At 37.3% G+C, this 103,812-nt stretch overlaps 8 protein-coding genes across 8 annotated transcripts; all 8 read left to right on the forward strand.

Annotated features, from left to right (window-relative positions):
* Positions 1-42,513: 42,513 nt before the first annotated feature.
* Positions 42,514-43,168, forward strand: LOC145578833 (germin-like protein subfamily 3 member 3). Its single transcript, XM_081636132.1, has one exon. The coding sequence runs from the start codon at positions 42,542-42,544 to the stop codon at positions 43,166-43,168; it is 627 nt and encodes a 208-aa protein (XP_081492258.1). The 5' UTR covers positions 42,514-42,541.
* Positions 43,169-44,082: 914 nt separating this feature from the next.
* LOC145577733 (uncharacterized) lies at positions 44,083-47,322 on the forward strand. Its single transcript, XM_081635189.1, has 3 exons — positions 44,083-45,375; positions 45,511-46,881; positions 46,972-47,322. The coding sequence occupies exons 1-3, from the start codon at positions 44,083-44,085 to the stop codon at positions 47,320-47,322; spliced, it is 3,015 nt and encodes a 1,004-aa protein (XP_081491315.1).
* A 172-nt stretch (positions 47,323-47,494) lies between these two features.
* On the forward strand, positions 47,495-48,829 carry LOC145577734 (uncharacterized). Its single transcript, XM_081635191.1, has 2 exons — positions 47,495-48,589; positions 48,689-48,829. The coding sequence occupies exons 1-2, from the start codon at positions 47,495-47,497 to the stop codon at positions 48,827-48,829; spliced, it is 1,236 nt and encodes a 411-aa protein (XP_081491317.1).
* A 30-nt stretch (positions 48,830-48,859) lies between these two features.
* LOC145577735 (uncharacterized) lies at positions 48,860-49,504 on the forward strand. Its single transcript, XM_081635192.1, has 2 exons — positions 48,860-49,159; positions 49,205-49,504. Exons 1-2 carry the CDS (start codon positions 48,860-48,862, stop codon positions 49,502-49,504), a joined length of 600 nt encoding a protein of 199 aa, XP_081491318.1.
* Positions 49,505-63,015: 13,511 nt separating this feature from the next.
* Positions 63,016-63,738, forward strand: LOC145578834 (germin-like protein subfamily 3 member 3). Its single transcript, XM_081636134.1, has one exon. The coding sequence runs from the start codon at positions 63,097-63,099 to the stop codon at positions 63,721-63,723; it is 627 nt and encodes a 208-aa protein (XP_081492260.1). The 5' UTR covers positions 63,016-63,096; the 3' UTR covers positions 63,724-63,738.
* Positions 63,739-69,556: 5,818 nt separating this feature from the next.
* Positions 69,557-70,508, forward strand: LOC145578835 (auxin-binding protein ABP19a-like). Its single transcript, XM_081636135.1, has one exon. It carries the CDS (start codon positions 69,750-69,752, stop codon positions 70,374-70,376), a length of 627 nt encoding a protein of 208 aa, XP_081492261.1. The 5' UTR covers positions 69,557-69,749; the 3' UTR covers positions 70,377-70,508.
* An 8,386-nt stretch (positions 70,509-78,894) lies between these two features.
* Positions 78,895-79,521, forward strand: LOC145577736 (germin-like protein subfamily 3 member 3). The gene has a single exon (XM_081635193.1). It carries the CDS (start codon positions 78,895-78,897, stop codon positions 79,519-79,521), a length of 627 nt encoding a protein of 208 aa, XP_081491319.1.
* A 605-nt stretch (positions 79,522-80,126) lies between these two features.
* On the forward strand, positions 80,127-80,648 carry LOC145577737 (uncharacterized). Its single transcript, XM_081635194.1, has one exon. It carries the CDS (start codon positions 80,127-80,129, stop codon positions 80,646-80,648), a length of 522 nt encoding a protein of 173 aa, XP_081491320.1.
* Positions 80,649-103,812: the final 23,164 nt, after the last annotated feature.

The raw sequence follows: 103,812 nt of genomic DNA on the forward strand, positions 1-103,812 counted from the left end.
TTATGTCGGTGCTTGCGATGAGCCGATTACCTAATCATGTCAAATTGCTTATAGGGGCTAACTGGCGTACCAAGGAACCCGAAATTTCTACATAAGGTCTGCATAGTCATTTATGAGAGTGCACGCTGGCACACACTGTCGCCAGGTTTTAGCTCTGTCGCCAGGTGACGAAGGTCAACACCTGGCGACGAACTCATCGTCTGGCGCTGATGTCGGGTTTTCGAAATATAACCCCTTTCTTCTTCATTTCCCGTGACTACTGCTGCTATTGTTCATTTGCGTTTGAGACTTCAAATTGGGCGTTCTTGCTCATTTGTCCACCAAATTCGCTCAAAATTGTTGCAAATCAAAGCTTATCTCATCTATTTTCCCAATCCATGTAAGTTTTTCTCAAACTTATCTCGGTTTTTGCTGAATTTGGAGATGTTTATGCGCGGGTATTCGAAAAAATCAAACCCAATTATGCTTAATTCGCTTCGTTCGTTGAATTTTATGCCTTGAAATTGCTTGATTATGTTTATATATCATGTTTAGAGCATTTTGAGACTTGTTTTACCTAATTTGGTGAAGAAATGAGCAAATTGCCATTGTTGAACCCCTTGAGTTCATGATAACAATGTGACTTGTTTCTCGTGTTTTGGCTAGCCATTCTTGTCAAAATTTGTCATAATATCTTCCATAATATTGCAAGAAATTGTTTGATTGTTGAAAATTGCCATTTATGCTTGAATTGAAATCATGCTCTGTTTTAGTACTACGTACTCTGTTTTTTTTTTTTTTTTTTTTTTTTTTTTTTTTTTTTTTTTTTTGCGAACATAGTATCATGCGGTTAGGCGAACGTTAGATATTATAGAACCTTAACTTTCTGTTATTTTGCATAACATAGCGTGGCTAGATGACGAGGTTCGAGTTCTCGTTCTAGGGAGGCTCATCGGGAGGACGATCTTGTTGACGCCGGCATAGGGACTTCTTCTTCTCTAGGGAGGTTTCCAGAGTGGGACGAGCGCATTCTATATTTCGTGCCTGAGTTTCACATTTCAGAGCGCGTTCGTGGAGGGATTCACAGCGGGCGAGTTCGTAGCCATGGTTATGGCTATACGACCATCGGCTCTTTATACGATACATACTTCAGCGACCATAACGGTCTGTGCAATCTGTGGGAGTCATGTGGCTTGACACCTCTGTTGCGAACCACTCAGGCTATGTACACTTTCGGACAGAGCCACTACGTAGTCCGAGCTTTGGTGGAGTTCTTTTGGGACACCACCAACACCTTCCATTTTCCTTGGGGTGAGATAACTATTACCCCTACTGACTTTAGTCTTATCACGGGATTGGAGTTCACTTTGGTCCCGCTCCCTTTTGATAGCGAGATCTCTGTCTTTTCTCCAGAGGTATTGGAGCTGTTGGGCCCTATCACCATTCGGGCTCGTGCTGAGGCTGATCCGACGCAGCTTAGCACTAGATGCATGCGCCGGACCACGCTTGCGGCGGCCTTTCAGGACAATGCGACCACCCCAGAGCAGCGGGTGCGCATCTTCGCACTCATCCTGCTGTCAGGGACCTTTTCACCCGACAGGGGTAGTCGAGTGCTACTCTACTACCTGCCTGCTCTTCGCGACCTTCCTACGGTCGGGTCGTATGATTGGGCCAGCCTGGCCTACGCGGACTTCCTAGTCGGACTGCGACTTGCTAGTCGTCACAGTTCCTTCGAGGGAGATATCGCGCTTTCCAGCTTTTGGAGACTCGTAGAGGTATACTTTATTTCCCTTACTAAAGTTAGCTCTAGATCTGCATTAGCATTTATTGGCACTTCTTTATCCCCGTAGATCTGGTTCTACGAGTACTTTCCGTCTCTTACGCCGAAGATAACTTCACCTCGTGAGCTTCCCGTTGCTGCCTGTTGGGGAGGCCGTGTCAATGACCAGGCTACTACTAGGCGCGTTCGAGAGTTGATCCTCTCGGTATGTTCCTCAATTAATTGCCTTATACCTTTAGTAGGATTTTATCTTATGAGCATGCATTTTGTAGGAGCCGGCCGTAGTGTTTCGGTCGTGGGCCGATTTTAACATTCCTAAGCTTGCTGCGCAATACACCGCTCAACGTCGGTACTTCCAGGGGACGTATGATGCTGCGGTCTATCTAGGCGAGAGAGTGGCTATTCAGCACTCCTCGGAGGCTTTTGTTGTTCCTGTTCGCCTTCCTCGGCATATATTCGATAAGGCGAGGTTGAGGACCTTGGTGAGTAGGGCGCTAGAGGGCACACCTTGGCAGACTCACGCTCGTCCGGAGCTATGCTACATAGAGGCACTACTGCCATTCTTGGCTCCACTACCTGCTTTGTTAGAGGGAGCAGAGGAGGTATTCTTTATCTTGTGCATTTGTCCTTTGTATAGCCCCCAAATAGATACTAACAATTTGAAGTTGTTTTTCTAGGAAACTCGTGCAGAGTTCGTTCCTCCACCGGTATCCATCACCTATCAGGGGATGTATGGCCCAGTCGAGGAGATGATTCCACTGGCTCCTCCAGAACATCGTTTCATAAAGCAGTCTATTCCTCGGTATCAGACTTGGGTGAGTCATTTGTTCATTGTTTACTTATATATCTTTGACTATTACTAACTTTGTTCTCTTGATAGTTTACTCGCCAGGTAGTAACGAGGATGGCGAGGGGTATGGACGCCTTTCGCTACCAACTGGTGAGATTGAGGGACCGAGCCTCCTGTCGTCGTGACGATATTGCTACAGAGGTATTTCTCTTATCCTTATCACATGTTTTATTTGTTTATTTTTGCATCTGACTTGATTTATTCTTGCAGGGGCAGCCTATTCCTCCGCCACATATTCGGACGAGACCTGAGGCTAGTAGAGAAAGATCCGGGTCTGGCTCGAGACGTCGTCATACCTCTTCTAGGGGCGAGGGTGGCCGGTCGGAGACGGCTCCCACCGAGAGATCGGAGGGTTCAGGTTCTTCGTCTGAGGGTACACCTGTTAGGCCGACAGGCCAAGGAGGCGTGACATCGGCTCCTATAGGGGGTGGTGGGACATACAAGGTTGGCTCGTCGTCGCAGCAGCCACAGCAGCCTCAGCCGTTAGTGATTCAGCGTCAGGGTGAGCCTGGAGCTAGTGAGGAGTATACCCCATGATCTACATTGTTTTTTGATGCTTTGGGAATTCCTCCCCATTTGCGTCCTCCGGCACCGTAGTTGTACCTGTATTTATTTTTATTTGACTTTGTAGGACTTTGTTAGTTTGTATTATATGACTTCTATATTAGACATATTGTACATACAAATTTATTATGTTTATTTTATGTTTTTTTTTTTTATTTTATGTGCATGTGAGTGTGTGAAAAAATGGTGACTAATTTTTGCGCAAAAAATTTCCCTCATTTTTATTATTAATGGAGGGTATCCGACTTTCTCCCCCAAAAAGAAAAATGAAAAATAAAATTTTGACTACCAGAAGCCTAAAATTAATTAAGCTTAAATTAGTTGAAAAGTGTTTGAAAGGGATAAAAGCGTAAAGTCAATGCACAAAATCGAGTCTTAATAAAAAAACATATGATTTGCATAACGCGAGAAAGCTGTCGTCGAACCGACTCTCTGTCGCCAGACGCTGATCTTGTCGCCAGGCGACAATCCTCGTCGCCAGACGCTGTCCGTGTCGTCTGGCGACGCACTTTTTTCTCCGAATCCTTTCGGAAAACAAACTGTACCAGTTTTGTGCATAAATAGCCCCCAAATCTGCCGAATTTTGTATTTTTGGAACAGATTAAAATGATAGTGATAGATTTAATTCTCTTTAAGAAATCATATCTAACAGTTTTATTGATTTTACTCATGAGTGGTGCCGATCTTTGACTGCTAGGGAGAGAAAAGAGCTTGATTTCTTTCATCTGGGAGGTATTTACGGTATTAAGGGGGTAGACATGGATATATATTTTATTCATACCGCCTTAGAATATTGGGATCCAAACACTCATTGCTTTAGATTAGGCTATGATGAAATTAGTCCTTTACCGGAAGAATTTGGTGCTATTCTAGGCTTTCCTTCCATGGATCTTGCGGTAATTCCTATTATGAGTGAATATTATTATAAAGATTTTGAGCGTTTCTTTAATCTTAAAGACAGGGATCTATCAAATATTGTAGATGGAACTGTAGTAAATCTGAAAGAATTTGCACGCCACTACTTTAATAGACCATATTCCGAGTCTTTTCGTGTTTATAGGAGGAGAGCTTTTCTCTTTTGCATGTTTAGCCAATATCTCCTCACTAGTGGAAATAATCGTGAGGGTCAAGCAATTTTAGTGTCTGTCATGGAACAAATTGAATCAGGGAGGAATCCAATGCCATTAATTGTTGGAGAGACTATGCTTAGTTTAGATGAATTAAAGAAAAATCCAAAAGCACCTCTTCGAGGCTCTCCAATTTTATTACAGGTAGAAAAATAATATTCTTAATTACGGAAATCAAAAATATATATTTTTGTATAGTAATACTAATTATTTGCATTGAATTGTTGCAGATGTGGCTAATGGAGAGGTTAGAATTAATTAGTTCTCCTGACAATATTGAAAAATATACACCAAATTGCTTTGTTAGGCAAAAGAAACGCTTTTCCTGTGTCACCGGGGGTGGAGTAAAATATTCGCTTCTTATGATTTTGCTATCAAATGGATCATTCCTTGGTGGAGAATTGAGAAGATGGTTGGTGTCAACAAGCAACCCTTCTGTCGTCTTCCAAGCTTATCCAAGTTGACTTTTTATTACCCTTGCAGGGTAAAAAGGCAATATGGCCTTGCTCAAACCATTCCTTCCGGAGATGTTCGTCGTCCTTATGAATTTCCTGTGTCACAAGAAGTAGAGAGGTTTGATGATTATTGGAGTGCTAGCCCTGTATGGGAAGTTATCACCCAAAAGGTTCCTCCTTCTTTGTCCAAGGATGTGAAGCTTTGGCTACTTGATAGGCCTAAAAAGGACAAAAAGAAAGATCAAAATAAAACCAATGTGAAGAATCGTATGGGAGACAAGATAGCTCCTGTTAAAGAACGCTTAGGCAAAAAAGTTGAATTTAAAACTCCTATAATGCCTAAAAAGAAAGACACTACTAAAGGCAAAGAGAAAAGGAAGGCTGACTCTATAGAAAAGAAGATATGGGTAGAGAAGAAACATGGTGTAATGGCTAAGGGAGAAACTATTAACACCAAAATTGAATGCAGATCCTCTAAAGGATGCTTGCTAGCTAAAGTAATGGATGAGGAAGAAGAAGCTGACAAGAATTGGAAGAGATCAAAGAAAGAGAAGAAAGATTAGAGCATTGCTTTACTTCCAACTTATTAGACAAATTTAATTTTTAAGTTGATTTATTTTTTAAGCTTTCATTTAAATTCCATCAATAATGTAATTTGCTTTATTTTATTAATGCAATTTTTAGCTTTTTAAATTAAATCAACATTTACATTATAATCTCCATAAAAGCAATGAAAACACTTAATTATTTTTTCTGAAAATACTCGAGTACGGAAGTCGAAAATTTCCGAAATACACCGAAATTCGCCCAGTTTAATATAGAAAAATTGGCGTCGCATTTTAGGTATATTGCCAGACGTTGGTGTTCGTTGCCTGGAGCTGTCCTCGTCGCCGGATGCTGCTGTTCATCGCCTGGCACTGACCTTCGTCACCAGACGCTGCTGCTGTCGGCCGACGCTGTCATCTGTCATCAGGCGACAACTTTTCTGGGATGCGTTTGCAAATTTTCGCGCTAATTGCTCTGAGTTGATTTGCTAGAATGCGAGGTTTGTAAAAATTAAATTGGCCGCACCCTATAAGGGTTGCCTACGTATCCTTTCCTAAGGAATCAAGCCAAACGTAGCTCTCTTGAGTGTCCTACTCAAGTAATTATGGGTAGTACTTCTTAAGTTGATCAAGATTTGTCATGTTTGAGAACTCATTGCCGTCCATATCAGTTAGTCTTGCAGCTCCTCCTAATAGGATAGTTTTGACAATATATGGCCAAGACCAATTGGGTCTAAACTTCCTTTTTGGGTCTAAAACATTTTTCCTTAATGCTTTTAACACCAAGTCTCCTACTTTAATATTTCTTGTCTTGACTTTCTTGTTGAAGTGTCTAGCCATACGAGTTTGATAACATTTAGTATGATGTAGAGCCTCTAGTCGCTATCCATCTTGTAGAATTAGCTCTTCATATCTCGCTCTAGTCCATTCTACTTCATCGAGTTTACTTTCTAACGCGATGCGTAGAGAAGGTATTTCTAGCTCTACAGGTTGTACGACATCCATTCCATAGACTAAGGAAAATGGCGTATTCCCTGTTGATGACCGAATTGACGTGCGATAACCCCACAGAGCGAAGTGGAGTTTGTCAGGACAATCTTTGTAATTTTTTGTCATCTTCTCGATGATCGTCTTTAAATTTTTATTAGCTGCCTCAACTGCACCATTTTCCTGAGGTCTGTATGGAGAAGAATGATGGTGTTTAATGCCATACTTTTGTAACAATTCTTCATATTCTGCTTGAAAGTGAGTTCCACTGTCACTTATCATTTCATGTGGGACTCCATATCGACAAATAATGTTTCTTTTGATAAAGAGTGCTACATGTTTTGCAGTGAGTTTAGCATATGATTTTGCTTCAACCCATTTAGTGAAGTAATCAATTGCTACTAGTATGTATTCATGGCCTCCTGTTCTTGGAGGAGTAATTCTTCCAATAATATCTATTCCCCATGTTGAGAATGGCCATGGTGATGTATAGGTGTAGAGGAGAGATGGAGGAACATGCTGCAAGTTAGCATATATTTGGCATTTGGGGCATCTTTTAACATATTGATGACAGTCCCTATTCATGGTAGTCCAATAATACCCTTCGCGCATTATCTTTTGGACTAGCGTTTTTCCATTTACGTGTGTTCCACATACCCCTTTGTGGACTATTCTCATAGCCCTTTGGGCTTCCTTTTTTCCTACACATAGAAGAGCTCGACCTTTAGGTACCCTTTTGTGTAACTCGTCGTTAATGAGCACATATTGGGAAGCCAAAAGTTTTAAGGCTCGTTTTGCTCTTTTGTCAGCATGGAGTGGACATTCTCCTTTTGCGACATAGTTGAGGATGTCTGTATACCAAGGTTCTTCCTCTTCTTCTTCTTCTTGGATTACTTCGTCATCCTCTATTGCTTGGATATAAGCCGGTTTATGCCTTTTTTCTATTGTTAAGGGCATTTGCTCGATTTCCGTAGGAATTCTAACCATTGAGGCTAGTCTTGCCAAGGCATCAGCAAATTGATTTTCCTCTCTAGGTAGATATGTGTATTCTACCTTTTCCAATTGGTTTGTGAGAGTTTTCAGGTAGGTTTGGTAAGGGGCCAAGCTTTCACTCCTTACTTTCCATCTCTTGGAAATTTGATTGATGATCAACGAAGAGTCCCCGAAAATTCGAAGTTTCTTTACTCCCAATGCCAATGCCGTTTCGAGGCCTACCACGCATGCGTCGTATTCTGCAGCGTTGTTGGTAACGTCGAAATCTAGTTTTATGGAGATCGGAACATGTTCTTTTTTAGGTGATACCAATAGTACTCCTACACCACATCCCTTTTGGTTTGAGGCTACGTCGAAGTAGAGAGTCCACGTATCATCTTCTGTGACCATCAGGTCTTCGTCTGGAAAATCATTCTCATGTATAGGCGTGGAATCTTCTATTGGAAAATCTGCCAAGAAATTTGAAACCAAGGATCCTTTAATAGCCTTTTGGGGCATAAATCTTACATCAAATTGGGCTAAGTTGACTATCCATCTTGATATTCACCCATTTAGTGTAGATTTCTCGAAAAGATACTTGAGTGGATCCATTCGAGATACTACGAAGACTGTAGAACGAGCATGTAATGTCTTAACTTGGTACATTCTTTTTAAGCTTCTTGAATATTGGTTCACATATTGTTGTCAATTTAGATATGAACCTACTTATGTATTGCAACCGGCCAATGAATCCCCGAATTTGCTTCTTGGTTTTGGGCGGTGGCACTGACATGATTGCTTTGATCTTGGTTGGGTCTATCTCTATGCCTCTAGAGCTAATGATGTAACCCAAGAGTTTTCCTAAGGTAACTCCAAAAGAACACTTGGACGGGTTCAACCTCATGTTGTATTTCCTTAACCTTTCAAAGAATTTTCTTAGGGGTACTGTAGACACCTAAATGTGTCTCCCCAAAACCAAACCCGGTGATGAATACCTTTCGCGTCGAATCATAATCAAATGAAGTGAAAGTGTGGAAAGTCTAATGTTGTGGTTAGTTTTTATTAAAAATCTTTCTTTCTGTTTTCAAAAACTTGCTCTATTTTATGAAAATAGCCAATCCAGTTTATTTTGGTCCATGACAAGGGTTCGATAATGGTGTAGTGTGATTGGGCTCGAAAAGAGCTTTCCGACGATATATTATAAACCCAATTCCGATGAATAATGAGGAAGTTATGGCCAAAATACTAAACTGGGCCCGGTTTGGTTCTTAGAGGAGGGCCTATTATGAATTATCATTCCTAATGCAATTAGGATTGATTATAGTCTTCTAGAATCTTCTAGAAGGTTCTTTTGAATCCTAAAGGGATTAGGATTGATAATTATGTTTTATGAGTTTTATTTGGAATAAAAGAAGTATTTTAAATGAAATTACGATTTTACCCTTCGTACGGATTTTACGACTTGATTTTATCGAAAAATAGATTCCGCGTTGAAAATGCGTGGAAAACCTTCTGCATCACCAAACGACAGTTTCGTCGCCTGGCGACGAAGCCTGTCGCCTGGCGACGAAGCCTGTCGCCTGGCGACGAGCTCTGTCGTTGGCGACAGAAGGGTGTTTTATTCATTTTTGAACTCTGATTCTTTTCTATTGATTCCGGACTATTTTCTTATAAATAGGGTCCCTGGACCTCCGTTTTCAATCATCAACTCTCAACAACAATCATCTCTCTCTAAAAGCTAGAAGCTTTCCTTCTCTCTCTATTCTTTTTCTAAACCTTCCCTTTTACAAACACAATTCCTCATACATTAGCACTAGACACACCTAGACAAGTTCGGAGTTGTCTTCGCCCTAGACGTGAAAGGTTTGATATTTCTGAGGGTTTGGTCCTAAATCCCTATTTCAATAATTTAATTTAATACTTTTAATTTGAGTGAAGTCCTTGCCATGAACAATCAAGGACAAAAGAAACCATTTAGGAGAAACTTTACTCCTATTGGTATGAGTTATGACACCACATTTGATCGATTACATGCAAAAGGTCTTATAACTCCCATTGGACCGTTCGGGGATCCACCTGTCGAAAAGAGGATGGCTAACTGGAATCCCAACGCACATTGCAAGTATCACTAAGGCAGGGGCCATCTCATTGAAAATTGTTGGAAGCTTAAGGAAACTATCCAAGACTTAATTGATAATAATAAACTCCCATTGCCCCCTGCAAGCAAGAAGCCAAGTATCAATAATGCACCACTTTCTGATTCTTTGGCTATCTCTAATGAGGAAGACCATGTTGACCCCTCATCCCTCATCAAACCAATTGAAGAGGTTCATGCTATCGAAGAAGAAGAAGAAACCTTTTTCGATGCCATGAGTGTTTCCCTCCTGGACAAGAACCTGCAACTAGAGAAGAAGTATGGATTCTCATACGATTAATGTGGGAAGGAATAGACTTGTTACGAGAAGCTTTCGAGTTCGCAAAGAAACAAGAAAAGGTGGTCCAAAGCAAGCGTTACAACAACAAAGTTCCACCCATGGAGAAGAAACCATTTTCTTTCCAAGTAATTGATACACCCAAAAAGATTAATAAGCCTTACACTCTAATTGGGACTTCCTATGCTAACATGTTCAAAATGCTCTCTGAGAGTGGTAATATTAAACCTCTCAAACCGAGACCATTTGAATCATTAAAGAGGACAGATAGATTCTACTGTCCATATCATCAATCAGGGGGACATAGCATCGAGCATTGCTTCAAATTTAAAGATTTAATCCAAAAGCTGGTTGATAACAAGAAGCTAGTCCAAATTCCACAAGAACAAGATGCTAACATCAATGGGTTTTGGGACAGCGATGACGAGGAAGTTTATCTCAAGGATATGGAAGAACCTCCACTTTCAGTTATATATCCAGTAAGTGACTTTTGGGATGAAGAAGATTCACCCATAGACGTTCTCACAAGATCTGGGAGAATGCAACCTCCCATCACCACACAACCTATTCCAACTACTCAACAAGTTCCCATACCGATTATAGAGGACAACGATGTTGTCAGACAATTCAAAAAGACCAAGGTCGAGATGAACGTATGGAAACTTCTAGCTACATCCCGAGAACATAGGTTGGCAGTAATGAATGCCTTGGACAAAATAGGGATAGACTCCGAAACCACTCCTGAGGGGTTGGCTAACTTTCTCACGAGTGACCTTCCTAGTCCCATCAACTTGATCACCTTTTCTGACAAAGATCTACCTCCAGAAGGTGATAAACATTACAAGGCTCTAAACCTCGCAGTAATCTGCAAGAGAATGAATGTCCCAATGGCTCTTGTAGATAATGGATCGGCAATCAATGTCTGTCCACTTAGAACTGCGAGGATGCTAGGAATAAGGGATGAAGATTTAACCCCGTCAACGCAAGGAATAAGAGCCTACGACAATACTCGTCGCCAAGCTCTTGGAAAGATTACCATGAACGTAACGGCGGGAGCAATAGAACATGCCACTACCTTCCAAGTAGTGGATATTAAAGCTTCCTTTAACTTATTGTTGGGACGCCCTTGGCTCCATGACCTTAAGGCCGTCCCTTCATCCCTTCATCAACAAGTAAAAGCTATAGTTGGAGGGATCCCTATTACGATCGATGCTTCACCTATGAGGATTAAAGCTATTGAAAATCCAATTATTAACGTGGAGCACGATGAGAACGATGAAGATTTGTGGGGCTTTAATGAAGAGGTCTCCTTAATCGAAGAAGATGAAAGGACCCCTCTTTGCTATGACCTCCACTCTAATATGACAATAAATGCTATTCTCAAAAAACAGGGACACTTTCCTGGAATGACTCTTGGAAAGAAAAAGGAGATAGCAAAACACATGGAACTACCTGGCCTCCGTAAATTAGATACTTTCGGACTTGGTTTCAAACCGACTCTAGAAGATCTAAAGCGAGCCCAGGAAAAGTCCAAGGCACGGAAGAACGCTCGTACCCGAAAGAAAGCAATCCCAATGGACCAATATCCCCTTACTCTTAATGGACAATTTATAAGAGAAGGAGAGGACTATTCATGCCACGAATTTCTCGAACCCTTTGTTGTAAATGGCACAAGGCAACCTGGGTTCGAAATCTTTCTAGATTGCTACTTTTTAGATGAGATCCCAACTCCTATCCATAAGGAGAAAGTACCCCCATGCTTTGACTTTAATATCATGGGACTCCTCTTTGGGCGCGAGAAGAATAAGCCAAAGTATATAGAAGACAACTCCTCGCTCATTCAAACAGTCTTACAAAGTGAAAACTTCGATCCTTCGAAGCTCATCACTCCAGCAGAGGGTTTAGTGCAAGGATTGCGCAAAACAGTCAAGGTGACTACTCCAAGTGGAAGAAAGATCTCCATAACAAAAGGACAAGGACCAATGTTTGAAGAGTCGTCTAAGTCAGAGTCTGAGTCAGAGTCTTCCCCTATAGAGTCTTCTAAGCCCTTAGCTGTAGCACCTTCTCCTTCTATTTTAATACCTAATCCTAGGATAGTTAGTAATCAAGTCCCAGAGGACATTTCCTTATTTGATGTAATGATTTCCGAGTTTAATAATATGTCTTCTTCCTCTTACTCCTCGTGTTATTTTCTAACCCAAGATGACGAGCATTGCTTAACTAACAATGAAAGTGACAAAGAAATAATTAAAGCAATGGAAACACTTGAAAATAAAACACTAGTAATTGAGGATACTGAAACGGTTGATATCTCAAACAATCCAACCATTAAAAGAGAAGTTAAAATCGGACTAACACTTAATGAAGATGAAAGAACCGATTTAATTAATCTACTTAAAGAATTTATTGATGTATTTTCCTGGTCATATGAAGACATGCCAGGTATTAACAGAGAAATAGCTCAACACACTATACCACTAATTCCAGGAATGAAACCTGTAAAACAAAAGTTGCGTCGAATGAAACCCGACGTAGCTCTTAAAATAAAAGAAGAAGTTCAAAAGCAAATAACTGCAGGTTTTATCAGGGTATCCAAATACCCCCGAATGGGTTGCAAATGTGGTCCCAGTTCCAAAGAAGGATGGAAGGGTAAGAATGTGTGTCGATTATCGAGATCTAAATAAGGCAAGTCTAAAGGACGGCTTCCCTTTACCACACATCGACATCTTAGTAGATAATACAGCGAATCACGCGCTTCTCTTATTTATGGATGGGTACGCAAGGTACAACCAGATTCTCATGGCGGAAGAAGACATGGAGAAAAAAACATTTATAACACCTTGGGGAACTTACTGTTACACGGTAATGCCATTCGGGTTGAAAAAAGCGGGTGCCACTTACCAACTAGCAGCAACTGCCCTACTCCATGACACGATGCACAAAGAAGTTGAAGTCTACATAGATGATATGATTATAAAATCAAAAGATCGCCCAGGACATCAAGTAGCCTTAAGAAAGTTCTTCGAAAGGCTAAGGAAATACAACATGAGGTTAAATCCATCCAAGTGCGCTTTTGGAGTCACCTCAGGCAAACTCTTGGGATATGTCGTAAGCTCTAGAGGAATAGAGATAGACCCAACCAAGATCAAAGCAATTATGTCAATGCCACCGCCCAAAACCGAGAAACAAATTCGAGGATTTATTGGTCGGTTGCAATACATAAGTAGGTTCATATCAAAGCTAACAACAATATGTGAACTAATATTCAAGAAACTCAAAAAGAATGTGCCAGTGATATGGGACGATGAGTGTCAAAAAGCCTTTGAAAAGATCAAAGCCTATCTCGCAAATCCTCCCGTATTAGCACCAGCGCTTCTAGGGATTCCTCTTAGGTTGTATTTAATAGTCACCAAAGATACAATGGGGGCTATGCTCGCACAAGAAGTAGAAGGAAAAGAAAATGCGATCTACTACCTAAGCAAGAAAATGCTCGAGTATGAAGTACGATACACACCACTTGAGAAATTGTGCCTCGCATTAGTGTGGGCCACAACCAAGTTAAGACATTACATGCTCGTGCATAGTCTTTGTAGTATCTCGAATGGATCCGCTCAAATACTTATTTGAAAAATCTATACTTAAGGGGCGCATATCAAGGTGGATAGTCAACCTAGCCCAATTTGATGTAAGGTTCATGCCTCAAAAGGCTATTAATGGATCCGTGGTCTCGGACTTCTTAGCAGATTTTCTAATAGAAGATTCGACGCCAATACATGACAACGAATTTCCAGATGAAGACTTGATGGTCACAGAAGATGATACTTGGACTTTATACTTCGACGGAGCCTCAAACCAAAAGGGATGTGGCGTTGGAGTACTATTAGTATCACCTAAAGAAGAACATGTTCCAATCTCCATAAAGTTAGATTTCGACGTTACCAACAACGCTGCAGAATACGAAGCATGCATGATAGGCCTTGAAATAGCTTTGACATTGGGAGTAAAGTAACTTCAAATATTCGGAGATTCTTCTTTAATCATCAACCAAATCTCTAAAAGATGGAAAGTTAGGAGTGAAAGTTTATCCCCTTACCAAACTTATCTGGAAACTCTCACCAACCAATTGGAAAAAGTAGAATACACATATCTACCTAGAGAGGAAAATCAATTTGCTGATGCCTTGGCAAGACTAGCCTCAATGGTTAGAATTCCCACGGAAATCGAGCAAATGCCTTTAACCATAGAGAAAAGGCATAAACCGGATTACATTCAAGCCATAGAAAACGACGAAGTGGTCCAAGATGAAGAAGAAGAAGAAGAAGAAGAAGAAGAAGAAGAAGAACCGTGGTATACAGACATACTCAATTATGTCACCAAAGGAGAATATCCTCCTCATGCTGACAAAAGAGCAAAACGAGCATTAAGACTCTTGGCTTCCCAATATGTACTCATAGATAACGAGTTACACAAAAGGGTACCTAAGGGTCGAGCTCTCTTATGTGTAGGGAAAAAGGAAGCCCAAAGAGCCATGAGGATAGTCCACGAAGGCGTTTGTGGAACTCATGTTAGTCCAAAAGATAATGCGAGAAGGGTATTATTGGACTACCATGAATAGGGCCTATCATCAATACGTAAAAAGATGCCCTAAATGCCAAATATACGCTAACTTACAACATGTTCCTCCATCTCTACTCTACACCTACACATCACCATGGCCATTTTCAACATGGGGAATTGATATCATCGGTAAAATTACCCCTCCAGGGACAGGAGGCCACGAATACATTCTAGTAGCAATCGATTACTTCACGAAGTGGGTTGAAGCGCAGTCATATGCTAAACTCACTGCAAAACATGTAGCACTCTTTATCGAAAGGAACATTATTTGTCGATATGGAGTCCCACATGAGATGATAAGTGACAATGGAACTCATTTTCAAGCAGAATGTGAAGAATTGCTACAAAAATATGGTATTCAACACCATCATTCCTCTCCTTATAGACCTCAAGCAAATGGAGCAGTTGAGGCGGCTAACAAAAATTTAAAGATTATTATTGAGAAAATGACAGAAAATTACAAGGATTGGCCTGACAAACTCCATTTCGCACTTTGGGGTTCGCACGTCAATTCGTTCATCAACAGGAAATACGCCATTCTCCTTGGTTTATGGAATGGATGCCGTACAACCTGTAGAGTTAGAAATACCTTCTCTACGCATTGCATTGGAAAGTAAACTCGATGAAGTCGAATGGACTAGGGCAAGATATGAAGAGCTAATTTTGCTCGATGAAAAGCGACTAGAAGCTCTACATCATATTCAATGCTATCAAACCCGTATGGCTAGACACTTTAACAAGAAGGTCAAGACAAGAAACATCAAAGTAGGAGACTTGGTGTTAAAAACATTAAGGAAAAATGTTTTGGATCCAAGAGGTAAATTTAGGCCTAATTGGTCCGGACCATATATCGTCAAAACCATCCTATCAGGAGGTACAACACAACTAACTGATAAGGATGGTAATGAGTTCTTAAACATGACGAACCTTGACCAACTTAAAAAGTACTACCCATAATTACTTGAGTAGCACATTCAAGAGAGCTACGTTTGGCCTGATTCCTTAGGAAATGATACGTAGGCAACCCTTTACAGGATGCGGCCACTGTAATTCTCACAAATCTTGCATCTCAGCATCAACAAAAATTCAACGCAACATCAGCGCAAAACAAAAAGTCTGTCGCCAGACGACAGACTGTAGCACAAGACAATGAAGCCTGTTGCCTGGCGACGACAGCATAGTCTGGCGATAGACTTAAAACTGCGGCGACGATTTTCTACGAATATCTGGGCAAATTTCGGTGTATTTCGGAAAATTTTCGACTTCCGTACTCGAGAAATTTTCTGGAAAATAATTTAAGTTGTTTTCATTGCTTTAATAAATTAAATGTAAAGTTAATTTAAATTTAAAAAAGCTGAAATTGCATTAATAAAATAAAGTAAAATTATATTATTGGTGGAATAAAAGCTAATCTAGTCTAATAAATTGGAAGTCAAGCAATGCTTCAATCTTTCTTCTCTTTCTTTGCTCTTTTCCAATTCTTGTCAGCATCTTCTTCATCGTCCATGACTTTAGCTAGTAAGCATCCTTTAGAGGACCTACATTCAATCTTGGAGTAAATAGTTTCTCCTTTAGCTAGGACACCATGTTTCTTTTCCACCCAAACTTTCTTTTTAGAAGAGTCAGCTTTTCTTTTCTCTTTGCCTTTAGTAGTGTCTTTCTTCTTAGGCATCACAGGTGTTTTGAATTCAACTTTTTCACCTAAGCGTTCCTTAACAGGAATTATCTTGTCACCTAGATGATTCTTCACATTGGTTCTACTTTGATCTTTCTTCTTGTCCTTTTTAGGCTTATTAAGCAGCCAATTTTTCACATTATTGGGCAAGGAAGGAGGAATCTTTTGGGTAATCACTTCCTATAAAGGCCTAGCACTCCAATATGTGTCAAACCTCTCTACTTCTTGTGAAATAGGGAATTCATAGGGACGACAAAGATCCCCAGAAGGAATTGTTTGACGCAGACCATACTGCCTTTTTACCCTGCAAGGATAATAAAAAGTCATCTTGGTTAAGCTCGGAAGACGGCAGAAGGGTTGCTTGTTGACACCAACCATCTTCTCAATTTTCCACCATGGGACGACCCATTTGATAGCAAAGTTACAAGAGGCAAATATTTTACTCCACTCATGGCAACCCATTTTTATAGAGAAACGTTTCTTCCGCCTTACAAAGCAGTTTAGAGTGTATTTTTCAATATTGTCAGGAGGACTAATTAATTTTAGTCTCTCCATTAGCCACATCTGCAAAAAAATTGAATGCAAATAATTAGTATTACTATACAAAAATATGTTTTTGATTTCGGTAATTAAAAATATTATTTTTCTACCTGTAATAAAATTGGAGAGCCCCGAAAAGGTGCTTTTGGATTTTTCTTTAATTCATCTAGACTAAGCATAGTCTCTCCAACAAATAATGGCATTGGATTCCTTCCAGATTCAATTTGTTACAAGACAGATATTATAATTGCTTGACCCTCATTATTTCTACCACTATCGATAAGATATTGGTTAAGCATGCAAAAGAGGAAAGCCCTTCTTCTATAAACATGAAAAGATTCAGAATACAGTCTATCAAAATAGTGGCGTGCAAATTCTTTTAGATTAACTACGCTACCATCTACAATATTTGTTAGATCTCTGTCTTTTAAATTAAAGAAGCGCTCAAAATCTTTATAATAATACTCATTCACTCTAAGAATTACCGCAAGATCTACAGAAGGGAAGCCTAGAATGGCACCAAATTCTTCCAGTAAAAGGCTAATTTCATCACAGCCTAGTCTAAAGCAATGCGTGTCTGTATCCCAATATATTAAGGCGGTATGAATAAAGCCTATATCAATCTCTACCCCCTTATTACCATAAATACCTCCCATGTGAAAAAATTCAAGTTCTTTCCTCTCTTTGGCAGTCAAAGACCGACACCATTCACGAGTAAAATCGCTAAAACTCTTAGTGACTGAAGACATGATTACTTGTTGAGAAGCTAAGATTATGATTAATGACTAATCTGTTCGAATTATACATAAATCAGCACATTAGGGGGCTATTTATGCACAAAACTGGTGCAGATCGACTCCTGAAAGGATTCGGAGGATCGCATTGCAGCGCCATACGACAAATTCATCGCCTGGCGACGAAGTTTGTCCCCTGGTGACGAAAGCAGCTCTTGGCGACGACATGCAGCGCGTTGCGACGAATGACACCGCAATGCCAACTCAACGCGCTATGCAAACCGCGTTTTTTTTACTACGATTCGAATTTGTACAATGACTTTACAATTATGCCCTTTGTTCAATCACCCTATACACAAAAATTCAATATATTTTTCCTTTTTCTTGGATTTAATCGAGCTTAATTCAATTTAGGCTTATTTTTAGTCCAAACTATTTTTCATTTTTCTTTTTGGGGGAGAAAGTCGGATACCCTCCTTTAATAATAAATATGACGGAAATTTTTGCGCAAAATTAATCACAAATTTTTTGCACACACGCATATGCACATAAAATGAAAAATAAAAAGGCAAAGATAATAAAAACATAATAGATAATAATTTGTATATACAATATGTCTAAAATATGAGTCATATAATACTAATCGGCAAAGTCCTACAAAGTCAAAATAAATAAAAAACATAGGTACAACTATGGTGCCGGAGGACGCAGACGAGGAGGAATGTTCATCATATTGAAGAACATCGCAGACCGAGGAGTATGCTCCTCACCAGCTCCGGACTCGCTAGTAGGCGGGAACCTCAAATTAAGGCCAGTCCACCCAGGCTCACCCTGGTACCGAATCGACAAAGCCTGAGGCTGCTGTGGCTTTTGTGACGACGAGCCAAACTTGTACGTCCCACCACCTACCGGAGGAGTCGATGTCGCCCCTCCTTGGCCCATCGGCCCAGTCTGCGCACCCTCAGACAAAGAACCTGAACTCTCCAATGTCTCAGTCCGAGCAGCATCAGATCGGCCACCTCGACCACCAGAAGTAGTACGGCGACGCCTTGAGCCAAACCTAGACGGCTCCCTCCTAGCCTCGGGTCTCGTCCGAGTACGTGAAGGAATAGGTCAGATGCAAAGAAAATGGGAAAAAAAAACAATATAAAGGAAAAAGAGAAACCTCCCCAGCAACGTCGTCGCGACGACAGGAAGCTAGGTTCCTCATCCTCACTAGCTAACTCCGAAAGGCGTCTATGCACCTCGCCATCGCTGTCACCACCTCGCGAGAGAACTGTCAAAAACAAGGTCGGTAACAATACAAGATAAGTATAAATAAACAACAAGCAGGTAACTCACCCGAGTCTGGTGACGAGGAATAGACCGCTCGACAAAGCGCTGATCCTTAGGAGCCGGAGGAATCATCTCCTCAACTGGGCCGTACGTCCCCTGGTAGCTGATGGACATCCGAGGAGGAACGAACTCAGTAGTCGCAGCCTGGCAAAAAAAAAAAAAAACAAATCTAAAGTGATTAATGTCCACTTGGGGGCTATCTAGCAAAAAAAATAAAGGATAAAAAGCATACCGCCGCCTCCTCAGATATAACAGGAGTCGGAGCTAGCAGTGGTAGCAAACCTTCCTCGTAGCACCGCCCCGGACGGGCATGAGATTGCCAAGGGGTACCAGTAGGCGACCTCTCCGTCAAGTTTATCAGCATCGCCTCATGAAACATGTGTCGAGGCGAAGCAGCAGGGACAACAAAAATATCCGAAGAGTGCTGGACAACCACTCTCTCACCAAGGTACACCACAGCCTTGACGTCCCCTGAAAGTAGCGACGCTCGGTAGTGTACTGCGCAGTAAGCGCAGGGACAGCCAGATCGGCCCATGGCCGATACACCACATCAGGCCCCTACAAAACATGTCTGTGAGATAAAAGGCTATTAAAAAGCGATACAAGAGGCAAGCGTCCAAAAGAACATACCGAGAGGATCAACTCTCGAACACGGGCAGTAGTGGCCTCGCTACTGATGCGACCTCCCCAACAGCCGCCAATAGGGAGCTCGCGAGGAGAAGGTCTCACCGGTGCAAACGATGAAAAATACTCATAGAACCAAAGCTACAAAGGCAAAAGAAGATCAGCGAATGCTAATAAAAATCTAGAGCTAATCTTTAAAAAGGAATAAAGTATACCTCTACGATTCTCCAGAAGCTGGAGAGTGCGATATCTCCTGTGAAGGCTGTGTGACAACAAAAGCGTCGCAAGCCCAACAAGAAATCAGCATAAGCCAAGTTGGCCTAGTCATAGGTCCCGACCAACTGAAGGTCACGGAGAGCAGGCTGGTAGTAGAGAAGTAATCGACTACCTCTGCCAGGAGAAAAGGTCCCTGATAGCAAGATAAGAACGAAGATACGTACCCTTTGCTAATTGGTGGTCGCATCATCCTCAAAAGCCATCGCCAGAGTAGACCGGCGGATACATCGAGCACTAAGTCGTGTCGGCTTAGCCTCGGCACGGGCCCGAATAGTAATCGCACCCAACAACTCCTTGACCATCGGAGAAAGGACAATAATCCTACTGTCAAATGGTAGTGCAGCAGAACGGAACTCCAGTCCCGAGATAAGACTGAAGTCAGCAGGGGTGACGGTCATCTCGCCCCAAGGAAAGTGGAAGGTGTTGGTGGTGTCCCAGTAGAACTCCACCAGAGCTCGAACCACGTGGTGGCTCGCGTCGAAAGAATACATGGCTTGAGTAGCCCGAAACATGGCAGTCAGCCCACAAGACTCGTTGCGGAAATATTTGTCGTACAATGAACCAATGGTCTCGTTGCCAGAGCCGTGGCTACGAGTCCTCCGGCTGACGATCCCGTGACGCACCCGCTCAGAGATATGGTGCACGGGAGCGAAAAACAAAGTGCGCGCATCCCACTCAGGAAAGGGTCCTAAAGAGGTGGATGGCTCCTCGCCCTCACCGACAGGCTCGTGCTCCCGTCGAGTGTCCCTAGACCGAGAACTGGAACCGCGTTGTCTAGACATGATATATTATGCAAAAATTAAGGCTTTATAGTATCTAAGGGTCGCCTAGCCACATGATACTATGTTAAAAAAAAAAGAGTACGTAGTACTAAAACAGAGCACGAATTCAATTCAAGCATATATAGCATTTTCAAGCAATCAAACAATTTATTGCAATACTATGACAATTATTGTGACAAATTGTACAAAAATAGCTAGCAAAAACGCGAAGAACAAGCCGCATTGTTCTCACGACCTCAAGGGGTTCAACAATGGTGAATTGTTCGTTTCTCCACCAACTTGAGTCAAACAAGTTTCAAAACATTCCCAAGGCAATATTCAAGCATAATCAAGCAATTTCATGGCATAAAATTCAATAAACAAAGCAAATTAAGCAAAGTATGTTTAGAATTTTCAGAAAATTCGTGAACTAACATGCACAAATTCAGCAAAATCCGGAGTGATTTTGAAGAAAACTTACATAGATCAGGAAACTAGATGAAATAAGCTTCGATTTGCAAGAAGTTTGAGCGAATTTGGTTGAGAAATGAGCTAGAACGAATGAATTGAAGTTTGGAGTGAATTGCGGACGACAGCAGCAGTAAACGGCAAAATGAGGAAGAAAGGGGATTCATTCGAAAATCCCGAGTGTAGTGCCAGACAACGAAATTGTCTTCCAGCAGGCGCTGGTGCGGCGACAAAGTGTATGGCCCCGCAATATTCTTATGTGGACCTCGTGCAGCAGTTTGGGTTCCTTGGTACACCAGTTAGCCCCTATAAGCAACTTGACATGACTTAGTAATCGGCTCGATTACAATCACATAAAGTGATCGACCTGATAAATGATCGTCTCACTTAGCTTAAAGCGTCTAAACATTGGCTCATTGCAAAGGCACCGAAATAATGGTTCATAAACAGCAGAAGGCACCGACATAATGGTTCATAAACAGCACAGGCACCGACATAATGGTTCACAAGCATCAAAAGCGCCGACGTACTAGCACCGCAGCAATTTCAGCAAAAATCACGAAAGCAAAGTTCAAGCGACCTTTAAAGGTCGACAAGCGTTGATCTTTGGTAATTTTCTTCGGAATATTATCGCAACAAATGAGGATGACTTCAAGCAAAGATATCTTCGACAGCGTTCCCTAGCTTGCGGAGGGTTATCACAAACAACTGAAGGTGATTTCATGCGAAGTTATCTTCGATCGTGTTCCCTAGCTTGCGGAGGATGGTCACAAAGCGGTAGAAGGTCGTTTCAAGCGGAGCAATCTTCGATAGTATTCTCTGGCTTGTAGAAGACTATCACAACGGAAATTGGAGGCAGTTACAGGCGTAGTAGTCTTCAGGCGGTATCCCCTAGCTTGAGGAAGATCGTCAAAGCTGTTTGTTCAGAGACGCATGGACATGCCAAAAGGCTCCATTGTTCAGAGACGACTAAACATCAAAACAGCAAGATGGTGTTCCCTAGCTTGTGGAAGGTTGTCACAACAGCAAATGCAACAATCGATTACTCCAGAGACGTGTGCTCGACTGTGCAAGATACGCGTTTCTTAAATTTTTTATTTGTTTAACTAACTCTAGTTTGCAGGTATCGGCGTTACAAGAATGATTTAGGATCGCAGAACGTTCTGAATCATTCTCCGTCCCTATCGCTACTTTAACTTTTGTTTTCGAAACATAAATTTCTCCAAACTCATTCAAAGTGGAGGCTTCTGTAGACACCCAAATGTGTCTCCCCAAAACCAAACTTGGTAATGAATACCTTTCACGTCGAATCATAATCGAATGAAGTGAAAGTGTGGAAAGTCTAATGTTGTGGTTAGTTTTTATTAAAAATCTTTCTTTCTGTTTTCAAAAACCTGCTCTATTTTATGAAAATAGCCAATCCAGTTTAGTTTGGTCCATGACAAGGGTCCGATAATGGTGTAGTTGGATTGGGCTCGAAAAGAGCTTTCTGACGATATATTATAAACCCAATTCCGATGAATAATGAGGAAGTTATGGCCAAAATACTAAACTGGGCCCGGTTTGGTTCTTATATGCGGCCCAATGATCTAGAGGAGGGCCTATTATGAATTATCATTCCTAATGCAATTAGGATTGATTATAGTCTTTTAGAATCTTCTAGAAGGTTCTTTTGAATCCTAAAGGGATTAGGATTGATAATTATGTTTTATGAGTTTTATTTGGAATAAAAGAAGTGTTTTAAATGAAATTACGATTTTACCCTTCGTACGGATTTTACGACTTGATTTTATCGAAAAATAAATTCCGCGTTGAAAACGCGTGGAAAACCTTCTGCATCGCCAAACGACAGTTTCGTCACCTGGCGACGAGCTCTGTCGCTGGTGATAGAAGGGTGTTTTATTCCTTTTTGAACTCTGATTCTTTTCTATCGATTCCGGACTATTTTCTTATAAATAGGGTCCCTGGACCTCCGTTTTCAATCATCAACTCTCAACAACAATCATCTCTCTCTAAAAGCTAGAAGCTTTCCTTCTCTCTTTATTCTTTTTCTAAACCTTCCCTTTTACAAACATAATTCCTCATACATTAGCACTAGACACACCTAGCCAAGTTCGGAGTTGTCTTCGCCCTAGACGTGAAAGGTTTGATATTTCTGAGGGTTTGGTCCTAAATCCCTATTTTAATTATTTAATTTAATTATTTGTTTTAATACTTTTCCTTAAAGTTACTAACGCGTGTATTTTGTTATTAGAAAGAGGTACGAGGCATCGAAGTAAGTACTTTAATTGTTTAATTGCTTTAATATAGAAATCATGTTTTAATTAATTCCTAGTATCATGTTAGGATGTAATATTGCTTCCTAGTATCATGTTTAGGGTTAATTAAAATTTCTAATATCATGTATATTATTATGATGCTTCCTATTTTCTTTCCTAATATCATGCTAGGAATAAAGCTTTGATCTTTATTGTTTAGTGACATGCTAGGGTTTGTTATTAATCTTGTTAGTATCATGCCTAGGATCTTGCTATTATTATGCTTTAGCGTTGATATGTTAATTATAATTGTGATTATTATTATGATTATGATTATGATGATTGTTATTATGTTGCTTGATATGTATTATTGTTATTGCTTGATCACGCCTTTTATGCATGTTTAAAGGGAATTTGTACTTGTAATCATGTTTAATAAGATAATTAATAATCTTGTTTAGGGCTAATATGATTATAATTCAAGTGATCGCCAATAATAGTTTTATTTGTGCATTAATATTCAACCAACATAGATAAACAGGTTTAGGGTTAATCTGTTGATTGCATGTTAGTCAGAAAGCGCACATGAATACGAGTAGAATAAAGTAGAGGCCTATTTTATAGGGCGAGTTCTTTCTCTTTTAGATTGGATTCGTACCCTCATCCCCGAACACCAGTCATGGTTCCAGACCTATTGGAGTTGACGATCTCATGGATCGTTAAGGGGTGTAACCTTCACCCTGTGGTTTACAAGTTCCTAAAACTTGTTGGTGACTCTTTTGCTCTATCTTCCTTCCCTTTGGATGCCACCATGCTTAAGTGTATGATCACAGTGGGGCTCAAGTGTGGGATGCTTGAAATATTCCTTACAGCTACCAAATGCCCTGGGCGATCCTTTGATTTCACAATCATGTCATCTACATAGACTTCGACTTCCTTATGCATCATGTCATGGAGTAAAGCAGTTGCTGCTCGTTGGTAAGTGGCACCTACGTTTTTCAACCCGAATGGCATCACCGTGTAACAGTAAGTGCCCCAAGGTGTTATGAACGTTGTTTTCTCCATGTCTTCTTCTGCCATGAGAATCTGATTGTACCCTGCATATCCATCCATAAATGAGCGAAGTGTGTGGTTTGATGTATTATCTACTAGAATATCGATGTGTGGTAAAGGGATGTCGTCCTTTGGACTTGCCTTATTTAGATCTCGATAGTCGACACACATTCGTACCCTTCCATCCTTCTCGGAACTGGGACTACATTTGTGACCCATTCGGGGTATTTGGATACCCTGATAAAACCTGCTGTTATCTGTTTTTGTACTTCTTCTTTTATTTTAAGGGCTACGTCGAGTTTCATTCGACGTAACTTCTGTTTTACAGGTTTCATTCCTGGAATTAGAGGAATTGTGTGTTGAGCTATTTCTCTATTAATGCCTGGCATATCTTCATATGACTAAGCGAATACATCAATGAATTCTTTTAATAGATTAATAAAATCGGTTCTTTCATCTTTATTAAGTGTTAGTCCGATTTTAACTTCTCTTTAATGGTTGGATCTTTTGAGATGTCAACCGTTTCAGTATCCTCAATTACCGGTGTTTTATTTTCAAGTGTTTCCATTGCTTTAATTTTTTCTTTATCACTTTCTTTATTAGTTAAGAAATGCTCATCATCTTGAGTTAAAGAATGACATGAGGAGTAAGCAAAAGAAGACATGTTATTGAATTCAGAAACCATTACATCGAATAAAGTTATGTTCGTTGGGACTTGATTATTAACTATTCTAGGAGAAGGTGCTACGACTAAAGACTTAGAAGACTCAATTGGGGAAGACTCTGACTCGAACTCTGACTCAGACGATTCATCGAACATTGGTCCTTGTTCGGTTATTATGGAGATCTCTCTTCCAATTGGAGTAGTCACCTTCACTGTCTTTCGCCATCCTTAAACTAGACCCTCTGCTGGAGTGATAAGTTTGGAGGGATCAAAGTTATCACTCTGTAGTACAGTTTGAATGAGCAAAGAATTGTCTTCGATATACGTTGGCTCATTCTTTTCATACCCAAAGAGAAGTCCCATGACATTAAACTCAAAGCATGGGTGCTTTCTCCTTATGAATGGGAGTTGGGACATCATCTAGAAAATTACAATCCAAAAATATTTTGAACCCAGGTTGTCTTATCCCATTCTTGACAAAGGGTTTAGGAAATTCATAACATGGATAATCCTCTCCCTCTTTTATGAATTGTCCATTTAGGGTAAGAGGATAATGATCCATTGGGATCGCTTTCTTTTGGGTACGAGCATTCCTACGTGCATTTCCTTTTTCCCAGGATCTCTTAAGATCTTCCGGAGTCGGTTCAAAACCAAGTCCAAAAATGTCCAATTTAGGGAGGCCAGGTAGTTCTATTTGCTTTACTATCCCTTTCTTCTTTCCGAGGGTCATTCTAGAAAAGTGTCCCTGTTTCTTAAGGATAGCATTTACTGTCATATTAGAGTGGAGGTTGTAGTGAAGAGGGGTCCTTTTATCCTCCTCAATTAAGGAGACCTCTTCGTTAAAGCCCCACAGTCTTCGTCATCTTCATCGTGCTCCACATTTATGATGGGATTCTCGATAGCCTTGATTCTCATTGGTGAAGCATCAATTGTGACGGGGATTCCTCCAACTATAGCCTTCACTTGCTGATGAAGGGACGAACTTTAGGTCGTGAAGCCAAGGGCGTCCCAACAATAGGTTGAAAGATGCTTTAATGTCTACCACTTAAAAAGTAGTAGCATGTTCTATGAATCCTGCTGTTACATTCATGGTGATAGTCCCAAGAGCTTGGCAGCGAGTGTTGTCATAGGCTCTTATTCCCTGTGTAGATGGAGACAAGTCTTCACCTTTTATCCCTAACATTCTCGCAGTTCGGAGTGGACAAACATTAATTGCTGATGCATTATCTACAAGAGTCATTGGGACATTCATCCTCTTGCAGATTACTGTGAGGTTTAGTGCTTTGTTATGTTTATCACCCTTTGGAGGTAGGTCCTTGTTAGAAAAGGTGATCAAATTAATAACACTAGGAAGATCACTCGTGAGAAAGTTAGCCAACCCCTTAAGAGTGGTTTCAGAATATATTCTTATTTTGTCCAAAGCATTCATCACTGCTAATCTATGTTGATGGGATGTAGCTAAGAGTTTCCATACATTCATATCAACTTTAGTCTTCTTTAATTTCTGGACAACATCGTTGTCTTTTATAATGGGTATGGGAACTTGCTGAGTGGTAGGAACTGGTTGTTGCACAGTAATGGGAGGTTGCATTCTCCCGGATCTTGTGAGGACATCTATGAGCGAATCTTCTTCATCCCAAATGTCGTCCACTGGATATACTGTGGAGAGTGGGGTCTTTTCCATATCCTTAAGGTAGACGTCTTCATCGTCACTGTCTCAAACTCCATTAATGATAGCATCTTTTTCTTGTGGAAGTTAGACTATCTTTTTATCATCAATCAGTTCTAAATTAAATCCTTAAATTTAAAACAGTGTTCTATTGTATGTCCCCTTGACTGATGATATGGACAGTAGAACCTATCCGTCCTCTTTAGTGATTCAAATGGTCTTGGTTCGAGAGGTATAATCTTGCCACTATCGGAGAGCATTTTGAACATATTCGCATAGGTGGTCCCAATTGGAGTGTAAGGCCTACGGCTCCTTTTGGGTGTTTCAACTACTTGAAGAGAGAATGGTTTCTTTATATTAGTCTTTATAGGTGTTATTTCTTTATTGACATGTTTATTTTGTTCTTGTTCTGTGCGTTCAAGAATTCTTCTACACATTCCTATCATTTTCTCTACCGAATATACGAGAAGCAATATATCCTCCTTAGTGGGCGGTTGTTGCATTGGGGACGGTTCACTCATGGCGTCGAGGAATACTTCTTCTTCCTCTTCAAGGGCATGAGTTTCTTCGACTGGTTTGATCAAAGATGAGGGATCAATAGAATTTTCCTCATCAGAGATAGCCAAGGAGTCAGAAAGTGGTGCACTGTTGATGCTTGGCTTCTTGCTTGCAGGAGGCATTGGGAGTTTATTATTGTCGATTAAGTCCTAGATAGCTTCCTTTAGCTTCCAGCAATTCTCAGTAAGATGGCCCCTGCCTTGATGGTATTTGCAGTGTGCATTGGGGTTCCAATTAGCCGTTCTCTTTTCGACTGGTGGATCCCCAAATGGTCCGATAGGAGTTATAAGACCTTTTGTATGAAGACGGTCAAATGCGGTGTCATAACTCATACCAATAGGAGTAAAGTTTATCTTAAATGGTTTCTTTTGTCCTTGATTGTTCATAGCGAGGACTTCATTCAGATTAAAGGTGCTAACATTGTTTGAGTAGGTGGTTTTGGAGGAAGAAGGATTGTCGTTCTTCTTTCCTTTCCAGCCACTGTTAGAGTTAGTGTTAGCAGCTTTTTGCTTTGCAAGGTCGTCTTCAATATTAATCCCAATGTCATAGACGGCCTTAAAGGTATTCAAGTTGCTTTGATACTTGAGATGTTTAGAATATTTTTCCTGGAGATTCTTTATGAACAATCTCACAAGTTCCTTTTCAGTCGGTACCTCAATCATCTTAGCAGAGGTTTCCCTCCACTTATTAAAGAAAGAAGTAAAACCTTCATTCTCTTTTTGTTTAAGTACCACATGTTCCCTATTATCAGTTTCAACTTGAATATTACACTTGTACCTATCAATAAAAGCATTTACAATGGCATCCCAAGTAGACGTTTTCTCCTTGTTAATGGAAAAGAACCATTGTTGACAAACAGTTTCGAGTGATAAAGAAAACAGTGTATGAAAAATTTTCTTATCTATCCCTTTAATGTTCATTATTGTCTCGAACGCTCTTAAGTGAAAGTAAGGATTATCTGTTGCCTTGAATATAGGGATGTCACTGACATTGAACTTCTGCGGAAGAAGTTCCTTGTCCACTGAGACCCCTTGTGACCTAATGCACTGGAATCTATAGTCATTGGATATTTTGCTCAAGATTTCTTGCATGAGCTCCATTTGTTTTTGCCTCACAGGGTCATTAACTTGAAGAGCTATACTCTTCATCAATTCAGTTAGGTTGGCTACATCCTTTTTGAGTTCATTAACTTCTTCTTGAGACGCCATGATCTTCTTAGCTTTTCTTTTCCGAGTAATGGGTTTGTCAAAAAGCAGTATTTGAACGAATGTATTGTTTTTTATTAACCGCCCTTCCTTTCTTTACCAAGCGCTGCAAATTAAACCATTTATTTGTTTTAATGACTTGACTCGAATTTGACTTTGACTTTATTGATTTGAAAAAAGGTCAAAATAGGGTAAAAAAAAAAAGCAAAAATATGGTGTATTTTTTAAGACCAAGAAAGGGTTCAAACAAGTAGGGTGTAATTGGAGGATTAATATCCGACTTACCCCCCTAAAAAAATGACGGAAAATATGCGCATAAAAGACTTCTAGACATGGTCAAAATGTGACATATTATGTGTGTGCTTTAATAGTGAATGTGAGTGACATATTTTGACTCTTTTGTGAGACAGTGGGACTATGTGTCTAGACTCAATTAAGGACTGAACATGATTACTGCCATTAATAAAACGATTAAACCGTTTTAGCAAATTAATTAATCAGACTCGTCGTGAAGACTCGAGCAAAAATACAGGCTGTCGTCAGACGACAGAACTGTCGCCAAACGCTAACGGTCAGCGCCAGACGACGGGAACGTCGCTTGGCACTAATCTCTAGCGCGTGGCGCCACAATCCACATCTCTGCGCCATTCTGGAACATCGATCTGGGACTATTTCGAGTATTTTGCTCTAAAGGATCAAGCCTAAAAGTCGTACTAAGTCAAGTTTGATCAATTTATTAGACTTTAATCATTTATGATTAATTAATTAATTAAATTAGAAAAGTCCTTTAGTCATTAATTAATTATTTAACTCATTCACAAGTCAAACAAACAGTTAGGGGAAACACATAAAATATGCACAACAAATAATGCACAGGTAGTCAAGTAGTCATAACATGATGTAATGAGTTTGCAACCTAACCATGGCTCTAGTTCTCTAAAGTTCAGGATATGGGTTAGTCAAAGAGGGTCCATGGTTACGAGTCCGGATGCACCGCGCGAAAACCTTTCCTTTGGAAGGGTTGGCGCGAGTGGATGGGACCCCGCGAGTTAAACTCGCTTCCACGATTTGATGAATTCAACAAACTCGGATGTACCCTTCGTTGCCAGGAGCGTTCAATTGGGTAGATGGAGCGTGAATCCCCAGGGGGTTATGGCCATATGTAGAACACATATGGGTTTCAGAAAAAAGGGAAAAACTCAATCATGAAGTAAAATCGAGCAAACAGTACTAGAAAACTAGTCGAAACAAGAAGGTAGATTTCTGGGTCGGTATTGGATGAATTCGGCACGAGAAAATAGCGTCTTTTGCCAGACGATGCCTCCGTCTCCAGACGACAAATACTGTCGCCAGGCGACAGAGCCATCGCTCGGCGCTGACTCTGTTTTCTCAGCGCTAATTCCTACATGCCTCGGCAGCTTTCTATTCTTGAATTTTCCAGTGTTTTTCGTAGCATTATTTCGACTTTAGTTGTGAAAGATATTTCCCTAATTTCCTACGTGTAAAAATCCTATGTTTTTTACGCATTCCGAATAGTCTTTCCAATGCGGACTTTTTTATGCATATGCCACAATGTTAATCAAAATTATGCGCATGAAATACTTAGAACTTTTCGAGTCTCATCCACTCATTCTAAATCATTACCAAAATAAATTTTAGGAATTAAAATAGAAATCCTTCCCCAGTGGAGTTGCCAAAAAACTGTAGGGAATATTTCAAGCATCCCACACTTGAGCATAGCGGCGTCCAAAGGGAAGGAAGCTAGAGTAAAGAGTCGCCAACAAGTTTTAGGAACTTGTAAACCGTTCACATGGTGAAGGTTACACCCCTTAACGATCCAGGAGAACGTTAACTCCAATAGGTCTGGAACCATGACTGGAAGTTCGAGGATGAAGGTACAAATCCAACCTAAAAGAGATTGAACTTGCCCTAAAAATAGGCCTTTACTTTATTCTTCTCGTATTCATGTGCGCTTTTTGACTAACATACAATCAATAGGTTAACCCTAAACCTGTTTAATCTATGTTGGTTGAATTTAATGCACAAATAAATCTATTATTGGCGATCACTTGAATTATAATCATATTAGCCTAAATAAGATTATTAATTATCTTATTAAGCGTGATTACAAGTACAAATTCCCTTTAAACATGCATAAAAGGTGTGATCAAGCAATAACAATAATATATCAAGCAACATAATAAATTGACAACAATCATCATCATCATAATACTCTCAATAAAGCATAATAATAATAGCAAGATCCTAGGCATGATGATAACAAGATTAATAACAAACCCTAGCATGTCACTAAACAATAAAGATCAAAGCTTTATTCCTAGCATGATACTAACATGCTATTAGGAAAGAAATAGGAAGCATCATAATAATATACATGATATCAATAAAGCAATTAAAGTACTTACTTCGATGCCTCGTACCTCTTTCTAATAACAAAATACACACGTTAGTAACTTCAAGGAAAAATATTAAAACAGACAATTAAATTAAATAATTGAAATAGAGGTTTGAGACCAAACCCTAAGAAATTATAAACCTTTCACGTCTAGGGCGAAGGCAACTTCGAATTTGGCTAGGTGTGTCTAGAGCTAATGTATGAGGAATTTTGTAAGAGGGAAGGTTTAGAAAAAGAAGAGAGAAAGAATAAGTTTCTAGCTTTAGAGAGAGATTGATGATTGTTGTTGTGAATTGTAGATGTAGATGATTGAAAACAGGGAAATTCGACCCCTATTTATAGAAAAAAATAGCACGGGATCAAAGAAAATCATATTTAGAATAAAATACCTCCTGTCGCCAATGACTGGAGTCAATGCCAGACAACAAGCTCGTCGCCAGGCGACAAAATTCAGCGCCAAGCGACGAAAGTCAGCGCCAGGCGACGACTCTGTCGTCTCACGCTGGTTCAAAAGTACAACGCGCTTTTACACGTGGAATCACCTTTTAAACCGATTACAGGTAATTCTGCGTCCAAGCTATCAGATTTAATATATTTTATTCAACATAAAACATCTTTTTTATTAAAATATAATTATCAATCCTAGTCTTATTAGAATTAAAGAGAACCTTCTAGATATTCTTAGAAGATCAAAATCAATCCTAATTACTTTAGGAATAATAATTAATAGGTGTAGACACCCAAACGTGTCTCCCCAAAACCAAACCCATTGATGAATACCTTTCACGTCATTTGATTATCAAACGAAGCGAAAGTTCGAAAATTCTAGTGATGAGGATGTTTTTATTAAAATATCTCTTCTTTCTGTTTTTGAAAATATTTCTTTTCTTACTCTATTTGTGAAAAACGTGCATTCCAGATTAGTTTGGTCCATGATATGGGTCCAATAATAGTGTAATTAGATGGGGCTTGAAAATACCTTTCCAACGATATATTATAAGCCCAATTCCGATGAATAATGAGGAAGTTATGGCCAAAATACTAAACCGGGCCCAAACCGAATTTTACCTACGACCTAATGATCATGTGGAGGGTCCAAGGGTTTAATCTCATTCCTAAACTAATTAGGATTTATTAGAAGCTTTTATGAGTTTCTAAAAGATCTTAATTATCCTTTTTTAAAAGATAAAATCAAAGAGTTTGAAATTGTGTAAAACTTTCCTTTTTTTAAGTCCTAATTCTATTCGAATTTAAAGATGTTCAAAGACAGTCAGATATTATTTTTTTGCCTCATAATTTTTATCCAAATCTTATATGGTTGGATATATCGTGAAATTATCTTTCCAATGATATATTATAATATTAATTCTAAGCTATAACGAAAAAGATATAAAAGGAATACGAAACTCTATCCAAAACTGACACCGTCCCACTATTTCGGCCATATCTTTTTATCTATAAAATATTTTAATCTGATTTCAATTGGGTTCGAAATTAGATTTCAATATCTTTCCAACAACATATGTATTCCTTATTTAGACTTCTGGATCAAAAGATATGATAAAAACAAAATCCGCAAAAATCGTCATGCAGCGCCGGACGACAGGCTTGTCGCGCGGCGCTGCATTCTATCGCGCGGCGACAGGGGCTATTGCGGCGACAGCGTCGTGTTTTATTCCTTTTCGAACTCCGAATCCTTTTTTATCATATCCAGACTGTTTTCATTATAAATAGCGTCCTTAAACCTCCGTTTTCAATCATCAAAAAATAATCAACTCACAATCAGCAATCATCATCTCTCTCTTTCTCTCTCTAAGCTAGAAGCTTTCCTTCTCTCTCTATTCTTTTTCTAACCTTCCCTCTTACAAAATTCCTCATTCATTAGCACTAGACACACCTAGCCAAGTTCGAACTTGCCTTCGCCCTAGACATGAAAGGTTATAATTTCTAAGGGTTTGGTCCCAAATTTCTACTTCAATTATTTAATTTAATTGCTTTGTTTATTATTTTCCTTGAAGTTACTAACACGTGTATTTTGTTATTAGAAAGAGGCACGAGGCATCAAAGTATGTAGTTTTATTGCTCTATTCTTGTAGAAAGCATGTTTATTATTTATTAATTCCTAGCATCATGTTAGGATGTTATTATTGCTTTCTAGTATCATGTTTAGGGTGCTTCCAATACTTTCTAATATCATATCAATATCATGTTAGTATCATGCTAGGGCTAACGCTTTGATTTTATTATTTAGTTACATGCTAGGGTTTGTTATTAATCTTGTTAGTATCATGCCTAGGATCTTGATATTAATATTAAGCTTTAACATGATTATGATTGTTATAATGATTATTATTATGATGATTATTATAATGTTGCTTGATGATTATTTATTGTCATTGCTTGATCACGCCTTTTATGCATGTTTAAAGGGAATTTGTATTTGTAATCACGCTTAATAAGATAATTAATAATCTTGTTTAGGGTTAATATGATTATAATTCAAGTGATCGCCAATAATAGTTTTATCTGTGCATTAAGTTCAACCAACATAGATAAACAGGTTTAGGGTTAAATCTATTGATTGCATGTTAGTTAGAAAGCGCACATGAATACGAGAAGAATAAAGTAAAGGCCTATTTAGGGCAGGTTCAATCTCTTTTAGGTTGGATTTGTACCTTCATCCTCGAACACCAGTCATGGTTCCAGACCTATTGGAGTTGACGATCCTCCTGGATCGTTAAGGGGTGTAACCTTCACCCTGTGAACGGTTTACAAGTTCCTAAAACTTGTTGGTGACTCTTTTGCTCTAGCTTCCTTCCCTTTGGACGCCACCATGCTTAAGTGTATGATCACAGTGGGGTTCAAGTTTGGGGTAATGCTTGAAATATTCCCTACAGTTTTTGGCGACTCCACTGGGGAGGATTTCTATTTTAATTCCTAAAATTTATTTTGGCAATAATTTAGAATGAGTGGATCGGATGAGACTCAAAAAGTTCTACGTATTTCATGTGCGTAATTTTGATTAACATTATTGTCATATGCATAAAAAAAGGTTCTCATTGGAAAGACCATCCGTAATGAGTAAAAGACATAGGATTTTTACACGTATGAAATTTGAGAAATATCTTTCACAACTAGAACAAAAATAATGCTGCGAAAAACTGGAAAATTTTACGAACACAGAAAGCTGCTGAGGCATGTAGGAACTGGCGTCTAGAAAACAGGCAGGCGACAAGGCTATATCGCGGTGACAGTCTCTGTCGGCTGGCGCTGCGTTATTCCAATACCGAGCCAGAAATATGAGTTCTAATTTCGACCAGTTCTAGCACTGTTGGCTCGATTCTACTTCCTGATTGAGTTTTTCTCTTTTTTCTGAAACCCATATGTGTTCTACATATGAACATAAACCTCTGGGAATTCATGCTCCATCTACCCAATTGAACGCTCTGAGCAACGAAGGGTACATCCGAGAATGCTGAATTCACCAAACCGTGGAAGCGAGTTTCACTCGCGGGGTCCCATCCACATGCGCCAACCCTTCAAAAGGTAAGGCGTCCGCGCGGTGTATCCGGACTCATAACCATGGACCCTCTTTGACTAACCCATATCCTAAACTTTAGAGAACTAGATCCATGGTTAGGTTGCAAACTCATTGCATCATATTGTGACTACTTGACTACTTGTGCATTATTTATTTGTGCATAACCTACATGAGATTAAACTAACCGTTTGGTTTGACTTGTAATTATGAATATGCTTAAATAAACTAACCAATGACTAAAGGACTTTTCTTAAATAATTGATTAATTAATTTGAGCAAATAAATATATCTAAAATCGAGTCATAGTTCCTTTGAGTCAACTCGGATTTTTATTCTCGTATACTACACAAGCGTCAACTTGTTTTGTTCATAGCCGGAGTTCTAGGAAGAACTACAAGTCGTACAACCTATGGATCTGTAGCCTCGAGTTTTATCGTTAATTTGGTGTTGGTTTAGTGCCAATAAAAGTCACAGATAAAACGTTATGACTAAAATACCACAGCCTGTCCAGTTTAATGCATATATGTGAGGTCTTAACTTAGTCTTTCCTTGAGTCTAGTCACATAGTCTAGCCACATGGTCATGACACGAGTCTTAACATGTCACCTACACTCACTAATCTTAGCACACACTTTGTATATGTCACCATGACCATGTCTTAGGTTCATGCATGAGTCGTCCTTTCCGTCATTTGAATTGGGGGTCCACTCTATTTCTAATTTTTTCATATCTCTCCATCTACATCATCTTTCCATTCTCTACATGCTTTCTCCATATCATAATATTCATTCTTCCAAACTCATTCCATCTATTGCATGTTGAATAGAGTTTAAGTCAAACACTTGGTCAAGAAGGGAAGGGCAATTAATCAAGGACAATACATTCGTTCAAATACTCCTTTTTGATAAACCCATCACTCGGAAAAGAAAAGCTAAGAAGATCATGGCGAGTCAAGAAGAAGTTAATGAGCTTAAGAAGCAAATGGCCAGCGTGACTGAGATGTTGAAGGCTTTAACTCCTCAAGTCAATGACCCTGTGAGGCAACAACAAATGGAGCTCATGCAAGAAAGCTTGAGCAAAATATCCAATGACTATAGATTCCAGGGCATTAGCTCACAAGGGGTCTCAGTGGACAAGAAACTTCTTCCGCAGAAATTCAATGCCACTGACATCCCTAATTTCAAGGCAATAGACAATCCTTACTTTCACTTAAGGGCCTTTGAAACTATAATGAATATTATGGGGATAGATAAGAAAATTTTTCATACATTGTTTTCTTTATCACTTGAAATCCTTTGTCAACAATGGTTCTTTTCTCTTGATAAAGAGAAAACCTCTACTTGGGATGCTATTGTAAACGCTTTCATTGATAGATATAAATGTAATATTCAAGTCGAAACCGACTATAGACAACTTGAGATGTTAAAACAAAAAGAAAACGAAGGGTTCACTTTTTTCTTCAACAAATGGAGGGAAACTTCTGCTAATATGGTTAAGGTTCCTACCGAAAAAGAGTCTGTAAGGATGTTTATCAAGAACCTTCAAGAAAATATGCAAAGCACTTAAAATACCAACACAACTTGAATACTTTCAAGGCTGTGTATAATATAGGCATTGACATTGAAGATGACCTTCTGAAATATAATAGTGCGAGAGGAAAGAAAAACGACCATCCTTCTTCTTCCTCTCCCATTAACGAAGTACATGCTACGAATATCTCTAAACCTCGAATCCGAAGGTCTAAAAGAGTGTTCACTCCACTTGGTATGAGTTATGAAACAGCTTTCGAAAAGCTACATCACAAAGGACTAGTCATGCCCATAGGACATATCAAAGACCCGGTTCCAGAAGCTAGGCCACCTAAATGGGATCCTAATAAACACTGAAAGTATCACCAAGGAAAGGGTCATGACACTGAGGAGTGTTGGAAACTCAAAGAAGTATTCAAGACATGATCGATGACAATAAAACATCAGAAATTCTAGCCATCGCAGAAGATCAAACATCCTTCGATCCTTCACTCCTTATCACACCTGTAGGTAAGCCCAAGATCGAGATAGCTTATATAACCTCTATTGATGAAGTGGTCATGATTGATGAGGATGAAAGAATTTTCTTAGATAATACCGAGGAAAATTTTTCAAGTCTAAAAGAAGACGTTCGAAAACTGCAAGATGTCATTGCCATGCTCTTGAATGTGGTAGAAAGACTAGCAAATCGGATGATGGTTATCGAACAAAATTCTCACCAGGGATTTAATGAAGAACTCAATGCTCCTAAGCCACGGGCAAAACGGACCATTGAAGAATACGCACCAATAGAAATGACTTATGATGAAGCTATTGACTTTCTTCATGATCAAGGTCTCATTCATCCCGTCGGCCCCAGTCAAGACCCACCACCTGAGAAACGATCTCCCAATTAGGATCCAAACTCTTATTGTAAATATCATAGAGGTCATGGTCACACCACCGAAAGGTGTTTTACCCTCAAGGATTGCATTCAAGACCTCATTGATTCAAATCACCTTAATGTTCCTCTTAGCAACAGGAAGGCCAAGAATAGTAACAATAATAATAGTGGCTGGAAAGGAAAGAGGAACGATAATCGTTCTTCTTCCAAAGCTACCCACTCGAACAACGTTAGCACGCTTAACTTGGATGAGGTCCTTGCCATGAACAAACGAGAGCAAAAGAGAACCTTTACACCTATTGGCATAAGTTATGACACAGCATTCGATCGCCTTCATGCTAAAGGTCTCATAACTCCCATTGGACCTATTCAAGATCCCGCACCTAAGAAGAGGTTACCTAGTTGGAATCCAGATGCACACTGCAAATACCATCAAGGTAGGGGTCATACTACTGAGAACTGTTGGAAGCTAAAAGAAGTCATCCAATATCTAATTGACAATAACAAGCTTCCCATACCTCTAAACGGCAAGAAGACCGAGTGATGATAAAGAATAAGACACGAGGCGGGCTTCAGCGACAAGATTTCGTGACCTCTTTTTCTTTTTTTTCATTTTTCCTTTCCCCAATAAGTCTAGCAATAGGCACCTTTTTCCTTAGATTTTTTTATTTTGTATGTTTCTTTTCTCCCTTTAATAAAATGAGCATTTGTTTTCTTGCACATGATCATCGCATTGCATTGCAAAAGAAAAAAAAAATCCATTTCGAACCAAGCACAAGGTATATCCATGATTACAGGCACCTCTTGTAGCCATGTTATACCTTTCACCCTTCATATACAATCTTTTCTTAATAAACCACTTTGAGCTTTGTCTAACAATAGACCTTTCTTTCTTCAACCCACATCTACCTAACCTTGGGATGGGATAGTGTGTAACTTATGCAATTTTCAAAGAACAAAAGCTTGAGTGAATCAAAAGATTAAAATAGCAAAAACAATAAAAGTGTACAAAAGGGCAAGTGTTCCAATGTCTTTGACATGAACATGTCTTTGATATGAACTCGTCTCAGATTGCGTCTCTTATCGAGTGCTCGGTACCGTGCCTGAGAAACATGAATGCCAAGTGAGTGATAGACCGCATGATCGGGATTGCCCACACTTATAGAAAAGATTCAAATATGAAAAATGCAAAAGCAAAAAAAAGAGAGCAAATATAAACAAAAGAAAGAGCTCAAAAGTGAGAAACCTCAAGCATAATAATACAATTATTCAAAAGCAAGGTTGCACACCTTGGGGGCTTATCTAGGGTCTTGAGCCTTTATCCCTTTCTTCTTCAACCTTTAGCCTAACCACGTTACACTTAAAAGACCTCTTTGAGGTATACACAAACTTGTGCGAGGTTCGGCTAGAGCTACGTTTGGCCTGATTCCTAACGGATACGTAGGCAACCTCACATTGGGGTGCGGCCGTAATAAAAATGCATTCATATTTACGTTCATAATTGATCATATCTAGGAATTTCCAGTGCTCATCCCTTTTCGTTTAGAGCTAGACTTGGGGGCTTGATCCTTACATTATTAGCCTACCCAGCCTAAGAGTCACCACCATTTGACTTTTTTCAATATATTTTTTCCACACACTTAGCCTTTGCGGCCTAACTTTAGTGTCACTTTCACACACATCACAGATACATGACCAAATAATCCTACCCTTAGGAACCCTTTGTCATGAAATCTTAACACAACGCTGAAGCATGCCTTGTCATGTCAACATCACTCATCAATCATAATCATTATTGCATCACAAAGTATGAATCACTTAGCCTCCGCGCCTAAGTTACCTAAATACTTTCATTATCGAGTCAACTAGGATAGCATAGGATGAACTAATCTTTGCACTATGAGATACAACGTCGGCGCATACATTTAACTAAGCTCATTCAACATACCATTCAATACTTCACTTCTTTCTTTTTTGTGTCTTTCTTTTTCGGGAGAAATTCGGTACCCTCCACAAAAAATGACGGAAAATTTTTGCTTTTTTGCATTTTTCGAGTCACACAATCACAATATAATGCACACACGAGTCATGTACGTTGAGTTATGTCACCTCGATTTGAGTCTAACACATGTGTCAAAACACATTAAATCACATAAGAGTCACACACGTGTCAAAACACATTGAGTCGGCCTCAAATCAGTCAATCACCTTAGGTCAACCCTAAGAAAAACACCAGCAAAGTCTTTTGGCAATCTTTTGATTTTTACAGGATACAACCATTCAGCAAAGCTCCTGTTCACAACCAACCGAACGATCGCAACAAACATTCAAGTATCAAAGCTCTTTTGCTCAGAGACGCGTGGGCATATCATTTCAAGCTCTTTTGCTCAGAGACGCGTGGGCATCCTATTAAAGCTCTTTGTTCAAAGATGCGTGGACATTTCTTTTCAAGCTCTTTTGCACAGAGACGCATGGGCATATCATTCAAAGCTCTTTGTTCAGAGACGCGTGGACATATCAAAAAAGCTCTTTGCTCAGAGACGCGTGGGCATATCATTCAAAGATCTTTGTTAAGAGACACGTGGACATTTCTTTTCAAGCTCTTTTGCTCAGAGACGTGTGGGCATCCTATCAAAGCTCTTTTGTTCAGAGACGCGTGGACATTTCTTTTCAAGCTCTTTTGCTCAGAGATGCGTGGGCATCCTATTAAAGCTCTTTGTTCAGAGACGCGTGGACATTTCCTTTCAAGCTCTTTTGCTCAGAGACGTGTGGGCATCTTATTAAAGCTCTTTTGTTCAGAGACGAGTGAATGACAGGGTAAGGTCGTAATCACCTAATCAAAAATAATACCTAAATCCACTAACTATGCAGATAGGGAAGAAGGGTCGAATCCATAGGGAAACGAGTCTTTCTATTCCTAATTAATTATTATAATCTAAATTATCAAGTAACCAATTTGTTATTATAAAAGGGAACTAAACTACTAAGAGTGAAAGTGGGAAGGAATAAAAGTAGGAGGAAATCAAATAATAAAAGACCTAGGGCATAGGTTCACCAATAAATAATATTCCAGGGTAAAACATAATAATCAATCACCAATGCATCAATTAATCAGATCATAAAGGGCTTTCGCTACGTATTACAATCACAGAATTAATCTACTGGTATTAAATCTCATCTCTCGAATCTCGACTTAACCATTTATAAATTAACCTGCCTATTGAAACTAGACCTAAACATCAATTCTCATCTCTCGAATCTCGAATCAATATTGTCAAACTCATGCATAAAAGATCAGGCCTAATCTAGTCACAGAGCATTAAATCAATCAATAGGAAATTAATCAAGCTTTGACAATCAACAACAATAAATTACCCCTTCATATTATTTATGGATCCCCATAAACCCTAGAAAGAAAACTACTCAGACATAATCGAACATAAACTAAACAAAGCAATTAAACAAGTCATGATGGAAGAAATAAAATAAATAGCTGAGATTAAAGGAGAAGAAGTCGTTACCAAAGTTGAAGGAAATAAGAGATGGAATTAAACAAAGAGTTGCAGAGTGAGAAAATAATACTAGAGTTTAAGAGGAGAGAGAGAGAGAAAAGTTAGAGAGAGAAAGAGAGAGAGAGTAAGGGAAGGGACAAAAAGAATACTAAACTCGCTTAACAAAAGCGTATATAAACTAAGCTCGAAAATCCTAAGTTAAAACAACTTAAACGACGATTAAACTTCTCCTCAGAAACACGCGCCCGATCGGGCGAGGCACCGCCCGATCGAGCCTGCCTTTTTCTTCGTGACTCTCCTAGGTAGCCGCGCCCGATCGAGCTAATGCTCACCCGATCGGGCGCGCCTTTCCTGATGCCTCTGACTATGCGCCCGCCCGATCGGGCGTAAGCTTGCTCGATCGGGCCCGGTCTCTTCCTCGAGGCTTGGTCTTCGATTGGGCTTGATTCTTCGGCCCAATCCGGATTTCCTCTTCGGGTCTTGAATACTTGGTCCAAATGCCTCGGTATCACACACCGAGCCCTTAATCACCGGCTCTAACCGGTCCTGGGCTTCAAAGATGGTCGTGTCCTCCTAATGTCCGTAGTTGCTCCATGAAAAACCCGGAAAACGCTCCAAAGATGCAATTTCCTACAAAACTCAAGAAAAACTACAAAAATACTAGAAAACACCAATTAGTAATAAAAGTGGCTCTAAAGAGCCAAAAACACTACTAATTATGACCAAGGGACGGGGGTAAAATACTGTATAAAATAGACTTATCAGTGAACATCCCTCTAAAAGCTCCATTGTTTAGAGACGAGTGAACATTCCTCAAAAAAAAGCTCCTTTGTTCAGAGACGAGTGAACATTCCTCAAAAAGAAGCTCTTTTGTTTAGAGACGAGTGAACATCAACGGCGACGAAGCACGACCTTTCCCTAGCTTGTGGAAGGTTGTCATAACAACAATGCAACAACACAAATCAGTTACTTCAAAGACATGTGCTCGACGGTGCAAGATACGTGTTTCTTAACTCTTTTATCTGTTTAACTAACGCTAGTTTGCAGGTATTGGCATTACAAGAATGATTTAGGATCGCAGAACGTTCTGAATCATTCTCCGTCCCTATCGCTACTTTGACTTTTGTTTTCGAAACTTGTGTTTCTCCAAACTCAGTCAAAGTGGGGGTTTCTATAGACATGAAAGGTATTCATCACTGGGTTTGGTTTTGGGGAGACACATTTGGGTGTCTACAGATTGACACCACTTAACCTCATAATTAACAGACGACTTAATAAAAATAAATAAAAACAATAAAATGATGATATTAATGCCTTGGATACGCATAACTTCAGGTTGGTTAATTTGAATGGAGCAAACCCCGCACTACAACTCACTCCTCGATTTTATATATATAGATTGTCCTATTACCAATAACTAAATGTGCTAACTAATATTAACAAAGGTTGGTGGTGGTGATGCGTAGATCAACACTTTGGGATGTTTTCGTAGTGGTGTGGGTGGTGGTGATTTGTAAGTAAAGGGAGGTAGTGGTGGTTGACCGGTGGTGGTGGTGGTGATGTTGGTGAAAGTTTTTGGAGTGGAGTGAAATGGATGTTGGTGAAAGTAATTGGAGATGTAGTAACTAAAAACATTTTTGCTAATATATAAGGGTAAGTTTGTAAATTTAATTTTATTTTGTGGGCGTTACTCGGAGATTTGAGGGCGGTGTTTAACAACCTCAAAAAGTTTAATAATTTATACTTCCAATATTCCTTTAAGTTGTTAATTTTTTCTTTATTTTTTCTTTTAGATGTATTTTATTATAATAATTTGTACTTCTACTAATCCAATTTTTTTTTTTAAATATTTCTTTGTTTGTAAATAACTTAAAAATCTATATTTGCCCGGAAATTATCTAGTAAATTTACATGTAATAAAAATCCTGCACTTCCTCGATTTCAGTTGAACTGTGGTACTCATTAGTCATTATTCTTAGTTGTATTTAGTAATTGCAGATTTAATAATTTGATTGTTTGATGCATTACCAAAATAGGATAATTTTACCATGTATTAGAATAATAACCCCACTTATGAAATTAAGGTTTTAATCAATTAATTGATTATAATAATAATACAATACGGAGTAACAATTTTGAAGACACAGTTATTGTATTATTTTCGATATAATCGAGATTTTAATAACAAGCTGCATCTAAGGTCCTTCATTCTTTGAATACGAAGTACAATTTTGACTTTCATACAAATAATTCAATCATGATATGAATATTGAATACTACGTATTAAACTTGAACTAAGAAAAAGTCAAGCTGTTTCTCCAAAAATAAAATAAAAAATAAAAAAAATAAAAAAAAAAAAGAGAAAGAAAAGAAAAAGAAAAAGTCAAGCTATCCAGACCATATTTTTTTTCCTATATAAAGGGTACCTATTGTTGCTAAGAAAATACAAGAAACCAAATATACACATTATTAAAGCTAAGCTTTTATACCCTTCTATCAAGTCTCCCACACCATCTATCTTTAGCTTTCAAAATGAGAAATCTTTCATTTGTCTTCCTTTTCTGTCTACTATCATCTCTTTCATATGCCATAGAACTCGACTTTTGTGTCGGGGATCCTAGTCTTCCTAGAGGACCTGAAGGATATGCTTGTAAAGATCCTGCTAAAGTCACAACTGATGATTTTGTTTACACGGGTTTCCGTGGAGAAAAAACTCCCAATAATGTTTTCGGGAATAATGTGACATTGGCATTTTCAGATGTGTTCCCAGCATTTAATGGTTTAGGCATATCTATGGCTAGGTTAGACTTTGCCGTTGGAGGAGTAATCCCAGTACACTCCCATCGTACATCGGAAGTTCTTCTTTTGGTGAAAGGTACGATCATTGCAGGATTTATTGATACAAACAACACTGCGTATTATAAAAGATTAGAGGTCGGTGATGTCATGGTTTTTCCGCAAGCCATGCTTCACTTCCAAATCAACGTTGGTAAAACTCCGGCTACTGCATTTGTTAGTTTGAATGGAGCAAACCCAGCACTACAACTCACTCCTACCTCCTTATTCGCTGGAAATTTACCAGCTGATATAGCCCAGCAAATCACACTCTTGAGTCATGAAGAAGTAAGGCGAATGAAGAGAATTTTCGGCACAGCCTAACAAAATTTCTTTCTCAAATTATTTCAAATTTTTACCATAATAAATTTTAAAAGATTGTAATAAGCACGTGTATAACTATGCATGTCTTTTTTAAATTATCAATTGTGAACTTCCTGAATTGATTCGTTATTTCTTATTATATTGTACTCTGTATTATATGTGTACCGGTCCATGAGATATAGAAGTTACTATTTAAAATCTTGTGATCAATAAAATTTCCTCCCATTACTTTTTAGTCTCTCTGGCTTTGTTCATCTCATCTTATACGTAGAGTAATTAAAGCAAAAAATAAATTTAACTAAATTTCTTTTAAAAAATAATTAATTCTAAGCAATATTAATTAACTTAATGCAAGAATAAGCTCATTTTTAGCAATATTAAGTGTATGGGGAGATACTGAAACTGGGCCGATAATGTGTGAAAGGCCGGTATCTTAAGCGGGTTCGGGTATCTCAGCAACTCTCAGACATACCAGCATTTATGCAAAAGGCAGACATATCGGCTTGTCAGCGATCGACACGTGTCATCAGCAATTTGACACTTGGCGCAGGGTGGTTTGCATCCCACACAGCCACCTGTCATTTGAAAAGGCTATAAATAATCAGGTTTAATCTCATAATGAAGGTAGCATTTATTACTCTCTCTCTCTCTACTTTCTCTCTCTTCATTACTTCTCATCTTCTTCTTAAACACCTTCTGACTTTATCATCGGAGTGGTTATCCTCGGATCACCCCGGGGTTAGCTAATCTCTGATCATTGTGTAGGTTCTCAGCTTGCCGATAGGAGTATCACGGATCTTGGGTTCTCGGGTTGACTAGATCCTGACAGAAACAATTTGGCGTTAGAAGGAGGGGGTTGTGATCACTTCTATCGCCTAAGAACCTCATACACAAAAATAACAAGACAAACAGTAATGGCTGGAAACCAGGAAACACCTGCGATTAGTAGGATAGTAAATCGGGTGATAACGGCAAGGAATGAAACAACACTACCCGAAATTGAAATAGAAGATGAAACTCATACTTTGGAGGATAACCAGTTCCATATGCCGATAACACCGGAAAGGCGGGCCGAGGCAGTTGTAGACCCTATGGCTGACTTTACACCAGAAGATTTGGAGATTGCAGCTAGGGTAATGAGTGCAATGAGTAAGAAAAGGAAGGAGGCAGAAACAACTCAAGCTGGCGGAAGGGTGCCGGTTACTAATCTTGCTGGGCAGTTTAATCAGCCAATAACCTCACCAAGGCACCGCCGAGAGGAGTCGCCGGTAAGGACACACATAACTCCGCGTGACGCAGGTCAATCCTCAAGTCGTGCCGTTAGCACAAGAACTCAGCGGCAGCGAAGTTCCCAAGTTGCAGGGCAAGTGGTACGAACAGTGGTTCAATTAAGGGCATCGCCGTTTGCACAAAGTATCTTGGATCAGCCAATGGAGAAAATTAAAATGCCAACTTGTACGTATGATGGAAGAGGGGATCCAAGCAGGTACATAACGTCCTATGGGGGACATATGATCTTGTACACCAACTCGGATGCCATTTGGTGTAAAGTCTTCCCGACAACTTTAACTAGAGCTGCAGCAGATTGGTTTAACAACCTGGGAAATGGTACAGTTGATAGCTTTGAGAAGCTGACAGAAATGTTTGTGGGGCAGTATATCAGTAATAGTGTTCGGCAGAGAACTTCGGGAGAGTTGATGGCGGTAGAACAAAAGCCGGATGAGTCTTTGAGGGATTACATCAGGCGGTTTAACAATGAAGCGAATAAAATCCCAAAGTTGCAGCAGGAAATAGTTGTCATGGCTTTGATGAATGGTTTGAATGACTCTGAGTTTAAACGTTATCTGACAAGGAGGAATTTGCCGACGTTAGCAGCGGCTTTTAACAAAGCGCATGATTACATAAAAAGTGAAGAGTTGATGAAGACAAGTAGCAGGAATGTGTCTGTCGGTAAGGTTCAATATCAGTCTGAGGCGGTATCTTCCGGAAGTGAAAGGTCGAGAGCCTCGGCCCCGGTAAGGGGAGTTGGAAATCGGCAGGATGTTAGGGGTACAAAGCCACTAATGCGATACAGCACATATACGCCCTTGAATACACTGAGAGCTGCAATTTATTCAGTGAACCAGAACAGAGAAGGATGGACAAGGCCGATCCCAATGAAAGCAAGGCCGAGAGATGTTAAGAAGTATTGTATGTTTCATTGGGATGTCGGTCACTATACTGAAGAGTGTACACAGCTGAAAGATAATATGGAAGAGTTGATAAGGAAGGGGCATTTGACCCAATATCGATTGAATACAGGGGAAAATTAACCACAATCTCGGCAAATTGAGAGGCAACAGATAGAAGCAAGGCCCGATAGGCCGCAGGGTGGAGTGGTCCGACAAGGGGATGGAGGTTTGCCACCATTATCAACTGGGAGAAGGGTTGAGGTGATAACAGGAGGGCCAGTGCATGGAGGAACGATTAGTGGGGCTAAACAATACTTATCGGAACACCGGCATATAATCAATGCTCTTGATGCTGATAGCCGTCTGCGGCCCACCAGCATTCCTTATGTGGTGTTCACGAAGGAAGATGCGAGAGGAATTGTTTTCCCACATGATGACCCGCTGGTTCTGATAACGAAAATAAACGGGGCTGATATCAAGAGAGTCTTGGTTGACGGTGGCAGCTCAGCAAATGTTTTGTTCATAAAGGCCTTCAATGAAATGATGATTGGAAGGCAATATCTGACACAAGTGTCGTATCTAGTGATTGGATTTAATGGATCGACGGTGAGGCGAGAAGGAAGTATTGTTCTACCGATACGGTTAGGAGATGGGCCGATGGCAAGAGATGTAATGGCGGAGTTTCTAGTAGTGAATTTACCATCGGCTTATAATGCGATTATCGGAAGACCGATTATACATGACGTACAGGCAGTGGTGTCAACTTATCATCTGACGATAGCTTATGTGTCGAATTTGGGAGCCATGGAAAAGGTACATGGGGGCCAGGTAATGGCGAAGTCCTGTTATGTGACAGCTTTGAAGAATCCAGTTGGGAATGGCCCGGTAGCGGGAAACCCTAAAAGAGAAAGGGAACCGACGGTACAGGACTTATCAATGGAAAATTTTGATACGAGGCCGGAGGCAACACCAAGGCCGTCACCGGGGGGAGAGAATGTGCAAATTGAATTAAAGCCAAGTGATCCGAGTCGGACAATAAAAGTTGGGGCATATATGGATGTTGATACCAGATGTAAATTGATAAGCGTATTGCGCGAGAATGCAGATGTCTTTGCCTTCTCGACAAGTGAGATGCCAGGAATTCACCCTGATGTGATGGAGCATAAGCTGAATGTGGATAGAAAGTTTAGGCCGATAAGGCAGAAGAAGCGCAACTTTTCAATAGAGAAGATAGAGGCCATACAAGCTAAAGTTAATAAGCTTTTAGTGGCAGGGTTTATTGAACCTTGCATGTATCCAGAATGGTTGGAAAATGTTGTGATGGTAAGGAAGCCGACAGGAAAGTGGCGGATGTGTGTAGATTTCACAAATTTGAATAAGGCTTGCCCCAAAGATTGCTACCCGCTGCCCCAAATAAACAGGTTGGTAGATTCCACTTCTGGTCATGCAATGCTAAGTTTCTTAGATGCCTTCTCGGGATATCATCAAGTCAACCTTCATAAGGCAGATAGGGCAAAAACGGCCTTCATAACGGATGCAAGGGTATATTGCTATAAGGCAATGCTGTTTGGGCTAAAGAATGCAGGGGCGACTTATCAGAAACTGGTTGATAAGATCTTTGAGAAATAAAAGGGACGAAATGTAGAGGTGTATGTAGATGACACAATTGTTAAAAGTAGGGTGAAAGAGGATCATGTGGCTGACTTGAGGGAAACATTTGAGACATTGCGGAGGTATCAAATGAAGTTGAATCCAGAAAAGTGTGTGTTTGGAGTTCCTTCCGGAAAGTTTTTAGGCTTTATGGTCAGTGAACGGGGAATTGATGCAAACCCAGATAAGGTGAATGCAGTTCTTGAGATGAAGCAGCCGAAAACCATTCGAGACATACAGAGGTTAACTGGCAGAATGGCAGGGTTAACCAGATTTATCAGTAAATCCGCTGATAAGGGCACTCCCATTCTTTGTGGTCTTAAGGCAGAATAAGACTTTTGAGTGGGGAAAGGAGCAAAGTGATGCGCTGGAGGTAGTAAGAAATCATTTGAGATCACTTCCGACAGTTGCAAGACCGGAACGAGGAGAATTGTTGCAATTTTACATTTCGGCTTCCCCTAAAACCATAGTTGTTGTGTTGTTAGTAGAAAGGAAGAAGCAGCAAATGCCGATATATTTTGTTAGTCATGTACTGAATGCGGCTGAGCACAGATACCCAGTGATTGAGAAAATGGCACTAGCAGTAGTGATAGCAGCCAGAAAATTGAGGCCGTATTTCGATGCTCACCCAATAGATGTACTAACAAACCATCCTCTGGAAAAGTCGTTGCAAAAGATGGATACGTCGGGACGATTGCTGAAATGGGCAGTGGAGTTGTCGGAGTATGAACTGCATTACAAGCCTAGAATATCAATTAAGGCGCAGGCCTTGTTAGATTTCATTGTGGAGACCTCATATAATAATGAAGAAGAGGAGTTGGGAACTTGGCAAGTATCACTGGACGGTTCTTCAACAACGACAGGGTCAGGGGCAGGAATTGTGATAACGGCCCCAGATGGGAAAACTTTTGAGTATGCGCTAAAATTCAAATTTAAGGCCACAAATAATGAAGCCGAGTATGAGGCGACTATAGCTAGAATTCAGCTGTCAATTGCGGCAGAAGCAAAATGGCTAGTTTTAACAACAGACTCTCAATTGGTATCCAGTCAATACAGTGGGCAATATGAAACACGGGAACCAACAATGATAAAGTACCTCGAAAAGAAAAATCAGTTATCGGCGCAGTTACAGTACTTCGAGATCAAGCTGGTACCGAGAGTACAGAATGTGCAGGCCGTTGCTCTGGAAAAGTTGGCCAGTTCTAGTTTCAATGACTTAGAAATTACAGTCATGGTTGAGGTCTTAAAGCAGAAGAGTATAGATGAGGTGTCGGAGCAAATCTGTTGTGTTGACAATGGTACCCAGTGGTTTGATAAGATACTGGCATATCTCCTTCATGGAGAATTACCGATAGATAAAAAAGAATCAAAGAGGTTAAGGAAGGACAGTGTGTGGTTTATTATGCATCAAGGGCAGTTGTACAAGAGGGGGTTCTCGTTACCGTTACAAAGATGCATAACGGATTTTGAGTCAGCCAGATTAATTGAGGAAATACATGTAGGGACTTGTGGAAATCATCTCGGCACAAGGGCTTTATCTCGGGAAGCAATGAGAAGAGGATATTACTGGCCAACTATGAATGAAGATGCCTCTCAATATGTGAAAAAGTGTGAGAAATGTTAGAAGTTTGCGCCGGCTATCAACCTGCTGCCAAATGATTTGATACCGATACTTAATCCAATTCCTTTTGCACAATAGGGAATGAATATAGTAGGTTCGTTTCCATCAACAACAGGTGGAAGAAAGTTCCTTCTGGTGGCCATAGATTACTTCACAAAGAGGATAGAAGCTGAGCCAGTAGCAAAGATATCAGTTTCTGAAGTGAAAAAGTTCATTTAGAAAAATATCTTTACAAGGTTCAGGTTGCCGATGGCGATGGTTTTCGATCATGGATCTCAGTTTGATTGTAAGCCGGTAAAGGATCTCTTGGCGATGTACAAGGTCAAATTTGCATATGCGGCCGCATGTCATCCACAGTCAAACAGCCAGGCAGAAGCGGCAAATAAGAAAATCATAATAGCAATTAAAAAGAAAATTGAAGATGCAAAGGGGTTGTGGGATAATTTAATACCTGAGATATTATGGGCAAACAGAACGACAGTCAAAGAAGCCACAGGTGAATCACCCTTTACCTTGGTGTTTGGAACAGAAGCAGTAGTACCGGCAGAAGTAAGATTGCCGACATTTCATATTCAACATTATTGTGAAGAGTAGAACGATTTGTTATTACGGCAACAACTAGATTTCCTACCAGAAGTACGAGAGAAAGCGGCAGTTAAGTCAGCCGCCTACAAAGACAGAATGACAAGGGCGTATAACAGGTGCGTCAGCTATCGGCCTCTGAATACTGGGGATCTGGTGTTGCGTAGAACAGCTGCAACAGGAAAAGGGAACGAAGATGGAAAGTTAACGGCAAACTGGGAAGGGCCATATCGAATTAAGGATATGGTAATGCAAATGCAAGGATCGTTTTACCTGGAAACAATGGAGGGGAAACCACTGAAGAATGTTTAGAATACGGCAGTACTCAAGAAATATTATGTATGAAGTGATGTAAAATGCTTTTGTTAACAATGAATCTGATATTGATATATAGTCAAAGTGAAATATCGGTGATGAAAAAAAATAAAGTTATCTCATATTATGTTAGAAATAGGCATGCTCCACTTAACAGAAAATCGTTAAGTGGGACGGACAGCTCAAAGCCGCTTCCGTGCAGTTAATGCACTTACAACCTGATCAGTTGCAATCGTTAACTCGCAAGGTTGCTGGTTTAAAATATAATACCGGCAAAATCAAATCAAGTATATGCCGACTTGAGGCATAGCTTTGATGATGATCGCCGAGAGGGTACCTAACTGACTATGAATATAGTGCAGTAGGTGACAAGCGTTATACTTTGAAACAGCAACCATATGAGCAGAGCAGTAAAATTGAGCATGACACTTCATCCTAAAAATATATATATATGAATATAGTGCATGTATCTGTCTTGCGGATACTTACACTATGGGGGCAACAGACAGTGATAGCGGTGCGGTAACAAATGATGCTCGCCGAAAAATTAAACCGGTGCATGTTAGTTAATTATAACTGCTATTAACAATACGGGCAGCTTGATTGTTAAAAGACCGGTGCATGTTAGTTATTTATAACTGCTATTAACAATACGGGCAGCTTGATTGTTAAAAGGCTGATAGCCGCTAAAAGTAGTAATAGCATTCTGACAAATGGCAAGTTTAATGAGGAATTCGACACATAAATAAGGAATTCGACATAAAATTTTCAATAATTATTTGGCAAAGACGCTATCATATAACGACTAAAAATATGAAAGTAGTTCCAGATAAAGATAGCAAAGGACGAATAAATTATAACTGCATAATTACAAGAACGAAAGTCGACAGGCATCACCACAAAAAAGGGGTATATGCCGCTAAAACAGCATTGTCAAAAACATCAGAAAACAAAAATATAAAATGTTTCAAAGTTCAAGATCATGGCCGATAAGGCCCTATTACATGAGTTTTACAAGAAGATGTCGGTGATGACTGACCGCCCCTTCAAGCTTGGGGGTTTTCAGGCTCAGGGGAGTCTAGAATGCCGGGGTTTGAGGGGCCGTCATCAGCAGTTGGCACAAGGTTGAGAAGATCCTCCTCGGCAAATTCCTGCTGTTCAAAACCGGAAGGAATATTATGAGCCTCCTCGTTGAAGGCTTTCTCGATCTTGGCCCAATCCTCCCTTTTCCAACCAGCAACCCCGAGCAACGCACCTTTGGGCAGCAGTCCACCCTCTGTCAAAGCGGTTCTGGAGCTTGGTGGCGAATTCAGCAGAAGTCAGGTAACGGCCTACAGCTCTCTGCTAGATCCCTGGTTTATCAGCTTCCATCTTCTGAATTTTGGCTTCCAGATTGCTGATGATAGTCTTAGCGTCGGAGAGCTCATTTTGCACCACAGGAAGCTGATTAGCAGCAGCACTCTTCTCAGCAAGTTGAGAATTTAGATGTTCGACCTTCTCCTTAAGGCTGGTTACAGTACCAACTTTCTCGTGCAGAGATTTTATCTCTACGTCATCCTTGGTTTTAATCAGCTTGATGCCGTCAAGAGCCTTTTCGGCGTTCTTTAGAGCCGTTTCCAAGGATTGTTGCATAGAGGAGCTTTGGTGGTGCTGTTCTTGATAGTACCGATACATCTCTACAAGCTCGGTACCGGACATGACGGCCTGAGGATGACCATAAAAAATATATAAATAAGATATATACTATTATCAAATTATAAAATATATATATATATATAATAATAATAATAATAATAATAATAATAATAATAATAATAATAATAATAATAATGGTAATGATAAATTTAACATGAGTAAGAAAAATACCTTCATCAGGTTATGCATATGCTGAGCAGCAAGGAGACCGATAAAACCTGCAGGCCTGTCCATGGGAGGAATAAGATTGCGCAGAAGACGATAACCAAGATTTCCTCCTCGCATGGGGTTGTCAGCAAACAAAGATTCATTCAGGCACACGTCAAGCTCTGGCTGCCAGCGATCCCCTGAATGACCGTTAGGGACGGAAAATCTCTTGATAACTTCATTTGGAAGTCTGCCCTCGGGACATTCGATCCATTGATGAGACCGATATACGAGGCCAGGAGCACTCACATCAGACCCGCCGGCAGCAGCAGCCCTAGGCTGTATCTCGGGAATGTCGGCTGTGATGGGGCGTGTTGGAGAAGGAGATTCAGGTATGTGAGTGATATCATGAATTATCACCCCCTCAGCCGTATTTTTTGTGATTGACACCGTAGAAGGATCCATCGTTTTGTCCTGGGTGTCGGTACGTTTTGAAGACGGAGGTTTCTCTTGATTCTCGCTCTCCCGAGATTTCTTTTCAACTCGGTCATCGGACTGTCTTGGGATGCTGACGCCGATATTGCCACCACGGCGGTTTCTGAGTGTAGTTAATTTTCTCTTCCTAGATTGCTCATCGGCCATCGCCTTAGCTTTTCTCTTAGGGTTGACGGGAGAAGCGTGGCTGCAGAAGGAGGCAAGCGTATCGTAACTAGGTTTAGGGGCCTTAGGACACCGCCTGATAACCCTTTTCTCGTCGGCTGACAACCCAAGCTGTTTGTTGTCTAACTTGTCAACACCTAAAATAAACAAAGCAAGAAAACATATGAGAATAATTGAAATTTTGCCTAACATTTGTGCTGATATATAAGATATGAAGGCAAATATAAAGTGAAGAAAAATGATGATGATAATGAGTTAATACCATAAGAATCAGTCTAGCACAGACCGACATGTGATAAAGGGGCATTGCTGAGAATGTACCCCACGTTAGGTACCCACACCTTTGGGGTAAGGCGGGACCTACCCTTATCGTCCTCAGATTCAACTATATCAAAATGACTGACGGCCCTAAGCTCATTCTGGCCGAGTTCTCTCTCGGCAATAGTGTCGAATCGAGGGTGAGGACGATAGAAAGTTCTCCGAATAGGAAAGTTATCGAGAACAGACAAAAAGAAAAACTTATCTTGCCACCCTTTACAACTGGTTAATTTAGGATGGACTGTGTATTTCCGAGAGGCGGTGTACAAGGACCACCACCCCTCTGAATGACCATCTCTCTCAAAGTCAGTAGCCTCCGAAATGCGTTAAGTGTTAGTGGGAAATTCCTGTACAACATAACCCACACAAGAGCAATAACGGCACGAACAGTAGGAGGAGTTAGCTGAGCCAAGCACACGTTCCAGGCCTTTAAAATTTTTACCACAAACGAGTGAAGGGGAAATCGTAACCCAAAATCAAAATGCTTAGCGTATACGGAAACGTGACCGGCAGAGCAATCCAATACAGATGACCCGGTGGCAGGAAGGAACAAGTCGTACCCATCAGGAAAATTGTAAAACTGTTTGACACGACGGCAATAATCCTTTTCCAGTGCGGTTTTTCTGAATTTTTCGCTTATTTTAGCTTTTGCGACTTGCTACTAGCCGGTAAAGAAAGAGGTTGCCGATATTCGGTGTCATCTGTTTCGGAATTATACTCCTCATCCAAACTCTCTTATTGAATAACCTCTGTCGTTAGGTCAATAATGTCATCCCTACTCTCGGCATTGACACTATCTTCTTGCTCATCATTCTCGTCCCCAAGAACTGAATTCACTGCAGATTCGTGAACGGGGGATGAGTGTTCCTCTTGCTGATTTGAGGGACCCTCCCTGTCACTAGATTCGGAGGAGCTGGGGCTCACAACCTGACCTTGCCCGGGTCTTTTACTTGATTCGGCAGCGTCCCTAGCTGCGACATCAGGCTGATAACTGGTTTGTTTCGTTCTCGGCATTGAAGTGGTACTTATACCAATATTACCGACGTTTGAACCGTATTGGTCGAAATGGGTGTTGGCAAAACTCCTCAAATGATAACGGACACTGACCGGTTCAACCTCAAGAATTTCAACGTCTTCTGGGATGCTAGGGTTAGTAGGATGGATTGCCTTCTCGCAGTCGGCTAACAATTTATGACGGTAAAAGGCTTTCTTTTGCTCTTCTGCAGATAACGGCTGAAATGGATCGTCAATATTGTCAAAAAGAGAAGAGGCAGTTCCTTTGGTTCGGCCGAGATCTTTCCCTAAAGATTGTCTTATAAGGCGGCGCCTAACAGTGCTAAGGGTAGGTTGTCCTTCCTCAGTACTACTATTGGACATTTAATATTCTAACCTAGAAACTTGAAAAATAAAGAGAAAACGACATACAAAACATGCAAATTTAAAATCAAAGTTTGTAAATACCTTAAACTATTCGCCCACACCGCAGAACTTCGACAACTTGATTACGCTTTGAAAACTAACACTTAAAAGACCGGCAATTGCTTCAAAACGACAGTAACAGATGCGCAGATGTTGCCCTTTCTTTGAAATTCTCTCTCAAAAAATCGTTTCTTCTTTTTTGCAAATGAAATTCTCTCTCAAATCCTAGTTCATTGCATGTTTCCCGCTTTTTTACTTGGACCCTAATAAACGATTCGTTTTTCTAAACGGCAATTGGGGGGAAAACGAAGTTTTTTCGCTCCCAGTTAATTTATTAAGTGGACCTTATCTGCTTCCGGCACACAAGGTCACTTGGGGGGAAAACGGAGTTTTTTCGCTCCTAGTTAATTTATTAAGTAGACCTTGTCTGCTTCCGGCACACAAGGTCACTTGGGGGAAAAACGGAGTTTTTTCACTCCCAGTTAATTTATTAAGTAGACCTTGTCTGCTTCCGAAACACAAGGTCACTTGGGGGGAAAACAGAGTTTTTTCGCTCCTAGTTAATTTTTTAAGTAGACCTTGTCTGCTGTCGACTCACAAGGTCACTTGGGGGGAAAACGGAGTTTTTTCGCTCCTCGCTCCCACTTAATAAATTAAGTAGACCTTGTCTGCAATCTAACTAAACAAAAACGGACCATACACACCACGAATGTAAAGCTTCAGTACATAGCACAATATGCCAGAAGTCATCCTAAATATTAACGTACATCACAGAAGATAAATGCTCGACAGAGTGCAAGCAACAAATATAAATATTACAACAGTTGACAGCAAAGTGAGAACGTCAATTTTCAATTCAACGTCCTCACTTGGGGGGCTAGTTGTATGGGGAGATACTGAAACTGGGTCGATAATGTGTGAAAGGTCGGTATCTTAAGCGGGTTCGGTTTCTTAGCAACTCTCAAACATACTGGCATTTATGCAAAAGGAAGACATGTCGACTTGTCAGCGATCGACACCTGTCATCAGCAATTTGACACTTGGCGCAGGGTGGTCTGCATGCCATACAGCCACCTGTCATTTGAAAAGGCTATAAATAATTTGGTTTAATCTCATAATGAAGGTAGCATTTATTACTCTCTCTCTCTCTCTCTCTACTTTCTCTCTCTTCATTACTTCTCATCTTCTTCTTAAACACCTTCTGACTTTATCATCGGAGTGGTTATCCCCGTATCACCCCGGGGTTAGTTAATCTCTGCTCATTGTGTAGGTTCTCAGCTTGCCGATAGGAGTATCACGAATCTTGGGCTCTCGGGTTGACTAGATCCTGACAGAAAGATTAAGTTCACGTACAACCATGCACCACCCCAAGGCATTATTTAGGCGTTAGACCTTTACATGCCATTCCTGCTGGAACCTTTATACAAAATAGATGGTACTTCACATCTCTGTAATTATGCGGGGAATGGGAGATAAAAAGGATTTAACAAAAATATAATTAAGAAAATAAATAATTTAAATTATGCATTGATAACGTTAAAAATTTTAAGTTTAGCATAGTTTAAGAGAGATCAATGACAATTGGAATATAATGCAAGTTAAACAAACAATCAAATAAAGATGGAAAAAAAAATAATACTTCTACTAACAGAACTTCCATTTGTAATTGATTGACATTTTGTACATATAATATATACTACCTCCGTTAACAGTTATTTGCAACAAAGAGCGTTTGCGCAGACTTCTCGGCAAAACTTCTTAAACATGATTATTAAAAGTTATGGACATGTAATTAATTATTAATCAAATTTATTAAAAAAAAAACAATTGCAATCAAACCAGAACCATCTAGACACCACCATATGCTACCCAGAACCACCACCCATGCCACCCAAAACCCATGAACCACCACCCACGCCACCCACAAATCGCCGAAAACACCCACAAACCACCGAAATCCACCTGAGAACCACGAAAACCACCCAAAACCACCAGATCTGAAACCCAAAAACCAAACCCACCCACAAAACAGCCACATGTGAACCACCTTAACCCACGAAACAGCCACCTGCAAACCACCTAAACCCACAAAATAGCAAGCCACGAACCACCCACAAAATCCACCAACCCCCACGAACCACCAACACCCACACACGACCCACTAATACCCACACACGAACCACCAACACCCACGAACCACCAGCACCCACGAAATAACCACCTACCAGATCTAACGACACCCATTCACAAATTAGATATATTGAACCCACCCAGGAAATAAGTAGAAATGAGGGATGAGAAATGACGAAGGAAATGAGAAATGAAGAAGGAAGAAGATGAAGATGGAGGAGAGAGATGGTGGGTAGATGAAATTAGGGATGAATCATATTTTTTTGGGATAAAAGTTTAGATAATTGAGTTAGATTATAGTTATAATAATTTGTAATTATGTGTAGTGTTATGTGTTAATAATTTTTAAATGAGGGTATTTTGGTCATTTTATCATAAAAAGTTACTATATTAAGAAAAAAATAGTTCTGTTGCAAATAATAGTTAGCACCTGTTTTTGGTAAATATTGCAAATAACTGTTAACGGTGGTAGTATATGGTGTTGGTCACCTCCACCAAGTAACCCCTCATTGCGCCACCCCTGATTTGATGGTGTTTCATGTGTTTTCGATGACTCGAGGAGCAAATGGCCTAGTATCAAAACTAAGCTTGTTTAGCATGGGCGCTCTTCTTCTGAGTAGATCATCAATCGGTGGAGTGCATGGGTTATTCTATAGTACAATAGAAATTAAAATACCATATTTAATAGGAAATTTTGTAAAAAAACCTCCTTTTATAAGATTTTTTTTGCAAGAAAGTGAAGAAACCTCCTAATAAAATATTTTTTTTTGCAAAGTCATACCTTAATCAATATTTTTTTTGCAACGACATACCTTTGACCGGAAAGAAGGTTTTACCCTGTTTCCCGACGTTAACCTGACCACGTGCGAGTCATGTACCCTCTTTTCTTATATAACTATAAGCTAGGATGCATGGACACTTCATCCAACTGTCGTGTCCGTGTTAGACACCGACACCCGTGGGACACACGATGACACGTCTCGGACCATATCCTACTATGATATAGGTTGTTCAACTTTTTTTATTGAGAAATTTTAAGTAGAGTAAGATAAATAAGGTAATTGTTAAATAATATGGGTGCCTTCATATTGTTAATATGATACTATATAATCTTATGAGAGGACGAAATGACAAATCTATGGTTAAATTCTTTTTTTAAACTATATTTTATGAATTTTAACATCCCGTACCCGTGTCCCTTATTTTGAGATAGACGTTTTTCCGTATCCGTTTCGTACTCGTATCCGTGTCCGTACCCGTTTTTGTGCAACCTAGACTATAAGTATTCAATTGGCCGGGACAGTAATGGTGACCCCTCGCAGGCGCCTACCCTCTAGCTCATTTGAGTACCTTATAGTTATATAAACTCCTAATCGGCTAATCTCCACCTCTATGTCCCACCACCCGCCTAATCCCCGCCTTAGACACTCCTCCAAAAAAAGTTCTCTTAAGTAACCCAATAAACTAAAATATATTACCAAAAACAATTTCTCAATATTACATTATTATTTAAACTCAAAAATCAAAATCTAAAAATAAAAAGTTGTATACATATAAATATAGAAAAAAAAATTTGTTTCCAAGCTCAAATGATGCTCCTCATATATAGGGATTTCAATCAAGCGGGTGCGGAGCGAATGTTGGTTTTCCCATTTCCATCCCGCCAAACATTATCATCCCCATCCCCGGCAATTCCCCGCGATGGGTCCAAAATTCATTTTCATCCTCGCCCCAGCAAGTTCAATCCCAAAACCATCCCCAATCCACCCTCCACTTGAATATCCATCCCCACCTAATCCCCACCTTCCAAAGACAACTATACTACATAATAATGATTATAAAAAATCATTGTTAAGTTATACACTTTTATTTGGTTTATAATATAAGTTTATTACAAAGTATTATACATTATATTATTTTACTTAATTTTTATATAAAATGGTATAAAAGTATATATTTTTATGTAATAATATACATGGGCCAGGTATAAAGTGGATATAGGGCGGATACAACCTAAAATCTATCCCGGCCCCATCACCCATAGAGGGTATGGTTTTTATTCCATCCCCGCCCCACCACCTGCCAAACCGGGACCCATCCCCGTCCCACTGGGGCAGGGATGGGGTGGGTCTCCTACTTAACCTGCCCCACTGACATCCCTGTCCTTGTATCATAGTATTTACACATGATGGATGGCCATGGGTGAGTTAGCTTTTAAATTGTTGATAACTATCTTGAAGTCTTTATTTATGATTATTTGACTATTCATTAGTGTATTTTTTTTTTTTACTGATACATTTTTCTTTTTGGCTATACATATATGAAGAAGCATATTCTATGTCTTGTATGTTTTAAATGGTTGACTTTAATGGAAATAAAAACAATCTTCTATGATAAATATAAAATAAAGGCGCAATTGTTCGAGACTATAGAGTCGTAGGAGTTAGTTTGTCTGAAAACTTAAGTTGTCATTAAGGAAATTAGCAAAACCTAATATAACGACACATTTGGTGAACAATTATCAATAAACCTATATTAAGGCGAAATTTTTTATGACACATGTCATTCTTTCGAAAAAAAATTTCCCCCTAGTTTTTTGTTTTCCGATTTTATCTATACTATATACTAAAGTAATCATCAAATGGGACACTTGGCATAATTTTGTGAAAAATTTTCCCTCCAAAATGCTATTTATTTTTCTTTAAAAAATTCTTTTAATAAATTTTATTTATGCAACACATAATTTAAGAATTTAAAAGATAGACATTAATAAATTCAAATTTGAAAAAAAAAAATAAAATTGTTACATAAGTCATTTAATTTCAATTAACTCTATTTAATTTCAATCGACTATAAATATTAATAAATCTTACTTTATAAATTCATGCATTGCACGGGGCCAAAAACTAGTTCTTTTATATTTTAATTGTTACTAAATCTAAGAAATATGAAATTACCATTCTTTTAATTTGTTGAATCTAATAATATATTTTATTTTAGTAAATAATAAAAGAAAACATGTCAATGTCTAATTTATAAATCAATCAATAACAATATACTAAAAGACACACAAGCAATGACACGTGTCATTTCCTGGTTTTTTTTTTATATATATATTTTTTGCTAAATAAAATTCAATTAAAGAAACAAATCTTATATAAAATTAATTCCTTAACCTTAAACAATATAATTACTTAAAAAAAGATTTGGCATATCTTTAACACAAATGTTTTTATAGCTATAAAAAAATTCTTAACATAATTTTAATCATTTTTTACATCATATTATATCTAACATATCTTTCGTAATCCTTTATTTCAATCAAAATTTGTCAACTATATTTTTAGAATGTTTATAAAAAAAACTAATTATAATGGTAATTCAATAATAGTTATTGAAATTTACGGTATATGGCACGAGAACTAACCTAGTTATCAACAATATGGAACACAATTATATTAAAACAAATCTAAAGTAAAAGAAAAATAATTTCCTACAAATAAACTTTTATAAAAAGTCTTAATCAACATAACATAAAAAAAAATGTACTTGTATTAACTAAGTACCATTTTCTCTCAAAAAAAAATTAAATATTATTTTGAGCATTATAATTTTTATGTATATACGATTACTTATTTAATTAATTTCATTTTTTTCATGTACAAAATGTGAGACGTAATCATATGCCAATTGTTTTGATTGCATATTTTTATTGTAATAAAGTATTTTGAATTAATTGTAGAAATAGATCTTAGTAATATCCATATTTCTTAATTTTCCTCATAAAATTAAGAAATAGATCTTAGTAATATCAATTAGTAATAGATCTTAGTAATAAAGCATGTGAGGTCATCTCTAAGTCTCTAAGCCCTCACGTTCCTCATAAAATTTCACTGCTAGCCATTACCATTTGTAAAGTGGTATTGATGAGTGGTAATAATGGAGATTCATGAAGAAAATTCACTTGTATGTGAATGGAGTTTTATTACCATGACATTGAACATGAGTAACACGTTTACCCACTAGTAGATATTGTGCTCTCTAAACCTAACCGGCACGGATTTGAGTATTTGACCTGGGGTGTTACAGGTTGTAATAATAGTACTAAATAAAAACAAAATCCAACTTATTTAAGTGGAGTAGGAAAACATATATAGCTAATGAATATTTGAAATGGTTAGATGCAATGTCTAATTGATATTTTATTTCTAAATAGTGTTCCCTCTCTCCCTTTTTTACATTTCTGCTTTTCTTTTTGAATATTCTAAAATTACATTCCTCCTTTCCTTTTAGAATAAGTATTTTTTTTTCCAAATATCTCAAATTATCCCTCTTTTTCTGTTATGTAATTAATGCTCACTCTTATTTTCTCACTCTTACTTTCCTATTCTCACTCCTAAATTTAGATGAATTTGATTGGTTCTTAATTTTCTAATCGGAGCATGTTATTGGTCCTTTTTTTTTTTTTTTGCAAAGGCTTGATGACATGGCATCATTAAATATTAATCTATCTTTGTTTTACTCAAAGACATCATTTAATGTTTTGTACTTCCCATTGTATTTTGTTTTATTGTTATTTGTTTTTATTCTTAATTCCTTAATTCCCGTATAATTTTACAAACAGAAATGTAAAAAGGGGACGGAGGGAGTAAAACAATTTTTATCATGTGTTAACAGTACATTTGTAACCGGCAAAAATGATATGATATATGTTACTACTGTTTTAGGGTTAGGTCACACATGACACATATACTAGTAATAATCATTTTTTTAATTCATTTTTTATACCAATTAGTATACTTGCCATTGATACGGAGTATAAGGTATCATGGTTGCTACTCACCCATTTGTCATAAATATTGCCCACTAATTAAATATCTATATTGGAACAAACCATTTTAGCACACATTGGCATATCAATAAAGACAATAAAAGCTATAAAACCACCTGATAAGTGGCCCTAAATTGCGTTGGAAAAATACTTGAGTTTTTGTTCCATTGTCTCCTTCGGACACCCTACCATTAAAGGGAATCACTCCCAACATATGAACAATTATTTGGGATGTTGTAAGGTTTTCATTTCATGTCAATTCATAGTTTTTAGCTACTTGATTATATTGTTAAGTCCTATTCATGATCCATACTCCACGTTTTAAGTTTTAGTTTTATACTATATACGTTATGCATCGTAACCAATATGTAAATTGTTTTTGCAAAATTGGATTGAAATTAAAATTGAGGATTAATAGAACATTGAACAAAGTGATTAATGTGCTATCTATATTTGAAACATGTGGATTAATCTACACATAAGAAACTTAGAATTATACAAAGTATGTTTTTATTTTTACAAATTTTATCGTAACTTTTAGGATAATATTATGGATTAAACGACTCCCCTGCCGAACAATAATGCGGTAGATCGTTGGGCTTGAAGTTCAACACAACAACGTGTGAACTGTATGTGACTGATTCTAGTGTTGGATTAGTTAAGGTTGATCGAAAGGGTGGTGTTGCTACTTCGATATTAACCAGTGTTGAAACAGTTCCATTTCGTTTTCTAAATGCTCCAAATCCAATTTGTAAAAAACGATAATCTTGATTTGACATGTCAAAAATGAATGAAGGAATTTTTAAAATACGTGTACTGTTTATCAATATTTTTTAAAATATGAAGTATATTATTTCTAAATATTAATTGAAAATTCTACCTTTTTCTTTTATTAACGATAATTAAGATTATTTATTAAAAAAAAATCAAAATTGAGTGGCTTATTATTATTATTATTATTATTATTATTATTATTATTATTATTATTATTATTATTATTATTGTTATTATTATTATTATTATAATAAGAGGCACAAGGGTATGTAGTAATGAAAATCAATCTCAAAATAAATCTCTTAAAATCGAGAGGCAAGCTCTAACCACTTGAGTTATTCTTCACTCTCATATTTCGTTTTTTTTAATAAATATATTGTTTGTTACTTAATTTTAAAAAAATCCATAATACAAAATATTAGATGAGTCTATTTCACTGTGAGTCAACTCACGCAAAATATAAAATTCAAAAACTGATAGATATATATTGATCTAATAACTTATAGAATTTTCAAAAACTTACATAAAATGTCTATAAACTTTTAAGTTCCTAATTTTCTTTTTTCAAACATTAAAATGCGTAAAACTTATATAAAGTCCAATAACTTATATTATATCTCTCACCATTAGCTAGTAGTCATATACTACAATCTCAAAAGTAATTTATAAGCTTATAATTTAAAAAAATAAATATGAAGGTGTGGTGGAGCGAGTATGAGGCGGGTATGGCGGCATTATATCCACCCTGCCTCATCACCCATGATGGATATAATATTTAAGCCATTCGTCTGCCACCTGCCAAACCTAAATCCATCCCCACCTCCTCTTTGAACCCCTTCCTGACATTGCTTATTGGAGGCTCAAAATAATTTAACTAGTTAGCTGTTTTAAAAATAATGTAACAAGTTATCTTGAAAATATAATAGTAATCTAATTTAGTCCATACATATTTAGAGGAAATTCTCATATATTCAATACGAATTACGACATTTTGTGTCATATCTCATATCCACTATTTGTGACTCTCTATATACGAAAAATTAGTCATCATGCAACTTGTTAGACTCGACTACTCGAGTAGGCTTACACGTATGTATTATGAATTACTCTTACATATTTTCAAGCCAATGCGAAATGCAGTGTGGAATTTGATGGATCTAGACATACACAGGAAAAAAATATAATTATATTCTTAAAATGTGTATCTTAAATTACTCCATGTTCAACCAATACCATTTTAGATACAACGTATTTATTTTGAGAGAAATTAATTTTAGATAATATTATTCAAGTCAAAAACGACGGTGATCTAACTATTGGATTAATTAGACTCAAACTCTCAAACTAATCCTTTGACTTTTTTTTTTTGACAAAATATTCCTTTGACTTTCGTATATACAAAATAAACAACATTACACCCTTTCTGAAAAATTGAACAAGTCAAGCCATACAGACCAAAAATGTTTCCTCTACATAAAGGGTACCAATTGGCGCTAAGAAAATGCAAGAAACCAATCCGCAATATAATTAAAATTTAGCTAAAACAAGCTTCTTAGCCACTTACACTAGTTTTAACGACCCAATACCACCTTTCTAGCTAAAACAAGCTTGCATAATGAGCAATCTTTCATTTTTCTTTGTCTTTTGTTTCTTAGCCACTTTGTCCCATGCCATAGAGCTCGACTTCTGTGTCGGGGATCCTAGCCTTCCTAGAGGTCCTCAAGGATATGCTTGCAAAGATCCTGCTAAAGTCACAACTGATGATTTTGTTTACACGGGTTTTCGTGGAGAAAAAACTCCTAATAATGTTTTTGGGAACAATGTAACATTAGCATTTTCAGATGTGTTTCCAGCCTTTAATGGTTTAGGCATATCTATGGCTAGGTTAGATTTTGCCATAGGAGGAGTAGTTCCTGTACACTCTCATCGTACGTCAGAAGTTCTTATTTTGGTTAAAGGCTCAATCATTGCAGGTTTTATTGATACAAACAATACCGCATACTATAAAAGATTAGAGGTTGGTGATGTCATGGTGTTTCCACAGGCCATGCTTCACTTCCAAATTAACGTTGGTAAAACTCCTGCTACTGCCTATGTCAGTCTGAATGGTGCAAACCCTGCATTACAACTCACTCCTACCGCTTTATTTGCTGGGAATTTACCTGCTGACATTGCTCAGAAAATCACACTCTTAAGCCGTAAGGAAGTTATGCACATGAAGCGAATATTCGGCACAGCTTAACAAAACTCCTTATGATTTGTTATTTTAAGTTTTAAAAATAAAAAAATAAAGAAATATTGTAATAAAAGAATGTATAATTAAATTATGTCCATTGTATTCCTTATGCTATTTTGTACTAATAAATATTTTTGTAACATTTACGTATATAATATCCTCCCTTTTATCCGATGCTCATCACTTCTTAGGACACTACTTCCTCCATTTGCACGTTTTAAGTTTATATTTTTTTGACATTGATACTATTCACACATTTTTCTTTAACTATATATATTTTGCGATTTATAAATAATTTAAAAGTAAGTCATGTGGTTTGGGGTGTAACATACAATGATACACCCCCATACTTTTCCAAAGAAAAGACATATATTTTACAAAACATAATAGAGAAATAAAGAAACCTAGGGTAATCATCACTAGTGATAACTTGTGTGTAGCATAACAAAATACTTACATGACTTTTTTTAATAATAAATAATATTTCCTTCGTCCTTTAATGTTTGCCACTTTTAATGAAAAATCAAGGGAATTAAGGTGGACTAATGTGGAGTAATGAAAGTATATGAGAAAGTGAAATTTTTAGCCAATAAAGTTAATAAAAGTGCATGGAAAAGAGAAATCCCAATTAAAAAGTAATTAAACTACATAGGAAAGATAAATTTAGCGATTCATGGGTGTAAAAAATTAAATTAGTTAAAAGTTGGCACAATTTTTATGGCAAATGTTAAGGTAAAATAGGAAGAGCACTTAATTAATAGGACAAAAAAAATAAGAGTACAAAAGTCTTTTTATATCTTAACAATTATGAAAATATGAAATGTGACACACATTAGTGATGGAGGAAGTATACCAATAGTAAGGGCCTGTTCTCTTGAGATTATTTTCAGTTCAGTTCAGTTTCAATAAATTCAGTTCTTAATTTCCTTCTCTTATAAAATATTCAGTTCAATTCAGTTCAGTTCAGTTCAACTCCAATAAATTCAGTTCAATTCAGTTCAGTTCAGTTTAGCTCATTTCAGTCAATCAGAACTGGCCCTAATAGTAGTATTGTAATTTCTTTCTCTTCAACAACTATTGATGTGTATTGATGTAATCATCAACTAACTTTTGCGTTGAGATGGGAACGTTTTACATTACTTAGCTTAAAGCAAATTATATGGACGATTAATTATTCTCAGTACATCATGTAAATGACCGAATACAATACAATTAGGGCCCATTTGGTTGGGGTTAATTATCAAAGGGAAAGGAAATGAACATGTCTCATTCCCTTTGTTGTTGTTTGTTTGTCAATATTTTCATTCTCTTTACCCATTTTTATTTTTGAGTTTACCCAAAATCAGTTTAAATTAATTCCCCACCCCCCTAGACATTTCCATTCCCTTTCCTAAGCCACCACTACACCACCATACCTACACCAGCAACTAGTTACCTCCACCGCCTAGCCACCACGCCGGAACTCGAAGTACCTTCCCCACCCCTCGCCGGGATTCGCCGCACCTTCCGCAATCCTCGTCGAAGTCGTGCATCTCCATCTCTCCTCCGAAACACACTTTTCACCATTAGGTCAATCTCTCTCCTCCTTTTCATGGCGGCGTTTTTCCACTTCGACCCATTTTCTTTGTCCTCCCCTCGATTCTCATGGAGTTTTTCTCGAAACCCTAGCGACTAGGGGAAGGGACGGCCAGTGATTTAAGGGGAAGAAATAGCGCATTTTCTAGGGTTTGCATGGGGGGGGGGAGTTTTTGCGTGGTGGCGAGGGGTGGAGGAGGTGTGGTGATGGGCTGCGAGAGGTGGGGGAGGTTCGATGACGGACGACGAGTGTTGGTGAGGTCGTGGCTGGCGGTGGATCGGAGTGGCTAAAGAAGTGGGAAAGATGGGTTGTGGGGTGGTGGTGATGGTGGTGATTCCCTTTGTATTTGAAAACCAAACAACATACTATTTGGAAAGGGTTTCATCCCATTCTTTTTTATTCCCTTTGTTCATTCCATTCCGTTTACCCTGTGCAAACCAAACGACCCCTTAATAAAGTTCCTAAGGAAGGAACCCAAAAGAAAAGTTTAACTCAAGAGATTCACCGACCTTCTACAAGAGAGAAGCTGAAGGAAGTAGATGGTCAGCCTTTCTAGGCCAGGGCAGCAAGAAGGACTCTTACGAGCTCTAAACGTTGTGAACATCTAGATGTGGTGTGGTTGAGGAACTTTGTTGTATTACATTCTCAGCCTAATCTTTTGTCTAATCACGCAACTGATAGTAGCATAACTTTTGACCTTGCATGGCAAAACTCTTAACTGGTAATGTAACACGTGGAAACTACTACTCCCTCCGTCCCAAAAATTTTGACCCTTTTGGCCTAATTTTAGTCCCGAAATGATCAACCCATTTGTATTAAAATACCCACCAATTTATAACAATATTTGTGCAAAATTAGCTTTTTCATATAAAATTTTGTTTTTTTCATGTATTTTTAATACTTTATCTTTCTACTTTTTTACAAACCCTATGTAAATTTATCTTTCCAATATGTTTTTATTTTATTTTATTTAACTTTCTTAATAAATGCGAAATCAACCCAAAAGGGTCGAAGTTTTGGGAATGTAGGGAATACTAATATTCCAATACCTTGTACTAAACTTTATTTCGTTATAAATTAATCTAGCTGCACCGTTTAACCAAAAAATTCTACACAAAACTTTTACAAAAAATAAAGGGTTGGACAAGATGCAGTTTGATAAGGAACAAACAACAATTCCGAAATAGAAACATTATAAACGCTGCTATTAAGTGGGAACAAGCATTGCACTTTAGATACACATGGAACAACAATATAGCTGTCGATTGTCGAAGATTATGCTTGGGAAGTTTTAACTGCTGCGAAAGTATTTATAGATTATTTAATCCTTTTGTAAAATTGTAAAAATCTACTACATCTGTTTCACCTTTTTTGCAACTTTTACAAAAAATATCTGCTACATATTTTTTATAACTTTTCAAATTTTTCCATTTTTAGTAAAGTGTTTTAACTAAAATTGCTAAATACCCTTACTAAATTTTTCATAAACTTTATTAAACACTTAAAACAAAACTTAATTTTACTAAGGATCTTGATAACGTACGCCCCCGAGGCGTTGGATAAACATTTAAAATATCACCTAAAGTGGTATTAATTTGGAAAAATTTGACAAAATCACGCGTCGATCGGTGTAATTAATGTTAATTTTTAATTTAATGTTTCTACTTTTAACTACCTTATCCAACACCCCGAGCGTTCATTAGCTTTTGCCTTTTACTAATTATTTCCACCAAAGTTAATTCATCATCCTCCCAACCAACCAAGTCAATTCATCTCATTCATTCCCCCAATATTCATCTAATCGATCTTCATCAAATTCTTTCCAGATTCTTTTTTAAGAAATCAAACCCCCCAACATTCACCTTCATCTTCAGTTCCCCCATTTTTTTTCTCTCTCCTATAATCTGGTCTGATTTCTTCTTTCGATCTGCTCCCTATCTCTCTCTCCATCTACCCACGAAGACAAACCACATCACAAGGGCAGTGAAGCTAGGTTTGGGATGGTGGGTATTTTTTGGTAAGGGATGGTGGTGCGGCTGGCGGTGGGTGGTTTTGGCCGTCGTCGTTTTGCCCGAAATTAAACCTCCGTGAAGGAGGCGTTTTCTAGCGAGGTGACCTCGAAATCGACGTCGTCGCACGCAGGCGTTAGATGGGTCGTTTAGAGGGGTTGGCCGGCCGGTTTCCGGCGATATTGAGGGTTGGGGTTAGGGTTCCGGCAAGCTTAGTGGGTGGGAAAGGGTGGGTCTTTGCAGCAACGATAAGGTTTTGGGTGGTTATGGTGGTTTCAGGGAGATCCGATCAGTGAAGAAGGTGGTCAGTGGTGGTGATGGAAGTTTGGCGGATGGTAGGGGTGTTGGCCAAGTGGTGGTGTTGTCAGGTGGATGTTTGTGCCCTTGGTGGTGATACGGTCAAAAATTAAGTATCCACTTTCTATTTTCCTCTTAATCATATGCCCAAACATTTGTTAATCTCCTTTTCTCATTTTTTTGCCTAAGAGTCCGTGTCAACTCCAAAATTGCAAAAAATGTGAAAAGGAGTTAATATTATATACTTGTAGAGTCAATTTCCCAACTTTTAACCACAACACTCCAAACTCTCAATTCTCTATTTCTGTTAATCTTTTTTTTTTTTTTTTTTTTTTTTTTTTTTTTTTTTTTAAGGAATCAATTTCCTTTATTTATAGCTTTCATCAACCAAATTCAATAACTCCCACTATTATATTTGCTATAATAAATAAATAAAATTGTAGTATAATAATAAGGATCTTGCTAACGAGCGCTCCGGGGCATTAGATAAGGAATAATTATATTGGTTGAAAGAGATTAAGTTAGGAATGTATGACAAAATCACGCGTCGTTCGGTGTAATTAATGCTAGTTTTACTCTAATATTTCCACTTTTAATTCTCTTATCTATCGCCCCGAAAGCGCTCATTACCTTTTGTCTAATAATAATAATAAAAAAAAAACATTACTCGTAATATATATAATTAATATATTTCGTGCTTTACTATGGATATGCTCTAGTAAAGAAAACTATAAGAAAATATTGCAAGCAATTGTCATTTAATAGACCACATGCATCAACCACTTTAATTTGGTTGGAGCTACATACCTCTTGTTTTGAGAGAATATTTATTCAAAATTTTACTACTTCCTCTGTCTCTCTATTAAAAGCCTATTTTTAATATTTATTACTCACATAATAAAGAGAAATAGGCTTCTAATTTAGAGACGAAAGAAGTATTTTATTTACTAGTAAATAAAAAAAATATCGCCATAGTGGGCTCATAGTAATAATGTAACAAGCTATCCTAATATTTTTATTGTTAACTAGTTTAATTATGCAGATTTTAGAAAATAATTCTTACAAATTTGATGCAGATTACTACACCATATGTAGAGTCGTAGAAGATGGACCATATCTAACTCTCTACAAGATTAGCCCTAGGTCTTAAAATTCTAGATAACATCATCATTTTCTAATTTTGTAGTCTTAAGACGAGATTTTATTATTTTTAAGCATTTATGAAGTTTGGTCTTAATAAAATCTGAAGTGGAGCCTTAAAAATTCAAGACTCAACTTCAAACTCAATTTAACACTCAATTAATTTTTTTTTTTAAAAAAAAACTTTAATAATTTAATTTACATGTAAAAAAATGAGTCTGAGCGATTGAAGAGATAAATTTTATCGAGTCTTAAGTTGTCTTAACATAATTATAAATTAGAAAAAATATTAAACTTAATCTATAAAGCTGATGTGGCAATGGATTAAAGTCTTAAGATGAGACCTCGTTAATCTTGCTCTAAAACCCAAAACAAGTCATCTTGCAATTTGGTAGTCTTGTCAACTTGACTTGGTCTTTTATACATGTAATTTAAGTAATAAAATACGAAATGCAGGCAATATTTCCGGAGCATTGAATGTGGTATAAAACTGGTATTTGAAGATAATACTTAATTTAATTTAATTTATAAGACTATCCTAAATTTATTTTTTGATTCAAAGTATCCTAAATTTATAATCAAACCAATACAAATTAATTGATAATATCATTTTATTAAACTCATACATACCATTTCAAGAAAGTTTGATTGAAGAAATTTTCAAGTCAATAAAACAACGACGCTGACAAATTAAAAATTAGACTTAAAAAAACAGATATTCAGCCGCATCGATCTAATCACCTCTTAAATGCAAAATACGTATCTCTTTGACTTTCATACCAAATAAAGAATATCACACCCTTTACGAATTGAACTAAACAAGCCATAGTGCCTTACTGACTAATTAACCAAATGTTACCTCTATATAAAGGGTACCAATTGCCTCTAAGAAAATACAACAAACCCATCTACAACATTAGTTATATCTACACTTCAATACTTACATTAGTATTAAGTTAACGATCTAACACCACCATACACCACCTTTCTAGCTATTAAAAGCTTACACGATGAACAATCTTTCATGTATCGTCGTCTTTTGTCTCCTAGCCACTCTATCTCATGCCATAGAGCTCGACTTTTGTGTTGGGGATCCTAGTCTTCCTAGAGGACCTCAAGGATATGCTTGCAAAGATCCTGCTAAAGTCACAACTGATGATTTTGTTTACACAGGCTTCCGTGGTGAGAAAACCCCTAATAATGTTTTTGGAAACAATGTAACACTAGCCTTTTCAGATGTGTTTCCAGCTTTTAATGGTTTAGGAATATCCATGGCCAGGTTAGACTTCGCCGTAGGAGGAGTAATTCCAGTACACTCCCATCGTACGTCGGAAGTTCTTATTTTGGTAAAAGGTTCAATTATTGCTGGATTTATTGATACCAACAACACCGCATACTATAAAAGATTAGAGGTTGGTGATGTGATGGTATTTCCACAAGCCATGCTTCACTTCCAAATCAACGTTGGCAAAACTCCGGCTACCGCGTATGTTAGTTTGAATGGAGCAAATCCTGCACTGCAACTCACTCCTACCGCCTTATTTGCAGGAAACTTACCTGCTGATATAGCCCAACAAATCACACTCTTAAGTCGTGGAGAAGTAATGCGAATGAAGAGAATTTTCGGCACAGCCTAACAAAATTTCTTTCTCAAGTTATTTCAAATTTAATTTTACTATAATAAATTCTAAAAGATTGTAATAAACAAGTGTATAACTTGTTGTATGTATTATATATGTTAATATGTACCAAGAGATATAGAAGTTACTTAAAATCTTGTGATCAATAAAATTTCCTCCCTTTACTTTATACTCTCTGGCTTGTTTTTTTTTTTTTTTTTTTTTTTTTTTTTTTTTTTTTTTAAGAAAAAAAAAATAAAATGAACAAACTCTCTGGCTTAGTTCATCTCATCTTATACGTGCTAATTCAAAAAAAATATAAACTTACATCAAATGAGTTTTTTTAATTGATATTTTTATAATTTTAAGCAATATTAATTAACTTGATGCAGAATAAGCTTTTTTTTTTAGCAATATTAAGTTCACGTACAACCATGCGATCCATGCACCACCACCCCAATACAACTTCAACCCATTTATCGGGCAATATTCAGGTGTTACCTTTACATGCCCTTCCCGCTGAAAACCTTTATACAAAATGGATGGCGCCTCACATCTCTGCAATTAGTGTACGCGGGAAATGAAAGATCGAAAGGCTTTAACAAATAAATAAATAAAATGTATATTGATAAATGTGAAAAAAAAAATCTAAGATTTAGTTAAAAATGATAAGAGGGGATATAGTATAACAAAGATTAACAAAAAATTATACTTTGTACATTGAATACTGTTAGATTTTGTGAAACTCCTTCGATTGGAGTAATTTCCATTGATCCATATATATAAGGTTACAATACGAGTCCTTATAGGGTTAGGATCCCTCATAAGATAATTATACAAAATATATCACCTATATCCTATAATAACAGAATATCTTAGCATAAAATCTATCACACCCCCGCAGTCATAGCGAGAGGAGGGGGACGGACGTTGAGATTGCATCTGAATTCCAAAAATAGTTGTCGAGATAGGCCTTTTGTGAATATGTCTGCAAACTGATACCGTGAAGGAACATGTAGGACCTGTACCTGACCTAACGCCACCTTCTCTCGAACAAAAAGGATGTCCATCTCAACATGCTTGGTGCGTTATTGGTGTTGTACGGGATTATGAGAAAGATAAATTGCACTAACATTATCACAATAAACGACTGTAGCCTGTCGAAGAGGGCAATGTAACTCAAGTAGAAGATTACGAAGCCAACATGCCTCGGCAACAACATTTGCGACGCCTCGATACTCCACCTCTGCACTTGGTTTAGAAAAATAGCCTGACGTTTAGAAGACCAAGAAATAAGATTGTCACCTAAAAAGCAACAATATCCAGAAGTGGAGCGACGAGTGTCAAGACACCCACCCCAATCTGTGTCAGTATAAGTAATCAAGTTTGTAGGAGGTGAAGGATATAAATGTAACCCATGATCAATGGTACCCTGAATATACCGCAGAATACGTTTCAATGCATCATAATGAGCCTCTCTGGGATCGAGCATGAATAAATAGACCTGCTGAACTGCATAAGCTATATCAGGGCGAGTAAAAGTGAGGTACTGTAATGCACCAACAAGACTGCGATAAAGTGTTGGATCATGAAACTTAGGTCCAGCGTCTGCACTGAGTTTGGATTGAGTATCCAATTGAGTCTGCGCTGGTTTACAATGCTCATACCTGCACGCTCAAGTATTTCCTGTGCATATTTTTGATGTGATAGAGTCAAGTATGAAGGAGTACGAGTAACAGCAATACCCAAAAAATAATTCAAAGGACCTAAGTCAGTCATCGGAAACCCTTTCCATAAGTGAGAAATAATACTCTCACGTAGTTTATTTGAGGATGTAACCAACAAAGTATCATTAACATATAGCAGCAAATATGCCATATCATTTCCATGCCGGAAAATAAATAAAGAATTGTCCATTTTAGCAATGATAAACCCCATCTACATAAGATAGTTAGCAAATTGCTGGTACCAAGCTCGCGGAGCTTGTTTTAGGCCATATAGAGCCTTGCGAAGTCTGCAAACATAGCCCGAAAATCTCTAGTCAACAAACCTAGGGGGTTGGTGCATATATACACACTCATTTAACTCACCATGCAAAAAAGCATTCTTAACATCAAGTTGGTGAATAGACCACTTACAAGCCATAGCCAAACTCAACACCGTCCGAATAGTGGCTGGTTTAACAACCAGGTTAAAGGTTTCATCACAGTGAACAACTTCAACCTGTGACCTTCCATCACAAACTAAACGAGCTTTGTGCCTTTCAAGATCACCATTAGCTTTTAATTTATGACGATATAACCACATACAATTGACAATATTCACCCCCATAGGCCTAGGCACCAATTCCCATGTCCCCATTTCAATTAAAGCACTATATTCATCAAGCATCACCGCATTCCAATTAGGGTCAGAAAGGGCTTGTTTGTGATTTTTGGGAAGGGGAGATCGATAGGTAGCATGCGTGAGAGTAGTAACAAGACCAAACTTTGGGTTGGGTTTAAATATCCCGTGTTTAGCTCTCGTTTGCATCTGTGGAGATAATGGCAAAGGTCATATGGAGTGATTGTTGGCCGACCTCGTAGAGGAAGAGGGGTATAAGCTGGTGAGTTGGAGGGAGGTGTAGTCGGGTGTTGCGGGGTGGTGCAGGCTGGAGAGGGCACCGAGGAACCAGCTGTTGCTGGGCCAGCCGAGGGGTCTGCCTTAGGCACTAGGGAACCAGCTGTCGCTGGGTCAAGCCTCGGTAGCACTGCTGTGTGCGCTAGTGTTCCAACGACAGCTGGTCCAGGCCACTGCAGTGAACTCCGCAGGTCAGGTGCGGCTGCGAGATGAGGTCCGCGGCCTCCCTACGGACTGCTCTACCTCGTAGGTGATGTAGGGGGTGTTCGGCTTGGGTGTGGGGTATGTAAAAGGTGATGGAATTGAAATAAAGGTGAAGGCTCATCATTCCCCAAAAAATCATAATCTGTGCTTCTAAATTGATTAATATTTTGATAAGGTAGAGTTTTCTCATCAAATACAACATGACGAGATATAGTGATTTTGTTGGTGGAAAGATCTAAGCACTTATAACCCTTATGCTCAGAGGGATATCCCAAAAAGACACATAGCGTAGAACGCGGAGCTAATTTATGTTTAGTAGTTGCGGAAAGGTTAGGGAAACAAAGACACCCAAATACTCGAAGATGACTATATGACGGAGTGATCCCAAAAAGAGCTTGAGCTGGAGTGATTTGATTTAGAGTTTTGGTAAGCAAGATGTTTAGTAAATATGTAACTGTTTCAAGGGCATGACTCCAAAACGATGGTGGAAGGGAAGCATGGAATAGGAGTGTACGTTTAACATTGTTAATTGTACGAATCATACGTTCGGCTTTCCCATTTTGTGAAGATGTGTGAGGACAAGAAAAGCGGAAAACCAATCCATTTTTGACACAAAATAATTTAAATGGGTCATTGTCGAATTCACGGCCAGGATCACTTTGAAATGACTTAATTGGACGCTCAAATTGAGTAAGCACATATTGTCGAAAATTAAGAAAGGTTTGGAAGGCTTGAGACTTGTAAACAAGAGGAATAGTCCACACATAATGAATGTAATCATCCAATAAAACTAAATAGTACTTATGACCTTTGTCACTACAAATGGGAGAAGTCCACAAATCAACATGAATAATATCAAAGGCAGAAACAGTAGTACTTTTAGAATTATGAAAAGGCAAACGAACATGTTTTCCCAACTGACAACCTACGCAAAAATTGGAGTCTTGCTCCTTATTACAATCAATCAAATTTTCTACTCCTAAGAAAGCTTAAAGTAGGTGCTCCGGGATATCCTAGACGATTGTGCCATGTGGATGAAGATAAGGCTGTGAGAGATGAGGCTAGACAGGTTGATGGTGTGTTTGTGACTGGATAGAGATCCCTCGCACTATTACATCTGGTTAGAATTCTCCCCGTTTGAAGGTCCTTCACAAAAAAACCACTAGGATCAAATTCAATAGAAACAGAGTTATCAGTAGTAAATTTGCGAACCGAAATCAAATTTTTAATAATTTGGGGGGGCTAGATACACATCACGAAGGGAAAAGGATTTGTTTGCAATAATGGAGTGACCATAACCTGTAATTGGAATGCGATGACCATTGCCTACTAGAATATGATTATGAGTGCTTAAATTAAATAGGGGTAAGAGATTACCGAAGTTGTTAGTCATGCGAGAAGTTGCTCCGGAGTCCATGTACCATGATGGGTCATAGTTTTAAAGACCCATTGTTGCAAAAGCGTTTCCTAAATCAGTTGGCATCATGGTTGAATCGTACTCCGACCCATGAGCCTGTTGAGGCTGCTGCTGGTACGAGAAAGCACCTTGACTCGGTCCGTAGTTGGCAAGTGGGGGGCATGTTTGCTGAGCTACATACCCAGGCCGGGGAGCAGGCCATTGTTGCGGGTATGGGAAAGGGGCCTGACCTCATTGAGGTGTCCCCACTGTGGTGCACCATAGTGCTGCTGCTGTCCCTATTGTGGTGCACTGGATTGCTACTGCTGGCCCTGTAACTGCTGTTGTTGGGCTGGTATGTGCCCACGACCCCTGCCTCGACCGCGGCCGTGACCACGACAATGTCCTCCTGATGCAGCACCTTGCCCTGCCTGCGACGTTTGTTACTGCTGCTATGTTGATGCAGCATTGGTGGGTGACATAGTAGAGGCTGCGTGAGCCACAAACGAAGACTGTTGTGTGCTAGAATCATTGGCTCGTTTGGTTTCTTCAAGAAGCAATCGGGATCTTGTAGTTTCAAACGACGGAAGAGGATCCGTTTGTTGTATCATGGCAGCAACCGTATCGAAGTCGGTGTTCGCGAGCCCTTGAACTAGACGAATAACCAACTTTTGTTCCGAGACAGGTTGATCAACATTGGCAAGTTGATCCTTTAAAATTTTCAATTGATGACAATACGCAGATATATCTGAAAAATTAGAGAGATGCAAGGCATTAAATTGATTTTCAAGATAAATGGCTCTAGTTGATTTATTATCTTGAAATATGGCCTTGTCCCAAATCTGCTGAGCAGTAGCCCCTTTGCACAAAACTGTTGTTAGCAAATCCTTTGAAATTGTACCATAAATCCAGTTCTTGACAACGGAATCAAGACGTTTCCACATATCATCCGATAAGTCCGATGGCTTAGATGTTTTAGGGTCAATATGATCAAGCACATTATAAGCATGAGCATGACATTCAAACAATTCAACCCAATTTGAATATTGTACGTTTTCTCGGTCAAGAATAAGAGGAATAACATTCTTGATATTATTAACACCTAGAGCTAGGTGGAAGTCGGAAGAAGAAGAAGAATCACTATCCTTACCCATGATGGCAGCAAGAAGTTAGGTACACCTAATAAATTGCAAAAGGTAAAACAGAACAGGGTTAATTGGTAAACCAATTAATTTAGAGAGTGGATAGGAACAAGGTGGACCGAATTAATTTTTGCCGTGGAAAGAAGAAATTGATAAACGTAAGAAGGGGAAAAAAAATTCGGCTGAAGAAAATAATTTTGCGGAAGCTAGAACGCAACCTAAAGCTATGATACCATGTTAGATTTTGTGAAACTCCTCCGATTGGAATCATTTCCATTGATCCATATATATAGGGTTACAATATTAGTCCTCATAGGGTTAGGATCCCTCATAAGATAATTATACAAAATATATCACCTATATCCTATAATAACAGAATATTTTAGCATATATTCTATCAAATACAAAAAATTTACAGATTTTTTACCATCCTCCCACCCTTAAACTCGAAAAACCCTCTCTCCGTGCCCAAATCCACTCTCTGGCGATCAAACCCACCTCCCTTGCACCGGCGAACCCAAGTCACCTCTCCCTCTTCTAACTCCCCCCCTCCCTTTGAACCAGGCCACCACCCCAAAACCCCAAAATCAAAATCTAGGGTTTTAATTTTGGGTTGGTTGTTTGCAGCTAAATCGGGCGGTGTCGACATGAGGGAGGGAGATCTGGGCCGTCGACATTGGGGTTTTGGCATGGAGGTTTTCGGCTAAGGTGGAAGGGATACTAGGGGAGGCGTTTTAGGAGGGGAGGGAGGGAGGGAGAATTTGGGTTGTGTATGGTGGTTCAAAGGAGGGACATGGGCAACGGTGCAAGGCTGGGTGAGGGGCGACACTGGCGTGATGGTGGTTAAGGTTGGGAGCGGGCGGCGAGTGGCTAGGTTGGGTGGCGGTTGTAGCAGGCCCATATATGATCCAGGGCAACCGGGGCGGCTTCCAGGGCCCATGAACAGAGGCCTTTAAATAGTTATATATAAATTATATCCAATTGTGATAGCACATGTTTGTGTAAGCTTGGTGGTAAGAGTTTTGTGCAGCTTAGTACCCTGATGCCACGGGTTCGAAGGCCCACAATTCAATTTAATTTCTATTGTTTTTAATTTCTTTCTTTATTACTCATACTTTAAACAAGACACCTATCATTTATTTTTCTATATCAATCAAGGATTTAATATTTCTCTAATTTTTTTTCCTTAATTCATCAAGAAGATTAAATTTTTCGCTAAATTGTGTTTTGAAAACAAAAATATAAAAATAAGACCCATATACAGTGTAACATATTTGCTAAATATTTTCTTCTATTCATTTTCTCATTTGGTAAATTACTTTAGGAGGACATTTCATTTTCTTTCTTATATTTTCAATTACAGTTGTACCCAATATATTTGGTATAAAAAAAAACGACATTCTCTCTTCTCTCCCCTCTCTCCTCCTTTCTCTCTCCAAAACCCTTGCCTTCATTGTTGAATTTTGAAGAGAGTTCCATCGGTTTTAACCGGTGGAAAACCCTAATTCTTGTTTCTTTAAAGTTTTTTTTAAGGTTTATAATAATGCTTCCTCCTTTTGGGAGGAACTTTTCTCTCTCGAAAGAAAGGGGTTCCGATCTCCTTCAAAAGACAAGGGTTTTTCGACCTTCTTCGAAAGACAAGGTTTATCTCCTCTTTTTTTGGGGGAGAAATTTCTTAGTTTTGAATCCATGATATTAGATCTAATGGATTGTTGTGAAATTATTTTGTTGGTGAGAAAGTTATCAAGTTTTTGAATACAGACTAATGAATCAGAAGGAAAACATCCTCACACCTACAATGGATCTTTAGATTGTCTCTCCAATAAGACTGTATTTTCCGGCGATATAAGTGGGAGATGTTCCACAGTGCAAGATCTACTCGACGATAGTAGTTTTTATAAAGGAAAACTTTATTTGATTCAATATTTTATGTATTTCTTAACGTCGAATCTCTATTGTAGATGTCGTATTAATTTTAATTAATGAAATATTTTTGCTATATATGTGTGTGTGTATGTGTGTGTGTTTGTGTGTGTGTGTATTATGAATTTCGTATTTTATTGAATTATTTATTACAAAATATCATTTGCTCCCAATAATAAGAAAATGATGCAACTTTTATTATATTGTCATTTTAGGCAAATGCATATGTTGCACCTAAGAAGTAACGAAGTTAAGTACTACATATAAAATAAATCTTAGGAGGCATTTGGTTCAAATAGTGGTATGGATGGAATTGCGAACTTGATTCATAATATCCTTTATCAAAAAATTGTTATTATTCGTTTCACAAAAAAAAAAAAAAAAAATAATAATAAAAAATAAAAATAAAAATTGTTATTATTAGTAATAGATTTTTCTTTTGATACATACCTAAACGTGTGATATAAGTCAGACCTACCTCCCCTACCTAAACCCCGACCTTGTGCTGAGCTTGTAGTGTGGGCTTAAAAATTAAAATATTTAGAGGAATTACTCAGATATTAAATACTACCCCCGTTAAATATTAGTTGCAATTTAAAAATATTTTATGTTTTACAAATAATACCTCAAAATTGAAACTACACAGTATTATTTTACGGAAGTAGTACAAAATTTTGCATCATATCTCTCATATCCGATCCACTACTCTATACGCAAAACCACAAGTTATCATGCAACTTGTTAGTCTAGGGTTTGGCTACTCGAGTAGCCATATACGAAGTAGGAATCATATTTTGGAGCACCAGAAGCTAGAATGTGGAATTTTATGGATCTAGACACACGAAAAAATATAATCATATTCTTCAATGAGTATCCTATATAAATTCAAACCACGTAAACAATTTTAGATACTACGTATTTATTTTGAGAAACATTAATTTAAGATTCTATTCATCAAGTCAATAAAAACAATGACGGTGATATCAAATTATTGGATTAATTGACTCAAAATCTCAAATTATTCCTTTGACTTTCATATATACAAAATAAACAATATCATACCCTTTTTGAACAATTGAACAAGTCAAGCCATACACAAACCAAAAATGTTTCCTCTATATAAAGGGTACCAATTGCCACTAAGAAAATGCAAGAAACCAATCTGCAATAACTAGTTCAAGCAAGCCTCTTAACCACTTATACTAGCTTTAACGACCCAACACCACCTTTCTAGCTAAAACAAGCTTGCACAATGAACAATCTTTCATTTTTCTTCCTCTTTTGTTTCATAGCTAATTTGTCTCATGCCATAGAGCTCGACTTCTGTGTTGGGGATCCTAGTCTTCCTAGAGAACCTCAAGGATATGCTTGCAAAGATCCTGCTAAAGTCACAACTGATGATTTTGTTTACACAGGTTTCCGTGGTGAAAAAACACCCAATAACGTATTTGGGAACAATGTGACATTAGCATTTTCTGATGTGTTCTCGGCCTTTAATGGTTTAGGTATATCTATGGCCAGGTTAGACTTCGCTGTAGGAGGAGTGATCCCATTACACTCCCATCGTACGTCAGAAGTTCTTCTTTTGGTAAAAGGTTCAATCATAGCAGGATTTATTGACACCAACAACACCGCATACTATAAAAGATTAGAGGTTGGTGATGTCATGGTGTTTCCAATGGCCATGCTTCACTTCCAAATTAACGTTGGTAAAACTCCGGCTACTGCCTATGTCAGTCTGAATGGTGCAAACCCTGCATTACAACTCACTCCTACCGCTTTTTTTGCTGGGAATTTACCTGCTGACATTGCCCAGGATATTACACTTTTGAGTCATAAGGAAGTTATGCGGATGAAGCGAATCTTTGGCACAGCTTAACAAAACTCCTTTCCTGATTTATTTTAAGTTCCAACTAAATACAATTGAAATATTGTAATAAAAGAGTGTATATTTAAATTATGTCCACTGTAATCCTTCAACTTTTTAATACTAATAAATAATTTTGCAACATATTTGATATAATAGTATAATAACGTCCTATTTTTTTTTATGCTCATCACTTCTTACGAATACACTTCCTCCATTTGCACGTTTTTATTAGTTGACATATTTTGACATTGACATTATTTACACACTTTCTTTAGACTATGTTTTGCGATTTAGACATAACATTTAAAAAGTATAGTCATATGACCTGGGGTGTAACACCCCCATATTTTTCCTAAAAAAATTCATATTACAACATTAACTAGAGAGGAATTTATTGCAATTATCACCACGTTATAATTTAACACTTTCTAAAACAGAGACTTGTAGCAAAAGGAAATACATACGTAATAATAATCATAGTATCTTAATTTCTTTCTCTTTAACAAATATTGTATAATTTCACATGGATTTGATGATCATCATTTAACTTTTGTGTGATTTAACATGGTATTAGACAGGGTGACCCTCTGTCCCCATACCTCTTTATCATCTGCATGAACTATCTGTCCTACCTTATTGAGCAAGCTTGCCATGATAATATCTGGGTTCCTTTCAAAATAAGAAAGCATAACACTTCTGTCTCCCACCTCCTCTTTGCTGATGACCTCCTCCAATTTGGAGAGGCGTCCATTACCACCCTCCATGGCATGATTGATACCCTGGACTCCTTCTGGGATATCTCTGGCCAAGCTATGAATGTTGCCAAGAGTAGCCTATACTTCTCTAAAACTGTGGATGCCACTACTGCTTCCACCTTCTCTCAAACCCTCCAGGTTCCCATTAGTTCTGACCTTGGGATATATCTGGGCTTTCCTCTCACTGAGAAAAGACCCACTTACTCCCAGCTTGCTCACATCACCACTAAATTAACCTCTGGACTTAATGTTTGGAAAGCTAGAACCCTCTTTAAGGCTGGTAGAGCTATCCTCATTAAGTCTACCCTAGCTACTATCCACACTTATTCCATGCAAGCCATTCTTCTGCCCAAGAAAATCACTAATGACAATATGTGCTAACTTTTTTTGGGGTTCCACCACTGATAAGAGGAAAACCCCTCTCATTGCTTGGTCTAAACTCTGTTGCCCTAAGTCCCAGGAAGGGCTTGGGTTAAATCTCAGCTCCTTTCAGAACAAATCCCTCCTTTCTAAGCTATGTTGGAAGCTTTACAGCTCTGATAACTTAGCTTCCTCCATAATTAAGAGCAAACACTTCCATACTTCCTCCATTACTGCCTTCAAATATGGCTCCCATATCTGGCAAGATGTGGGGAAAGCCTGGGATAATTTTACCTCTTTTTCTCAGGCTGGGGTGGGGAAATGGGATTCCATTTCCCTTTGGCATGACAATTGGTCAGGTTTGGGCCCTCTCAGATCAGTTTCTTATGGTCCTTTGCTCAAAGAGGACCTTGAGATGAGTCTTCAATCTATTATCTCTCATAATAGACTGGACATCTCCTCTTTAATCTATCCATCTCTTCCCTCCTCAATCTCTATCCTTCCTTTCTACCTTCATCCTCCCCACCAGTGGTGAGGATTATCTTTTCAGCTCTCTAGCCCAAGGGACATACTTTGATTCTGGTCAGGTCTATCTCAAGCTCTGGAGAGATAAATTTGGTCATTCTTCCTCTCCCTTCCAGGACCCCCTTGCTTGGGATCTCCATGTTGTTCCTGCTAACAAGTTTTTCATCTGGCTCTGTTTATGGGATAGACATCCAACTGCTAGTCATCTCCACTATAGACAAATCATTCCTTCCAGCTCCTGTGCCTTCTTCCCTAGTGTGCCTGAAACAATTTCTCATGTTCTCAAGGATTGACCTAGAGCTATTGAAGTCTATAATCTCACAAATCCTAACCCTGACTTTTTTCAGTCCAATAGTTTGGATTGGTTGGCTTCCAACCTCAAGAATTCCTCTCACCACCCTGTCCTAGGCCTGTCTTAGAGAGATTCCTTTGCCCTCTTGACCTAGAGAATATGGCTGAGGAAAAAAAACAGTGGGTGTTTGCTAAGTCCTCTCAACAACTTACCTCTTGGCGGTCTACTGTCAAAGCCTTAGCCTCTGAATTGCTTTTCTTAGGCCCCTTTTCTGCTCTTAAAACCCTTTCCCATCACCATGACCTGTACACTCAACTAAGCCTATCTATTCTTAACATTATGGTGGATGCATCCTTCCACAAAGACTCCTTATCTGCAGGTATTGTGTGCATTTGCAAAAACCATCAAGGCACCTGACTAAGAGGAATTTCCTGCCACACCAGCACTATCTCAGCTATTATAGCTGAAACTATTGCAATTATGGTTGCAATTCAGTGGACTATTGAGCAGCAGCAGGAGGACTGTTCTATTTTTTCTGACTATGAAAGAGTTGTTCTAGGGATCAATGACAATCACCCTAAACTTGATGAGATGATGCATCACTATATGTCCTGCAGGGAAATGCTGCAAGGCTTGCAAAGGGGAAGGCTCCAGCATTTAAGGAGACAGGGCCTAAAGCTAGCAGATACTCTGGCAAGGAGAGCTGTCAAGGATCTTTCACATCAGTTAATTGGTCTGGCTTCTAAGGCAGATATGTTGAATCATTTTGTTGTTGCAAACTATGTAGCTTCTATAACTCTTGGTCTTTTGGCACTAACTTCAGACAGCCCAACTTGGCTGGTCTCACTGTCGATCCCCATTAGTCATGGGTAGTACTACTAATTGTTGTGGGCATGGGGCCTATTTGGTAAAACTTGATTTAATTATTCTTTAATTTAGTTCCTTTTAACCAAAAAAAAAAATTAACTTTTGCGTTCAGATGGGAACATTTTACATTACTTAAAACAAATCATGGAAGATTAATTAATCTCTGTACATCATACAACAACAATTAGTAAAATTCCTAAGGAACCCAAAAGAAATGTTCCAAAAGGTGAACAAGAACGAAGCAGTTTCGTAAAAGAAACAAACAACAGTTCCCAATTAGGAAGATTATCAACGTTGTTCTTGAGTGGGAACAACCATTGTGATTAGTAAATCGCATTTGGGAGGGGATTTAATCGAGTAAAAAAAAGTTGCAACAAAAGTGTTACCCTATTACTACCTCCGTCCCTTAATGATAGTTTCTTATGGGAAATTTTCATAGGAATTAATAAACATAAAAAGTACTCCCTCCATCCTCGAAACTTCGACCCTTTTAGCCTGATCTTAGTTCCAAAATGATCGACCCATTTACATTAAAATACCCACCAATTTACAACAATATTTGTGCAAAATTAGCTTCCCCATGCATATAAAATTTTGTTTTTTCGTGTATTTTTAATACTTTATCTCTCTACTATTTTACAAACCCCATGTAAATTTATCTTTCCAATATGTTTTTATTACTTTTTATTTAAATTTCTTAATAACCACGAAATCAACCCAAAAGGGTCGAAGTTTTGGAGACGGAGGGAGTAGTAAGTAGTAAAGCACATTGAAAAGGTAAATTTACATTGTGTATGCAAAAAAGTAGAGAGAGAAAGTAATAAAATTACATGGAAAAACAAAATTTATATGGGAAAATTAAATTTGCACAAATATTGTTGCAAATTAGAAGGAATTTTGGTAAAAAATTAATATTAATGGTACTTGGAAAAAGAAAATGGGACTATCATTTTGGGACTTAAAATTTGCCATAAGGGACTACCAAAAAGGGATGGATAAAGTATTTAGTGAAGTTTGAGTTTAAATCCTAAAATGGATCACGTATTTTCTTCTTCAGGGTGCAAGAATTGAATTTTTCGCATTAAAATATATCTTTTACTTTTTTTTTTAAAAAAAAAAAACAAATCAGTGGATTAATCAAAAGCCATACGACATCTTCAAATGAAATTAAAATTATTAAATACATAAAATTGATCAAATAAGGGACTCCTTCATTAAAGCTATAATCGTTGAATAGATCTTGCATTGTGGTACATCTCTCGCATACATCGTTGGAATATACATCCTTTTCGGAGAGACAGTCTAACGATTTGTTGTAGTCGTAAGGATGATTTTCATCTGATTCACTTGAACGCATTTTAAGATTTGACAATTGTTATGATCACGGACAACTCTTTACCAACGAACTAATAATAGAGCAAAAGATGATATCCTTTTTACTAACGCAAACTATTGGGTGCACCCTCCCGCACCCAACAGGTTGTGCGTCCCGACTATTTTGTCTTTTCTATATCTCTCCTTCTTCCTCTTTCCTTCTATTTGCTGCTCCTCATCAATTTGCTATTGAATCAAATTGTTTGGACTTCAATTTCAATTCAATTTCGACTTTAATTTTAATAAAACTGAGATTCAAGATTATCAGACCATGCCTCATAGATCTTAAATCGATTGAACAAAGGCGAATTGTTAGGGTTCTTCAATCTTCAATGGTGCAGGCCGCGATTCGCAGGAGAGGTTGCAGGGTTCTTCAATCTTCACTTCTTCAATCGCAGCTGTTGTGGACGGTGGTTGTGACTGATTGGTGGCGGTTCTCTACTGGTGGAGTTCGTTGGTTGATGGTGGCGTGAGGTTAGGGTTGTGGGTTAGGGTGGTGACTGGTTGGGTGTTGTGTGAGGTTAGGGTGCGGTGGTGGTTCGGTGTTTGGTGGTTTGGTGTTCGGTGGTTCGGTGTTTGGTGTTTGATGGCTGGGGTGGCGTGAATTTGTGGGTTCTTTGAGAAAGAAAGAGAAGAAGCGGGGAAAAGAGGAGAGAGAAGAAGAGGGGAAAAGAGGAGAGAGAAAAAGAAATGATTTTGGCCTTTTGGGTATGTTATTAATATTAGCTAATAAAAGATCTATATTAGCCATTAGAATGAACATATCAGCCAATTAATGTCTTATATCAGTCAACATTAGGGACATATAAGATATTAGGAAAAACGTATCAGTCAACAAAAGATACATATAAGCCAACAAGAGGAGTATGTTAGCCAACAAAAGATACATATAAGCTAACAATAGGGATATATCATCCAACAAAAGATACATATAAGCCAACAAAAGGAACATATCAGCTAACAAATGAAGCGTATCGGCCAACAAATGCAACCGGTAAGCCAACAAAATAAACATATCAACTAACAAAATGAAACATATAAGTCAACAATTAAAATATACATATCAGCCAACTAAAGAAATGTATAAGCCAAATTATGTCTAAGCCAACAAAAGAAAAAAAAATATATATATCAGCCAACAAAGGGAATATATTAGCCAACCCAAAAACCATATCAGCTAACAAATGAAACATATCAGCCAACACATGAAACATATAAGCCAATGAGAAAAATATATCAGTCAAGCCTCCCGCACCAAACAGTTCGTGCGTCTGTACGCACGCAATACCTTCTTTTTTACTAAACTCTAACACACACAAAAAAAAAAACCTAAACAAAAACAAACAACTTAACAAACAAAAACTAACAACTCCGCTATAAGGGAGACTCTCCACCATAAGGAGATGGACGAACATCAACACTACTCGTGTAGATTTATTGAAATCAAAATTGTAAACTATAGAAAATTAAGGGTTGAAATTTATCCACCTAAATTAATTAATTGATTATCTTTTACTTTTACTAGTTTCTTTAAAAATGTTTAATTTCTAGATAAAAATTTAGAACACCCGTTCCTATTACCATTTACCAGCCCATGGCCTCTTATAAGTATTCCATAAAAATAAAACCTATTGCACTGCACTTTAGATACACATGGAACAATATAGCTGTAGAAGATTATGCTACGGAAGTATTTGCAGATTTTTTTAACCGTTTTGTAGTAAAACGAACTACAAGGACATATTGCAAAATTTGCAAGCAATTGTCATTTAACAGACCACATCAACCACTCTAATATGGCTGGAGCTACATACCTCATATTTGTATATAAGAGGTTTGCTTAAGAAACCAAAAATCAAATAAGAGGAAGCCATTTTTTTTTTTTTAACTAATAGCTACCTTTTAGCATTTCTCTATTCTTAAAACAAAGCTAGTTTATAAGTGGTTACTAGTTACGTATTAGTTCCCTCATTAAGCTTGTTTCCTAATGTTTTCTTTTTTCTTGAAAAAAATAAAAAGAAGTTCCCTAAGCTTACCTTGGTATGTAAACGGAAATGAAATTGGCATGTGGTGATATTGATGACTTGATGTCTATCATAATTAAAGTGAAATGAATGATTGTGCTCCAGGCCAATACACACGTACTATTATAATTATATACTTCCTCTATTTCTTTTTTCACGTTTGCCGATGTATGTTTTGAATCGTTAATATCTTTGATTATCAATATGTTAAAATTATAAATTTTACATATTAAAAATGTACAAATCGAGACGAATCTAACAAGATCCTACATGACTATATTTTTACTTATGTATAAATCGTCAAAACTAGTCAAAGTAAAACACATAAATAGTGTAAAAGTCAAACTGTTGTAACTATTAAAAAAAAAAAAGGAAAGAAGTATATATATATACTTTTCTTCAAAAAACAAACCTTTTTAAAAATGTGAAAGGATTGACAATGTGTTAACTAGTTTGTGATCAACCACAAATTAATAACTAAGACCCCAAACAACCAACAAAAAAGACAAGCAGAATTTATCGTGGAAAACCCGAGAATCAAGAGAAAAAACTCATATCAAGAAAGATATTTATTTTGAAAAAATAATTAATTTAAGATAATATTCTAGTCAATAAAATAAGTGAAAGGCTAAATACCGCCGTCCAAATTTATCGCCACCGCCGTCATTTCGAGCAAACTGACAATTTTGCCCTTACTAAACCCAACCCATTTTTCACCCTTATTTTTTTTCTCTCTACTCCTCAAGAAGACAAACACCAACCACCCACCTTTTTTACCACACAACCACATATTTGTGGTTTACTAGGAAACAATTTTCGGCGAGCTCAGGAGTGGTGGCGGCGATGGCGGAATGGGTGGAAAGGAGGTAATAGTTTCCGTTATTTTTTCAATTTTTTTTATGCAATAAGTGGCTGGTAACCGGAGGTGAAAATCGGTTGCCAGCACCGGTAACCGGTGAAAAAATCCGGTTGACCGCGTCGGTAACCAGTTTTCACCTCCGGTTACCAGGGGCGGTCAATCGGATTTGGCGTCCGGTTACCGGTGGTGGACAACCGATTTTCACCTTTGGTTACCAGCCGCCATTTTTTAATTTTTTTTTTTGAAGAAAACTGAGCAAATTTTGAATTGGGCTCCGATTACCATCCACGGTAACCAATTTTGATTTCCGGTTACCATGGAGGGTAACCGGTTTTAGCCTCCAGTTACTGTGGACGGTAACTGGTTTTGGCCTCCGGTTGACCATGGTAACCGGATCCCAAAACCGGTTACCGTCCACAGTAACCGGAGATCAAAGCCGATTACCGTGGAGCTCCGGTTGACCCCTAGTTCTTTTTCCGTTGAGCCACCTCGATCAAATTTTGTTCTCATCAACTTTCGCCGTCTTTGTAGTTGTCCGGTGTAGAAGGTGGTGATAGACAAAGTTGTGATTGATGGACTAATGTTAGAGAATGAAAATGGGGAAAAAAGTTAGTAAGGGCAAGATTGTCAGTTTGCTTGAAATGATGGCGGTAGTGATAAATTTGAACGGCGGTATTTAACACCCCCTAAAACAAAATGGTGATCAAATTATTGTATTCATTTTTAAAAATGGATTCATTGACTCAAATCACAAATTATTCCTTTGACTTTCATATACATAAAATAAACAGTACTATACCCTTTCCGAACAATTGAACAAGTCAAGCCATACAGTCATACAGACCAAAAATTGTTCCTCTATATAAAGGGTGCCAATTGGCAATTGCCGCTAAGAAAATGCAAGAAACCAACCCGAAATATAAAACCATCCTTCAACACTTATAATAGTTTTAACGACCCAACACCACCTTTAATTTCTAGCTATAACAAACTTACATAATGATCAATCTTTCATTTTTTTCGTCTTTTATTTCTTAGCTACTTTGTCCCATGCCATAGAGCTCGACTTTTGTGTCGGGGATCCTACTCTTCCTAGAGGGCCTCAAGGATATGCTTGCAAAGATCCTGCTAAAGTTACAACTACTGATTTTGTTTATACGGGTTTTCGTGGTGACAAGACTCCTAACAATGTTTTTGGGAACAACGTAACATTAGCCTTTTCAGATGTGTTCCCTGCCTTTAATGGTTTAGGCATATCTATGGCTAGGTTAGACTTTGCCGTAGGAGGAGTTATTCCATTACACTCACATCGTACGTCAGAAGTTCTTATTTTGGTTGAAGGTTCAATTATTGCAGGATTTATTGATACAAATAACACCGCATACTATAAAAGATTAGAGGTTGGTGATGTGATGGTATTTCCACAAGCCATGCTTCACATCCAAATCAACGTTGGTAAAACTCCGGCTACTGCCTATGTGAGTCTGAATGGTGCAAACCCTGCATTACAACTCACTCCTACCGCTTTATTTGCTGGGAATTTACCTGCTGACATTGCCCAGAAAATTACACTCTTGAGTCGTAAGGAAGTTATGCAGATGAAGCGAATATTCGGCACAACTTAACAAAACTCAATAATTTTAAGTTCCCAAAATAAAAATGAAATCTTGTAATAAAAGTGTGAATAATTAAATTATTTCCATTGTATTCCCTTCTCGTTTTTGTACCAATAAGTGATTATGTAACATATACATATATTATATATATTATTATTTTAAGTTCCCAAAATAAAAATGAAATCTGGTAATAAAAGAGTGCATAATTAAATTATGTCCATTATATTCCCTTAGCGATTTTGTACCAATAAATGGTTATGTAACATATACATACATTATATATATCCTCCCTTTTCTTTGATGTTCATCACTTGTTAGGACAATACTTCTTCCATTTGTACGTTTATAGTTGATAATTTTTGACATTATATTGACATTATTAACACACTTTCCTTTAACTGTATTTTACGAATTGTATATAATTAAAAAGTAAAGTTATGTGCATGGCCTAGGGTGTAACACCCCCATATTTTTCATAAGAAAAGCCATAATTCAAAATATACTAGGGAAATAAAGAAGCGTAGGGCAATCATCGCCACGCGATTACTGTCACTTTCCGAAATAGAGACTTGTAGCAGAACAAAATACTTACATACTTAACTTCTACTAGTTGTGGACCCGCGCGCGTCGCGCGCGGTTCCTCAAGTTATCGACATTATTTTTTGATTATTGTTATATTATCGGATGTATGTTCACTAACGGGTTTAGTTTATAGGAATAAGTAAAATTGTAGATGTAAATAAAACATACATATGTTTTAGTTAATTCTATAGAGTGTTCACTATGTAATATGGAGTACAACATTTTTAAAATTGTAATGATGTTTATGAATGAGTACAACATTTTTTTCCTTTTTTTTTTGCTTTGTTGGTTTATTCCTTTTTTTTTATTTATTATTTTTTTGAATCTTGAAGTTAGTCATTAATGTCGAAGTTGTTATTATTATTGTATGTATGTTTGACTTAGGTGTAGAATTGGGAAATTTAGTTGAATATTATATAATGTTCTTTGACTTGTTATTATCAGAACAAAATATGCAAATATATACATAGTTTAAGTCAATTATGATCCTATACTTACGTAAATTGGAAATTTGTGGCCTATTATGTCTTGATTTATATACGGTTAAGATATATAGCATAATAAAGTGTAGGTTCACTTAGGCATACTTTTATAATAAGGTACGTTGATGAATATTATTAGTTATAATCATATATTCTGGTTTATAGAGCAAAATTATTACGACATTATTCAGATTTCATAAAATAATTAAATGTTGGGGTATAATGTGGTATATAAGGTAATAACTATTGTAATATGTGCGACGATTTTGTATGCTATGTTTTGTGGTCCTTTTATTGTGAATTTCATTGTGATTTGTTTGAAGTTATAAAGAAAGATTCGTATCATAATTTAAGGTTTTCAATAAAAGGAATAGTGTTGTGCTATAATCAGTTAGTTTAGATGCTTTTAAAGTCAAATATTAATGTGAATGGTGTTATTATCATTAATTATATCTTTGACTCGGGTATAGAATTGGAATTGTGAGTTGAATTGTTGTATATAAACGTACCATTGATGTCATTGAGGTAAGTGATTTGATTAGGATGGCAAATATAGGTCGTCATGGTTCTAAGAGGCGTGGCCGTAAGCCATTGATACAAGGTTGCTCATCCATGATGATCGAGGCGAATTCATGTGCGAGTACTATATCAGCTAGGGTACGAGGTTGAAATTTCCAATTTGTATTTTCGGAGTCATACCACTCACAAGGAATTATAGTATGTGGTTTCCATTTTTTTTTTTTAAAAAAAAATGCGTTAATGAACTTTACATTGTATATGATTCTGAGTCATATTATATTGTTGGATTTATACTTTGTTTTTTTGTATGTAGCATGTTCCCGTGGACTTTGCTCGAGAAAATTTCAAGAATGTTAGAGGGAAAACCAGTATTATGTTGCGCCTTTATGATACATAATTGAAGCGGAGTTGAAGAATGAGATTTCGGATGGGAAAATTGTGAAGTGTTCTTTTAGGAAAGGAGTTGCTGAATTGATTGACTCATATGAAGTGCAAGTGGATGAAGGTGTTGTATTTAAGCTTCATCAGGGAAGTCCTATTGTTTTAGATGTGTATTTGCAATTGAACAATGATTCCTAATGTAGGTGTTCAAAAGCTAATAAGCAATTGAATTGTTGTGTCGGTTTTATAATGCTACATTTATGTTTAGATGTCATATTAAATAGCTTAAAGGAATGGTTTATATGTTGTTATGTTTAGAAGCCGTAATAAAGAGATTGAAAGAATGCTTGTTCTGTTGATTCGTGTATTGTGAAGTAATTGCTAAGTCAAATAGGATTTACAAAAGCAGCTGTTGGAATTGTATTGATAATCAAACGCTGAGATGTATGCATGAAAGTTACATAATGCTTGTACATATGGCTATACAAAATAACCTGAGGATATTCTGCTTGCCTTTGGCAATTACCTTTGTTGTATAAGAAATAAACATGTATGCCTTTTGTTGAATTTGAGACAATTATAAAAAATGAAGGAATTTCATGTAATGAATATAATCATCGTTTTTATAATAAGGAATTATGAGTAATTTGGTCATTCAAAATTAAAACTGACTACATTTTGTATAAGAATATATGTAAAGTCCACTAATTTGAAGGAAAATAATTTCACACATATGTGACTGTTTGTATTTTCATGGAACATATAAAATTCTCCAAATGAATTTAAGATATTGCCATTTTTTCCGAAAGCCATAGTATAAAGTAATGAACAGAAGGAGCATTATTGAAGCAGCAATTGTGGTGTCATGATATTGAAAAAAGTGGATGTGCAATAGTGATCTAGATAAAAAGCATTAATGGGATAGTATTTGGAGCTGTGTTTTATATGCTTTTTTCTCTAGCAATATATGAGATAGAGGGGATCAAAGGTCTGGTATTTATAGCTATGAGTGTTTTTGTCAGGTTGTTTAAACTATGAAGGAGCTGTCTGAGTTGTGCCCATAATTGATGTAGCTATGTTTTATAATATCATATTTCTAAGAATACATGAACCAAGCATATGACTAAATGAAAGAGACCTAGTCAGCCTACCTTTTGCCTGATACACGAACACAGAATTGGGCAGAAGGAAGGCAACAATCCCAATACAGAAGAATAACATGATTCCCCTAAAATTTAGAAATAGGCTAAAATGTTTAAATTTTAAAGAAATAAGTGCCTTCCCTGTAGCCTTCTTATAATGTCAAGTAGTTGCAGAGGTGTGGTCTTAGTAATAAATGGAATTTTCAGGAGGTGGTTTGTGTATGATAAATACACATAATAGTTGCAATATAGTAGACCAACCACAGAGGAATAGTTGTAATAGAACTAACTTAATAGATGCTATTAAACGAAATACAGGGATTCTAAAGCATTGCTTAATATCAGTTGTGTCCTACATAATGCAAACTTTTAGTGCAGACATGAGAATGTAATCCTAAAGTACTGGTTAAAGGCATAAGTACTTATAGCTATGCAAACTTAACTCGCTTTTTAGTGGTAGATGAAGTGCCTGCGGCAGTATCAGGAGTTCACGGTGTCCTGATTGGTCGCTTGCACGCTAAAGTAGATGGAGTACTTGGACCAGGAACAGTTCCATCTTCTTCAGTATCATCTTTAGGTGGAGTTGCTGGGACTTTTTCAATTAAAAAGAGCATAAGCTGTGCGTTATGTTTTTGGCATTTCTTCCTTTCTTCTAGAGCTAAGCAACTTTCCCTTTCTAGAGAGCATAGGACACCTTTCAAATTTATAGCCCCATAATTTGCATCTACTACATCTAATTTAAATTGATGTATGATATAATATGCAGCTCTCTTTGCAACCATTTGTTTGGCCTTGTTACTATCTGGACACAATTCACTAAAAAAACACTCCATTGCATTCCTAGTATGAGAACATGTCACTGTAAGCCAAGATAAATACCCCTGCCTAGCTGAATATACTGTTTCTATACCTGTAACAAGCAATCTTGTTTTCTTAATAACTCTAGCCAAGAAGGCAACATAATCAAGAGTAACATGTACTATTCCATCAGCAAGCCTCTTATCACAGGCATTCCTCTTATCAGCAGATTCCATAGAATTGCGTTTTAGCTTGTATAGCTTCCCGCATTTTTCATACATACGTATCCTGTCCATAGTGAAATCACCAACACAAATACCATACTTGTTAATTAAGAAGGTTACTGCCCTCTGGGCTGCAGTGTCCTTAGATATATCAATACTTGCTGCCTCCCCACCATTAAACCAAAAGATACCGCGTTCACCCTCGGTTCTTATATAAACACATGCCGAACACTTGGTCGCATCAACCACAGAATAAGTAGGTTTAGGGAAATCAAGACAGTCAGTAATCTGGACCAACAATGGGCAAAAAGGAATTCTAATTTTTTCACCAACAGGCGATGCCATAACCTGAAATGGTGAAATTAGTGTATTTCAGACAAACTTATTATATAAAACCAACAACACCAATACATATATGATATAGTTTGTGAAAGTCAGACTTATAAGTAACAGCTTATTGGTATATTCTTAATTGAGTTGCTATACTGCTGTGGAAAACTGTAATAGGGATGGTGAAACAGTTCAGTAGCTGAGATGCTAAAAGAAGAAAAGGAAGCCTCAACTTGTATTACAACAATGAGTTAATTCACCACTGGAGACATATACTATATATGCTGACACCTACACTCTTGATGATGTTTATATAGATACTAAATGTTGTATGCTATCCAAATATAATTAGACTAACAGATTGCCCAGCATATGTGGCTTTGCTTGAATTAAAGCAAATAATAGATGAGCAAGTGAAAATTGGGAAAATATATTGTGTGCCCAAAAAAAAAAAAAAAAAAAAAACAAAAACAGAATGGTTCTAAAAATAGTGTTATGAATTCATATATAGCAACACAATACCATCAATGTGACAATCAATCAAAGGGGGATATTATCTATATAAACAAACAATGCATATAAACAATAATGTTCAGATTATACATAAATATATAAGTCTTCCATAGTTTACTGTCAGCTAATCATTTAGGTTTGAGTAAACTGAATGCTGTGGCTAGTTAATAGTGTTTAACCCTTTTCTGTCATTACCACACATGAATAAGCATTATACATTGAAGCTGCCAAGATCAGTCGTTATGTCATTATTATGAGCAATTGATATTAAATGTAGGTGATCTATTTAGTTAGCTCTTTAGGTTACTCCGAACCTTAATTTTACTGCACCAAGTATTCATACAGACATGATCTAGTAGTATGTAGCCCTTGTAAGTAACCTAACATCTGTTAATAATTATTAACACCAGTGACATAATGTTAGTGGTAGTTGGTGCTTAATCAATAGGTCATTCTAAATGAACCATCATTAAATTATGAGGCTTTTCACCAGATTCATTCTTCCAAGTTGAAAAACCAAAAACATTCAAAATTTTCAACTTGAAAGAAAGAATCTGGCAACAAACAACATAGATGTAGGAAATAAAAACTATATCCTACACAATGTGAAGCACAAGAATAAATGATTTGCTAATACTTTTTCCAAGTGGTTTTTAATATGTATTTCACAAGAATTCATATATACTTCTAAATATTAACTTCACTGATATATTAAACTAATTCATTCTTCCAAGTTTCAAAAATTGAACAGGCTTAAAATTCTGGAACTTGAAAGAAAGAGTCTTGCTATAAACCACATAAACTTTGATCATATTCATTGCTAATTTCTAAAGCATATTCTAAATGAGCCTCAGTATAAGTATGAAGGCTTTGACAAGATTCATCCTTCGAAATTGAAAAATTGAAAAAGTTCAGAATTTTCAACTTAGAAGAAGGAACACTGCATAATTTCTATTATAAATTTGTATATTTACCATTAGATGTTGATATTGATGTCGTTAGTGCATTTTCTGACTATGTCACTTATATTTCAGTACCCATAAAATGAAATTAATTTGCAAAACAGTTGTAATTCTATGCTCTAATGATAGTTAAATGCATAATAGATTTCAGACTTACCAGCTGTAAGACCGCAGCAGATAGAAGAATTTGGTGATGGAACTCTTACTTAAAATCAATAAGAGTTTAGAAACATCTGCAATTTTCAGAAGGAAGTCAATAATGTAATGAAGAGAACTATAGACACTCATTGTAAAAGCATTGCAAAGTAGCATAAAGGGCTAATCATTAACAGGACACTATTTATAAGCTAAATTTTTCGCAGAATATGGAGCAAAGGTATTAATGGTTCTGAGATATGAGGTAACTGAATACAATATATATGAAGAATATATATCCTACCAAACCAATTTAAATGAAATTAATAAATAGAATGAAAGCAAGGGTAATGCAATTAGAAGAAGAAATAAGAAAAAAAAGGTACCCCACACCGAAATCAGAGCACATAAACTATATACATTAATTTAATCAAAAGTACAGGTGCAGTCTTTTTACAATTTTTTTTCCCATTGAGTATGCACATCAAACAGTAAGGGAATTATGAAATCAATCTCTGTACATTAACTTTCTGTGCTAAAGCATATCCTAGTCTATACAACCTATTTAGTTAAAATTTAGAATAAGGTGTAAGGAGTATTTTTGTTGTGAACCACAAAGGGAAAATCATAATTATATTAGACCATTATATTTATATCAAAACACTAATTTGAATAATTACATTGCATAATCTATAATACCTATGAAATATATGTATCAATTGTATGCCAATGTTAGTAACAGTCACTAATAAAGTATATAATCGTAATTTATAATACTTATATAAAGTCACATAATTGTGTGTATTATATGTCATGTAATTAAATTTAAATGGATTCCCGACCATCTACATCGAATTTCATGTATTAATTGATTTGATACATTTTAAATTTATGTAATTTAATTAAATCATCAATCATGTATCTTTTTTTTCCCTTTTTGGTTATTGTGTTTTTGATTTTTTTTAGAGAAAGAAAAGGGTTTATGTAACCCTATAAAGTAATACTAATATTTGTGAATTCTGCAGGCATGCTTTTAGGTAAACTATAATTGATCTAAGGTATTGATTCTAGGGTCTATATTATGTAGGATAGCCTTTTATTTGATTCTATGGATTAGCTCATACTTATTATGGTGAAATAGTAATGAAAACCAACTACCTCCTTGGAGGGCAAGTAAAGGGCTCCTATATATGTGGTGCAGACTACTTTGTCTTTCAGAGTATTGTTTACAATTATTAATTTATATCAAGATGGAAAATAAAGAGAGTGCTTCAACTTTGTATGCATTTGTTCCTATGATTTGGATTCCTGATCCAGAAGAAAGTGCATTACAGAAAATGTTTAGCTACCTCAATTATATGGCTCAGATCTCACAGCAAATGTTTGCCTATTTAGGCTTACTTAAAAACAATCTAAAGGAAGAGAATGAGAAGACATTAGACAAGCTAATACTAACAGTCAGCAAGCTTGTGATGGAGAGATGTTGAAGAATGACATCATTCTCAATCAGTCAGATGAAGAAAAGGTTGAATATGCTTGTGGCTCTGGAAGTGCAGCATATGATATGTCTAATATGGTTGATATTGTTCTAGAGTTTCAGATATCCTTTGGGAAGAGCAAAAATGTAATTCCTTATACTGATGCAGATTATTGTGGTTGAGATGATGGTGATGCAGTATTTTTAAAAAATCTGAATTACTAATGTATAATCTGTGCTTGTATGGCTATTTTTTAAAAGTGTATGTAGGTTAAGTCTGTAAGTATTTGAATTATAATAATAAAACTGAAAACAATAATATAGCTCTGATTTTCTATAATATTGATTCTCTTAGACCTTAGTCATAATATATTTATAAACCATAGTAAGTTGTAACAGAATTTATAATGCTTGCAACATGATGTATATTAGAATATAAGCAAAGAATATATACCCTAATAGATACTGCTTCATATTATATTACAAAAGTGAAAGACTTGCTTTCCATTACATTTAGTAGACATACAACTCATGTAAAATATAAATGTTTTAAACATCATAGCTAGAATAACCAGAAGACTACAACTACTACTAACATATGTAGATTAAGTGTTATGGAGGAACACAGGTTATCACCTGTGTGCCTTCATAACCCTCCAAAATATGTAGACTTCATACAACTAGATTACATAAGAGTTTCCATATAGTACTAAGTTGCAAAGAGTGCAAAATGCAACAACTTTTATCACATTTGTAAGCTGGGTGTTATGTAGGAACAGGGGCTATTTCCTTTGCTCCTACACAACCCTTCAAAAGATGTATGGAGGATATGTAGACCTAATTTCTGATTTATATTAACTATTATTTTGCTTCCATTGTACAATCCAGCATTTTAATCTTATATTTTTAAGGAAAATATAGCCAGAATTAAAGCATCACCAAACCTTGTACCACTGGAGCTTCATACTGCAGGGTTTATGGTACCTTCTAAGGTACTTTCAGTTCGTGTATTTTTAGGACTGGAGGTTGTTGATGTAAGTGCGTGTAGATATGGAAGAACTTTATTGTTCTCAGCAATAGTGATGCAAATCTTGCTGTTGTTAGTATCAGGCTCATTGACAGTATCAGAGTGTTTCCTTTTGAGGACAGAACGTGGTCGGCTATGCTTTGACCAATCAGGAAATGGTGCCTTTTCAGAAGCTGAGATTGCTGCACTTCCAACTTGTTGCATTTGTTTTTCATTTGGTTGCTCATCTTTGGCATTACCAATTAATGTAGCGGTGTTGCAACTATGGACTGCTGTACAAACAGGTTCTTCTTCCTTCAGAATACGGAGTACAGCTGCATCATTGTCTGAAACGCGTGATGCATAATCCTGGAGTGCTGCATTCTGGTCACTTGGAATATGAATTGCTTCTAATATCCATTGCAGTTTGTTGCTTGCAGTCAATACTGGTGAAGGAGCGACTTTCAGAGAGAAAACTTTGGACTTGAATTGGTGGTATGCAGTAGTAAAAGAAAGAAAATCTTCCTGTATGTATTGATATGTATAAAAGTGAGCTCATGCATAGAATAGTAATGTAGTTGACGTACATGTAAAATTGGGAATCATATATATGTGAGGCAAAATATATAAGGTATTTAAGTTAATAAGTTTGAACACATATGTTTCTCTTGATAATATATAGTTTATCTGCATTCAATCCGAAGATCTTTTCAGTTTCATTACTGAATGCTATAAATGACATGCTGTCAGTCATATCCACATCAGTAAAAGTAAAAGCAACCCTGCATACAATTTGATGCACATATTAGATGGGCTTCAATGCTAGCTTACTGATAAAGATGTGCACATAGGCTATATAAGTTAAGTATACCTATCACAAGCAATTGTTTCTCTAGTATAACATTTTGAACAAGAAAACTGTCTTCCATCTGAAGAAGTGTTGGTTTCCCACAGTTTGAACACCCTTATATATGTTGTCAGCTGCTCCAAAGATGCAAAAGGTATAGTTGCAAGTAGCCAGTGTCTCTCATCTTGTAGTGCATTTTGCACCTGCAATAGGTTGTTAAAGTGAAAGTCTGGATTAGATATATTGGAAGATATTGATAAGCATATTTCTAACTAAATTTTGAGATGAGGACCTTCTTATCTTTTAGATACTGGACAGTGACAGTTGCCTCTTTATTATTTGGGTACCGAACGTGCAAAACTCTGTCTAGTCGATCTAATAGCTTCTGTGTGTAGAGCCTTGACCTGTAAAGGGCATAATATGTTGATGTTAGGGATATAAATGAAAATGTAATGGCATAATCAATTCAGTAAATTGTAGATACCATTCACGCAACACGTTAGCCCTATCACCCTTTGGATTGTAAATAATTTGACTAAACATTCCAGTTGACAAGGAAAAGCCTACAAAATGCATATAATCATTAGTCTAAAAATAGATATAAGACATGAATATACATTGTTGCTTCTTGTATTTTAACCTTTCAGATTACTTGGTTTCACTGATGTGAAACCTACCACCACAAATTGTTCAGCCCAAACCTTAAGTTGGTCACAATCATGCCCAGCAAGATGATTCCATACATTGACAGGTACAGGATGGATATTTCTGTTACAAACACAAATAATTCAATAAGTGTACAACTATAATTACTTAGATTTGCTAGAGTAATAGAGAAGAATATCATAGGCATACGTTTGATCAGTTATGACAATTTCTCTCACATAAGCATGTTGGCCATAAATTGAATTGACCAAATGAATTTCTGATTCCACAAACAGTACCACTCCCAACACATCTACCATGAGCCAAAAAGGATTGTCAGTGAAAATTTGATGTTGCATATGGATAAAATCACAATGCTGTTAAGTTTCTATACCATATGTGACATCTTCTTGTATGTTGTGCGTTATAGAACCTATTGGTTGAAGTTCTGCATCAAATATAATGTTATAATCATATTGTATATAGTCTGTAAGGAAAATAGGAGTATTAATATACCATACCACATATCTCATCTAAGAAATGAGTTTTGGCAATTGCTGATATTTCTTCAAACTCAGGTTCTGTTTGACCAGTCACAGAACATATAGGCTGCACCAATGTTCGATCTGAGAAATTTAACTAGTATGGAATATTTGTGGGTGCAACCTCAAAATGCCTTGGCATAGGATTAATTGCATCATTTGTTATCTCATAATGGGCATTCAGATGGAACTGATGGCCGATTGTTTCTATTTCATCTTCAATTAAATGGCCATGAATTATAGTTCCCTACACAAGGATATAAGACAGTAGAAAATTATATACGATCTACACTGTATTGAACACAAGTCAGAAATTATTCGTGATAGCTATTTGTTTTAATTAACGTTATTTGTTTAGCTATGCATGTAAAAGTCATATGTACAATGGCTTGAAAATATTATAATAAATTATTAAGATTGGAAGAATTATGAATGCATGACAGTAATTATTTCAGATAATTTGTGAAGTATACATTATTTATATTGTCAAAATTACATTATAGATGCATTAAGGTAACTAAAATGATATGTTAATTACATAGCTTATGTTACCTCTGTACTTGAATTTGATTAAAGCATGGATTCAGTGTAAGTTGATCTCTTTCATTTTATAAAGTATAATGTGTGGGCTTTCAATAACTGCTATTTTCAACCTCCCTATGATGCAATTATCTGCTTCTTCATATTGAACTCATTTTTGTAATTCAGGTTACTTCAAATTGTGTAATGATTTTTCCAGTTTTAGATTCAGCTTTGTTTTGTGAGTGCTTGATCTAATTCTATTTCTTCTTCTTTGATGATTTTCTATATTTGTTGATATTTATATGAGTAAAGCATAAATTCTAGATTGATTTTCCATAATAATGCGAACATATATTGATGTGTATAGTTAGTTACACATTAGGTGGCATGTAGGACATACTATAGAGATTCTTCATGTTACAATAGATAAGAACTTCAGTAAAAGCAGTTTCTATTTATGGGATCCTACTGCTCTATAAAGTTCCTGTTTATATTACTAAATAAGGAAATATTTTAGATCAGAAAAATAAATTAAACACTATATGGGCAGATGAGTACAAAATATACCTTTTCATCACAGAACAAGAGTGTTTCATAGAGCGTACAATTGTCTGTGTCTAAATGCCGATTTCCTATGTATGTTACCTTCACCTTAATCCTATAGTTATCAATTTCTGGACGCAATTCATCAATAAAGAGTAATTATGGTTTCATACTTTCACCTACATAATCAAGAAAGAATGTAGCTAGTTAATTATGATTCATGAAAAAAAATTTAACTGATGTATTAGGCATGTGTAGTATAATTAACTATTGTAATAGTTTATAGTAGCAAAGACATATAATTCCTATTTAATTATGAAATTTCTAAGATTATACTTCTAAAAATTGAATTCGATTTTTTTCAAATGTACTGGATGTATAAAAGATGTACAATTTCGCTTAATTGTAGAATTTTACTTGCAAATATATTCTAACTTGATAATTTTTATGGAAAAAATTGGCAAAATTAATAAATTTTGTCAAAATATTTAATTAGCAATGTATTCAAGAGTTTTATGTTGTCATCCCTTTCCCAATTCCCTCCATGTTTTTACAAATAATGCAAAGGCATGTTAACAGAAAAAATTTAAAGGAGTTGGATTACCTATTGTATACAGTTGGTTGGTATATCAATCTGGTTTTTTCGAAGATATGATATGAAGAATATTAAGAGACAAATCAGGAAAGAAAAGGCATTGCTTGTGATGTCAATGTAATAGGTGAGGAAGAACATAGTAGGGTGAAGCTATATTTATATAAGGCATATATAGTAGTTGATATTTATTGTAACCTGAATATTTTATTTTGTGCAAAAGTTGTGGTGGACCTTACTTGACTGTACTATGTTATTTTCTGTATAGAAAAAAAGATAATTAGAGATTAGATTTGTGGTCAAAATACTAATATAGTACTGCCATTGTAATTCTTTTTATTTATTTACTTTTTGTTTTAAGATTAAAATTAAATAAAAGTACTAACTCCCTTACTTGTCACTGTATCATGGTTGAGTGTATAGAAAAATTGCCAAGCAAGCAAAATCTGCTTAACAAGTATAGTCAGCTTTTGTGGTGAAGGGAAAAAGGTGATTGGAAAACTCAAACTATAGATTACCCTTTCAAGGTCAAATGGGTTACTATATTCATCTAAACTGTATACTAATTTATGGTACGATTCATGAACTTGAATGTATGTATAGCATAGACATATATAAAATGTTCGTAAACATAATAACTTAATACTACCTCCGAGTTTGTATAGTTTCAAAGTTCATTGCTTTTTTTTTCCTCAAATCAATAATAAAGAAAGGAATCAAATAAGGCAACCACTTTTCTCCAATACTAATCACCACCCATATTCTCATCTCCGGTGTGGAACATCCAACATACCTCTTTTATCAGCCACTCCGAGAACAACCCCTTTCTTAATCCTACTGTTCAAGATTGGTTAGGTCTTAAACCCATGCAAACCGACCCATTACTCAAAGAGGTTGCTAAATAATTACTATAAATATACAAATATATTATGATCAGCTTTTAAATAAGATTGGAATATATCTGCTCTTTTTTACAAAACTAATCAAACTCTTTTACGATCCATCAATAGTCGCCTAATAATGGAAATTAATGTGTGTTATCAAAGTATTATTTTAATTTCACTACGCATAATTTGTAGGAATGTATATGCATCTAAAGTAATAAATATATTTAAATAAATATGTCTGATATTAATGTATTATGTGGAATCTTAAGACTATAATTAGTTTAATTTCATTAGGAAAAAGGACTGAAGATAAATGTATTTGTAGGTATTGTTCTGTGATAAAGTACATGTAGTGTAATTTCCTAGTCTTTAGTGGGGAAAAAGGTTGTTTCTTTACTACAAATGTATAAGGTCACTTAATCTCTTCAAAACTACACTATTATAAATGTATAAGAATAGTCATATTGCCTTTTTTAAAACCTATACTCTATAATAATACAAACTCATTTCTGAGTATATAAATAGAGCATCAATACTTATTTAATAGCAATCGCCATTAAGGGTAGAAATCACCAAAATCAATCAGTGAAGCGGAAATCAATTAGATTATTATAACGCAATAAACATTGTAAATATTAAGTGTGATCCTTAAAATCAAATACAATAACAGTACACAAATTGTCTAAGAACAATAAACCTTATCAATAAGTTCAAATGTTTAATAAGTCCAAATGTTTAGAATTAATAATATAGTGCAATCATAGTACATCCATACTTTCTGGATCCTTAGCAAAATATCATTCCATACATCAAGCATTACCATGTAATTGTATACATCGTAATATCATACACTTTAGCAAATGTTTATCAGTACTTTGGTTCTAGTAGCAAAAGAGCGTTTCTTAGATGTTTAGTAGAACATTACATAGATATATTAGAAAAATAGGGTTTGATATATAGGCTTGTATAGCTGCAATATCATATTAGTCACTAAACAGAGTTTCCACACGTATCTAAGTGATCTGTCTTCTCTTCATGGGTTTTGCCATCTATATCCTCTGACTTTTCTTGCTTCTCCATTCCTGATGTTTTTGCACTTGTAACCAAAGCATTTAGTGAACGCTTTTTACGTGTTCCTTTTGTGACACTGAATTCATTGACCTTTTTCACAGAATGTTCTTGCTTTACAGGCCCATGTTGGTTCCTAAGAACAACTAGAGTTCGGTCCACTTGAAAATCAATATTTGCTATTCTTTCATCATCTTGCACTTTAGATAGCATGACACCATCAGTGATAGTGTCGGTAACACTTGTGTGGCTTACATCTGAGAAAAAGGCAAGCTCCTCTTGTGCATTATTGCTGCTTCTAATTTTGTCCACCTCAGTGCAAATTCTCTTTTGCGAATTCCCTTCTGCATGTACAGGAAATTCATTTTCAGATTGGTTTCCAGTGTTTCGATGGTTCCTTTGTATAATAGGATCAGTGCGTGCAACATATTCTGTGTTTTCAGTAGGGTTGACAGTATCAGCAATCTCCACAGGTTTCTCTATAGAAACGGAAGAACCTCCAGGAACAACTTCCTTAGAAGTCGAAGCGCTGTATGTAGTAACAGGACTGAATGTAGAAGAATGCAGTGCGTCATATGTACAGTCTTCATTTGCAAGGGTTTTGTGTTCATATACCTTGGAAGAAGATGACAAATGAACATCAACACTTATTTTCCCTTGTTTTGCAGAATCAATTTCTCCATTCTTTTTGTTCTTTGTACTAATTTCTATTCCTTTGAGACACCACTCTAAAACATTGTTCCTTGAAAGAGCTGTTGTTGGGCCAACTTGTACTGAGATATGGCTGGTCCGTAGCCTGTGTTCAATGGGCAAGAAGCTCTATGCTTCTTCCTGGAAACGAAAGAAGAATTCAATAGATACGGTAATGAGGAATTAATTTGTATAAAATAGCAGATAGATATCAAACAGTTTCTTCATGTATTTGGTATACTGTAGTTTAAACATCAACCATATATGTAGATATGTACAACACTTACAGAAGTTTTTATAACATGAATTTCATTAGCAGTCTTGCCAAATAACTTTTCTGTATCATCATTAAATGTTGTAAAAGTCATTGCCCCTGTATCATCAACAGCTTCAAACTTGAAAGTAACTCTGCGTGTCAGGAGTGTAGAACATGTGGTAGCATTAGTTTATGCCTAACAATTATTAACTCGTATAACTATTCATCCTTACCTGTACGAAGAGATGGTAGCCTTCTTGCAACCAGTACATGTGAATTCTGCCCCAACAGGTATATCTGTGCGCCGGCCACAATTAGAGCACCCAATGTAGCCAATGACATTCTCCAAGTCAGGTTCGACAATTGTTATCAATAACCAATGGCGTTCCTCTTGTAGGACATTATGTGCCTGCAATATGCAGCAATGCAAATGTAATGAGCTTTAAGTAAATTAACCAACTAAGCCTATCAAAGATCAGTAGTTT

This window comes from Chenopodium album, chromosome 14, assembly GCF_948465745.1.
Source record: "Chenopodium album chromosome 14, dcCheAlbu1.1, whole genome shotgun sequence".
NCBI classification, from domain to species: Eukaryota; Viridiplantae; Streptophyta; class Magnoliopsida; order Caryophyllales; family Amaranthaceae; genus Chenopodium; species Chenopodium album.

Bases quoted from the DNA above. Each gene is read 5' to 3' on its own strand.
- LOC145577736 (XM_081635193.1), top strand. From the start codon at position 78,895: ATGAACAATCTTTCATTTTTCTTCCTCTTTTGTTTCATAGCTAATTTG.
- LOC145577733 (XM_081635189.1), top strand. From the start codon at position 44,083: ATGGCTGGAAACCAGGAAACACCTGCGATTAGTAGGATAGTAAATCGG. The intron at 45,376-45,510 runs GTCGGTCACTAT...GAGAGGCAACAG, and splicing joins ATTGTATGTTTCATTGGGAT to ATAGAAGCAAGGCCCGATAG. The intron at 46,882-46,971 runs GTATATTGCTAT...GAGAAATAAAAG, and splicing joins CCTTCATAACGGATGCAAGG to GGACGAAATGTAGAGGTGTA.
- LOC145578834 (XM_081636134.1), top strand. From the start codon at position 63,097: ATGAGCAATCTTTCATTTTTCTTTGTCTTTTGTTTCTTAGCCACTTTG.
- LOC145577735 (XM_081635192.1), top strand. From the start codon at position 48,860: ATGGCGATGGTTTTCGATCATGGATCTCAGTTTGATTGTAAGCCGGTA. The intron at 49,160-49,204 runs GTAAGATTGCCG...TGTGAAGAGTAG, and splicing joins AAGCAGTAGTACCGGCAGAA to AACGATTTGTTATTACGGCA.
- LOC145578833 (XM_081636132.1), top strand. From the start codon at position 42,542: ATGAGAAATCTTTCATTTGTCTTCCTTTTCTGTCTACTATCATCTCTT.
- LOC145577734 (XM_081635191.1), top strand. From the start codon at position 47,495: ATGCCGATATATTTTGTTAGTCATGTACTGAATGCGGCTGAGCACAGA. The intron at 48,590-48,688 runs GTGAAAAAGTGT...TTTGCACAATAG, and splicing joins ATGAAGATGCCTCTCAATAT to GGAATGAATATAGTAGGTTC.
- LOC145578835 (XM_081636135.1), top strand. From the start codon at position 69,750: ATGAACAATCTTTCATGTATCGTCGTCTTTTGTCTCCTAGCCACTCTA.
- LOC145577737 (XM_081635194.1), top strand. From the start codon at position 80,127: ATGAACTATCTGTCCTACCTTATTGAGCAAGCTTGCCATGATAATATC.